Here is a 144179-nt window from a genome sequence, read left to right as displayed (position 1 = left end):
TCACCTGTATGTGGTACTCCAGACTACAACCAATTACCAGTAAAAGGTAAAGAACCTGCAGTTCTTTGTGTCTTTCTCTCATTTCTCTGCACCCCAACGTTCACAGCCATTTTTACTAACATCTTTGCCCTGGGACTACAGCCCTACCTGTGGAGGGTTACAACATCATAGCTGCGCCCAACATCCATCCCAGAGAAGCAACACCGCAGTGCTGGTCACCTCTGACTAGAATACCACAGGTGGCATCACGTATTTCACCATCTAATAAACTTTATTTTCATTTTTAACACATAAATACCACACAACTTCCCCTATTTTAATTACTGGACGCCTCTGGGCCACGGATCGGATCGCCGCCGCCGTGACACCGTCCCCCATGGAAGTCGATGGGCCCAGTACCGAGTACCCCCAGGCCCCCCGGGGCACTCCACCACTACTTGTCAGTTATACTTCTGCCCTCGGCTGTTAGTTGACCCGAGTGCCTGTGCCTTGTGCCTGCTTTGTTTTCTGATCCCGCTTTTGACCCGGTCCATTTACCGTTGTGCACTTGTCTTCTGATTTGGTACTGTGTATGTGTTCTCCTGGTTTCTAACTTCAGCTACGTCCCTGACTAATCTCCTGTGTATACCCCTTGTACTTTGATTGCCCGCACGGTTTTGACTCTTGGCCCAACTTTGACTCCCCTCCTGTTTAGCGCTTATTGGCGCCCCTTCCCGCAGGTCCCCGCCTCGTTCAGCGACTCCCTCTGGGAGTGCAGCGGCTGGCCTCGCCCCAGGTGCACTTCTGGCAGTCATTTGCCGCAGGTCCTGTTGGCCAGCGGTCACGTCTACCCTACAGCTCCCTCCGGGCTCTGGGCAGCCTCGTCATGTCCGACCTGAATCAGGACCCGTGCACTGACCAGTGCATCAGTTGCGGGGTCCTGACAAATAAAACAATGTATTACAGATATCAAGGTATTATTTTATTCAGCTTCCTATGAGCTACATGGCCTACTGATAGATTGTGAGACTGAGGAGAGCAGACGTCCACTAATTTTATCTAAATAGTGAAAATCCAGGTCACGATTAGCATTACCTTACTTCACATTGTGTTCTGCTTTGTTCCTCTAGGTAAAGTTGAATTTTGGTTGTTGTAAATTTCCCTGAGCTGCATGACATCACATTAAGAAAATAATTTTAGCTCAGCTATGCATTTTGCTGTCAGGATTCTCTCAGTATTGAGTAAAGCCAAGCACATCCAGTTGGATTGTGGCCGGAAGTATGCTGTCACACTGCTTCTATTCCTGCCCTCTGGTGACATCATGTTTTAGAGAAACAAGCTGCTCATTATGCCCAAAAAGTTAAATTTTAGTTTCATCAGACCACAGGACATGTCTCCAAAAATTAAGGTCTTTGTTCCTGTGTGCATTTGGAAACATTAATCTGGTTTTCTTTCTTTTAGATTAATGGCTTCTTCCTGGCAGAGTGGCCTTTCAGCCCATGTTGATACAGTACTCATTTCACTGTGGATATTGACACAGTCTTACCAGCTTCCGCTATCATCTTCACCAGGTCTTTTGCTTTTGTCATTGGGTTCATATGCACATGCCAGACCAAAGCACATTCATCTCTGTGACACAAACCTGTCTCCTTTCTGAGCGGTATGATGGTTGGACGTTCCCATCATGTTTGTACTTACATATAATTGTTTGTACAGATGAACGAGGTACCTGCAGGTATCTTGAACTTGTACACAAGGATAAGCAAGACATGTGCAAGTCCACAATTCACTTCCTGTTATCTTGGCTGATTTCTTTAGACTTTTCCATGATGCTACATAAAGAAGCAGTGTGTTTCAGGTGTGCATTAAAATACATCTACAGGTGTGTCTCTAATTAACTCAGATGTTGCCAAACAACATATTAGAAGCTTCCAAACACAAGACATCATCATATGGGCAGTCCAGAATTGTTTAAAGGCATAGTAATCTTACTGTTTGTAAACTTTTGACTTTGCAGTAAGTAATAAAAATGCCTTAAAACATTCTCTTTCTCTCATTATTCTGCCATTTGGCAAATAGTAATAATTATGGTAATCCTAATTGACCTAAAACAGGAAAGGTTTATTCTGATTTTATGTCAGATATTCAGAAAAACATGCATGTCTTTTTATATAGTGTATGTAAACTTCTAATTTCATCCATATGTAGTTTTCAAGGGTCAGAGGAAGCAAATGAGCCCCCCCACCATCCTTCACGGAAGGAATTACCGAACCACCATCATGTTTCACTGTAGGCACTGTTTTTTTCAGCATATACTTCCTCCTCCAAACCTACTGCAGATCTATAGGCCTGAAAAGCTTCATTATTGCTTCATTGCACACTATAACAGATTCCAAAAACTTGTGTGGCAATCCCTGAATGTGTTATGGCTGTCGAACAGCCGCGAGACATGCAGGCTTGGGGACTCGAATGTATTTTTCGAGCACACTGAAAACACTTATTTAGCACCCAAGCATGCTCGGATAACACCTTATCTTAGCGCATTCTTTCATCACTAATAATAACATGTAATGTATCTGTTTCCATTGTTTAAACTGTCACTCCATAGTATAGCAGCCATCTTAGGATGAGTCTTGTTTTTCCTCTTTGTTGTTGATTACACAGATCCTATATGTCAGAAGTAAACTCTGGTTTACAAATCTGCAACAGACACAAGATGGCACACCAATGCCACAAGAGAATAGAGTGGTGTCTGGCTGACGAATTTGCAGACATTCCTTCAGTTCAGGTCAGGACTAGTGTTGAGCATTCCGATACCGCAAGTATCGGGTATCGGCCGATACTTGCTGTATCGGAATTCCGATACCGACTTCCGATATTTTTTCAATATCGGAATTCGGCATCGGAATCGGAAGTTCAAAGTTGATTGATGGCCTGACGTCATCATGATGCGCGGTGTGTGCGCATCATGATGCGCCGTCATTTCGGGCCTTCCGGGGGTCTCTGCCGGCCTGCCGGGGGGCTGTGCCGGCCTGCCGGGGGGCTGTGTGGACTGCCTGGGGTCTGTACCGGCCTGCCGGGGGGCTGTGCCGGCCTGCCGGTGGTCTGTGCACCCTGTGGGGGTCTGTACCGGCCTGCCGGGGGGCTGTGCCGGCCTGCCGGTGGTCTGTGCACCCTGTGGGGGTCTGTACCGGCCTGCCGGGGGGCTGTGCCGGCCTGCCGGGGGGCTGTGCTGATGTCCGGGGGTCTGTGCAAGCATCGTCCGATGGGACTACAAGTCCCATCTGGCGATGCCTGCTACCATGACAGTGATTGACACATTAGCCAATGATGGGACAGTAGTAGTCCCATCATCCGGCTAATGTGTTAAATGTTAAAAAAAAAAAAAATACTACATACATACTACATACATACTACATGCTACATACATACTACATATATACTACATGCATGCTACATACATACTACATGCTACATACATACCACATACATACTACATACATACTACATACATACTACATACATACTACATACATACTACATATATACCACATGCATGCTACATACATACTACATGCTACATACATACCACATACATACTACATACATACTACATGCTACATACATACTACATACATACTACATACATACTACATGCATGCTACATACATGCTACATACATACTACATGCATGCTACATACATACTACATGCATGCTACATGCATGCTACATACATACTACATGCTACATACATACCACATACATACTACATACATACTACATACATACTACATGCTACATACATACTACATACTGTATATACTACATGCATGCTACATACATACTACATGCTACATACATACCACATACATACTACATACATACTACATGCATGCTACATGCATGCTACATACATACTACATACATACTTCATACATACTACATACATACTACATGCATGCTACATGCATGCTACATACATACTACATACATACTACATACATACTACATGCATGCTACATACATACTACATGCATGCTACATACATACTACATGCATGCTACATACATACTACATGCTACATACATACCACATACATACTACATACATACTACATACATGCTACATACATACTACATACATACTACATGCATGCTACATACATACTACATATATACTACATGCATGCTACATACATACTGCATGCTACATGCATGCTACATACATACTACATACATACTACATGCTACATACATACCACATATATACTACATACATACAATACATTCATACAATACATACATAGACATACAGTACATATAACATAGAGTAACATACTTACCAATACTTGTCACATTGTTCCCCGAAGCCATTGTCTTTTCCAGAATAAATATTAACATAACAAACCACAAAAATACTCACCCACGATCCGAAGCAGTCCACGAGTGTGTCCCACGACGATCTTGGGTAGAGAACAGCAGCATCAGATGATGCTGCCGTTCTCTACGGGCTGCAGGAATCCAATGACGGAAGGTAGGTATCCTTCTGCACTGTATTCCTCCGCCACTTAAAAAAAAAAAAGTCCCTAGTCTCACTTTATGCCATTGCTGTGTGGGAATTTCCCACGCAGCAATGGCATAAAGTGAGACTAGGGACTTTTTTTTTTTTAAGTGGCGGAGGAATACAGTGCGGAAGGATACCTACCTTCCGTCATTGGATTCCTGCAGCCCGTAGAGAACGGCAGCATCATCTGATGCTGCAGTTCTCTACCCAAGATCGTCGTGGGACACACTCGTGGACTGCTTCGGATCGTGGGTGAGTATTTTTGTGGTTTGTTATGTTAATATTTATTCCGGAAAAGACAATGGCTTCGGGGAACAATGTGACAAGTATTGGTAAGTATGTTACTCTATGTTATATGTACTGTATGTCTATGTATGTATTGTATGAATGTATTGTATGTAGTATGTATGTAGTATATATGTGGTATGTATGTAGCATGTAGTATGTATGTAGTATGTATGTAGCATGCATGTAGCATGCAGTATGTATGTAGCATGCATGTAGTATATATGTAGTATGTATGTAGCATGTAGCATGTATGTAGTATGTATGTGGTATGTATGTAGCATGTAGTATGTATGTAGCATGCATGTAGTATATATGTAGTATGTATGTAGCATGTAGTATGTATGTGGTATGTATGTAGCATGTAGTATGTATGTAGCATGCATGTAGCATGCATGTAGTATGTATGTAGCATGCATGTAGTATGTATGTAGTATGTATGTAGTATGTATGTAGTATGCATGTAGTATGTATGTAGTATGTATGTAGTATGTATGTGGTATGTATGTAGCATGTAGTATGTATGTAGCATGCATGTAGTATATATGTAGTATGTATGTAGCATGTATGTAGCATGTAGTATGTATGTAGCATGTAGTATGTATGTAGCATGTAGTATGTATGTAGCATGCATGTAGTATGTATGTAGTATTTTTTTTTTTTTTTTTTTTTTTTAACATTTAACACATTAGCCGGATGATGGGACTACTACTGTCCCATCATTGGCTAATGTGTCAATCACTGTCATGGTAGCAGGCATCGCCCGATGGGACTTGTAGTCCCATCGGACGATGCCTGCACAGACCCCCGAAGCCTGCACAGACCACCGGCAGGCCGGCACAGCCCCCCGGCAGGCCGGCACAGCCCCCCGGAGCCTGCACAGACCACCGGCAGGCCGGCACAGCCCCCCAGCAGGCCGGCACAGCCCACTGGAGCCTGCACAGCCCCCCTGGCAGGCCGGCACAGCCCCCCGGCAGGCCGGCACAGCCCACCGGAGCCTGCACAGACCACCGGCAGGCCGGCACAGCCCCCCGGCAGGCCGGCACAGACCACCGGAGCCTGCACAAACCCCCTGGCAGGCCGGCACAGCCCCCCGAAAGGCCCGTACAGACCCCAGAGAGGCTGTACAAGGCAAAAACAGGGTTTTTCTTATTCCGATACCGGAAGTCCCATAGACTTGAATGGGACTTCCGGTATCGGAATCGGCGATACCGATACTTTTTTTAAAGATCGGCCGATCCATTCCGATCCGATACTTTGAAGTATCGGACGGTATCGCTCAACTCTAGTCAGGACATATACTTTGGCCGCACTTCATCATTTATGGGGGTGGGTAGTGTTAAGTATTTTTTTTTGTCTTGTATTCATTGGCATTTTTTTGCACCAAATCCTTCAAAATGGTGTATGTGGTTAATGAATTTTGTGCAAAGTCAAAAAAGGTTTTCATCTTTGTGTTTAAATCTTTAAAGTGCAAAAATCTGAATGTCTCACAAACAGCGCAACATTTGCACAAAAATGAAATTGGTGCACATGAAATCATTCCGGGGGGGGACTGGAATACATTCACAGCACATACAAAGTCGCAAATGATGAATCGGGCAAAAAAAAAATATATAAAAACCTCCAAACTCTACAGACAATCACAAACATAAAAAAGTGAACACATAAAATAGACTTTAAAAAATTAGCAAATGGAAACATGAATATGAATCAATAAATAGACCTGAAACAATAGAAACAACAAAAAGCAGGTAAACATAAAAAAGAAAAGGGCCCAATGTTTTCTTATTTTATATGCAGCTATATGTTACATTAAAATTGATAGTGCAAATAAAAGCATACCACATACATTACTTTAAGTATTTAGGTGGCTTTTTTTTCGCTTTATTAAAAAAGCATCAAATCACTCTGTTGAATGTTTTTCCCACAGATATGGAAAAAGTTTTGGGACTGACACAAATTTGCATTGTGTGCGCAGGGACATGCGTAAACAATGTTAAATATAGGCATGCAAGACGCATGCGGATCTATGCGGATCTTAAGTAAAGAAGTATACAGGCCTTCTCTTTGCACACAAACTCTAATGTGAAACCAGCCTTAGTAAGATCTATCTCTGGTTACTGATATGCAATTATAGGCATTTCATACGTTTTTAACTTTTATTGGCAATTTTTATGCAAACACGCAACACTGTGTTGTACCTTAATTTTCAAGACTTCGGCAATGCTCCCTAGCCACTGAACATCAGCTTCTGGGACAAATCCTGATTGATGACCACCCATTCTTGTCTAATCAGCTTCGAGTTTATCACAATTTCTGTGTTTTTGTTTGTCCACCCACATTTTTAAGATTGACCTCTGGTTCTCAATTGGACTCAAATCTGGAGAGTTTCCTGACCATGGACATAAAATTTCAATGTTTTGTTAACAGTGCCACTTCATTATCAACCTTTGCCTTGTGACATTGTCTCCACCATGCATGAAAAAGCAATAATCATCCCCAATTTCTCTTGGATCATAGGGAGAAGTTGCTCTTTGAGGTTGATAAGATGCCATTCTTTATTCATGGCAGTGTGCTTATACAAAATTGTGAGTGAGCCCACTTTCCTGGAGAAAAAGCAACCCCACATATGAATTTTCTCAAGACGCTTTACTATTGGTATGACACTGGACTCATGATACCTCGTACCTCTCATCTTTTCTTCTCCAATCATTCTTCCAAATGTCCCAATCTGAAGAGGCCTCCATCAGAGAAAATAACTTTACCCCAGTCCTCTGTAGTCCAATCCCTGCACTTCCTCTGGAATGTCATTCTGTCCTTGAAGGGGTTTTTTTTGGAAAGAAGTGGCTTTTTGATGCCCTTCTTGACACCAGACCAACCTCAATAAGCCTAAAGGCCCCGTCTCACATAGCGAGATCGCTAGCGAGATCGTTGATGCGCCACCGATTTTGGGACGCAACAGCGATCTTGCCAGCGATTTCGCTACATGTGACACATAGCGGCGACCAGCCCCCCCTGCTGGATATCGCTGATCTTGCTCGACTGTCCTGGGCCATATTTTCATCGTCAGCGTCCCGCTGGCCAGCATGCATCGCTGGGATTGACGCCGACGAGCGACCTCATTGGCGATGCAGAACTCAGGGACGCAGGCTGGAATCGTTCAGAATAGCTACTGTGTGATAACGCACCAGCGATCCTTACCAGGTTGTATCGTTGTCGGGATCGCTGGTGCGTCGTTGAAGAGAATTGTTGTTTGGCAGCTTACTAGCGACAATGTAGTGATGCACCAGCGATCCCTACCAGGTCGTATCGTTGTTGGGATCGCTGGTGCGTCACTATGTGAAACGGGACCCTTAGCCCTCAGTGTTCATGGAGATACACTGATATCTGCTTGCTGCCATTCTTGAACAAGCTCTGCACTAGTGCTGAACTGATCCTGGAGCTAAATCCTGTTTTGGAGACAGTCTTGGTGCTTAATGGACTTTCTTTGGTGCCCTGAAGCCTTCTTCACTGCACTAAACCTTCTCTGTTTGAAGTTCTTGGTGATATGATAAAGTTGATGTAGTGACAATCTTTCAGTCAGCAATTTCATTTCATGTAAAGCCTTTTTGATGCAAAACAATGATGTCTGCACATTTCCTTGGAGGTAACCACGGTTAACAGAAGAACATAATAATTTAAAGCAACAGTCCCCTTTTAAATCAGCCAAACCTCTTCTAATTCAATCAGCATGTGTGGTATCAGCTGCCTTGTCCTCGTAAAGACTTTCTACTGAACCACAAGATCACTGAAATGATGCAAGCAGGTTATTTTGTGACAGGGCTGAAATTCAGTGGAAATTAGATTTCTGTTTTTACGGTAATTTTTATGGCAAGTAATGGCAGCAAATTTTTGTAATTCATAGTTATATAGGTTGAAAAAAGACCTCGGTCTATCAAGTTCAACCTTTCTCCACCAATTATTCATTCTTTGTTAATAAATTCCATTTCTCACAATGTTATGTGAACTGAGGAAATCATCCAGCCCTTTTTAAAAGCTGTTATAGTGTCTGCCATTACTATCTCTTGTGGACTGGCTTTCCACATTATCACTGCTCTAAAGGCCCTGTCTCACATGCAAGATCGATAGCGAGATCGCTAATGCGTCTCCGATTTGTGACGCAACAGCAATCTCCTGCGATCTCGCTACATGTGACACGCAGTAGTGACCGGCCCCCCTGTTGGATATCACTGATCGTGCAGGAATGTCCTGGGCCATTTTTTCGGCGTCAGCGTCCCGCTGGCCAGCATGCATCACTGTGTTTGATCGCTGGATCGTTGCTGCGTCGCTGAAGAGATCTGTCTGTTTGGCAGCTTACTAGCGATCATTTAGTGACGCACCAGCGATCCCTACCAGGTCGCATCGTTGTCGGGATCGCTGGTGTGTCAATAAGTGAAACGGGACCCTAAGTATAAAGAACACTTTCCTTTTTAGCTGAGAGAAATGCCTTTCTTCCACCCGTACTGAATGCCCACTAGTACTTTGTAAGGAATAAGTCATGTGTCAGTCCTTAGTATTGACCACACATGTACGAGCTATGTATTAATGAGATGCCATCCGAGATGGGTTTTTTTCTCAACTAAACAAGCCCAACTTTTCCAAGCTCTCATCATATGAGAGGCTTTCCATCCTTTGTAATAATCTAGTTGCTGCCTTTGAATTCACTCTTAACTTCTAAATATCCTTTTTATAATGTGGAGCCCAAAACTGGTTCTTATATTTTAGATTTGGCCTGCAAGTGATTTAGAGAGGGGTTACAATTAGAGATGAGCAAATAATTCAATATTTGGTTTGGATTACAATCGTCGTATTTGCAATATTAGCCAAACATAGTCGGAGTCAATGGGAGTACAGAGGAGTGAATATGTTTGCAAGCGATTGTCAAACATAAAATCGGCACGAATATGGTAGATTCAGATTTGGCGACTGTTTTCCAAACATATTCGCTCATCTCTAGTTACAATACGTTGGGATCACAAGATGTTATCTCTCTTTTTATAAACTCTGTAGTGCAGTGCAGTAAAGAGGCAGTGACCCAGGTTAGTCCAACTTAAAAATCTTTAATTTGGCAACTCACAACATAAAGGCAAGCATTATCCACTGAATCGCAGCTGGATTGTCCATAACAGTCCGTAACTCTCCATTGCCATGGGCAATTACACCACTGTATCGTGAGTGCGTAAGTGGCTTTGTTTTCTCTGGCTCTGGCCTGTGTCCAGTCTCACCACAGACCTGTTGGTGCAGAGAGCTCCTACTCTCAAATTTGCAAATCAAAATACTGACACACCCAAAGCTAAACTGAAAGTTTAAATAGGAATCGTGGACATGAGCCACTTCCAAAACTCAGAGTGGAGCAAGATCCCACTACCAGTCCTATAGGTCTCTCCAAAATAAAAGGCCCATGTCAGGTTTTGCCTAAACCAGACCTGGTCAAATAACTTGATCAAGTCCACATTACTTTTATTTTACAATGCGACCACAGCTGTAGCTGTGATTACAATGCACTCCAGCAGGTTCAATATGCTTTAAGCACATTCTAGGAGATAGATAATGGCCCTCACATATTCCCCTCACTATTTCACAACGCTAAAATCTTGTTTGCTTTTACAGTTGCTGCTTGACATTGAGTTCAGCTTACTTGTAGTGATGAGCGAGTATACTCGTTGCTTGGGTTTTCCTGAGCATGCTCGGGTGGTCTCCGAGTATTTTGGTGTGCTCGGAGATTTAGTTTTCGTCACCTCAGCTACATGATTTGCGGCTGCTGGACAGCTTGAATACATGTGTGGAATGCCTGTTTCTTAGGAATTCCCACATGTATTCAGCATGTCTACAGATCGCAAATCATGCAAATGAGACAAAAAGCTAAATCTCCGAGCACGCCAAAATACTCTGAGATCACCCGAGCATGCTCGGGGAGACCCGAGCAATGATGCTACTCGCCCATCACTACTTACTTGTAATCAGAATACCCAAATCATTTTCCTGTTCTGTGGTCTGCCACAATAGGATTACTCAGTCCTAGGTGCATTACTCTACGTTAAACCTCATTTGCTAAGTGTTTGCCCATTCAGACTTCTTATCCAGATCTATCTGATCACTCTTCATAACAACATAGTTTGTACAAATTGGCACTATATAATTGAAGCAGCAAGCTTTGTGAAAAACAAAATGTGTCAGTCTCAAACGTTTTGGCCACGGCTTTATACATAACATGAAAAATGCCAAGATCACATACCTTATATACTTGAGTTTAAGCCGATCCGAGTATAAGCTGAAGCACCAAATTTTGCCACAAAATACTGGGTAAAGGTACTGACTTGAGTATAAGCTGGGTATACACTGTCCCCTCATCCTTATCCTGGTGTGCATGGCTCCCCGGTCCCTATCCTTGTATGCATGGCTCCCCCATCGCTGTCCTTGTATGTATGGCTCCTTATTCCCTATCTTTGAATGCATGACTCACCCATCGCTGTCCTTGTATGCATGGCTGCCCCCTTCCGTCCTCTCACATCTCGTTCAGACGCCGGCAGCTCCTGCGGCCGAGCGGTCACGTGGCCCCGCTCATTAAGGTAATGAATATTCACTCCACGCCTATGGGAGTGGAGAGGCGTGCATATTCATTACCATAATGATCACTCAGCCGTAAATGCTGCTGGTGCCGGAATGAAGGAGATGCAGCGAGGGCATGCAGGAAGGTGAGTAGGATGTGTGCCACTGTGCTGGAAGTCGGTGGCTGCGGCTGTAACTGTGCACACTATAAGAGAAATGAATATTAATTTCTCTTTAGCGGCAGCGCAGGCTTAAGCCACAGCCGCTGGCTCCTGCCTTTGTGACCCGCTGCTCCTCCGCTCCCCCTTCCCCGCTGGCTCCTGCCTCTCCCCCTCCCCCGCCGGCTTTCTGGGACAATTAATTCGCGTATAAGCCGAGGGGGCGTTTTCAGTACAAAAAAAGTGCTGAAAAACTCGACACGAGTATATACGGTAATAAATTATTTAAATGATTTAACACCACTTGGACTTCATGACTTTTTGAAGAAAAATTTTTTTTGAATAAGCCCTTCTCATCACAGTCAATTTTAAATGTTTGCACCTTAGGTCTTTCCCTCCCCTTTTTCAAGACTCATAACATCTGTTTCTATTGACATATTTTTTGTGGCATCAGTTATAGTTTTGAATGACACCAAACATACTGGAAAATGGAAAAAAAATGGCTGATTCTTCAGGTCAGTGCAATATTGGCAAGACAAAAAAGTATATTGTTGTTATTTTATTAGATTAAAAAAAATGAGAAATTAAAAAAAATGAATTTGTTTCACAATTTCTTGAGACCCATAAATTTTGTTAATTTTTCCAATTATTGAGCTGTGTGAGGGCTCATGGATACCATTTTGGTTTATATAATGTTTAAACTACTTTTCATTACATTATTTTTTGTGGCGTAAGGCCACCAAAAAAATGTCTTATGACGTTTCGTTTTTGTACTTTACATCAATTTATTGTACAGGTTAAACTATTTTGATAGGTTAACTTTTCTAGATATCATGGTACCAAATGTACAATTTCTTTTAAAATCCATTTTTGAAAAAAGATTAATTCAAATTTTTAATTTTTCTTTGGTCCTCTTAGGGGACTTGAACTTGCAATTGTCTGATCATCTGTTCTATATACTACAATACAACTGTATGACAGTAAATAGTTACAATGATCCTTCACAGGATTACCAGCATGGCAACTTTTGTAGACTTATCAGGCCTCAACTACCATGACAATCCATCGGGACCCTGCGATTATGACTCAGGATGACTGATGGGCACCCAGAATGTAAACCTGGACTGTGATCCTTAAATGTCACTGTCAGAATTTGACAACAGCATTTAAGGTGTTAACAACAGAATTGGTGCTCAGCTCCTATTGCTGCTGGTACAATTCATTTTTTTTCGGCTTAGCTTTAGGTTTCTGCATTTAGTGCAGGTAAGGGTGCGGCGTCCCTTTCGTTGATCTTGACATGCCATTTAACCCCTTAATGTCTATTGACGTGTACAGTCCATCACAGCAGGAGGTAACTTCCTGCACCAGGACGGACTATGCACGTTATGCCTTTGAACTGTCATTGCCTGTAAACAAGCAGTGACAGTTAAGTGCCGACAGCTGTCTATGACAGCTGACAGGCACGTCAAGGGGTGCAGGGACCCTTGCAGTCGGTCCCCGCGCCCAGAGAGCTGTGATTGGTCAGTCAATCTGACTTACCAAACACAGTGTGATCTGGTAGGAGATGCTGATCTCCTGCCAGAACGGAGGAGAAAGTGAAAATGATAGTGGCTGACCTGCTGCTGTGAGAGGCAAGAGGGGGGGGCGGTATTGGAACAGCCAGGGAGTGCTGAGCACCGCCCCCGACTGATTAACACTACTGATGCCTGATCATGAACGATCACGTCATTTGGAGGACAGTGAAGAGATGCAGGGACCAATGACAGCGTCTCTGCATCTCTGAATGCTGTGATTGGATAGTAACTGTAACTATCCAATCACAGCAGTGTATCAAATGCGGGAAACAGCAGCACAGCTACATCTTGTCACTCTGTCTGTGACATTGTTAGAGATTGGAGCTGTGCTGCTGTTAGAACCTGAGAGACCTGTGTGAATTTCAGAATCAATTTTTAACCCACTCCCAGCGTCACCCCGTCTTCCTGTCAGTCGGTCTGTCTGTCCTCCCATCTCCTCTGTCATATATATATATATAATACATATATACAGTATATATATATATAGAGAGAGAGAGACGGAGATTGAAATGGCTGCAAGTACGTATTCGGCAGATGAGGCTTACGCCATGATCTGTTCAGATACAGACAGCGCCAGTGAAATGAACGAGCAGTCTTTGCAGATGTCATCCTCGTCCGCTAGTTCTAGCAACGATGAAAATCAACAACAGCGCAGTGGACGAGAACGTGCTAGCGCTACTGTCGCTGCAAATGATTGGGTGCCCACAGAATCCTATACTCCGTGATTGCCAAAGTTTATTTCTGCCACGGGCGTCCATGTGAACACTGCTGGATTTAGGGAGGTAGATTTTTTAAAAATTTTCTTCTCTTAAGAATTATTAAATTTAATGATTAAGCAGACCAATTTGTATGCTGCTCAATTCATTGCTGGCCACCCCACATCGAACTACTCCAAAGGTAGTAACTGGAACCCTGTTGATTTGGCAGATATTTTAAAATTTTTGGGCCTTTTTCTCAATATGGGTCTGATAAAGAAACCCACTCTCAGATCATATTGGTCAACTGATGTCCTGTACAACACCCCAATGTTCAGAGAGGTAATGGTCTGGCGACGATTTGAGAGCATTCTGCGATTTATACATTTCGCAGAAAATGCAAATTGCCCCCCTCCCAATGACCCCAGCTATGACCGACTTTACAAGTCAGACCCCTAATAAATTATTTTAACAATAAATTTTCCCAGACATATACCCCCGAAAAAAATATTGGTGTGGATGAGTCCCTGGTCCTTTTCAAGGGCAGGCTGCATTTCAAGCAGTACTTGCCAAATAAAAGGTCCCGATTCGGACTGACAATATATAAGTTGTGTGAAAGCGACTCTGGCTACACACACAAATTCCGTGTGTATGAGGGGAAAGACTCCCAGATTGTTCCTCCTGAATGCCCCCCTCCCTAAATACAGCTGGGAAAATTGTGTGGGACCTGGTCCATCCCCTTTTAGATAAAGGGTGCAACTTGTATATAGATAATTATTATACAAGTGTACCCCTGTTCAGGTGCCTGTCTGCCAAAAAACCGTGTCCTGTGGAACCATACGTCGGAACCAAAGAGAGCTGCCCAAGTCTTTTGTCTCCCAAAAATTAAAGACAGGCGAAAATAAGTCGCTCTGTAATGAGGACATGCTGCTTGTCAAATTTCGAGACAAAAAAGATGTCCTCATGTTGTCATCAATCCATGCTGACAGAAGCAGCCAAGTCCCTGTGCGCGGCACAAGTTTGTCTGCCCAGAAGCCTGTCTGTATTCAAGACTACAATAAGTTTAAGGGTGGCGTGGACCTTGCAGACCAGATGCTGCAGCCCTACAGCGCTGTTAGCAAGTCTCGCGTATGGTATAAAAAACTTGCTATACACCTAATCCAAGTGGCCCTATACAATTCATTTGTACTGTACCGAAAAAGTGGGAACCAAGAATCTTACCATGAGTTCCTAGAAAAAAGTAATAAAAAATTTGATATTTGGAAACCAAGGGAGGGTGAGGGGGAGAATTATCTAGCAAGGCCAGCAGAATAATACCCGGTCAGCATTTTCCCTCACAAGTTCCACCGACAGCCAAAAACGGCCGACCCCAAAAGAGATGCAGGGTGTGTTTTAAAGATGGAGTTAGAAGGGAAACCATTTACCAGTGTGACACATGCCCTGATAAGCCTGGCCTCTGCATTAGGGAATGTTTCCGTCGCTACCATACATCCCTAGAATAACTGGAATTTTTTTGTTTTTACCCTTGCCACCTTCTGCCAATTGACTTTTTACGGTATTTCTTTGCAAATATCGAATGGTGCTCCTTCCCTTCCAAGCCACACCGTGCACCCAAAAAGTAATTTTCTTCCACATATGGGGTATTGGCTTATTCAGGAGAAATTGCACAACAAATTGTAAAGTGCATTTTCTCTTTTTATCCTTCTAAAAATGCAAAATTTGGGAGTAAAACACACGTTTTGTGGTAAAAATATGATTATTTATTTTTTCGGCTCAATGTCATAAACTTCTGTGAAGCACCTGGAGGTTCAAGGTACTCACCACATATCTAGACAAATTCCTTGAGGTGTCTAGTTTTCAAAATGGGGTCACTTGTTGGGGGTTTTCACTGTTTAGGCATATCAGGGGATTTTCAAATGCAACATGGCATCCACTACTAATTTCAGCCAATTTTACTTTGCAAAAGTCGAATGGTGCTCCTTCCCTTACAAGTCCCACCGTGCACCCAAATAACAATTTTCTACCACATATGGGGTATCAGCTTATTCAGGAGAAATTGCACAACAAATTGTAAAGTGCATTTTCTCTTTTTATCCTTCTAAAAATGCAAAGTTTGGGAGTAAAACACACGTTTTGTGGTAAAAATATGATTATTTATTTTTTCGGCTCAATGTCATAAACTTCTGTGAAGCACCTGGAGGTTCAAGGTGCTCACCACATATCTAGATAAATTCCTTGAGGTGTCTAGTTTTCAAAATGGGGTCACTTGTGGGGAGTTTCCACTGTTTAGGCACATCAGGGGCTCTTCAAATGCAACATGGCGTCCACTACTAATTTCAGCCAATTTTACTTTGCAAAAGTCGAATGGTGCTCCTTCCCTTCCAAGTCCCACCGTGCTCCCAAATAGTAGTTTTATACCACATATGGGGTATCATCGTATTCAGAAGAAATTGCACAACAAATTTTGTGGTTCATTTTCTCTTGATACCATTGAGAAAATAAAAAAAATTGTGTCCAAAGAAAAAATTTTGTGAAAAAAAAGTTAAATGTTCATTTTTTCCTTCCACATTGCTTCATTTCTTGTGAAGCACCTGAAGGGTTAATAAACTTTAAGAATGTGGTTTTGAGTACCTTGAGGGGTGCTGTTTTTAGAATGGTGTCACTTTGGGGTATTTTCTGGCATATAGGCACCTTAAAGTGACTTCAAATGTGATGTGGTCCCTAAAAAAATGGTTTTGTAAATTTTGTTGAAAAAATGAGAAATTGCTGGTCAAATTTTAGCCCTTATAACTTCCTAATAAAAAAAAAATTGTTTCCAAAATTGTGCTGATGTAAAGTAGACATGTTGGAAATATTATTTATTAACTACTTTGTGTGATATATTTCTCTGTTTGAAGTGCATAAAAATTGAAAGTTTGAAAATTGTAAATTTTTTAAAATTTTCACCAGATTTTCGTTTTTTTCATAAATAAACACAAGTCATATCGAAGAAATTTTACCACTAACATGAAGTACAATATGTCATGAAAAAATATTCTCAGAATCAGCGGGATCCGTTGAAGCGCTCCAGAGTTATAAGCACATAAAGTGACAGTGGTCCAATTTCAAAATTAAGGCCTGGTCTTTAACCTACAAAATGGCTTGGTCCTTAAGGGGTTAAATAGCTTCCCATTTACTGTGTGCCAATGTTCGCAACCTGATCCTGCTCAGCCCTTATTCACAAAGACATCACTATGGCAGAGGGTAAGGTTTTATTACTAGAGATAAGAACATCCCGAATTTGGGTACATCTTGATGCTGGTGGGATGGCTTTTACGCTTTTTTTTTAATAATAAAAAACTGTTCTTACCAAGTACCCAATGTTATTTATATGCCCTATTGCTTTTACTTATTTACTTACAGATGGTTATATGTTTATTTTGTTTCTGTATTAGGGTTTGCTGTTAGAGGCAGATGTTGGCTGTGTAACACAGCTAGCATCTTTCAGGCATGGTACGGGCTTAGCTCTTGAGTCCACGCTATACATCCTGACAGCGGACTTTCAGGGCAGCATGGTGGCTCAGTGGTTAGCACTGCAGCCTTGCAATTCTGAGTTCAAGGACAACATCTGCAAGGAGTTCGTATGTTCTCCCCATGTTTGAGTGGGTTTCCTCCAGGTTCTCCAGTTTCCCCCCACACTCCAAAGACATACTGATAGGGAATGTAGATTATGTCCCCAATGGGGACAGTGCCAATAATGTTTGTAAAGTGCTGTGGAATTAATGATGCTATATAAATAAGTAAAATAAAAAAAATAAATACATGTATATCGGGAAGGGGTTAAGCGTACTTTTAGGTAACCTGAACTTATTTGATATATAGTATACTAATTACATAATATGCATTCTTTTTGTCCTGAAGAAGGAGGCAATGTGACTGAAATGCGGTGACAGTAAACCAGCATTCTATATTCGATTGTGGATTCCATCTTTCCAGTAAGCGCAGAATACCTCCACAGCCCTGACAATTTATTTCCTGACCATACCGTATGGAACGTGCAGCACATGGACTATACATTTTTTTTAGCAGTAGTTTCACACACAACACTATAAAGTGGGCACTTTTGCCTCTTTTCTTCCTCTGTGCTACTTGGATAAGACCCTATTACACTTTTGCATTTTATCTAAAAATAAGACAAAAAAACAAAGACACACTGCATACAGGTGTAACAGAGGTCAGTTGAAGACTGGCAAGACTTTCAGCCATGGCAAAATCAGTGAATGTTGAGAAGTGCGAGAAAATAAATTTTCACGAGTGATTGCGACGAGTGATTGCGCGCCCTTCGGGAACGCGCTGTGATTACGAGCCACGCAATGGGGTGTAACCACGCAGCAGACTGACCTCGCAATGGGGTGTACCCATGTACCAGACTGGCGTATGTGCAGACTAACAGCAAACATAAATACCTGGAAAAGCTCTGTAGTTAATACTGTTCGGGTACAGATATCCGTTAGCGCTGTCCATGAAGAAAGTGAACAGGTAGAGTTATCCCATAGCCCTATTCCTAAAGGAAATGAACGGGTAGAGCTATCTGATAGCGCTATCCCTCAATGCGATCCTTTCGGATTCAATTTTGACGTAACTGTCAACGATAAATTGTTGCATCAACTTCCCAGCATTTAAAAGGAGATTGAACTCGTCACGAATGGCAAGCCTGTAAGCATAGTACTGCAACAGGGTGATTTTTTCTTGTCGATCTTGATCCACTGGTATGGATGGTAGATCAATGTCACCAATTCCTTGATGTTGCACACTTAGGGCAATTGGAGTTGTCAAATTTATTGTCCATCCACTGTCCCCATATGGGAATAGAAGTGGATATGTCATTGCATCACACTTTCCATGAAGAAAGCTGATTTGAACTGTTTAGTTTTCACTTTTGAGGTGAACTCTGATATCCCTATTAAATGGGGGTTCACCCATTGCATTTTGATAAATTATAGCTACTTCATTGCACCTTGGTGCATTGTAGCGCCTCTGGTCATCACTGTAGTTATTCATAATTGACATTGTTATTTTGAGTGGATCGCAATTTCCTAATTCAGCAACCCTCTCTTCCTCTATTTCAAATTCCCTCATCATTGTGAAGGCTCTTGCGAGTGGGTTAATTGCTTTCATTTTCTCTCCAAGAGATGACAGCAGTGCTGGGAGGCACTTTTTATTTGCTCGACTTCTTGTACTTAATGCTTCTTCACTGTCCAAGATATAAATCTGGGCAAACTTGGGAGTACTACCCACAGCGGGATGCAATGGGGCAGTTCTGTGGTAAATTTGTCCATGAATTTACTTGTACTCCCATTGATGACAAAGCAAGCGAGCTATTGTATTCAAAAGTGTATAAGCCAGCTCACCGACCTGCCACAGGAGCACGGATCACCATTCCACAGTGGTTGCTTCAATGAAGAAAGGAAAAGAAATTTATCCAGCTCCACACGAAATTCAATTAAGGAATTTTTATTCCAATGAGGACAATATTCAAGTCAGCTCCAGGGTTGCATAGCTCCAACAGGAGCGGCATTAAGCGACGCGTTTCGATCGCTGAGTGTGATCTTTATCAAAGCTATTACATCAAAGTCACATGCAGGTTTAAAAAGGAGCAAAAACCAATCCAAAATCAGATACAAATCACATGATTGGAAGGTCCTGTTCCAGCAACACAATACAAACAGACAACGAAATTGTAAACTATATAACAAAAATACACATAAAATATAAATGAAAAACATGACATAAAATTGAAAAACACCACCAATGAAGAAAATTATCAAATCTGACAAAAACAAAGGAACTAGAAGCATAAATCTATGAATCATGTGACCGCAAAAAGCTGACATAGTCAGAACAAGATCAATTAGCAGTATCACAGATATTTATCACAAAATATGAAAAATATCATGATCAAAATATGTACAAACAAAATAAATATAAAAAACATCATAATGTGAACATGCTCTGAAAAATTAATAATGAAACATGATTTCATTCTTTTTGTTTAGTCCATCAGGAAATCTCGTCCCCAGGTTGAAAATCCAGAAAGCCTCCCGGGTGAGCAGAATTCTTCTGATATCACCACCCCTAGAAGATTTCCTGATTTTTTCAATACCTATCACCTGCAAAGAAGCAACATTACGAGAGTGAAAATTAATAAAATGTTTCGCCGCAGAGGAAATGTTACGTACTCCACTTGTGACATTAGTCACATCGTATAAATGTTCAGCTATCCTAGTCTTTAATTTTCTAGATGTACAACCTATATATGATTTATTGCAAATAATGCAATCAATTTTGTACACCACAAAATCGGTATTACAATTAATAAAATTATTGATTTTGAACGATGTGGTTTTGTCATTATTATAAAAAAATTTAGTTTTTACCATATATTTACAAGTCCTACAATTATTGCCTCCACATTTATAATTGCCTTTGTTATCTAACCAAGTACCCCTGTTATTTCTAGAGGAGAACAAACTAGGTGACAAAATATTACCCAAAGTGGGAGCTCTACGTGCAACTATATTACATCCCTCTCCCTCTTTTATATTTATTTTGTTTGTACATATTTTGATCATGATATTTTTCATATTTTGTGATAAATATCTGTGATACCGCTAATTGATCTTGTTCTGACTATGTCAGCTTTTTGCGGTCACATGATTCATAGATTTATGCTTCTAGTTCCTTTGTTTTTGTCAGATTTGATAATTTTCTTCATTGGTGGTGTTTTTCAATTTTATGTCATGTTTTTCATTTATATTTTATATGTATTTTTGTTATATAGTTTACAATTTCGTTATCTGTTTGTATTGTATTGCTGGAACAGGACCTTCCAATCATGTGATTTGTATCTGATTTTGGATTGGTTTTTGCTCCTTTTTAAACCTGCATGTGACTTTGATGTAATAGCTTTGATAAAGATCGCACTCAGCGATCGAAACGCGTCGCTTAATGCCGCTCCTGTTGGAGCTATGCAACCCTGGAGTTGACTTGAATATTGTCCTCATTGGAATAAAAATTCCTTAATTGAATTTCGTGTGGAGCTGGATAAATTTCTTTTCCTTTCTTCATTGGAGCTATTGTATTGCCTTATATTAGCCATAAAGTTATTGGAGTGCTGATGCTCTCCTTTCATCAACTTGACTAATTGATTATCCATACAAATGGGACGCAATTGGAAGCACCCTCTCTCGCAGCAGGAAGGGAATGTTTTGTCCTGCGCCATTTCGTCTTTGAAATTTTTAGATTGGCAGAACTGACATCGAGAACTACACAGGAACACGGCACGAAGCAAGCAGGATGACGACATCATATGAAGATGGAAGGCGCTGGACCTGGGACCTGTGACACCCATCGGACCGGACGGCCCCCCGGGTGAGTATTATAAAACTTGTTTTTCTTCTCATTCAGATCAGACCGGGTGCTTATCTACAGCATTACAGAATGCTGTAGATAAGCCCTCAAAGGCAGTGGCTGAATCTTATAGCGGCAAAACACGGTGACAAGTTCCCTTTAAGTTAAAAAAACTTTAATCAATCACCGCAGATTGGCTCAAAAGCTCAAGCCCATTAATCCTAACTTACTGTCCATTCAGATACCTGAATAACAATCATTGCTTGAAGATTTAAATAGCAGATATCATTCCCAATCTCAGATAAATGTGCTACATCTTTTCTGAAAAGGCCGGGTACACCACCTTCCAAGTCATGGTGTCTAAACGAAAAACCTCCAATTGTCGGTAAAAACGTACAAATTGCTCGATTCAAACGCTTCCTTATCTTTTCACAGAATTTCAGCTCCTTTGACTTTACCCATAAAATTCTCACAATTATTTCAGAAAAAATTATATTTACACCAGGGAATCGCCCACAAATCTTTTGAAAACTTCTCTTTATCAGAAAAAGGAGAACTACAATCCCCAACTTGCTGATGCAATTAACTCCCAGATGGAATATTATCATGTCAAGTGCTGGAAAATGGTCACCCATCACTAACACTTGATCGATCAGGCCGCCCCATTTCTGCCCTCTGATCCCCATCCAACAACCTCTTACTGTCATGATCCAGGTTGGATCTGACAGAGTAAATGCACAAACTAACCTTTTTTTTTCCTTGGCTGTGTGCCAAAGGTGGTTTTGCCCCCCGATTGCCATTAGGGTCATTGCACTGTGGTGATTTCAGTTGTAGTTTTCCCCCCGGTGGCCATTAGGGTCATTGCACTTTGGTTACCTTAGTTTGTGCACGTAATTATGTAACAGGTGTGATAGCTCTCTAAGAGAGTATCAGGTGTGTTAATCACTGTTGGTGATAAGGTATTCATTTGCAAGCAAGCCTGGTTGAGGGATGGAGCTAAAGGAGAGTCACGGGCAGCTCAGTGAGATTCCTGGAGTGACAGCTATGGTGTCTGCAAGGAGTGCTGGCATGGCGTGGTCGAGTCGCAGCTATGGTGCCAGCAAGGAGTTCGTGCATGGATTGGTGGAGTGGCAGCTATGGTATAGAGCTGCACTCAAAATGCTGGGCGTTGTTGCTGAGAGCTGGACTCAAGCATGCTGGACTTTTTGGCAGAAAAGCTGGACTCATTTGCGGAACTCTGTTTCTGGACAGCTGCACGCAGGTGTGGACTCTGTTTGCTCCAAGGCTGCACTATGTGCTGAGAAGATCCGTTTCTGGACAATGCACCCAGAAGTCGGACATGGTGGAGGAAAAGATGCACGCAGGTGGTGGGCTCTGTTGCTGGGAGCGTAAGCAACAGAGCAAAGTTAAGGTGTGCTCCCCTGTTTTGTCACTTTTCCTTATGTGTGTTTAGTGTAGTAGTGGGATTAGTTTCCTCACCGACCAATTCCCAAGTGAGGGTTTAGGTGCAGGGCGAGTCAGGGTTTTGAGGTTCCTGATCGGCGCATGGTGCGGATCCGGCCTAGGGAACGTTAGGAGTGTAGAGACACTGACTCAGGGGAGTGCAGGAGGTCTCCACTTCCCCGTTTCCCTATCGCAGGGCCACCATTGTTATTGTTACCCAGGTTTTCCCTATTCCCTTTGTCTTATTGCATTAGTTACCGGCCTGCGGGCCGTGTCACATAGGACAATTAAACGTGCCGCGTCCTGTTGTATCAGTTACCGGCCTGCTGGCCGTGTCACACAGGACGGGCCACGTGACACTTACATGTTCAGGAGGAAATGATAGATTTGATCCGTTGCACAGTTCGTGCGCACTGTGTTCTGCCCAAGAAAAAGGAAAACCTGTAAAACTGCATAATATTGAGATTAGGAACCCTTTTACCTTCTAATGTACAGCTGCTAACAATTCAACTCCCATCTAACCTTTTTTTATTATCGCATTGAGACCCAATCTTGCACCCTTTGTCACAGCACCAATATGAAACAAATGTGTTGAAAAATATCTCTCACCTAATCCTAAATTAGACAGGCATTTCCTCAGAATGCTTCTAAATTGAAACTGCGACAACGGCATACCAAGCCGGTGTAACCACAGATGCTCATCCCCAGTGGGGCACACATTCAAGTATTCTTTAATTAAACAAACTGGACATATATTATCATCCGGGAAACACATTAATTTCAAACTAAAACTTTTGATCAGTTTTTGACTCAACAATATGAATTAACGTATGCCCTGACCTAAGCGACAAATGCTTTAACCTTAGACCTTCTAACCATAGCTAATACAATTGTGACCTCAAAGTACTAAAGCTACCAGCACAGGAAAAAGTTCTAAAAGCACTGAATTCTTTGTCACCCCGTTGGCCACCCACGACTGGTGCCATTTAGCACAACTCCAATTACCATTCCAATAAGCTCCAAAACCCTCTGACATAGACGCATTTGTGAAGAAATTCATTTCTTCAGCTTCCACAAACGGCTCCCTCCAAACGGCAATGCTATTAAAGTCACTTAAAAATTCTAACCAAATTTCCAAATCCTCTAATTTCCTTAGAAATCCGTATATGCAATGATAGTTTTCTTAAACCTGCTATATGCATTGCTACTCATCTGCAAAAACCAGACCCATAGGTATAACTCTAGAAGCAAATGTTAACATATCCAACAAAGATTCAACTTCCTTCACCATTGCTTTCTTTTTATAATGTAAAGACACCAAAGCTTTCCTGCATTTGTCAACTTTATCTAAAGGCATCCTAAACTCTCCTTGCAATGTATCAATCACTATGCCAAAGTATTCAATACAACTGGATGGAGGCACTGTTTTTCCTTTTGCTAGTGGAATACCAAATTCCCTACAGACTTCCTCAAACGTACTCAACAGCTACACGCTACAAACAAAAAATAGTCTAAATAAAGCACAATTCTCCCTTTCATGCATTGCCACTAGCCCATTCTAAGAAACACGAGAATGCCTCAAAGTATGAACACGATAATGAACACCCCATAGGTAAGAATTTATTCATGTAAAATGAATCTTGGTATTGGAAAATCAAGGAGTTAAAACCTTCTGGGTGTATCAGGGGCAATCTGAATGCTGCCTCGATATCTGCTTTTGCCATTAATATACTGGGACCAAAACGTTTAAATTTCCTCTGGTGCATGATCAAACAATGTATAGCATACTGACTTTAAATTAGCGCCTATGCCACCATTTAGTGATGAACCGTAAGGAAATCACAAATCTCTATATATAAAACTGAATGTGTGTGTATCACCAACCAACCACGAAGCATCTTTCATTTCAACAGAGCTGTTCAAAAGAAGCTGAGCTATGATTGGTTGCTATGAGCAACAGTTTTCCTTGCAACCAATCACTAAGCATCTCTCATTTCACCAGAGCTGTTCAAAAGAAGCTGAGCTGTGATTGGTTGCTATGAGCAAGTTTTCCCACTTGACAACACCTCAGCAGACACTGACATGGTGGGAGAAATCTAGCATCCCTGGGAACATAAGCTCCCAGCCATTGTCTGCCCCCAGACAGGAGCACAGAGCACATGACAGAAATGAATCCCCCCTTCCTGTGCCCATATTACACATCACACATCCTCAATCATATAGGCACGTCTTCCCTCTTAAAGGGATCAATGGTATGGAAGTCAGAGCAAATCCATCCAGCGTGTTGGTTTTGACCCCAGGCCTCTCTTAAAGGGATCTCCAGTATGGAAGTTAGGACCGTTCCACTCAGCTCTGTGGTTCTGACCCCAGTTTCTCTTAAAGGGATCATTGGTAAGGAATTTAGGGCAAATCCACTCTACGTTTTGGTACTGAACCCAGGCCTTTCTTAAAGGGATCTCTGGTATAGAAGTCAGGGCAATTGCCTGCAAATGCTCTGGTACTGACCCCAGGCTCTCTTAAAGGATCTCCTGTATGGAAGTTAGGGCAAATCCCTCAGTGCTCCGATTCTGACCCCAGGTGTTGTGAGTTCATTTTCTGGTCTACCAGTTGTGAGTTCTCCTGCCAGGCTCCCTCTGGTGGTAACAGGAGGTAGTGAGGCTGATTTAATCAGTAGAGATCTGACACCTGATAATGAGGATGATGATTGGACCTCAGGAATCTCAGACTGGATTTAAGACAGCCGACTCCCTATTCTGGTGCTGGTGATTCCTTGGTTTTCTTGGTTTTCAGCTCTGTTCCAGTCATCTAAAGCTAAGTTTTTCTGCTAATGTTCACACTTGATTTTGTTGGTCTATTCAGTTTTTTGTGTGGTCAGCTAGCCGCGGCTGGGGCTGTGCTGAATTTCCACTCTTATTTACCTGTATTTGCCAGTTTGTTTTTTGTCCCTTATTAGATTGGCCTCTTTTTGCTCTGTCTCAGAATATTTCAGAGTGCTGATATAGTGGGAGAAGTCTAGTGACTTCAGGGTTAATTTTGCTATCAGAAGTGTTGGACATTATTTTTGTAGGGTTTTTTGCAGATTGCAGACAGTGTCTTTCCTTTCCTATCCTTTCTAGTTAGTTTGGGCCCCATCGTTTGCTCAGTCTATTTTCCTGCCTGTGTTTGTGCTTTCATCTTGTTTCACCGTCAATACATGTGTGGGGGCTGTCTTTCCTTTGGGGTCTGCTCTGGGGCACTTAGTTTTCCCCTTTTCTTGCTTCAGGCTTATGTAGTTCTCCGGCTGTGACGAAGCGTCTAGGATCATCGTAGGTACGCTCCACGGCTGCTGCTAGTTGTGTGGTTAGGATCAGGGATCTGCAATCTGCATAGTTACCAACCTCTCTGGTTTTCTGTGACTTAGCTTGTTTTGTTTTTTTCTCCTCGGTGACCCATTTATAACAGAATCACCAGCCATACCGCAGAACTCAAAAGCAGGAAAAAGTTGTTAAAAAAAAAAAAGTGTCAGAATTTTTTAAAAATATTTTTTCCTCTTTTTCTCTGGGGCCGTAGGAGGATTTTTTTTTTCCTAATGGAGATTAAGCAATTGTCTGATCGTGTGGAGCAACTTGCTGCTGAAGTACAGGGAATTTCCACCTACCTCATTCAGTCACATGATGCTGAACCTAAGATCCCTACTCCTGATGTGTTTTCTGGGGATCGGTCTCAATTTCTGAATTTTAAGAATAATTGTAAATTATTTCTTGCCTTGAAACCTAACTCATCGGGGAGTTCTGTGCAGCAGGTTAAAATTGTCATCTCCTTGCTGCGCGGCGATCCCCAGGATTGGGCTTCTTCTCTGACACCTGAAAATCCTATTCTGACTAATGTGGATGCATTTTTTCAAGCCTTGGGGTTGTTGTATAATGAACCTAATGCTGTTGATCAAGCTGAGAGAACCCTGTTGGCATTAATCCAGGGTCAGGATTCTGCAGAGCTATACTGTCAAAAATTCCGAAAGTGGGCGGTCCTTACTACATGGAATGATAGTGCATTGGCAGCTCTCTTTCGGAAGGGTTTATCAGAGACCGTAAAAGATGTTATGGTGGGATTTCCTGTTCCCTCTGGTCTGGATGATTCTATGTCATTAGCCATTCAAGTTGATTGGCGTTTACGTGAACGTAAAACTACATGGGAGGCACTGCCACCATTTGAACAAACGTCTGAACCTATGCAATGTCATGGGGTTTTGTCTAGGGCGCAACAGCAGGAGTTTAGAAGGCATAATAAGCTGTGTTTTTTCTGTGGAGACGTCTCTCATACTATTTCTGTCTGCCCTAAACGAGAGAAACGTTTTGCACACACATTTGCTGTGGGCAGTGTACAACCTAAGTTTCTTTTGGCAATTACTCTGATCTGCTCCTTATCCACGTTTTCCACGAAGGCTTTTGTGGATTCAGGAGCTGCGTTGAATCTGATGGATTTGGACTTTGCTAAACATTGTGGTTTTTCCATGACGCCTCTGCGGACGCCTATTCCTTTGAGGGGTATTGATGCTACTCCTTTGACGGAGAATAAACCTCAGTTTTGGACCCAGGTGACAATGAGAGTTGCCCCAGACCACCAAGAAAATTGTAAATTTTTGGTGCTGCATAATTTGCATGATACTATTTTTCTGGGTTTTCCTTGGTTGCAAACTCATAATCCAGTTTTGGATTGGAAATCTGGGTCTGTGGTGAGTTGGGGTTGTCAGTGTGTTCTTAGGGACGCTCCTGTTTTCTCCACCTCTCCTTAGTCTCATGATATTCTGATGTATTTAGTGAGAGCAAGTCTGCGTCTTTGCCTGCTCATAGGAGTTATGACTGTGCAATTGAGTTGATGCCTGGGTGTAAATTTCCCAAGAGTCGGCTTTTCAACTTATCTGTACCCGAACATGATGCTATGCGATCCAATATTAAGGAGTCGTTGGAGAAGGGTCATATTAGACCATCCTTGTCACCTTTAGGTGCTGGGGGTTTTTTTGTGGCCAAGAAAGATGGTTCATTAAGACCATGTATTGATTATCGTTCCCTTAACAAGATGACGGTTAAATATCAGCACCCGTTACCTCTGATGTCTGATTTATTCTCCAGAGTTAAGAGTGCCTGCTGGTTTACTAAGCTTGACCTCAGGGGGGCGTATAATCTTATTCGCATCAAGCATGGGGATGAATGGAAGACGACGTTTAATACTCCGGAGGGACATTTTGAGTACCTGGTGATGCCTTTTGGGCTCACTAATGCCCATTCTGTCTTCCAGTCCTTTATGAATGATATTTTCGTGACTTTGTGGATAAGTTTTTGATCATCTATCTGGATGATATTTTGATCTTTTCTAGTGATTGGGATTCTCACGTGGAACACGTCCGGACTGTGTTCCGGATTTTGAGGGAGAATTCCCTGTTTGTTAAGGGATCGAAATGCCTCTTTGGTGTACAGAGGATTTCATTTTTGGGATTTATCTTGTCTTCATCGACTATTGAAATGGACCCGGCCAAGGTACAGGCCATTTATGATTGGGTTCAGCCTACTTCTTTGAAGGCCCTCCAGAAGTTTTTGGGTTTTGCTAATTTCTATCGTAAATTTATAGGTAATTTTTCTGGTTTTGTCAAACCACTGACTGATCTGACCAAGAAGGGCGCTGATGTGCTGAATTGGTCTCCTGAGGCTGTCTCAGCATTTCAGGAGCTTAAGCAGAGATTTACTTCAGCTCCAGTTTTACGGCAAGCTGATGTCTCACTTCCATTTCAGGTGGAGGTAGATGCTTCTGAGATTGGTGCAGGAGCTGTTTTGTCCCAAAAAGACCCTGTGACTTCTAAGATGAATCCCTGTGCCTTCTTTTCTCGAAAGTTCTCCCCATCTGAACGCAACTATGACGTGGGGAATCGGGAATTGTTGGCCATGAAATGGGCATTTGAGGAGTGGAGACATTGGCTGGAGGGAGCTAGACATCAAATTGTGGTCCTCACCGATCACAAAAATTTGATTTATCTGGAGTCGACCAAACGTTTGAATCCTAGACAGGCTAGATGGGCCTTGTTTTTCACGCGTTTTAATTTTGTGGTCTCTTTTCTTCCGGGCACTAAGAATGTTAAGGCAGGCGCCCTTTCTAGGAGTTTCTTTGCCGATTTCCTTAGTGTGACCGAGCCTACTACCATCCTAGGTGAGGGGGTAGTTCTTTCTGCCATTTCGGCCGATTTGAGACGCGCCCTGGTGGAATTTCAGGAGGATAAACCTGAGCGTTGCCCTATGGGAAAATTGTATGTTCCTGACTAGTGGAGAAAAAGAGTGATGTCTGAAATTCATTGCTCTGCATTGGCTGGTCATCCAGGTATTTTTGGTACCAGAGATTTGGTGAGTCTGTCTTTTTGGTGGCCTGCCTTATCTCGTGACGTCAGGAACTTTGTACAGTCCTGTGGGACTTGTTCTCGGTCTAAACCCTGTTCTCGTTCTAGTGGGTTGCTGATGCCCCAGCCGGTGCCCAAGAGGCCATGGACCCATATCTCAATGGATTTTATTTCTGATCTTCCTGTCTCTCAGAGGATGACTGTTATCTGGGTGATTTGTGATAGATTTTCGAAGAGGGTCCATCTTGTACCACTCCCAAAGTTGCCATCTTCTGCTGAGTTGGTGCCCTTGTTTTTGCAACAGGTGGTTCGGTTACATGGGATTCCTGAGAACATTGTGCCCGACAGAGGAGTCCAGTTTGTTTCGAGATTCTGGAAAGCCTTTTGTTCCAATCTGGGAATTCAGTTATCGTTCTCCGTGTTTCATCCCCAGACCAATGGACAGACTGAGAGAACAAACCAGACCTTGGAGTCTTATTTGAGATGTTTTATATCTGCTGATCAGGATGATTGAGTCTCATTTTTGCCCTTGGCCAAATTCGCACTGAACAATAGAGCTAGTTCTGCCACTTTGATGTCACCCTTTTTCTGTAATTTTGGGTTTCATCCTCGATTCTCTTCAGGGCAAATGGAATCTTCGTCCTGCCCAGGTGTGGACACTGTCGTTGAGAGAATGCAGCAGATATGGGACCAAGTGGTGGATAAGTTGTCACTCTCTCAGGAAAAGGCCCAGCGATTTTCCAACCGGCATAGGACCATTGATCCCCGGTTTAAAGTAGGTGATATGGTTTGGTTGTCGTCTAAGAATATTCCTATGAAGGTTGCATCTCCAAAATTTAAGCCAAGATTTATTGGACCTTATAAGATTTTGGAGATTCTTAATCCTGTTTCTTTTCGATTGGCTCTTCCAGTTACGTTCAAGATCCATAACGTATTTCACAAATCTCTGTTGAAGAGTTTTGTTGAGCCAGTGGTGCCTATGGCAGCACTTCCTGACCCTGTGTTGGTTGAAGGCAATGTGGAATATGAGGTAGAGAAAATATTGGATTCTCGTCTGGTTAGACGGAGACTCCAGTATTTGGTCAAATGGAAGGGTTATGGCCAAGAGGATAATTCTTGGGTCTCTGCCTCTGATATTCATGCCAATAGATTGGTTCGTGCTTTTCACCGTGCCCATCCTGATCGGCCTGGTGGCGTGGATGAGGGTTCGGTGACCCCTCCTCAAGGGGGGGGTACTGTTGTGAGTTCATTTTCTGGTCCACCAGTTGTGAGTTCTCCTGCCAGGCTCCCTCTAGTGGTAACAGGAGGTAGTGAGGCTGATTTAATCAGTAGAGATCTGCCACCTGATAATGAGGATGATGATTGGACCTCAGGAATCGCAGACTGGATTTAAGACAGCCGACTCCCTATTCTGGTGCTGGTGATTCCTTCTGGCTTGTCAGGTCTTGGTTTTCAGCTCTGTTCCAGTCATCTAAAGCTAAGTTTTTCTGCTAATGTTCACACTTGATTTTGTTGGTCTATTCAGTTTTTTGTGTGGTCAGCTAGCCCCGGCTGGGGCTGTGCTGAATTTCCACTCTTATTTACCTGTATTTGCTAATTTGCTTTTTGTCCCTTATTAGATTGGCCTCTTTTTGCTCTGTCTCAGAATATTTCAGAGTGCTGATATAGTGGGAGAAGTCTAGTGACTTCAGGGTTAATTTTGCTATCAGAAGTGTTGGACATTATTTTTGTAGGGTTTTTTGCAGATTGCAGACAGTGTCTTTCCTTTCCTATCCTTTCTAGTTAGTTTGGGCCCCATCGTTTGCTCAGCCTATTTTCCTGCCTGTGTTTGTGCTTTCATCTTGTTTCACCGTCAATACATGTGTGGGGGCTGTCTTTCCTTTGGGGTCTGCTCTGGGGCAGTTAGTTTTCCCCTTTTCTTGCTTCAGGCTTATGTAGTTCTCTGGCTGTGACGAAGCGTCTAGGATCATCGTAGGTACGCTCCACGGCTGCTGCTAGTTGTGTGGTTAGGATCAGGGATCTGCAATCTGCATAGTTACCAACCTCTCTGGTTTTCTGTGACTTAGCTTGTTTTGTTTTTTTCTCCTCGCTGACCCATTCATAACACCAGGGTTCTATTAAGGGATCATTGGTATGCAAGTCAGGGCAAATCCACTCAGCGCTCTGGTTCTGATCCCAGGCTCTCTTAAAGGGATCCCAGGTATGGAAGTGAGGGCAAATCCACTCTACGCATTGGTACTGACCCCAGGCCTCTCTTAAAGGGATCTCCGGTATGGAAGTTAAGGTAAATCCCTCAGCGCTCTGATTCTCACCCCAGGCTTCTATTAAAGGGATCATTGGTATGGAAGTCAGGGCAAATCCACTCAGCGCTCTGGTTCTGAAACCAGGCCTCTCTTAAAGGGATCCCCGGTAAGGAAGTTAGGACCGTTCCACTTAGCTCTCTGGTTCTGACCCCAGGCTGATGGGATGATGTGGGATATTAGGGGTAGCAGTCCGGTGGCTCTGGTTGACAGGATGATGTGGGATATTATTGGTAGTTGTCCGGTGGCTCTGGCTGACGGGATGATGTGGGATATTAGGAGTAGTAATCCGGTGGCTCTGGCTGATGGGACAATGTGGGATATTAGAGGTAGTAGTCCGGTGCTCTGGCTGACGGGATGATGTGGGATATTAGTGGCAGTTGTCCGGTGGCTCTGGCTGATGGGATGATGTGGGATATTCGGGGTAGTGGTCCGGTGGCTGTGGCTGATGGGACGATGTGGGATATTAGGGGTTGTTGTCCGGTAGCTCTGGCTGACGGGATGATGTGGGATATTATAGTGAAAGTGGTTATGCGGAGTGGGCAGGGCTCTACACTCAACTTATATATATATATATAATCATTATAATTTGTTATAACTAACCGTGGTTAGTTACTATGCCCGGGCAGCGCCGGGCACTTCAGCTAGTGATGAATAAACTTGAAAGACTTTCACTCTTTTCTCGGAATCACACCCAGTGGTGACAGGCAAAAGTTGTAATACTGCAAACGGACCGGCAATTCTACCGGCCTTAATTTGTCACCACCACCTCTGGATGCAGTTTCACAGATTTTACATTTTTTACCCAAATACACCCGAGGCCATTAAAAGGAGGGGAACAACAAAACCTTAAGAAAAACCATCAGTTGGTACCTTGGACGTCTTGCGGTTTGGATACTGTGAGAATCATCTGGGAATAGTGGATGAGGGCAGGGATATCTCGCCCAGATACCTTTCCTATGTAGCCTAGTCTGGTCAGTATCTCACCTGGTTACTAATGAATTATGGGAGGCGGATATAAAAGGATGCCAGGCGGTTGTGCGCGTGTCTCAGCCTGGGGACACAGAGAGCCTGTCTGTGTGAGATACACACGTGAATGAAAGCAGTGCCTACGGTAACTGTGGTTTGGCTGGACGGGAGAAGCCCGCCAGTTGGTATTTAGGTTGTACCTTGTTTATTTAGTGCCGGACAGGCAAGGATTTGTTTTATGCTTTTTTTCCTTTATGCATTGCTTTCACCTTTAATAAACCTGACCCAGTGTCAGTTATACCCGGAACCCGGCTGTGCGCCTGAGTTTCATACTGAACGCACGTGACCTTTGACCCCAGCAAAGGCGATCCCGGAGTGTTTTATCACATTGTGGTGGAGAACGCGGGCATCACGTTGGACGCATGAACATGGAGGACGTCGTGAAAGCGCTGGTACAGTCCACCGCCGTCCAGCAAGAAGCTAATCGGGTGATGATGGCCCAGCTGAAGGAGTTGGTGGACATGACAGTTACTGATAGTTCGCTTCTCCAGCAGGTGGTGCAGCGCCTGGCAAGCTTACCTGAGGTTAACCAGGAAGCCGAGTCGAGAGTGATTCACGTGAGTCGGTACTGGCAGATGACGACCGAAGATGACATCGAGGCATACCTGACCACGTTTGAACGGACGGCGGTGCGGGAAAAATGGCCAAAGGCCCGCTGGGCCGGCCTAATTGCCCCGTTTCTTTCCGGTGAGGCCCAAAAGGCTTATTATGACTTAGAACCTGAAGCCGCGCACGACTTTGACAAACTGAAAGCTGAGATCTTGGCCCGGCTGGGAGTGACGACCGCTGTCCGTGCACAGAGAGTGCATCAATGGACTTATCAGCCGGATAAACCACCGCGGTCACAGATGTTCGACCTGATCCACGTGATGAAGAAGTGTCTACAACCCGAGGTGCTGACAGCGCCAGAGATAATCCAGAGAGTCGTCCTGGACAAGTACCTGAGAGCTCTACCGCCAGCCTTGAGGAAGTGGGTAAGCCATGGAAATCCTACAACGGCAGATCAACTGGTGGATCTGGTTGAACGTTACTCCATGGCAGAAGGACTCTGTGACGACGCTACCCCACCTCGTTCTTCATCATCTCCACGTGGAACTGGTAAGACTGTTCCAGGGAGGAGACGAGAAGGAAAAATCCCTAAGACAGTGGGGGAGGAAAACGGGACTGCCCGCACTGCGAGGCCAAGAGTAACGAACTATGGTCTAAGCAAGGGGCCTGTTAGGTGTTTCCGCTGCCAAGAGATGGGCCACATTGCTGCGAACTGTCCGGTTACTGCTGAACCCATGCAGTGTGACATCACAGACTCTAAAAACCGCATGTCTATGGTTGCACGGGCAGTGTGAATGCCGGTCAAAAGGATGTGGAAAAACACTTGTGTGATTTAACTGTTGATGGCAAAAATGTGGTGGCATTGTTAGACTCAGCAAGTGTGGTGACTCTGGTGAAGGCCAGTCTGGTGTCAGCCCCGACTGGACCATCACACAAATTTTCTGTAACGTGTGTGCATGGAGACCTGTTCGTACCACACCACGGTCATATGCATTACTACTTCCTATGGGTCTGTGCAATATAAAGTGGGACTCGTCTGTTGTGAGTTCATTTTCCCCTTCATTACTGAGGCCCGAGAAACTCCCTCTTCTGGTAAAGAAAGGTAGTGAGCCTGATTGTCAAACACCTGAGGCTGATGATTGTGACTGGCTGAGTGGAGTTACGGACTGGATATAATGCTGCCGACGCCCTTCTGCCCTGCGGGTGATTTCTCTGTGGGATCCTTGGAGACCAGTCTGAATTCCTGCTCCTCCAAAGCTAAGTTTGCTGCTCGGCCTTTTGCTTTTGTGCTTTGACTTTGTTTTTGCTTTGTTTTTCTGGATTTCTGCCATTCCCTGCTGGGGTGTGCTGAATTCATTTAGCTCTGTCTTCTGAAAATACCTGAGTGCTGATTCAGTTTTTGAAGCCTAGCTGCTTCAGGGCCTTTTTCATATCAGCTGGTTGGCTTATGTCTTTGATAGGGTTTTGGCAGATTGCAGACAGCAGCCTTCCTATCCTTTCCTATCTAGGTAGTTTTGGGGGCCCGTCTTTGCTCAGTCTATCTTTCTGTCTGTGTAAGTATTTTCATCTTGCTTCACCGTCATTATATGTTGGGGGCTGCCTATTGCTTTGGGGTCTGCTCTGGGGCAGTTTAGATTTCCCCTTTCTTTCTTTAGGCCTATGGATTTCTCCGGCTGTGATCGAGGGGTCTAGGGCATCGTAGGAACCCCCCACGGCTACTGCTAGTTGTGTTGATAGGTTCAGGGGTCTGCAATCTGATAGTTGCCAACTTCTCTGGTTTTCTGGACTTAGCTTGTATTTCTGCTTTTGCCTCCTACGGTGACTCAATCATAACAGAATCACCCGCCATACCGCAGATCCTAGGGTACTCAATTGCAGGAAAGAATTGTATAAAAAAAAAAAAAAAAAAGTGTGTATATTTTTTCCTCTATATCTCTGAGGCCGTAGGGGGAATTTTTTTTTTTCTCTCAATGGAGATAAAGCAATTGTCTGATCGAGTGGAGCAGCTCGCTGCGGAAGTGCGGGGAATTTCCACCTACCTTGCTCATTCACATACTGCTGAACCAAAGATTCCTACACCTGATGTATTTTTTGGGGATCGGTCTAAATTTTTGAATTTCAAAAATAATTGTAAATTATTTTTTGCCTTGAAGCCTAACTCGTCAGGGAGCTCCGCGCAGCAGGTTAAAATTGTCATCTCTTTGCTGCGTGGCGATCCCCAGGATTGGGCGTTTTCTTTGAAACCAGATGATCCTATTCTGACTAATGTGAACGCATTCTTTCAAGCTTTGGGGTTGTTGTATGACGAACCTAATGCCATTGATCAGGCTGAAAAGACCCTGCTGGCATTGAGCCAGGGTCGTGATTCTGCAGAATTGTACTGTCAAAAATTCCAAAAGTGGGCAGTACTTACTACCTGGAATGATAATGCCTTGGCTGCTCTCTTTCGGAAGGGGTTGTCAGAAGCCGTAAAAGATACTATGGTGGGATTTCCTGTTCCCTCTGGTCTTGACGATTCTATGTCATTAGCCATTCAGGTTGATCGGCGTTTGCGCGAACGCAAAGCTGCACGAGAGGGGTTGCCACCTGTTGAACAAATGTTTGAACCTATGCAATGTGATAGAGTTTTTTCCAGAGAGCAGCGTCAGGAGTTCAGAAGGCGTAATAAGTTGTGTTTTTTCTGTGGAGATGCCTCGCATATTATTTCTGTCTGTCCCAAACGAGAGAAACGCTTTGCACACACGTTTTCTGTTGGGGGTGTTCAACCTAAGTTTCTTCTGGCTATTACTCTGATCTGCTCCCTGTCCACATTTTCCGCCAAGTCGTTTGTGGATTCGGGAGCAGCCCTAAACCTAATGGACTTGGATTTTGCTAAACGTTGTGGATTTCCGATGACACCTCTGCAGACGCCTATCCCTTTGAGGGGAATTGATGCTACTCCTTTGGCTAAAAATAAACCCCAGTTTTGGACCCAGGTGGTAATGCGGGTCGCCCCAGACCATCAAGAAAATTGCAGATTTCTGGTGTTGCATAATCTGCATGATACTGTTGTTCTGGGGTTTCCCTGGTTACAGATTCATAATCCAGTTTTGGATTGGAAATCTGTGTCTGTGGTGAGTTGGGGTTGTCGGTGTGCCTTTAGTGAGGCTCCGGTGTTTTCCACCTCTCCTCAGTCGCATGATGTTCCTGATTATTTGGCGGACTTTTATGATGTATTTAGTGAGAATGAGTCTGCTTCTCTGCCTCCTCATAGGAGTTATGACTGTGCAATTGAACTGAGCCCGGGGTGTAAATTTCCCAAGGGTCGGCTCTTCAATTTATCTGTACCCGAGCACGAGGCTATGCGATCCTATATTAAGGAGGCGTTGGAGAAGGGTCATATTAGACCATCCTCGTCACCCTTGGGTGCCGTTTTTTTTTTGTAGCCAAAAAGGATGGATCATTAAGACCTTGTATTGATTATCGTGCCCTCAACAAAATTACTGTTAAATATCAGTATCCGTTACCCCTGATTTCTGATCTATTCTCCAGAGTTAAAGGTGCTTGCTGGTTTACCAAGCTTGACCTCAGGGGGGCGTATAATCTTATTCGCATTAAGCATGGGGATGAATGGAAGACGGCGTTTAATACTCCGCAGGGACATTTTGAGTACCTGGTGATGCCTTTTGGGCTCACTAATGCCCCTTCTGTCTTCCAGTGCTTCATGAACGATATTTTCCGAGATTTTGTCGATAAATTTTTGATTATCTATCTGGATGATATTTTGATCTTCTCCAAGGATTGGGATTCTCATGTGGAACATATTCGGACTGTGTTCCGGATCTTGAGGGAGAATTCCCTGTATGTCAAGGGATCTAAATGCCTTTTTGGAGTACAGAGGATTTCTTTTTTGGGATTTATTTTGTCCCCGTCAACTATTGAAATGGACCCGGCCAAGGTACAGGCCATTCACGATTGGGTTCAGCCCACTTCTTTGAAGGCCCTCCAGAAGTTTTTGGGTTTTGCTAATTTTTATCGGAAATTTATAGCAAAATTTTCTAGTATTGCCAAGCCATTGACTGATTTGACTAAAAAGGGTGCTGATGTGTTAAATTGGTCTCCGGAGGCTGTTTCTTCCTTTCAGGAGTTGAAGCGAAGATTCACCTCCGCCCCGGTTTTGCGGCAACCTGATGTCTCACTTCCATTCCAGGTAGAGGTGGATGCTTCTGAGATTGGTGCAGGAGCTGTTTTGTCCCAAAAGGATCCTGTAACATCTAAAATGAATCCCTGTGCTTTCTTTTCCCGAAAGTTCTCTCCATCTGAACGTAACTATGATGTGGGGAATAGGGAACTGTTGGCCATGAAATGGGCATTTGAGGAGTGGAGACATTGGTTGGAGAAAGACAGAAAGACAGTCTGAGGCTTCTTCATCTGATATTGATACCTCTGATACAGAAAGGACAGAGAGGGTATCGGGGGGTACTTATCAGTACAGAGAGACGTTGTCGAGACAGAGATGGCAAGGTGGGAGGGGCAGATATGTGAAAAAAGGAAGAGGGTCGCACAGGGGAGGTATACGAATGCCAACTCCCTCTCCAGGTTCCAATTTAGTATCTGGTTTAGGTTCTGGTTCTGCTCAGCCCTTTACCCCAGCTGTCTCCTCTTCCTCTTTTTTGGAACAAGGTGCGAGGACAGGTTATCAATTAAGAACTCGGTTCAACCATTAAAAGGTCAGATTATAAACCTATCCTCGCACATCCTCACTATGGATGAACAGAGTGTCCTCTCAAGAGGCCTGAATTTTGTGCCATTGAATAGGTTCAATTGTTTTGAGTGGGTAAAAGATCTGAATTTGTTTTGTAGGAAATTCAAGTGGAAAAAGTTCTTTAGACACAATAGTCGTGAGGCCTGTAGACAACAGGGCCTTAATGAGGAGGACATTGAAGGATACGAGGCGCTCATTGGACTTCTAAATGAAAATAATAGAGCCCCCATTGCTGGGAAAGGTCCCTTTACTACTTTAAGAAATAAAAGCGAAAAGATGCCACCTCTGGGGGATATGGGAAACATTGATATCTTTGCCAGTTTGGTAGAAAGGGACCTTAAGAGATTAACAGGACCAGAATGGGAGAATAATGATAATTTGTTGACCAGTGAGAGACTAGCACTTGAGGCCTTAAAGAAAAATGACCAAATAGTAGTGAAACCCTCCGACAAAGGGGGTAATATGGTAATCTTGAACCACGCTGAGTGCCGTAAAATGTGCCAGGCTATACTGCAGGATAATTCGACATATGAGGTCTTAAAAGAGAATCCTATGGTCACTTTCAAAGGGGAGTTGCAATTGATTGTGGATAGGGCCCTAGTGGAGGGCTTGATCTCAAAGACTGAATTTGATTTCATTATTCCTAAGTTTCCAATGGTAGCCACCTTTTATGCATTGCCAAAGATACATAAGGGCCTCAATCCCCTCAAAGGGAGGCCGATTGTATCAGGTGTGGACTCTTTGACACAAAATAGCGGTTTATATATCGACCAGATAATATGCCCCTTTGTGGTCTCTATGCCATCATACTTAAGGGATACATCCGACCTATTGCTAAAATTGGAGGGCGTACATCTGGAGGGGGATGCTTGGTTGGCTTCTATTGATATAGAAGCCCTCTATAGCAATATACCACATGACGTAGGCATCAGAGGTGTGGGACACTATTTGAGTCAGAGGTCAATAGCTTGTAGAGGGCATAATACTTTTTTGTGCTCGCTCTTGCGATATGTATTGACCCATAATGCATTCTGTTTTGATGGAAAATTCTACCACCAGCTCAGGGGCACTGCGATGGGGTGCCCCTGTGCCCCTTCGTATGCAAACCTGTTCCTGGGCTGGTGGGAGGAGACTATTGTGTTTGGAGGAGAAGAGAAGTGGTGGCACGGTCTGATTTCTCTGTGGTACAGGTTCATAGATGATGTCTTTATGATATGGACAGGGGAAAAAGATCAGTTTGAAGAGTTTGTAAGAGAACTGAATCAAAATAATGTGAACCTGAGATTTACCTCAGAAATTCATAAAACCGAAATACCGTTTTTAGATATCAAAATCAAAAAAGATCTAATGGGAGGTGTCTCCACTAGTATATTTCGGAAACCGACAAGTACAAATAGTTTATTACATTGGCAGAGCCACCACCCAGTTCCCCTCAAGAGAGGCATCCCGAAGGAACAATTCCTACGATTGAGGAGGAATTCTTCCAGGAATGACCTGTTCCATAAACAGGCTGGTGACATGTTCTGTAGGTTTAAGGCAAAGGGATACCCACAACATGTTTTAAACACGGCGTATGACTTTGCAAGGAAAGCAGACAGGGGTAAATTGCTGCAGAAACGTGAGACTGGAGACTCGACAGAAGTAATAAGAGTCATCGGGACTTTTGATGTAAATCATCAGGAGGTTAGGAAGGTCCTGTCCAAGCACTGGGATGTCCTTAGGTTAGATCCGGATTTGAAAAATATCATTGGTGAGCGTCCCAATATTACCTTTAGAAAGGGCAAATCAATCAAGGACATGCTGGTCCATAGCCTTTATAGGAGACCAGGGGTTGGTGGGACATGGCTAGATAGGAGACCCTGCGGCTTTTTTAAGTGTGGGGATTGCAGTTTTTGTAAATATATGAGACCAGGGAAGTCCTTTTGTAGTGCGAGTACAGGCAAGATTTTCTATCATCGTGACTTCTCTAACTGCAAGACAACAGGGGTCATCTATATGGCCACGTGTTCGTGCCCTAAAAATTACATAGGTAAGACTAGGAGAGAGTTCAGAAGAAGAGTGGGGGAACATCTTGGGGACATAAGGCATCAAAGAGAAACCCCGCTTGCAATGCATATGTGGACGTGCCATAAAGGCGACCTCGGTGACATCAAATTTTGTGCTATAGAGGTTGTTAATGTTAACCCAAGAGGAGGTAATGTGGACAAGGTGATTCTTAGGAGAGAATGTGAATGAATATTCAGGATGGAGTCCCTAGAGCCGAGGGGGTTGAATGAGCAACTGTCGTTTGCCTGTTTCTTATGAGCCACAGTAGAATAATGTGTTCTGCTTTGAGGATATTGGTCTTTTGGGTTTTGTTTGTGCTTCCCATTTTTAATGGGATCCCCATGCATTGTCATGGAATATTGGATATATATAAAAAAATTCCCCTCCTCACTGCCGTATCTAGATCCACCCTCTAATGAATGTGAGCAGCTCTTATTAATCTCAGCTCCATTGGCATAATACATTTTTTAACAGGTGTGTGCTAGGGATGCTGTATATATATATTGATGCATATCTATTATTATCTCCAACTATGTTTGCAAATCATTTAACATCGGATTAACAACTATAGGATCTATATATATATGCTATAATGCTTTTTTTCCTATAGGTATATATATTTTGATTGTAAAAGAGTGTTCAATTCATGTAATGAGGGGCATGCCCACTGACTCCTGTTCACACCGCTGAAGGTTATGATGCGATTTACATTTGCGTACCTGCGTGCTAATCATCATGCCGAAAAAAGAAAAACATATTAAGACTACTGAGCATCGGTCTATATGCCATACCTAGCGCTTTACTGTGGATTTATTTGGAGAGTGTATTTTACATGTGGGTGATATACTTCGGAGTGGACAGCGATTCTAAGCCGCATCGCTTTGAGAGCGCTGTGAGATGGCTTATCCACAGACATTTGATTGGCGATCCAGCAGTGACGCTGCGTATGTGTCAGACGTGGCAAACAGTTTCAGCTCTGCTGATTGGTGAATGCTGGGAGACTTTCTGTCTGAGGACATCGGATTGGTCACCATGACGCTGCTGGAGATTCCGGTTAGCTGATTGGAGCAACAGTGGATGGGTGTCGAGGCAATTGGCGCGCAGAGACGCCATGCAACGTGAGTGGGCGGAGCTGTTGCTCTGCGCGGCGACTTTAAAGAGGGGAGTTGCACTGAGTATCGGTAAGCTATTTGCACCTTTATGGGACACAAGATATCGTAGCATCGGGCCTCCTGATGAGCCTAATAAGGCGAAACGCGTTGAGGCGTTAACTGGTTGTTGGCAGGTGGCAGAAAATGCAGATGAGTATCGCTGTGGCAGTTCTGCATTTTTTCTGTATTTATACAGCAATGAGATATAGCCTTTATCCGTTCTGTGTGTTATGACTTATTAGAGTCAGTGCCTTTTCTATATATTAAGAGATCTTCTACATGAGATTGAGGCACTATTCACAAACTGTTTTTTCTATTATGATGTCTCTTGCTCTAATCTGACCACCGATTGCCATATGTGTTCTATTTAATTTTAACCTCTTTGCTTTGGGACACAGGGTCCTCTTTAGAGCAGCTTGGTCTCTGTCTAGAGATAGGGGTTCCCATATCTTGCATCGGGTAGAAGGGACCACTAGTGGCGGTAGGGCTTATCAGGGCCCCTAGGGACAGCCATCGTTGAGCGGGGGCACCACAACGTTCCCCCCTAGGGTGCCAACCTCCGCGGACAGGCAGGATACAGCTTAGTCTTTACGAGGGATTCCAAGGTGTCACCTTAGTATGGGCTTGTTTGTTTGAACACTTTAATTTTTGTTTTCCATCTTTAGTCACGCTTTTTCTGGTGTATACCACATTTGTGGTTTTTTAAACAATAAAGTACCATTTTTAAGGGATATATATGTATGATTTGACTTGGAGGGAGCTAAGCATCAAGTCGTGGTCCTCACTGACCACAAGAATTTGATTTACCAAGAGTCGGCTAAGCGCTTGAACCCTAGACAGGCTAGGTGGGCCTTGTTTTTTACACGTTTTGATTTTGTGGTTTCTTTTCTTCCTGGAACAAAGAATGTCAAGGCAGACGCCCTCTCTAGGAGCTTCCTTGCTGATTCTCCTGTGGTGACCAAGCCTGCTACCATCTTAGGCGAAGGAGTAGTTCTTTCTGCCATCTCGCCCGATTTGAGACGTGTTCTGGAAGAGTTCCAGGAGGACAAACCTGAGCGTTGTCCCAGTGGAAAGTTGTATGTTCCTAACCAGTGGAAGAAGAGAGTGATGTCTGAAGTTCATTGCTCTACTTTGGCTAGTCATCCAGGTATTTTTGGTACTAGAGATCTGGTGAGTCGGTTTTTTTGGTGGCCCTCCTTGTCTCGTGATGTCAGGAATTTTGTGCAGTCCTGTGGGACGTGCTCCCGGTCTAAATCGTGTTCTCGCTCTAGTGGGTTGTTGATGCCTTTGCCTGTCCCCAAGAGGCCATGGACCCATATTTCTATGGATTTCATCTCTGATATGCCTGTCTCTCAGAGGATGACTGTTATTTGGGTGATTTGTGATAGGTTCTCTAAGATGGTCCATCTTGTACCACTCCCTAAGTTGCCGTCTTCCTCTGAGTTGGTGCCCCTGTTTTTACAACAGGTGGTTCGTTTGCACGGGATTCCTGAGAACATTGTATCTGACAGAGGAGTGCAGTTTGTGTCTAGATTTTGGAGAACTTTCTGTTCCAGGCTGGGAATTCAGTTGTCCTTCTCCTCTGCTTTTCACCCTCAGACCAATGGGCAGACAGAGAGAACAAACCAGACCTTGGAGTCATATTTGAGATGTTTTATTTCTGCTGATCAGGATGATTGGGTTTCATTTTTGCCCTTGGCCGAATTTGCTTTGAATAATAGAGCTAGTTCTGCCACTTTGATGTCACCTTTTTTTTGTAACTTTGGGTTTCATCCTCGATTTTCTTCAGGGCAGGTGGAGCCCTCTGCCTGCCCAGGTGTTGACACTGTGGTGGAGAGAATGCACCAGATCTGGGACCAAGTGGTGGATAAGTTATCTCTCTCCCAGGAGAAGGCCCAGCGGTTTTCCAACCGACATAGGACCATTGGTCCCCAGTTTAAGGTTGGTGATATGGTGTGGTTATCATCAAAAAATATTGCTATGAAGGTGGCTTCTCCTAAGTTTAAGCCTAGATTTATTGGACCTTACAAGATTGTGGAGATTATTAATCCGGTCTCTTTTCGTTTGGCTCTTCCTGTCACATTTAAAATCCATAATGTGTTCCATAAATCTTTGTTGAAGAGGTTTGTTGAACCTGTTGTTCCGGGGGTGGCACCTCCAGACCCTGTATTGGTTGAAGGTAACATGGAGTATGAGGTAGAGAAAGTACTGGATTCCCGTCTGGCTAGACGGAGACTCCAGTATTTGGTTAAGTGGAAGGGTTATGGTCAGGAGGATAATTCCTGGGTCTCCGCCTCTGATATTCATGCCAAACGATTGGTGCGTGCCTTTCATCGGGCTCACCCTGATCGCCCTGGTGGCATAGTTGAGGGTTCGGTGACCCCTCCTCAATGGGGAGGTACTGTTGTGAGTTCATTTTCCCCTTCATTACTGAGGCCCGAGGAACTCCCTCTTCTGGTAAAGAAAGGTAGTGAGCCTGATTGTCAAACACATGAGGCTGATGATTGTGACTGGCTGAGTGGAGTTACGGACTGGATATAATGCTGCCGACGCCCTTCTGCCCTGTGGGTGATTTCTCTGTGGGATCCTTGGAGACCAGTCTGAATTCCTGCTCCTCCAAAGCTAAGTTTGCTGCTCGGCCTTTTGCTTTTGTGCTTTGACTTTGTTTTTGCTTTGTTTTTCTGGATTTCTGCCATTCTGCTACTGCTAGTTGTGTTGATAGGTTCAGGGGTCTGCAATCTGATAGTTGCCAACTTCTCTGGTTTTCTGGACTTAGCTTGTATTTCTGCTTTTGCCTCCTACGGTGACTCAATCATAACACTCGTCCCTGCATTATTGCATGATGTTATCTTGGGCCGGAACTTTCCCCACTTCTGGCAATTGTGGGAGAATCAGTTGATGCCCCAGGGTAATAGTGTACATGGTTCTTCTCTCAGGGCGCGTGTGGGTCCCGAACCCCTGGATGAGGTCCCCCTGGAAGACTCGGGGGAAGATTCTGCTGGAAATGACCTGCAGTTCCCGTTTTCAGTTATGGCGGGTGATACGGAGGAGACCAGGGAAGAGGAGGCCGACAGCCGTCCACCTCCCAGTATGCCGGATTTGGAAGTTCAGAAAGATGACTTCCAAAGCGAGCAAATAAAGGATCCCACCCTTTCTCAGGCTAGGACAAATGTAAAAGTGATAAATGGGGTACTCGTAGAACCTGGCTCTAGGCTGGCATATCCTTACATGGTCCTGGAGAATGATTTATTATATCAGATAGATAAAAATGGGGAAGACACGGTGCAACTATTAGTCGTGCCAAAACCCTACCGGCGGCAGGTGCTGGACCTGACCCACGGACATGTGATGGGAGGTCACCTGGGAGTCCATAAAACCACCGAAAGGATATTACACTGTTTTGTTTGGCCAGGCATGCATCACGATATTCGTGTAGATTGTGAGTCTTGTCCTGACTGCCAAGCCTCTGCACCTAAGCCCCAGTTCTGTAGCCCTTTGGTACCCCTACCTATTATTGAGGCCCCAATTGAGAGGATTGGGATGGATTTAGTTGGGCCCCTTCCACGGTCTGCATGTGGACACCAACATATCCTGGTCATCTTGGATTATGCCACTCGTTACCCGGAGGCCATCTCTTTGCGTAACACGGCCACCAAGACGATTGCCAAGGAGCTGGTGCATGTGTTTAGTAGGGTCGGTATACCAAAACAGATACTCACCGACCAGGGGACTCCCTTTATGTCCAGGGTAATGAAGGAGCTCTGCCGGTTGTTACAAATCGAACCATTATGCACATCCGTGTATCACCCTCAAACAGACGGGTTGGTCGAACGGTTCAATAAAACTCTAAAGCAGATGCTGAGAAAGGCGATAGACAAGGACGGGAAGAACTTGGACTATTTACTTCCGTATTTGCTTTTTGCCATCAGGGAAGTGCCCCAGTCTTCCACAGGATTCTCGCTTTTTGAGTTATTGTACGCCTGACGTCCTCGCAGACTGTTAAGACGTCGCCAAAGAAACCTTGGAGGGTCATGTCACTCCGTTTAAAACGGTGATAGATCACGTATCCCAAATGCAGGACCGTAGAGCGGCTGTGATGCCTATCGACAAAGAACACATGATGCAGGCTCAAGGAGCCCAAAAAAGAATCTATGATAGGGGCGCCAAGTTCCGTACGTTTGCACCCGGAGATAGGGTGTTGATCCTGGTCCCCACGGTGGACAGTAAGTTCCTAGCAAAGTGGAAGGGCTCCTTTGAGATTAAGGAAAGAGTTGGTGAAGTAAACTACAAGGTATACCAGGCAGGTAAACAGAAACCGGAACAGGTTTATCATGTAAATCTGATAAAACCCTGGAAAGATCGGTCTGCCTTGTCAGCGGAGCTGGCCCGTCCCGTCTGCTCGCATACCGTACCGGAGGTACGGGTTGCAGAGATTCTCTCAGAGCGGCAAAAGACTGAGGTCAGGCAGTTTCTACTTCACAACCAAAAGTTTTTCTCATTAAAACCCGGGCAGACTACGCTAATGAAACATTACATCATAACGGAACCTGGTGTCACAGTTCACGTGAAACCCTACAGAATTCCGGAAGCGTGCTGTGAAGCCGTTTCCTGAGAAGTGAAGGTAATGTTAGAGTTAGGTGTCATTGAGGAATCGCACAGTGCTTGGTCCAGCCCGATTGTGTTAATTCCTAAACCGGACGGCACCATCCGGTTCTGCAATGACTTCAGGAAACTGAATGCTGTCTCAAAATTTGATGCCTACCCTATGCCCCAGGTCGACGAGTTAATAGATCGGTTAGGAAAAGCCCGGTATATTACGACCCTAGACCTAACAAAGGGGTATTGGCAGATTCCTCTGGCGGAGGCGGCCAGAGAAAAGATGGCATTTGCTACGCCGGAAGGTTTATTTCAATATGTGTATATGCCGTTTGGACTGCACGGAGCACCGGCGACCTTCCAGAGACTGATGGATCGAGTCCTGAGGCCACATAGGCAGTACGCTTCGGCCTATTTGGATGACATTGTCATTTACAGCTTGGACTGGGAGACTCATCTCCAGAAAGTACAAGCTGTGATTGACGACCTGTGGGAGGCAGGTCTAACCGCGAACCCCAAGAAATGTCACATCAGGCTAGAAGAAGCCCGGTATTTGGGGTATGTAATTGGGAGGGGTATTGTTAAACCCCAGGTCGATAAGATTCAAGCGGTTCAGGACTGGCCGCAACCAGTCAACAAGAAGCAAGTGCAAGCCTTTCTGGGGATCGCCGGTTCATCCCCAATTTTGCAGCCATCGCTACCCCCCTGACGGATCTTACCAAAGGAAAAAATTCCGTCATGATTAAATGGAATTTAGCGGCTGAAGAAGCCTTCCATAGCCTAAAACGGGCACTTTGCTCTCAACCCGTACTGGTGACTCCGGACTTCCGCAGCAAGTTTATGGTACAAACGGATGCCTCTGATACCGGTATCGGGGCCGTACTGTCACAAGCGAGGGACGGAGTGGAACACCCAGTCCTCTATCTCAGCAGGAAGCTGAATAAGCATGAGCAAAAGTATGCGGTAGTGGAAAAAGAGTGCCTAGCCATTAAGTGGGCTCTAGAGGCCCTCAAATATTACCTGATGGCCGAAAGTTCAGGCTGATCACTGACCATGCCCCTCTGAAGTGGATGCACTTGCACAAGGAAAGGAATAGCCGGGTGACCCGGTGGTTCCTTGCCCTGCAGGCCTACACTTTTACGGTGGAGCACTGCCCAGGGGTACAGATGGGGAATGCAGATGCACTGTCCCGAGTGCACTGTTTGGCGGGTGTCATTGCTCGACCGGAGAGGTCTGAGCAGAGGGGGGGGATATGTGAGAATCATGTGGGAATAGTGGATGAGGGCAGGTATTTCTCGCCCAGATACCTTTCCTATGTGGCCTAGTCTGGTCAGTATCTCACCTGGTTACTAATGAATTATGGGAGGCGGATATAAAAGGATGCCAGGTGGTTGTGTGAGTGTCTCAGTCCGGGGACACAGAGAGCCTGTCTGTGTGAGAGACACATGTGAATGAAAGCAGTGCCCACAGTAACTGTGGTTTGGCTGGACGGGAGAAGCCCACCAGTTGGTAGTTAGGTTGTACCTTGTTTAGTTAGTGCCGGACGGGCAAGGATTTGTTTTATGTTTTTTTTCCTTTATGCATTGCTTTCACCTTTAATAAACCTAACCCAGTGTCAGTTATACCCGGAACCCGGCTGTGCGCCTGAGTTTCATGCTGAACACATGTGACCTTTGACCCCAGCAAAGGTGATCCCGTAGTGTTTTATCACAATACTGCTCTAGCCATATTAACATATTCTCCAGTTTTACCGGTGTCGATGCCTTTCTTAACGCATTCGTTTGTGGAGGGCTGATCTGGCAAGTTGTTTTTTTTAATAGCATCTTGCCATTGGATGCATTCCTCCACAAAAGGAACATTCATGTCTATACTTACGTGCATGAGGCCATTTGGATTGGGACTCATTAAATGCAAAGCAGCTACCACTTCTAAGCGCTGTTTAGGTTGGCGGCCTCAGCAAACTATCCTACTTTGTCAGAAAAATTAAATTCAACCAGAGACCCACATCCTTAACTACCCATTTAAGTGACAAGTACACTGCCAAATTCTGTTTAAAATTTTCATCATAGAAATACTAGCTAAAGCAGCTGAAATTTTTGTATGCTTATAAGACTATATCTACATGCTGAAATAAGCCTGGACATTTTTGGGGGGACCTTTCTCCCATGATGCTGGCATATACAGTTGTTTGAAAAAGTGTTTGCCCCTTTCTAATTTCCTATTTTTTCCATGTTTGTCATACTTAAATGTTTCAGATCACCATATTTAAATATTAGACAAAGATAACACAAGAAAACCCAAAATGCAGTTCTTATATTAAGGTATTTATTATTAAGGGAAAAATAAGTCCAAACCTACAGGGCCCTGTGTGAAAAAGTGATTGCACCCTAACTCTAATAAATGGTTGGGCCATCCTTAGCAGCAACAACTGCAATCAAGCATTTGCGATAACTGGCAATGAGTCTTTTACAACGCTCTGGAGGAATTTTGGCCCACTCATCTTTGCAGAATTGTAGTAATTCAGCCACAATAGAGGGTGTCTGAGCATGCATCTCTTTGTTAAGGTCATTTCACAGTATCTCAAACAGATTAAAATTCAGGAATGTGACTAGGACACTTCAAAGTCTTAATTTTGCTTTTATTAAGCCATTCAGAGGTGGACTTGCTGGTGTATTGTGGATCATTCTCCTGCTGCATGACCAATGTACGCTTCAGCTTGAGGTCACGAACAGATGGCCAGACATTCTCTTTCAGGATTTTTTGGTAGACAGCAGAATTCATGGTTCCATTTACCACAGCAAGTCCTGAAGCAGAAAAACAGCCCCAGACCATCACACTACAACCAGTATATTTTTCTGTTGTATGATGCTTCTTTTTTTAAATACTGTTACTTCTACACCAATTATAATGGATATGCCTTCCAAAAAGCTCAACATTTGTCTCATCAGTCCAGAGAGTATTCTCCCAAGTCTTGGGGATGATCAAGTTGTTTTCTGGCAAAACTATGTTCTTTTTGCTCAGCAGAGGTTTTCGTCTTAGAACTCTGCCACCAGGCCATTTTTGCCCAGTTCCTTTCTTATGGAGGAATCATGAACACTGACCTTAACTGAGGCAAGTGAGGCCTGCAGTTTTTTGGATGTTGTTGTGGGGTCTGTTATGACCTCTTGGATGAGTTGTCGCTATGCTCTTGGGATAATTTTGGTCGGTCGGCCACTTCTGGAAGATTCACAACTATTCTGTGTTTTTGCCGCTCGTGGATAATGGCTCTCACTGTGGTTCGTTGGAGTCCCAAAGCTTGATAAATGGCTTTATAACCTTTTCCAGATTGATAGATCTCAATTACTTTGTTTCTCCTTGATTCCAGAAATTCTTTGTATCACGGCATGAAGTTTTGAGCTTCTTCACGTTGTCAGGCAGGTCCTATTTAAGTGATTTCTTGATTGAGAACAGATGTGGCAGTAATCAAGTTCGGGTGTGGCTAGGGATTGTGAACTCAGTTTCCGAAAGATGTGATAAACCACAGTTAATTTATGTTTTAATGGGTGTGGCACAATCACTTTTTCACACAGGGTCGTGTAAGTTTTTGATTTCTTCGCTTAATAATAAAGACCTTCATTTAAAAACTGCATTGTGTTTACTTGTGTTATCATGGTCTAATGTTTTAATTTGTTTGGGCAAACACTTTCAAACAATAGTGATACGCAAAATGCCTGCAGCCAGTTGTTAAATGACCTAGGTATAGGTCTGCGACTGTCCTCATCCTCTTTCCAATATATTTTGGCTAAAAACACTTTTAATGCTGGCAGCAATGACAATAAATCAACAAATTAATTGCGACACATCTTTTCCTTTAAAGAAATTGTTAAGTCATGACCTGTGTAGTTTCCCCGCTAGGTTATGACTTCTTTACAGCACGCCTCCCCCCACCCCTTTAGTAACCGAGGCTATAGGTATCACTATTGAGTCATGCTCCCTTGCCAATCCTTTCAGCCTCTCATCAAGGTGCTTGAAAACCTCCGCTACCACTGTAGCTTGAGAAGTGGACTTACAGAAGCCGACTGTTCTGATTGGGGAGAGCATACCAGTCACAATGTAGATAACTGTGATAAGGCAGTGGGGAGCTGGGTATGAAAGAAGTTGTAACCACCATCCAATGATTTCTCTTCTTGTGTGCAGTTCTGCCAGAAGGGATGACTCCTGTCCAGATCTCCAACATGTATGCTGCGTCTAACCCGAGACCAGCAATGATTTTATGAAGTTGGTGGTTGATCGATCTCTTACTGGCATGCTGACCTGTAGCGCTTACCTCTGTTCTGTCTTCTTCACCCTGCTGTCCTGGTCTCCCTCACTGGTGGAGAAAAGATAATCTTCCTTTTCTTCAGGTGCACACCATTACACATGCCCGCACCTCCCAATTAAGTCATCTCGCCTGCAATCACTTCGGAGGAGTCATCACTCCATGGTCACCGATTATTTGCTCCATCCAACAGACAGCATCTCCCGGCACGGACTCCAGGCATTTCTGTAGGCACACCATGGCTCCATCTTCTTCAGCTCATCCGGAGGGCGCCCATCAAGGAAAGTTACAGCAGAAGATCCCCAGGGAAAATTCCAGACGTTGGACTCGGTCTTCCAGCGCTCCCCTTTTTTAACCCCCGCTCACTATATTTAGATATCTGCATACAATCAGGGGGTGTACACAGGGTAGAAAACAGCATTCCCCTGCTACGGCCCCCCCAGACTGGTTAAGTTTATCATTCAATCACCTTCTGGGCACTCGTGTGCGCGACTTTCAGAATCATTGGGAAAGATACTTTCCAAAACTTTACACCTTCAGGAGAGGGACAAATAGCCAAGCAAGTAATGCAAGGTGTTCCCCTCCTGAAGGTCGGGGATCGCCATTCCAGCAGAATGTTAAACAGGAAATGTGAATGGATGGCAAGTTACAGGTCACACACATTTCACCTGCTGCACAACTTTAGTATTAATGTGCTCCCATATACTGATAGCCCTGACAGACCTCTGGAGCCATGTACAAACTCATGATGAGTAATCAACAAAAAGGTGTCCTTTTAATAAGGTACTGGATAGCACTTAAATACTTCACCATCCAGTGCCCCCACAAGAAGCTGGGTGAAACACTCAATGGGTTGAGAGATGCAGTGCCTAACACATTGATGTAGAGAAGATTCATTTTATAAGGTATTATTACCCATAAACAAATATTATTATACTGCACCTACATTGTAGTTGGAACCAGGGCTGTGGAGTCGGTAAGCCAAACCTGCGACTCCGACTCCGACTCCTCAATTTCCCTTACACCGACACCGACTCCAACTCCGACTCCGACTCCCACACATATTGCTTATATTTAAGTGAAAAATTTATTGTAGTACAATGTGAACCTCAGACATTTAATCATTTTTATGATCCAATAATCAAGATATTTAGATAGAACAGAATATATATTGGTGTACTACCCGGTTTTCATTCTTTTTGGTACAGATACGATATGGATAGACAGATATGGATAAATGGATAGATAGAGCAGATTTCTAATCTGCTTTTGCTATTGAAAACATTATCTATGAGCTCAAAAACCTTTCAGGTGATGCAGTTTTTTAAAAAGATGATCAGCTTTTGCAGCTGAAAAACGTATCCTCAAAAAACACAGGAAAAACGCTGTGTGTGAATGTAGCCTTAGATCAGGAATATAACAGCCATTTATAGGACATTTCATAACTTTCCCAAATTCCTATGAAAAAATATTCAGCACATCCTGCATTGAATTACTGTACCCAATTTATTATATATTTTAGGAGTCGGAGTCGGTCCATTTTATACCGACTCCAACTCCGACTCCACCAAAATGAGCACCGACTCCGACTCCACGACTCCGACTCCACAGCCCTGGTTGGAACTATAGTAGACTTAAATAATGGCAAGAAATAGAATACTCATTTATTTAGTTGTAGAATATAAGCCCGCAAAGGCAGGGTCCTCTCCCCTCTGTACAAGTCTAACATTGCTAGTTTGTCTACTGTTAGTGATATTTGCATTTTTATGTAACCCCTTCTCATGTACTGCACCATCAATATGGTGCTATAGAGAGATGGGCGGACATCTGGATGTTCGAGTCTGGCGGGTTCGGCCAAACAGTTACAAAAGGTTCAGGTGCCAGAACAGTACCCGGACCCCATTCACTTGAATGGGGGGCCCGAACATCCAGTGTTTGCTGCGCAGTCATGTGCATGACAGCGTGGCAAACACCGCTTCTTATTGGCGGGGAAATCATCCCCGCCGGTCAGAGAGCCGTGGTTCCCACGCTCTCGTAAGACAGTGTGAGCGATCAGCTGTGATCGGACATATAAAGCTCACCTCCGGTCACTGGTGTCAGCTGATGGGACTACTGATCCCATCATCCGACACCTGCTGCCGCTAATTACAGAGAGAGCAAGAGCGGAGGATGGGAGTATTCCCGCACTGTAAATAAATAATTTAAAAAAAAAAACTGTGTGTTCCTCTGTATTTTTGCTAACCAGTCAGACCACTCAAACTCACAGCTGGGGGCTGCAACCCTCCGCTGTCAGCTTCAGCAAGGCTGGTTATCAAGAATAGAGGGGTCCCCACAATTTTTTTTTAATTATTTATATAAATTAAAACGGCATGGCGTCATCCTATTTTTGACAACCAACCTTGCTGAAGTTGACAGCTGGGGGCTGGTATTCTCAGGCTGGTAAGGGGCCATGGATATTTTCCCCCCTCAGCCTAAAAGTAGCAGCCCGTAGCTGCCCAGAAAAGGCACATCTATTAGATGCGCCAAATCTGGCGCTTTGCCTGGCTCTTCCCACTTGCCCTGTAGCGGTGGCAAGTGGAGTTCATATTTTTGGGGTTGATGTCATCTTTGTTTTGTCCGGTGACATGAAGCATACGGCATATTAATGGAGTGGCGTCTATAAGACACCTATCTATTACTAATCCTATAGTTGTATGGTAAATAAAGACACAGACAGAATAAAGTCCTTTATTTAAAATAAGGGTATGTGCACACGCTGCGGAATCCGCTGCGGATTCATCCGCGCGGATTTTGCAAAATCCGCAGATAAATCTGCAGGTAGAAAGACCTGCGGTTTATCTGGGGATTAGCCTGCGGTTTTGCCCTGCGGTTTCACCATCTCCATGTCAATTCTTTCTGCGGTTTCAAAACCGCAGGAAAACCGCACGGAAAAATCCGCACCGTCTACACAGCGTTTTTTTTTTCCATTCATTTGAATGGTACTGTACACCGCAGCTAAAACTGCTGCGGGTCCGCAGCGGCCAAATCCGCTGCGTAACCGCAGCAGAATCCGCAGCGTATGCACACAGCCTAAGACTAGGCACAGTTTTCCATTTTTATTTAAACTCCTAATTCCAGAGAAGCCCTCAATCTCCTGTAATAAAAGTAAAATAAAAAAACAATATACCATACCTGTCCATCGTTCTGTCCAACGTCGTAATCCATGTCTGGGGGATAAACAGTTTTCAACCTGGATGGTGCCAAGATGCGTCCGTCCAGGCTGAAAACCACTGGTGAATGAGCTGCGAGTGCAGCCTCAGAGACCGGTGGTGACGTCATAGAGGTTACCTCCGGTTACTGAGGCTCTGTTCCCAGCCGGGCTGAACTGCCGTAACCTTGCCCGCCAGCACCGTGAGAGTGGGGGGACCCCACGCCGTTTTAATTATTTAAATTTATAAAAAACAGTGTGGGCACCCCTATTCTTGATAACTAGCCTTACTGAAGCTGACAGCTGAGGGTTGCAGCCCCCAGCTGGGAGTTTTGTCTGGCTGGTTAGCAAAAATACAGGGGAACCCACTCAGTTTTTTTTATTTATTTACAGCGCAGGAGCGGCTGATGAATACTCCCATCCGCCGATCCTGCTCTCACTGCAATTCGCGGTAGCACGTGTCAGATAATAGGATCAGTAGTCCCATCATCTGACACCATTGACCGGAGGTGAGTTTTATACCTCCGATCACAGCTGAGCGCTCCGGCTGTCTTTTGACAGCGTGGGAACCGCTGCTCTCTGACCGGTGGAGATGATTTCACCGCTGATTAGAAACAGTGTTTGCCGCACTGCCATGCACATGACAGCCGGACAAACACCCAATGTTTGGGCAGACGAATCTGAACAGTAACACGGACTTCCTGGTGAAGTCAGTGTTCGGTGTCCGTGCCCGATCAGTAGGTATTCAGTATGGACGCCGAACTTTACTTTTTGGGTTCGCCCATCTCTAGTGCTATATAGATAAAGAATAATAATTTAGTTGACTGGTACCATCATTCAGCAATATTATGTCAAGCTTATCTGATTAGGCTTATTCTGTATCCCTGTCTGAGAAAACATCCATTTTTAATGCTTTTTATTCAACACATATACTGTATATTATTTTAGGATCTTTGAGTTCACTTCTTTGATTCTGGGGCATATGCTATATTTCCTCCGACTATGGTGATGATTCTCATGATCATGCTGCGGCAGACCAATGGGCTATCATATGAGCGCTCTTCTTCAGTCTGATTCTTCAGATGCTGTTGTGACTATTGACGGTGGCATCCGAGAAGTAAAACTGCTGGGATCAGAACTAGTTCTGGTCATGGAAACTGCAATGAGAGCTTCTGCTGAAGATGGAACGGGCACCGTCCCAATCATGTATGGGCACTTCATGAGGTGGCAAGATACATGCCACCAGAAACATCGCATGTGTTAAGGGTTTCCTCAATAAAAAGTGTTAGAAACCCCAACATTGTGGAAAGTGGTAACAAACGTCTCATTCCAACCATAGGAAATTCTTCTTAAAGCATCAAAATCTTTTCATATGTCCTTATTAGATATACAATATTGTTGGTAATGCCCATTAAGGAGTGAAGACCAGAGCATGGAGGACTAGGGACAAAGCCAGAATATTCAAGTCAACATTTAATTGTACGCAGTATCCAGGAGTGACCAGAAGGCGCCTCACTCTCTGCAGGGCAAGGATGAAATACATTCAGTGTAATTCGAAGTAACATATACATTAATATCTGTCCAATAACGGTGAATGCTGATTGAATTGTGAAGAAAAAAAACATTTTTTTGCCATCACATTAGCTGCAAACCATACAAAGTGCATAGCAAAAATATATTCTCAGAATGAATTGCACCACATTAAGCTTTAAAATGTCTTCAGAAAAAATACATTTGCTCAAAAACAGAAATATTTCCTGTGTACTTTGGGCAGTAGTTATATATTAGTGGGAATTGTGCTTCCGCGTCCTCAGAAAACTGGTGCTGACTTTTCCGCGCTGCAAAGTACAAAAAAAAAAAATATTAGACACAATGTACAATAAATATCACAATAACTCCAGGCACGTAATGAAAGAAAGTGACCCAAATTTAAAAGGTTGAAAAAAAACAAAACACCTATCTCTTGTAAGAGTTGTAAGAGCGGAATAAAACATTTTTTTTTCTTAATTTCGCCCCTCGATTGCGGGATTAAGTTTAGTTAAGTCCAAGTGGGTGTTCCAAGACACTTTTCTCAGGGGTGGAGGGGCTGCACTTCTTCTCCCTGTACTAGTTGCTATCTGATAACTTTAGTCTAAGTGGGTGTTAACTCTTTAACTGACAAATACTTTGTTACAAAGATATTAGCAATCAGAGGACAAATTAAAAAAAAAAGTTTTACATCTCTCTGCAGCCAATATTACATTGCGTGTCCAGTTCGCCATGAAAAATTTGGTGAAAGGTTCTCTTTAAAACATTTCTAAAATGGACTGAAGGTCCATTTTCACTGACCGACCTACTACACCGATCGGTCAACTTATACCAATCAGCGGTCGTTTAAATGCCCGTTTACACTGGCAGACCAAAGCAAATGACGCACACTGAGTGACCTATACGAGATTTCTCCATGCGCATAGGTCACCATAGCTCTCGGCAGAACGAGTCCTGTTTACACAGGAGGATGAACTGCTGAGAATGATGATTCACCCAATGAATGAGTATTTTTCTTCCAGCATGTGGCCGCGGCTCAATGCACCCAGAAGTGTAGCCGGAGATCAGAGTGTTCATGTACCTACACTGAGTGTGGCCTGCACTGATTCTGAGTGTCGCTGTGCTCCTCCAGCATCTGTGTGCAAACGCACTAACAGGAACAAGGACTTGAGTTTAGGGAGTGCTCCCTGTCCCCTTATTTGCATACGGAGTAAAAGTAAATTTTTCAGCAACTACTACTCTAAAATGTATGTCACTGGTACGATTCTTAGAAGAGCTCTGATCCCTATATAAATATTTAAGCAGCTGAAATTGCTGTTTGGGGGTGATGGTGTTCCTTTATGGCCCCCATAAACTTAGTATCAAAGTTGTTCAAACCTGCTGACTTTGGTGGGATTTGCCGACCATATGTCAAGAGAGAGAGAACAAAAGGATTGGGAGATTGAAATTTCAACATCCCAACCTTTTGTTTTCAGGAAAGTTTATGAGCTGTCACAGATATCTGGTAGCACCATTCTTTTCTCTCGCCATTGAAAACACATGAATGCTCAGTCACGCCGACTGCTTGTGTGTATGGTGGAGTTAGGAAAGATGGTGGTCTTTCCTCTGACCATAAAATGTGTATCCAGATTGAGGAAAAATCACTAGGACAGTGGAAGACAGCGGCCAATTGTGCTTCCATCCCCAGAGACATGCCACATGAGGGTATAATAGAGATCATAAGTTATAGCATTGAGTGCTGTGAAGCTGCTACAAAACACACATCATAAACTCCGTTTTACGAGTTTGAGTTCTTACCTAATAAATAGAGATTAAAAAAAAGTGCCACAAACAGATTTTCACTTTTTACATCTACAGCTGTTCTCAAACCTTAGCAGTGTCTACAAATTCACTGGTGTCCATGGAGGCAGTAGGGTCTTGTGGGCTCCATTTTTCTATAACGTTCTTACCTTCATTAACAAAGAAGTCGGCCATATAAAAAGCAACGTGCACGGCTTCTGCAATGTGGGAAATATCAGAAGTTTTTTTCCATTCAAATGGATTTTTTTCTGGATGCCACTGGACGCCATAAATAGGGTAATCATACGCTGTAAAACACAATGTGGCAAAACTCAGGAGCGAGTTCAATACAGCAACCAAATACAGAATTTGGCACTTGTGAAATATGTCAGAATTGTCATACAATCCAACCCATAATGTTTTAGTCTTCATCTTTGACCTTCTTCAGATTGTTAAAGAATCTGTGATATAAAGTGTAATGGTGTAAAAAGGAGGAGGAGAATGTCCGACTTCAGGGAATGGCACTTATAAAGGTCTATGGACCAATATACTCTGGTTTTCATACAGGGGTTTTTTTTCTTTTAGATTTATACAAAATCTGAGATACTAAAAAGAATACCCCGATACTATAGGCTCTGTGCACCTCACATATCACATACAAAGGACATTTTTCGCAGAGACATCAGTTAATACCTTCAAATGTGGAGATAAATTCCAGAACACCGTCAGAGTTAGTGGACAGGACGCTGTAGAATTTGCGTAGCTTCTCATTAGCTGTAAAGTTCTGTAAAAACACACAAACCAAAATAATGTTAGAATACATGAAGGGTACAAGAATAATAGGCTTAGTCAGTATTAGCCATTGCCAATAGAAACCAGGCAGATTTGAGCCATCCGATGTGGGTACCAAACCTCACGTCGCATTCCGATCGATGCGCACACAGAGTGTTATTAGAAGTTCTTGGAAGCGAAAACTAAAAGGGGTTTAACTTATCACAATGTTACATGACAAACAGGAAAGGCCATAAGGCCGGGGTCACACTAACCGACGCAAAATACGGTCCGTAGTTTACATGCGCAATACGGATGAATGACCCCTAAATAGTGCTCCGTATGTCATCCGTAAGCAAGGTGTGGTTGCGTATTTTGCGCATGTCTGCATCCGTATGTAATTCGTATGGCGAGATTTTCTCGCCGCCTTTCAAAATGGACATATAATGGAGCACTATGACAGGGTTTGTAAACAGAAACGAAATAATAGATATAGACACATAGAATGCATATATATATATATATATATATATATATATATATATATATATATATATATATATATATATATATATATGTACACACAAGTCATTGAGACAAACATACATACATACATATATACACACATATACATATATATATACACTCACTGGCCACTTTATTAGGTACACCTGTCCAACTGTGTGTTAAGACTTAATTTCTAATCAGCCAATCACATGGCGGCAACTCAGTGCATTTAGGCATGTAGACATGGTCAAGACAATCTCCTGCAGTTCAAACCGAGCATCAGTATGGGGAAGAAAGGTGATTTGAGTGCCTTTGAACGTGGCATGATTGTTGGTGCCAGAAGGGCTGGTCTGAGAATTTCAGAAACTGCTGATCTACTGGGATTTTCACGCACAACCATCTCTAGGGTTTACAGAGAATGGTCCGAAAAAGAAAAAAAATCCAGTGAGCGGCAGTTCTGTGGCCGGAAATGCCATGTTGATGCCAGAGGTCAGAGGAGAATGGGCAGACTGGTTCGAGCTGATAGAAAGGCAACAGTGACTCAAATTGCCACCCGTTACAACCAAGGTAGGCAGAAGAGCATCTCTGAACGCACAGTGCGTCGAACTTTGAGGCAGATGGGCTACAGCAGCAGAAGACCACACTGGGTACCACTCCTCTCAGCTAAGAACAGGAAACTGAGGCTACAATTTGCACAAGCTCATCGAAATTGGACAGTAGAAGATTGGAAAAACGTTGCCTGGTCTGATGAGTCTCGATTTCTGCTGCGACATTCGGATGGTAGGGTCAGAATTTGGCGTAAACAACATGAAAGCATGGATCCATCCTGCCTTGTATCAACGGTTCAGGCTGGTGGTGGTGGTGTCATGGTGTGTGGAATTTTTTCTGGGCACTCTTTGGGCCCCTTGGTACCAATTGAGCATCGTTGCAACGCCACAGCCTACCTGAGTATTGTTGCTGACCATGTCCATCCCTTTATGACCACAATGTACCCAACATCTGATGGCTACTTTCAGCAGGATAATGCGCCATGTCATAAAGCTCGAATCATCTCAGATTGGTTTCTTGAACATGACAATGAGTTTACTGTACTCAAATGGCCTCCTCAGTCACCAGATCTCAATCCAATAGAGCATCTTTGGGATGTGGTGGAACGGGAGATTCGCATCAGGGATGTGCAGCCGACAAATCTGCGCCAACTGTGTGATGCCATCATGTCAATATGGTCCAAAATCTCTGAGGAATGCTTCCAGCACCTTGTTGAATCTCTGCCACGAAGAATTGAGGCAGTTCTGAAGGCAAAAGGGGGTCCAACCCCTTACTAGCATGGTGTACCTAATAAAGTGGCCAGTGAGTGTATATATTTGACAGAGTTCTTCATAGCAGAATAGCCGCTAATTAAATTGCCGGCTTCTATCAAATCATTCCCCAACCCGACATGAAATGACACATGTTTTACATTCAGTAAAGCATTTCATTTCATGTTTTTTAATATGTCCCTGACTAATAATTAGATGCGGGTTTGTGTGCAAAATTTGGGAGTTGTAGTTGTTATTTTAAGGGGTTAATTAGTTGTTAAAAAATGTGGGCTTCCCATTGCCCTGTAGCGGTGGGGAATGGGTTAATCTAACAAAGGGTTAATGTCACCTTACAATCGAATGGTGACATTAACCCTTTGTTCGATTAACCCACCCACCCATGTGTAAGGCTATGTGGGTGTAGCAGCAGCAACAGCTGATTAATGAATAGTCATTCAATGGTGTGAATTATGTGTTAGATTCTAGTCACATTAAGGCAGTAAATTTTATTCACATCTATGCAGGTTTTTGCATGCAATTTTCTGCAGCCATGTGTTAGGCTATGGCGGTGTAGCAGCAGCAACAGCTGATTAATAAATAGTTATTCAATGGTGTGAATTATGTGTTAGATTCTATTCAAATTAAAGCAGTAAATTTTATTCACACCTATGCAGGTTTTTTGCATGCAATTTTCTATAGTTTTATTAAAAATGTATCTAATCAATAAATACTAAGTATATTGTTGGGCATATTATATTATTCAGGATACTGTAGTCATTTTCTTTAAATTTTGACTCATTATATAATTGAATTTGTATCCTTTTGCTGTTTATCCTTCCTATAAGTGTTGGTTTGAGGCAATGGTTTTATGGTTGTTTGTCAATTAATGTTTAATAAAACATGTATTTTATGAAATGAGTGACACTCTTGGTTATTGGGTCACCTGACAGTGACATAACCTTTGTGATATATTTGTGCATTGAGAGTGTAGCCCGCTCCTTTGAAGGATAATGGGCTTGGGTATTGTGCTTACCTACTGAATGTAAAACGTGGCATTTCATGTCGGGTTGGGGAATGATTTGATAGAAGCCGACAATTTAATTAGCGGCTATTCTGCTATGAAGAACTCTGTGAAACATAAATATATATATGTTTGTAACAATGACATGTATATATATATATATATATATATATATATATATATATATATATATATATATATATACACATATACACACACTATGTGTATATATCTATTCTTTCGCTTCTTTATTAAACCTGTCAGTGTGAGTTTACTGTATGGCGCACTGAATTGCCGGCTTTTCTAAAAGACACCGGGTGCGTATTTCTCGCAAGTCACATGTGTGGTCCGTGTGTAATGTGTATTTTTAGCACACCCATAGACTTTCATTGGTGTTCTACGGGCGTAGTACGCTGACAATCGCAGCATGCTGCAATTGGCACGGACCGTAGAATACGCCCGAGAAATATACGGCTGTTGGGAGCAAACCCATAGAGAATAATTTGTCCGTGTGTAATGCGTGCTTTTAACGCCTCTCACTCATCCGTATTCCTCGCCAGTGTGACCCCGGCCTAAGAGACATTATCAAGGGTGGGCCAATGTTGGGGCAGGTGCAGATGACTGTGTATAATTCTCCTTTGAAAGAATCATGTCAATTATGCAAATCACACTCTGATCACTTTGATTAGAGTGTGATAATACTGCGCTTCATTTCTCTCGGACATTGGACTGAACTTAGATGTCAGCCAAGTGCAGTCCGATGGTTTCCACAGATTCCTTGACTTGCATGGCCGAGTGCGAATCTGAATATCTGATCAAACTCGGAACTAAAGCAACTTTTTTCCTCGGTCCGACTTGGTATGAGCATACAATAACATTGGTTGAAGTGCAATCCGGTGTTTTGTCGGATCGTACTAGGACCAAAAATATGCTGGTCGGCACCTGCCCTTAGTTCAAGTAATAGATAACTATTGGAAGTGCAGGAAAAAAAAAGAAAGCTACGAAATAATACGTCCCTTTGACCATAGGGGTCCCAAAGGTGGGTTACTAACAGATAATAAAATTATGGCAATTCCTAATGATATGCCATTAATATGTGATACGAGGAATCCCCTTTAAAAGGAATGCTCTAGAAAAAAACAAAAAAAAACAAACACTTATGCCTATTACAGGGCCTGAGCTGCTGAAGTCATTGCATCTCTGGGTAGACGTATACTACAGTGTATCCGCTTTTTGCAAGAATGTGCATTTAAAGCACCATTCCAGTGTTTTGGCAGTGCCACTAATGTAAGTTTCCTGATCCTAGTCTTATACTCACCAGCTGCCCTCTTCATCTGTTCCTGGCGCCGCTCCAGTCCCGATCTGCCATCTTGTGACCGCAACTTCTGAGTGATCACAAATCAGAGTAATGGTCTCAAGTTCTCAAAGTACCGTAATTCTATGACAGCCTCATTGTGGATCTCGTAGATTTACACTGTGTAGTGACTTCCGAAATCGCCCAGCAAACACTGGAGCGTTCTGGCAGGTCACAAACTGCTGTAAATGGAGTGGAGCGGCGCTGAGAACAGAAGATGAAAGCGGCTGGTGAGAATAACACTAGCGGTAGGGTCACCACTCCAGTGGTGAAATAAAAAAAATACAAATGCTGGCGTGGTGCTTTAGAAGAGTTTCTGATATGAGAAAAAGGGTCTGCTTTTCCCCAGTGCTCCTCCTTGCCATGGGCTGTGTGGTATTGCATCTCAGCGCCCTATAACTTAAAGGGACTCAGTTAGAACGGATATCCTGTGCTCAAAGTACAAGTGCTCGGTGCAACGCGTCTTGGCCAAACATTTAAGTGCGCCTTCCCATCTACTCGTTTTCCGCCCAACCTCCACCCTCCTCTGATTCTATCAAGCCAGAGCTGTCAATCAAAGAACAGGAAAGGAGGAGATAGATGAAAACAAGCAGGTGGGAAGCTGCACTTAAATGTTTGGCCCCGCCACAGTGCACCGAGCGCCTGCACTTGGGTTGAAGAGTCATTATGTGCTAACAGACTGTTTTAAAATGTAGATAAGAGGCCAGAAAACATGCAGCCAAGAATGGCGCCATTTATTACATTAAAAAATAATAATCATAAGAGCCTTCACACTGATCAACATTTTATATCCTATTGATAGGTCATAAAACAACATTGTGGTAAGAAAATCCCTTAAACCTTAGAAATATTCAGCCATTCCTTCTTTTCTTGGTAAATACCGGTATCTGCTTTTAAGTACAGATTTCTGAACAACTAAAAGCTAAAAGTCAAGAACAAGAAATGATCAATCTAATTAACAGGGCAGGTCTAACGAGTCATTATCTGGATAGGACGGTGTCTGTACCTGTATGGAGAGGCTCCAGGAGTGGAAGTTTGCCGTAATGAACATGGTGGAGAGGGCTTTAAATAACGTACGTGGAATGTTCTGGAATAATTTGCTATTTAATACATCTAGAAAAGAAAAAAAAAAAAAAAAAAGGTTTAGGGTAAAGAAATGTCATTTCCTTCCATTTTCATATACAATTCGTGAACAGTGAGCCGGTTTAGGCTAGTTTCACACTAGCGTTTGTGAGCGCAGCGACGGCCTGCGCACGGCCGCCGCTAAGCCCCGCCCCTGCCGCGCCTCCGCCGGTAGCTCCGCCTACCGGCGCATGACGCTGCATGCGCCCTGCGTCCCCTATCTTTATCACTGGGGGCGCAGGCCGTGCGCAGTATGCGTTTGGCGGCGCATGCGCCTTTTTGACGCATACTGCGCACGGCCTGCGCCCCCAGTGATAAAGATAGGGGACGCAGGGCGCATGCAGCGTCATGCGCCGGTAGGCGGAGCTACCGGCGGAGGCGCGGCAGGGGGTGGGGCTTAGTGGCGCCCGTGCGCAGGCCGTCGCTGCGCTCACAAACGCTAGTGTGAAACTAGCCTAAGACAGAGGACACAGTCCTCTCTACAAAACGTATGCAGGTGCAGCTTCAGCTATAGGTACACAGAAACATGGCAGCCGCGAACTGGCATACATTTCACTCACAATTTAGGCTAGTTTTCTGGCATACACTATAGTAAAATTGTCATGCTGCAATCAGCCCGGACAATTTTTAATAACAGCAAGATTTTTACACATGTACCCCTTAGACCAAATGTTGTGACTTTTGGCATAGAGGAATAATCCATTCTCCCTTATGTCTCGCTCATATGTTGTTCTCATCATGGGCAGCGTACAGGACACCAGACTGATCGGCTATATATCATTACAATTTACAGTATTTGTTAGCACTAGTAACTTATATAAACCCCCGATAATGCCTTTTTCCCCCAAATGTAATTTGCCCACAATTTTGATTTGAAAAGTCACAAAATATGTTGAACGTTTGGAATTTTCACAACAGTTTCTCCCGGCTATATGAAAGTGAGTGGCGCCTGGGTGTGACACTACAGCTTGTCCAATTCATGGCGAGCTGTAATATTCCTTATGACTCTTGTTGAGGAGGCGTGGTGGAGTCAGATGCTCCCGATTCATCAAGACCGGTGAGAAAAATCGCCAGTCTTGATACATCGGGGCCCAAGGGTCCATCCTCACGTGTACACGGATGTGCAAGATGTCCTGTTCTATGGACCCACAATGTACAGCACCACCGCAAACTATACAGCACACAACTTCTAGTGAATCCTTGACTGCCTTTAAGGAGAGAAAAACAGAAAAATACTGTGTTCTTATGGCCTTCTGTATCGCTGTGATTGCTTGTGTATCGCAAAATACACAAGCCATTGTTAGAACATGGCCTGTTGTCTGGTTATAGGACGTGAATGTCCTTGATTTCCCGCAGTTTCCTACATTCTGTATTGATTGTGGTGATAGAAGGTTAAGAATGTCTCATATTGCCCAAGGGGTAAGGTTTCTCCTTGTGGAGAGTGACATGCTAGCTCGTGCTTGTCAAGCGAAGGAGGCTTATTCGCCATGCAATGCTCCTCTGGGAAATTTAATATGCAAATTGCCTCTTCAGAGAGAAAGAGGACTTGAACTCTATAGCGCCACCAGTTGGTAGTAGCGATCCTACAAGTCACAATCAACCCTTTAACGAGTCTTTCAGCTATAGAGTTCAAGTCCTCAGAGTTCAGTGCCTCTCTGAAGAGGCAATTTGCATATTAAATTTCCCAGAGGAGCATTGCATGGCGAATAAGCCTCCTTACCCTGACAAGCACGAGCTGGCATGTCACTCTCCACAAGGAGAACCTTACCCCTTAGACCTCAGTCCAGAGCCTCTCACCTAGCCAAATCAGATCTCATACTTTGCACTGATGAGGGCCAATAGCCCGAAACACCATGTCTGCAAATTGAGATTCTGATTTGGCTTTTATCCCAAGTCATATTACAAGACTCGTTAAAGGGTTGATTGTGACTTGTAGGATCGCTGCTTCCAACAGGTGGCGCTATAGAGTTAAAGTCCTCTTTTTCTCTGAAGAGGCAATTTGCATATCGTATTGCCCATGGAGTCCTGTCTGTGGGCATTTTAATACAGTGTTTGAACTGATTGTTTGGTTGGTGCGTAGGAAATGATTCAGTATAACTAGTATTACATTCAGATAAACCCCTGCTCTCTCTATGCTCTGCCAATCAGTAGGTGAGAGCGCCCACTGGACTTCTACGACTGTACATACAGAGATAACTATTACAGATGAGCGAACATGCTCAGAAATTGCCTAACAAACAGGAGATACATGCATGTGTTGCGGCTGTCGAACAGCAGGGACAAGAGCATATTTTTCGAGCACACCGAAGACACTCGGTTAGCACCCGAGCATGCTCGGATAACACCTTATTCCAGGACGTTCGTTCGTCACTAATAACTATACAAAACCCAAGACAGAAATAAAATGGACAAATACCCTTCTGTAAGTAAATAAGTAAAAGCAATATAGTGCATATAAACACTGGATGTGATTAAAAAAATGTTCCTGTGCTGAGATAATCTTATAAATGTAAGAAAGAATCAGCTGTAATCCCCTGCTGTCCTGTCTGTATACTCTATTGCTCCCTCCGCCCAGAAGATGTAGAATATCCGACCATATTTCTGCACGGTCAGACACGGCCATTACACAGTACACAGCAGGGGCACATTTATAAGACTATCTCAGCACAGGAACATTTTTTTAAGCACATTCAATTGTGGAACTTATTTTTATTCTAAGATTTATTAATTAAAATGTACTTAATTTGTGGGACAACCACTTTAAGTCTTCTCCCTGTCATACCCACTACCTTTTGGTCCAGTGCGCTCATGAAGATAGGAACATGAGGCAACCCCTTGAAAGTAGTTGATCTTTGCTGCTGGATGCAAAGTGCAGACAATAAACCACCTGGCCGTCACCAAGCAACTTGCCCTGTGACAACTGACTCCTTCCTGAAACATATTGCTGGTGCCCACCAATATGAGGCAGTGCACTGTACTGAGTTTAGTAAATGATACGGCAGGATTTATAGGGTCCATTCTTGCTTAAAGGGAATCAGTCAGCAGGTTTCTGCCACCTCATCCGAAAGCAGCCTAATGCAGGCAAAGAGAAGTTGAGTCAAACGATGCATCACTGGGTGCAGCAGTTCCAACAGAGTTTTGATTTGGCAATACAGCTAACCCCGCCCAAACCAGGCCCAATCCTACACAGCCCTTACCCATATGCATGTCACTTGACAACGGTAAGGTTTTTAATATTAGAGTTAGGACTGTCCCAGTTACGGTCACCATGGAGTGGTGGGATGGCTTTCACATTTTTGTGATAAAAAAACATGTTATCTAAGTACACTATATTATTTTCATGTACTGTGCTGTTTATATATTTACCGCAGGGTATTTAATCAGTGACCTGTGTGAACGCGCGCTTACAAGCTGCATGCACATCAGTTTACATCTCAATTCTTAACTTTGTATTTTTTTCTGTATATAGAAAGTCCAAACACAGTGAGGTGCCTATCACAGGAGGGGGAGTATTAGGCTATGTGCCCATGTAGCGATTCTGAAGCAGAATAAACCTGAGCAGAATCGCACATCCTGCTCCCGGGAAAACGCATGCATTTTTTTACGCGCTTTTGTAAGCGTTTTTGCATGCGTTTTCCTAAGCATTTTTGCCAATATAATTGATGGTATGCGGAATCGCGTGCGATTCCGCAAAATTAATGAACATGCTGCGTTTTTAATCGCTAAGCGTTTCCACAGTGGATAAAAACGCACCATTGGAACAACATGTGCGTTTTTCATTAAAAATCAATTGGATGCTTTTCTTAAGCATTTCTGCAGCAGAATCGCTTGTCTAAAAGCGCTGCAGAAATGCTTAAAAAACGCTACGTGGGCACACAGCCTAAGGGTCCTTTTACATTTAGCGATGCACCAGCGATCCTGACTATGATATGACCCGGTTAGGATCGCTGGTGCATCACTAAATGATCGCTAGTGAGCTGCCACACAGGCAGATCTCACAGCGATGCAGCAGCGACACAGCGGACGATACTTAGCTTTCAGACACGGCGATCCTGACGTCCTCCCACCAACCTCCACTCGTCGGCGCCACAGGAAGCGCCCGACGAGAAATGGAGTTGCGCGATCAACGACAGACAGCGGGGGAGCAGGTCGGAGGTAAGTATTACACATAGCGATATTGCTGCTACGTCACCAAATCGGTGATGCTTTAGCGATATCGCTACATGTAAAACCCCCTTAAGAGTAGCATGCATAAGCTGCTGTGTCCCAAAAATGATAAGCTCCTGGTGCTAAAACAATCATTGCAAGCAAACAAAAGCATGGAGCTTCATAAGAGAGGCATGGCTGAAATCTATGTTTTAAGCCCTACAGCACAATGTCTTCAGATTACATAGCAAAAACCTACTGACAGATTCCCTTTATTCACAGACAAATATTCATATAATTTGGATTACTGAACTGTGAATATCGATCCTTCAAATTACAATGCTCGCAAGAGGGTTGTCCGGTGACACTCACTGACACAGGTGAGCGGCACTGATAATACCTGTCAGGATGCATATTTCCCATCTTAATCAATAGCACAGGCAGGGCTGTGGAGTCAGAATCGTGGAGTCAGAGTCCATGTCCATTTTGATGGAGTCTGAGTTGGAGTTGGTATAAAATGAACTGACTCCGACTCCTAAAATATATAACAAATTGGGTACAGTACAATGCAGGATGTGCTGTAAATATTTTCATAATAATTTGGGAAAGTTATGAAATGTCCTATAAATGTCTGTTCTATCCCTGATGTAAGAATCTAAGCTTTTAGTTGAGATGAATCTGTGTTGCACGTTATGTACATGCTCAGTAGTGAGGCAGGGCTGTGGAGCTGTAGGTGAGATGAATCTGTGCTGCACTTTATGTACATGCTCAGTAGTGAGGCAGGGCTGTGGGATCGTAGATGAGATGAATCTGTGCTGCACTTTATGCACATGCTCAGTAGTGAGGCAGGGCTGTGGAGCTGTAGGTGAGATGAATCTGTGCTGCACTTTATGTACATGCTCAGCAATGAGGCAGGGCTGTGGAGCTGTAGGTGAGATGAATCTGTGCTGCACTTTATGTACATGCTCAGTAGTGAGGCCGGGCTGTGGAGCTGTAGGTGAGATGAATCTGTGCTGCACTTTATGTACATGCTCAGTAGTGAGGCAGGGCTGTGGAGCTGTAGGTGAGATGAATCTGTGCTGCACGTTATGTACATGCTCAGTAGTGAGGCAGGGCTGTGGAGCTGTAGGTGAGATGAATCTTTGCTGCACGTTATGTACATGCTCAGTAGTGACCAGTGCTGTGGAGTTGTAGGTGAGATGAATCTGTGCTGCACTTTATGTACATGCTCAGTAGTGAGGCAGGGTTGTGGAGCTGTAGGTGAGATGAATCTGTGCTGCACTTTATGCACATGCTCAGTAGTGAGGCAGGGCTGTGGAGCTGTAGGTGAGATGAATCTGTGCTGCCCGTTATGTACATGCTCAGTAGTGACCAGTGCTGTGGAGTTGTAGGTGAGATGAATCTGTGCTGCACTTTATGCACATGCTCAGTAGTGAGGCAGTGCCGTGGAGTTGGAGTCATGGAGTCGTAAATCAGGGAAATTGAGGAGTAGGCATTGTTGGTTTGGCTTACCAACTATACAGCCCTGAGCACAGGTGCCAAATACTTGTCAAACACGCACAATTTTTGGCAGGTACCTGCTGACACAACATCATTAGTGCCACTTACCCCCAGTGAGGAAGAAAAAAGTGATGGACTTATCAATGTATAATGGCTTTTCCTGGGTGGGCTACTAAAAACAACATTCAATTTACAAACTCAGTAAACAGACAGACACAATTGATGGGGCATATGATTGACAGGAAGATCCAGCCAACCATAAAAATCCTGTGAATTAGGGGCAAATTGCGGAGAATCGATGGGGCCATAACACTGAAGCACATGCACTGATTCATTGTACAGGTGAACACTGTGCTCCATGTCCTGTACTGCTCTCTACACGAGGCTTTGAAGATCTTTATGGATAGGGGATAACTTCCAAATTCTGTGCATCCCCTTTAATAAGTCAGTGAACGCATAAGCTACGATGTACAGCACATACTACACAATGTACTTACTTTCTGTGAAGTTTAGAGGCAATGAGATGTCTTTTGTCTGGGTCAGCGTTAGTAACAGTTCTCCACTTGTCAGTACAGTCAATTGCTCAAATCCTAAACAGGTCCCCCAGATAGGAAAGTAATCGCCTTTGTCATTAGCCTGAGAGAAGGAAAAATTGCCATAATTAGTTCAGTAATGTTAACAGAAGTAAAGAAATGACTACTACAAGTAAGGATCCGTTCACATCACAGCCCTCCACAATCTTCACCGAATGAAAAGCCGTCTGAGAAGGTTGAGGTAAGAGGTCTCAGTAGAGCAGTCACATACAGTAGTGTTCTAAAATAACAGCAGTGTGTTCAAAATCATGAGTTAATCACAAAATCTTTATACTAGTTTTTATTTCCAGCATTGGGAACATGGCACACTGATGTCTAATTCGAAACATGAAGAGAAATGTATATCATTTTGAACTTCTTTACAGAAAATAACAAAAAATGAACATTGGGCTGTTCTAAAAAAAAATAGCAGTGTCTGCATTTGTCTTTACAAACTCACAAAATGTATATTTTTAATGACAATTTATCAATCCTAATATTTAGTTGTACACCCACAGGTTTTTAGAACTGCTTCACATCTATGTTGTATGGAGTCAACCAACCTCTGGTCCCTGTCCACTGTAATTCCAGCCCAGGATGCTTGGACTAGATCCCACAATTTTTTGGCATTTGTTGGCTTTGCCTCAGAAACAGCATATATGATGTCACCCCACGAGTGTTCTATCGGATTAAGGTCTGGGGATTGGGCAGGCCACTCCATAACCTCAATTTTGTTGGACTGGAACAAAGATTTTGCTTGTTTACTGGGGTGTTTAGGGTTGCTGTCTTGTTGAAACACCCATTTCAAGGGCATATCCTCCTCAGAGTAAGGTAACATGACCTCTTCAAGTATTTTAATATATGCAAACTGGCCCATGATCCTTGGTATGCAGTAAATAGGTCCGGCGCCATAGTAAGAGAAACATGCCCATATCATGAAGCTTGCACCACCATTTAGCTGTCGGAACTGCATTACTTCCACTTGTAATGAGTGCCCCCTGGTCCTTAGTGTGGTCTTTGGAAGGAATAAGTCATGTGCCAGTCCTTTGTACTGACCACACATATATACATGTAAATGAGATCTGCTCTGAGATCAGCCACCTCAGATTGTTGTGACACATTAGGAAAGTACTAGCTTGTGTAGTAAGGGTACTCTAAATACCTTAATATTGAGATTTTTTCTTTTTCAATGGTCTGACTCACAAACTATTATTCTACCTCTACGAAGCTTTATATCTGCCAATATTAATGGTCCTGGAGACTCTTATTGACCCTCACTCTATCCAAACCCAAACACACTGCTAAGCATGATTCAGCTTTCCAGATTATGTCCTTTAAACTGCTTCAAAGTACAATGGTGATAAACTATGAGCAGCCACACAAGACACTAGGGACTCCACACAGTCCTCTCTTATTTGTGGGAGGATTCTTCCAGCTTCACACATCCCAGTTTCTGGTCCTGTGCAGGTCTCCTGAGCAGACCTCAAAAGCCTGATAGATGTATATGAGGCTGTTGAGTTCAGCTCAGGAGAACTGCAGTGGGTACGTGCATCACGGTCCTTACACTGACTATGAAACTGACATGTGAAGCCAGCCTTAGGCTACCAAAATACAGTGGGGAAAAAAAGTATTTAGTCAGTCAGCAATAGTGCAAGTTCCACCACTTAAAAAGATGAGAGGCGTCTGTAATTTACATCATAGGTAGACCTCAACTATGGGAGACAAACTGAGAAAAAAAAATCCAGAAAATCACATTGTCTGTTTTTTTTTCATTTTATTTGCATATTATGGTGGAAAATAAGTATTTGGTCAGAAACAAAATTTCATCTCAATACTTTGTGATATATCCTTTGTTGGCAATGACAGAGGTCAAACGTTTTCTGTAAGTCTTCACAAGGTTGCCACACACTGTTGTTGGTATGTTGGCCCATTCCTCCATGCAGATCTCCTCTAGAGCAGTGATGTTTTTGGCTTTTCGCTTGGCAACACGGACTTTCAACTCCCTCCAAAGGTTTTCTATAGGGTTGAGATCTGGAGACTGGCTAGGCCACTCCAGGACCTTGAAATGCTTCTTACGAAGCCACTCCTTCGTTGCCCTGGCGATGTGCTTTGGATCATTGTTATGTTGAAAGACCCAGCCACGTTTCATCTTCAATGCCCTTGCTGATGGAAAGAGGTTTGCACTCAAAATCTCACGATTCATGGCCCCATTCATTCTTTCATGTACCCGGATCAGTCGTCCTGGCCCCTTTGCAGAGAAACAGCCCCAAAGCATGATGTTTCCACCACCATGCTTTACAGTAGGTATGGTGTTTGATGGATGCAACTCAGTATTCTTTTTCCTCCAAACACGACAAGTTGTGTTTCTACCAAACAGTTCCAGTTTGGTTTCATCAGACCATAGGACATTCTCCCAAAACTCCTCTGGATCATCCAAATGCTCTCTAGCAAACTTCAGACGGGCCCGGACATGTACATGGGACACGTCTGGCACTGCAGGATCTGAGTCCATGGTGGCGTAGTGTGTTACTTATGGTAGGCCTTGTTACATTGGTCCCAGCTCTCTGCAGTTCATTCACTAGGTCCCCCCGCGTGGTTCTGGGATTTTTGCTCACCGTTCTTGTGATCATTCTGACCCCACGGGGTGGGATTTTGCGTGGAGCACCAGATCGAGGGAGATTATCAGTGGTCTTGTATGTCTTCCATTTCCTAATTATTGCTCCCACAGTTGATTCCTTCACTCCAAGCTGGTTGGCTATTGCAGATTCAGTCTTCCCAGCCTGGTGCAGGGCTACAATTTTGTTTCTGGTGTCCTTTGACAGCTCTTTGGTCTTCACCATAGTGGAGTTTGGAGTCAGACTGTTTGAGGGTGTGCACAGGTGTCTTTTTATACTGATAACAAGTTTAAACAGGTGCCATTACTACAGGTAATGAGTGGAGGAAAGAGGAGACTCTTAAAGAAGAAGTTACAAGTCTGTGAGAGCCAGAAATCTTGATTGCTTGTTTCTGACCAAATACTTATTTTCCACCATAATATGCAAATAAAATGAAAAAAAAAACAGACAATGTGATTTTCTGGATTTTTTTTTCTCAGTTTGTCTCCCATAGTTGAGGTCTACCTATGATGTAAATTACAGACGCCTCTCATCTTTTTAAGTGGTGGAACTTGCACTATTGCTGACTGACTAAATACTTTTTTTCCCCACTGTACTTGGGCCACCAAACTAAATTCTAGATCATTTTTCTTTTTACAGAATTTTAAGAGTGAAAAAATTGCAGTGGTTCGGATGTTTGTTATTTTTTTAATTTGTATTTTTTAACTCGCCATTAGAGTCTAGTTACTGGAGAAAACCCATCAGCTCAGCCGTGCTAGAGAGGGAAAGATCGGGACCTTGCCATCATGGGATTGTTGGGTCCATTAGATGTGGCTGTATTCTCTGCTCAGTGGGTAACAATTGTTGAGTCCATGCATAGGATACAAACTAACATCTCCTTTACGGGGTCCAACTGCTGAAACCCCACCAATCCCGAGAATTGGGGCTTCTGTGATTGGAGCGGTGGTCAATCATGTTCGTTCCCGTGATTTTTATATGTGACATATCCCCTATAGGGCTATGTGTTTAGTTTATAATGTCATATTTATGTTGTATGCTGCATAACTATATTTTTTGTAATCATTATGTAGATTAATAAAAAAAAATTATGTAATATCTTTAGTCCGTAATATCCTGACTAAGGCTACTTTCACACTAGCGTCGTGCACTGTACGTCGCTATGCGTCGTTTTGAAGAAAAAACACATCCTGCAAAAGTGCTTGCAGGATGCGTTTTTTCTCCATAGACTTTTATTAACGACGCAGTGCGACGCATTGCCACACGTCGCAACCATCGTGCGACGGTTGCGTCGGACCGTCGCCACCAAAAAACGTTACATGTAACGTTTTTTGGTGCGTCTGCAGCATTTCCGCCCCCGCTTCCCAGCACCTCACAATGGGGCAGCGGATGTGTTGAAAAACAGCATCCGCTGCCCCCGTTGTGCGGTGCTTCCACACTATGCGTCGGTGCGCTGCAATGTCGCATAGCGACGTGCAGTGCACGACGCTAGTGTGAAAGTAGCCTAATATCGACGTTATCATGTAACTTCTCTATTTCCAAGAATTTCTTTATGCTTTTTTAAAAGTGAATCATTTTGTGTTGTGCAATATCAGTCATAGTTTGTAACTTTGCAGTGGGTATCCCCCTTCCTCTTTCCTGCACATGTAACATTATGATTTTCCGTCATTTTGTTACAGGAACGGCATTCTTCACTTCTCCAAAGTACAATTGTGGTGCATAATAAACAGCCGCAACCAACGCTTGTGAGTTCACACAGAGATCTCAGACTTGGGAGGGCTTTTATCCATGAAGCACCAATCCATGAAGCTCTGGAATATATTTGGCAATAGATGAGGATTACGGTGATTCAGAGTCCACGCTGCCCAAGGTTCAAAGGTACGATCACACACAAAGGTGAAGCATGAATGCGGTTTAGGTCAACGCGTTTTGAGGTTTTCAAACTTCTTCATTAGGACCAATCCACAATGATTGAATATATTTTTTGTGTATTTTCATCACTTTTAGATGGAGTCTGAAACTCAGAAGCAAAAACAAACTACATTTTATAATGCCCCCATCGTTTTAAATCATGTAAATAAGTCTTTTTGGAAATACACACTGTCGCCATATGTTCTTCTGAGCGGCGCTATTGCTTACAGCTTGGTCCGCATCATGTGATCCTGGCTGAAGAGGCGGCTGACGTCACGTCAAGTACCAGAATCCTTTGCATCACCCAGGCATGAACACTCCTCCGACTGACTGGGCTGTGGGCGGAGTTTCACCGCACGTCACAGCCCAGGATCGGGCGCACGTTTGCGACCAGTGAAAGCAAAGGACAGGGGGGACTTTTAGGATCGCTACTTCCCATAGGTGGCACTAGAGTTCTAGTTCTCTTCCTCTCTGAAGAGACAATTTACATATTTCCCAAAGGAGCACTGAGGCTTAAAAGTCTCTTCACCTCAACATGTCAGGCTTCGCAAGGAGAAACGCTACCCCTTGGATCCCGGTCAGACGCCTCTCACACAGCCAAACCAAATCTCACACTTTGCACTGACGAGCGGGAGTACCCAAAAACGCAGTGTTTTCAAATGGAGATTCTGGTTTAGGCTTTTGTCCTAAGTTGTGTGACAAGGCTCGTTGGAGAGTCAATATTGACTTATAGGATTGCTACTTCCTATAGTTGGCGCAAGAGCTCTAGTCCTCTTCCTCTCTGAAGAGACAATTTGCATGATTCCAAATAGGTAATGTTATCTCACTACTGACTGCTATCCCACCATAGTCATCCCATACACTGAATGCCCGGATAGTCATCCCATACATACTGGAATAGAAGAATCCAGGATATCTATAAACAGAAAGATAGTGAGGAAACACTTAGCTAACCTAAATGAATTCAAGTCTCCAGGTCCAGATGAATTACACCCCAGAGTACTAAAGGAGATAGCAGAAGAAATTTTTGAACCCCTCTCCATAATCTTTGAAAATTCTTGGAGAACAGGAGAAGTGCCAGAAGACTGGAGAAGAGCAAATGTTGTTCCTATCTTCAAAAAGGGGAAGAAGGTGGACCCAGGCAACTATAGGCCGGTGAGTCTGACTTCTATACCAGGAAAGATCTTTGAACAAATTATTAAACAACATGTATGTCAATACCTGGATAAGAATGAAGTGATTAAACAGAGTCAGCATGGGTTTGTAACTGATAAGTCATGTCAGACTAACTTAATTTCCTTCTATGACGGTATCACTGATTGGGTGGATCAAGGAAATGCTGTAGATATAGTATATCTTGACTTCAGCAAAGCATTTGACAAAGTCTCTCATACAATCCTTATTGAAAAAATGACTAAGTATGGAATGGACAAGGCAACTGTTAGGTGGATTCATAACTGGCTTAGTGATCGGACCCAAAGAGTGGTCGTAAATGGCTGCACATCCAGTTGGAAGAATGTCTCAAGTGGGGTACCACAGGGCTCTGTCCTGGGCCCTGTATTGTTCAACATCTTTATCAACGATTTAGATGAAGGAATTGAGGGTAAACTGATTAAATTTGCTGATGACACAAAGCTAGGAGGGATAGCTAATACTAGAGAGGAGAGAGAGATGATTCAAAAAGATTTAAATAAACTGGAGAAGTGGGCAGCAACTAACAGAATGGTTTTTAACAGGGAGAAATGCAAAGTACTACATCTGGGCAATAAAAATGAAAAAAGCATATATAGAATGGGAGGAATAGGGCTAAGTGACAGCACATGTGAAAAAGACTTGGGTATACTAATAGATCACAGACTGAATATGAGTCAACAGTGTGATGCAGCAGCAAAAAAGGCAAATGCAATTCTAGGATGTATTAACAGAAGCATACAGTCTAGATCACGTGAAGTCATTATTTCCCTCTACTCCTCTTTGGTCAGACCTCATCTGGAATATTGCGTCCAGTTTTGGGCACCACATTTTAAAAAAGACATCAACAAACTGGAGCAAGTTCAGAAAAGAGCGACCAGAATGGTGACCGGTCTGCAAACCCTGTCTTATGAGGAAAGGTTGCAGGATTTGGGAATGTTTAGTTTGCAAAAGAGAAGACTGAGAGGAGACTTAATAGCTGTCTACAAATATCTAAAGGGCTGTCACATTGTAGAAGGATCAACTTTATTCTCATTTGCACAAGGAAAGACTAGAAGCAATGGGATGAAACTGAATGGGAAGAGACACAGATTAGATATTAGAAAAAACTTTTTGACAGTTAGAGTGATCAATGAGTGGAACAGGCTGCCACGAGAAGTGGTGAGTTCTCCTTCAATGGAAGTCTTCAAACAGAGGCTGGACAGACATCTGACTGGGATGATTTAGCGAATCCTGCTTTGAGCAGGGGGTTGGACCAGATGGCCCAGGAGGTCCCTTCCAACTCTACGATTCTATGATTCTATACACTGAAACCTAGGGAAACACCAGCGAGGACAGAGGGAAAAGTTACCAAATCACTGAAACACTCCTCATGCTATCAGTAGAAAAGTGCCCTTGTATGCACATCTCCTAACTTTGACATCTATATGAGCTATGTAAATAGCCAAGCAAGCAACAAAGAGAGCTGCACTTAGAAGACCACCTCTTCTCTGACAGTAGCTGAGACAAGGGGCCCCAATTTTTGGAAGATATGCAGGTTTCAGCGGTGGATCCCACATCAGACAAGTATAATTTAACAGTCATAACATTTTTATTTTGATTGCATGCCAAAGCATGTTTGTTTGTGACAGATAAGACTGTGTTTTGGGGGGAGATTTTTCTTGCTTCTCTAGTTGTGTGTATATATATATATATATATATATATATCTCAAGGCAGAAAAGTCCAGCAAGCGGAAACTTCAGGTGGTATAATAAAATCCAAGAATTTTTATTGCATAAAATCCAGAGTTCAGTAACAAGATGCAGACATAATGCTGAACAGACTACGCGTTTCAGCGGTAACAACTGCCGCCTTCTTCACGGTCTCAAAAAAGAATAATTTCAAAAGTAAAAGTTTATAAGTCTATATTTATCTGTTATATACTTACCTAAAATTGTCTGGCATCCACTTTCGTCCAGACGTCCTCAAATCCCACAATCCACCTCGCCGCACCGGAAGTAAACCGACCGCCATATTGGAATACCTAAGTGATGGGTATTCCAATATGGCAGCCGCTGGTGGTACCGGGTCCTTCCACATTACCACCAGCAGGACACCGCCGGGACACCCATGCCAGACCCCCCCCCTGCCGCTGGACCCGCCGCCAAAACCCGCCACCGGACCCGCCGCCTCCTGACTACACGCACTGAATCCCGCCGCTGCCTGCCCACCCACCTCCGTGCAGGAAAGACCGCGGCTTGTGGCCTGTGCTGGAGATGGGGTGCGGGCACCCTCTGGTGGCGCTGCACCCCATCTCCAGCACAGGCCGCAAACCATTGTCTTTCCTGCCAGCTGTGACTGCACGGAGGTGGGTGGGCAGGCAGCGGCGGGACACACACCCCACACACACGCTGCCCTCCCGATGCGATAGCATCAGGCCCACCTCTAGTGAATCAATAAAGTACAAAGTACTGTACACAAGTGTATATTTCTGCTAAATGAATTTCCCAAAAGGTCATAAAACGATATCTGAGGAACATTCATTTTTTTTATGAAACCACTTTATTTTATTTCTTTATTTTAGTTATTCCACCTAAAACATTTTAGTCTGTTGGATTTGTACAAATTCTGAGACAAAGGGAATCTGGCAGTAGGATCAACTCCCCAAACTGTCTACAAGCTTGTCATAAGAATGTAAATACAATGATACCTTGATATCTGCGGTCCATTATTTCACATTAGAAAAATCCACGTTTTTCTTATATACAGTATAAATGAGCTCTAAAGATCTATTGGCCGGACAAGATCTGCCTCAGAATCTGAGTGTTTATTGTAAATGAAAGGGAAAGTTACCAGTGTGAGACATGGAATGACTGACAGTTATAATCAAACACAGCTCTGCTGTGACAGACGGTCAGTGATTCCATTTTTCATACTGGTAACCTATGACCGGCCCATAAACCATAACAGCATATTTATACAGTTGTGTTCAAAAGTTTACATACCCTGGAAGAATTTTTGCTTTCTTGGCCTTTTTTCAGAGAATATGAATAATAACACCAAAACTTTTTCCCCACTCATGGTGAGTGGTTGGGTGAAGCCATTTATTGTCAAACTACTGTGTTTTCTCTTTTTAAATCATAATGACAACCCAAAACATCCAAATGACCCTGATCAAAAGTTTACATACCCTGATGATTTTGGCCCGATAACATGCACAGAAGTGGACACAATTGGATTTGGATGGCTACTAAAAGGTAACATCCTCACCTGTGAACTGTTTGCTTGTTTTTCAAATATATTTATTGGTTTTAATATATTGGAAGGGTGAGGGGACACAAAGGGGAAAGGAGTGAGGAGGGTAGGTGATTGAACAAGGAGTGTAGGAAGACAAAATCAGAGAACTCAAAACAAGCAATGTATACAGCCGAAGCAATAAATCGACATTATTAGAGAATGTTCCATGCATAACATAATGTGACCTGTTTGCTTGTAATCAGTGTGTGTGCATAAATGCTGAGTTTCTGGGATCCAGACAAACTCTTGCATCTTTCATCCAGCCACTGATGTTTCTGGATTGGGAGTCATGGGGAAAGCAAAAGAATTGTCAACGGATCTACGGGAAAAGGTGGTTGAATTGTATAAAACAGGAAAGGGATACAAAAAGATATCCATGGAATTGATAATGCCAGTCAGCAGCATTCAAACTGTGATTAACAAATGGAAAATCAGGGCTCTGTAAAAACAAAAAAACACAAATAACATCAGCTGAAATACTGGACTCTCTCAAAACTAGCGGTATTACTGTTTCAAGATGCATAATAAGGAGGCACTTGACAAAAAATGGGCTGCATGGTCGAGTCGCTAGAAGAAGAAAGTGTATTGTAGGCGAGATACTTTGTGGTATTTGCGCAGTAATGTATCTCGCCTACAATACACAAAACAGCACAGAGACAAGCCTCAAAACTTCTGGAACAAGGTAATTTGGAGTGATGAGACCAAATCTGAACTTTTTGGCCACAACCATAAACGTTACATTTGGAGAGAGGTCAACAAGGCAAATGATGAAATGAACCCCATTCCTGCTGTAAAGCATGCAAGTGGATCGCTGATGGTTTGGGGATGTGTGACCTACGAGGGCACAGGAGACTTGGTCACAGTTGAAGGAAAGATGAATGCAGCACGTTATCAGCAAATATTGGAGGCAAATTTGCACTCATCAGTCTGGGAGCTGCGCATGGGATGTACTTGGACGTTCCAACATGACAACGATCCAAGACACAAGGCCAAGTCGACCTGTCATTGGCTATAGCTTAACAAAGTGAAGGGTCTGGAGCCGCCATCTCAGTCTCCTGACCTCAATATCATTGAGCCACTCTGGGGAGATCTCAAGTTCACAATTCATGCTAGACAGCCCAACAATTTAAAGGAACTGGGCGCTTTCTGCCAAGAAGAGTGGGCAGCTTTACAATCTGAGAAAATAAAGAGCCTCATCCACAACTACCACAAAAGACTTCAAGCTGTAATTGATGTTAGAGGGGGCAAAACACAGTATTAAGAAATGGGGTATGTAAACTTTTGATCAGGGTCATTTGGATGTTTTGGGTTGTCATTATGATTTAAAAAGAGAAAACACAGTACTTTGACAATAAATGGCTTCATCTAACCACTAACCATGAGTGGAGAAAAAGATTTGGCGTTATCATTCATATTCTCTGAAAAAAGGCCAATAAATTAACAATTCTGCCCGGGTATGTAAACTTTTGAGCACAATTGTATATTAAGAAAAATGTGAATTACTCTGGAAAAAGACATTGAAACGCAGATATCAAGGTATCCTTTATTCCGCTTCCTATGACCTACATTCACTGCTATACACTGCTTAAGAGGGTTGATCATTCTTCTCGGTACGATTTTTTTTACAGACAAATAACTGGCATTCTAACAGGGGTGTGTAGGGTTTTTTTTAATCCACTGTATGAGAATCTGCCTTGATTAAAAGAATACTGTATATAATATTGAAGTAAAAATAAAATTACCGCTAGCGCTAAATCATAGAAAATCTTGGCAGCTCTCGCATATCCAGAATCTTTAAGGTCAACACCACCCCCGGGAAGAAGAACCCTAGAATATAAAAAAATAAAAAATAAAATATTTAGATAAGGATCTCACTGTTCCTCATACAGAGTTCACAAGAGGTTATATAAAAAAGAAACAAGACAACTAGTCCACTGTGCAGTCCATAACTAGCCGTACATTGATATGAAGGGGCATCCAAACTGTAAAGCTAGCCATACACAAGACAACTGTTGGTCGAAAGTTCATTTGGCATACAGCCGTCTCCCCTGACTCGCTCATATACATGAACGCAAGGATTCGCTGAGCGTTTGAGTCTTTTCTATGGGAAAAGAGGAGAAAAATTGCTGCCGATGGAGGCTTATCTCCACTGAAAACAAGATCAGCTGTTGCAGTTCCTTCTGCCCAGTACTTCTCTTTCCCCATATAGTCTGTCAGGGAACCATCGGAAGGCTCCCATACACATCAGACTGTTGGCTGGTCTTGCTGAAATTGGTGGGTCCGACCTTGAAGGGATTATTCGGTTAAAACAAGATATCAACTATCAACAGAATAGGTGATTACCTGTTAATTGAAGGGGACCCGACTGCAGGGGACCAGGCGGATTGGCAAAACGGAGAACTTTTATCCCCGTTAGAATGGAGTGGCAGTGCACATGCTGATCCTCCACTCCATTCCCTCCCTATGTGGCTGCCAAGTGCTGGATTCAAAGTTTTCCGACAGCCCCATAAAGAATGAATGGGGCGGCGTTTTGGTGTATGACCTGCCACTCCATTTTGCAACAGAGATCAAAGACCTAATGCGTGTACCAGTGGTCGAACACCCACCGATCGGCAAGTTGGATAAGCCATAACTTGTTTTCACTGAACCAATTCTGATGTCATGGCTGCTACGGATGCCTGGTTTGAGACACAACCGAAATCCTCCTTTTTGCAAGGCTTACAGAACTTGGAATACCAATGTAAGAAGTGTGTTGACATCAGTGGAGAGTATGTGGAATAAATGTAAAATTTCATCTTCCAATCTCATTTCTTTCTGGGTAAAGCCAAAGACTTCCAGCAGCCCCTCGATACACCTTTTAATGGCAGCAGTTAAGGGGCCTTATTCCTCAGCGCCACTTTTTAATGGTGCTGGAAAATAAGTTTATAGCGCCCCCCTAGCATCGGAAAATCTCCGGGGTCTCAGAGTAATGGCAATCGAAGGAAAAAAAAAATCTGATTTACCATTTATTTTTCTCTGCTTTGACATGATCTACTACATCAGAGGAGAGAGAAATGGGGTTCCTCGAGCTCAACCCCACCCTCTTCCCTCCCGGGTTCCTCCTGCGTCCGGCAGCATCTTCTTACGGGAATAAAACGGCGGGCGCATTCTTAATGCGCCCATCGCGATCTGCCGGCTGGCACCATTAGGAGATTTTCCTTCTATTGGTTCATTTTGATCACTGTGACAGGGTCTATCACAGTGATCAAAATAAAAAAAAAAAATAGTAAATAAAGCCCCCCTTTATCACCCCCTTAGTTAAGTAAAAAAAATAAAATAAAAAATGTATTTTTTTCCATTTTTCCATTAGGGTTAGGGTTGGAACTATGGTTAGAGTTGGGGTTAGGGTGGTGGTGGGTGTTGGGGTTAGGGTTGTGGTATTGGGGTTAGGGTCATGGTGTTGGGGTTAGGGGTGTGTTGGGGTTAGGGCTAGAATTGGGGGGGATTCTACTGTTTAGGTACATTAGGGGGTCTCCAAACGCGACATGGTGCCAACATTGATTCCAGACAATTTTGCGTTCAAAAAGTCAAACAGCGCTCCCTTCTGAGCCTTGCCACGTGCCCAAACAGTGGCTTTCCCCCTCACATGGGGTATCGGCGTACTCAGGAGAAATAGCAGAACAAATTTTGTGGTCCATTTTCTCCTGATACCCTTGAGAAAATAAAAAAAAGTTTGGTTCCAAAGTACATTTTTTGTGAAAAAAGTAAAATGTTCATTTTTTCCCTCCACATTGCTTTAGTTCTCGTGAAGCACCTGAAGGGTTAATAACCTTCTTGAATGTGGTTTTGCGCACCTTGAGGGGTGCAGTTTTTAGAATGGTGTCACTCTTGGGTATTTTCTGTCATATTGACCCCCCAAACTCACTTCAAATGTGATGTGGTCCCTAAAAAAATGGTTCTGTAAATTTTATTGGAAAAATGAGAAATTGCTGGACAACTTTTAACCCTTATAACGTCCTAACAGAAAAAAATATGTTTCCAAAATTGTGCTAATGTAAAGTAGACGTGGGAAATGTTATTTATTAACTATTTTGTGCGACATGACTCTGATTTAAGGGAACAAAAAATTAAAAGTTTGAAAATTGCAAAATTTTCAAAATTTTTGCCAAATTTCCGCTTACTTTTCATAAATAAACGCAAGTCATATTGAAGAAATTTTCGCTAATCTCAGAATTAGCGGGATCCGTTGTAGCATTCCAGAGCTATCTCTATATATAAAACTGAATGTGTGTGTGTGTGTGTGTGTGTTTATCACAGGGTGGATAAAAATCTTGATTTTTTTAAAAAAATCAAAAAAATCAGATTTTTTTGATTTAAATCAGATTTTTTTGATTTAAATCATTTGATTTAAATCAGATTTTTTAATCAAGTTGTACACAAGCAAAACTTTGTCTTTTTGCAAATCTAATTGTTTTACACAAATAAAAATATTAAAACAGTTGATTATGAAACCTAATAATTTTTATTTGCACTATTAAACACTCAGAATTGAACTACAGAGAGTAAGTACTTTTTAACAATAGCCTATCTCTAACGTTTGAAGTAAGCAAACATCTTCAGTGAATACATCAGTCCTTTAAGCCTACTGTTTATTTAGGACTTTTAATAGGAAAACCAGTTGTCCTGCTTTAGCAGTTCCTAAGCGGTTTCGGACTGTTGTGTGCACAAAACCAAATGAAGAAAACAATCTCTCTACTCCTGCGGATGAAGCCGATGCAGTCAGTAGCTGAGTAGCTAGATTTATTATCTTTGCTGGAAGAACAAGTGATTGCGACTTCCACCAGTCCAGTGGTTTTAGTTCATTAACGACGTTATCTGCAAACATGTATTTTTGAAATGGTGCAGATTCACACTTCAATTTCAGCACAGTTGCCACAATGTCATGGTTAGTATTGGCGAGCCACTCCATTGCAGAGTTGATTTCCGCCTCAGATAATTTTTTCCCTCTGTAGATGGGATGCAAGATATTGGCTAAATAGTGTTCTTCTTTTAATGCTTGGTCCTTGCGGTGCTGTATTGCAACCTTTACATTGTTTGAGAGGTTCAAGAGATCTAGAGAACCTTCTAAATCTTTCCAAACTTCTGTGGCATCAGCTATGGTTGCAGTATCTTTCTGCATTTTATCCAACGCAATCGATATTGACTTTAACCTTTCCAAAAGGTCCTCGGCATTTCTCTTCACACCAAGATTTAATACTTTGCTTCGTATATTAGCATCAATTTTATCCCGATGTGTTTCGCAAATGGACAGTAATTTTGACCAGTTGTTAATAAACAGTTCCAAGCAGTCAGCCAAGGTATTCCATCTAACATCTTGTGGTAGAACCAACTTCAGTCCTCCCATTTCCTTGTAGGTTGCATGTGCAAAATGATTATTGCGGAAATATTTAACAATTTCTACAACATGTTCCTTGACACCCAAAATATGCAGGTCTTTTGCCAAAAGATGCAACAAATGGGCAGAATAACCGTATGTAATGACATTTGTGTTATCCTGTGCCAGTTCCGCTCGCATTTTTGCCACATTGCTTGCGTTATCAGTAACTAAGCTCCTTACTTTACATCCAAACTGTTCTTGGCATTGGTGAATTGAGTTCTTAGCAATTTCAAGTAAATATTCAGCAGTATGTGAATCTCCAGATGTGTCGATTGTGTCTGTAAGGTAAGTTTCACCATCTTCTGTTGTGACACAAGTGCAAATTATGGGGTCGTTGTGGATGTTGCTCCAACCATCCAAGCTCATGTTAACAACCTTGTCTTTCAAATATTTTGTACAAGCCGCTCTTTCTATGTCGTATACAGCCTGAAGATGTTTTCCTGAGATATCAAATCTACTTGGTGGTTTGTAGCCTGGTCTAATTCCTTCGATCATTTGTACAAACAATGGGTGCTCAACTAGTCGGAAAGAAGAATTGGTTGCAAATATGAATTTAGCAATTAATTCATCAAAATGTTCTTTCTGGCTCGTCGTAGTCTTTAAGATGAATTTTTCTACACTTTGCACGCAAAGTTTTTTTTTGGGCTGCTTTGTTGAAGTTGTACCCAGATATTGATTGTCACGTGCAGCACAAGCCATATTTGACCCTGAAAGCACAGAAATTAAAAATATAAATCGACTGCGTATTTGAAGAAATATAACGAAAATATTGAAACAAACTTTTTGAACAATGTAATGGTCCTCGTCCTATAAGGGCTGTCTCAAAAGTTATGCTACTCAAGTTTTCCGGTGAGGTTGCTGTAATACTGGTAACTAATATCAGAGCCTCAGCAACTGAAAAAAATTATGTCACAAAAGTTTTAAAAATGTTTTTTTTTTAAAATGGTCAATTTGGCAGACTTCAAAAGTGAATTGCAGCCTACAATAAAAAAAAAATAAGCGTATACACACTTTATTTTTACTTAAAGGACATGTGCACCTTTATTTTTTAAGGTGCAGCCAGTCACAGTGTGCACATGTCCTCCCCCCGCAGCTCTCTTACCTCCGATGTCAGCGCTGCGGGGATCCGTGGCTTCGTTCTGCCCGTCCGCGAGCGCGCCTCCATTCATTTCAATGGAGCGTGCGGCCCGCTGACGTCACGCCGCTGGATCACTGCGAGTAGGCCGCAACCGGAGGACGGGAGGCGGACGGTCAAAACGAAGCCACGGATCTCAGCGCTGCGGGGATCGGAGGTAAGAGCGCTGCGGGGGGAGGACATGTGCACCTTAAAAAAATAAAGGTGCACATGTCCTTTAGCGTTAATTTTCTGTGAAATATTGCCTTAACATAAATTTAAATTCTATACTCCAGAACTACCAGTGCTAGAAATTTTTCTTTTCATAGACTTTAACCATCCCAGTAAAATGTCTGTTAAAAAAATAGGTTGTAAATTAATTGCCAGACTTACCACTAGTACTAGGCTCCTGGTGCATAAGAAGCTGTGGGGGTTCATTGACATTAGTTGTATCACTATCAACATCTTCATTTCCCTTCTGGTTGCAGTTTTCATAATGTGATTTCAAACGGCAAACAAGTCCTTGGATATCCTTTTGACAGTATTTGCACTTTGCTCTTGCACCTTTCTTTCCAAGATCTGCTGCTGGCATCTCAACAAAATGAACCCAAATAGGGTCTCTCTTACGACCGACCTGCTGCCATGGCAGGCTCACACAGATCACTTATGAAGTTTGATTGTTACTACAGCCTGAGCCAAGCACTGCTGATGTTACTACAGCCTGAGCCAAGTACTGCTGACTATCCAACAAGTTTGGGCATGTCAACTGAATGCAGGGAAAAAGAAACTAAACCAAAACTGAAACCAAGCTAGAAGTGTGGAATTAAAGGGGCAGTATGAACAAAATGTGGAGGCTATTAATAGTTTATACAATTAAGACATGCTGCTTTTAAACACCTACCTATTGCCATATAGTAAAACAAAAAAGATTTTTACTTACTTTGGGGTCCCCCCCTCACCCTGGCGTTAGATCGTTGCCCCTAGTTTCGTCCGTGTAACTATGGGCGCACATGCACACTGCTCTCACTTCTCATTTTAATCGTGATTTATATTTAAAAAAAACCTTTTGATTTAAATCAGTGATTTAAATCATGATTAAAATCATGATTTAAATCGATCCGATTTAAATAGAAAAAAATCTTTTGATTTAAATCGTGATTTAAATCATGATTTAAATCGGCGTGATTTAAATCAATCCACCCTGGTTTATCACCAACCAATCACGAAGCATCTTTCATTTCAACAGAGCTGTTTAAAAGAAGCTGAGCTGTGATTGGTTGCTATGAGCAAGTTTTCCCACTTGACAACACCTCAGCAGACACTGACATGGTGGGAGAAATCTAGCATCCCTGAGAACATAAGCTCCCTGCCATTGTCTGCCCCCCAGAAAGGAGCAGAAAGCACATGACAGAAATGAATTTCCCCCTCCTGTGCCCATATACACATCACACATCCTCCATCATATAGGCACGTCTTCCCTCTTAAAGGGATCATTGGTATGGAAGTCAGAGCAAATCCATCCAGCGCTTTGGTTTTGACCCCAGGGGTTTCTTAAAGGGATCATTAGTATGGAAGTTAGGACCGTTCCACTTAGCGCTCTGGTTCTGACCCCAGGCTGACTGGATGATGTGGGATATTAGGGGTAGTAGTCCGGTGGCTCTGGCTGACGGGATGATGTGGGATATTAGGGGTAGTAGTCCGGTGGCTCTGGCTGACGGGACGATGTGGGATATTAGAGGTAGTAATCCGGTGTCTCTGGCTGACGGGATGATGTGGGATATTAGTGGTAGTTGTCCGGTGGCTCTGGCTGACGGGATGATGTGGGATATTAGGGGTAGTAGTCTGGTGGCTATGGCTGACAGTATAATGTGGGATATTAGGAGTAGTAGTCTGGTGGCTCTGGCTGACGGTATAATGTGCGATATTAGGAGTAGTAGTCTGGTGGCTCTGGCTGACGGGATGATGTGGGGGCTGACGGAATGATGTTGGATATTAGGGGTAGTAGTCCGGTGGCTCTGGCTGACGGGACGATGTGGGATATTAGAGGTAGTAATCCGGTGTCTCTGGCTGACGGGATGATGTGGGATATTAGTGGTAGTTGTCCGGTGGCTCTGGCTGACGGGATGATGTGGGATATTAGGGGTAGTAGTCTGGTGGCTCTGGCTGACAGTATAATGTGGGATATTAGGAGTAGTAGTCTGGTGGCTCTGGCTGACGGTATAATGTGGGATATTAGGGGTAGTAGTCTGGTGGCTCTGGCTGACGGGATGATGTGGGATATTAGGGGTAGTAGTCTGGTGGCTCTGGCTGACGGTATAATGTGGGATATTAGGGGTAGTAGTCTGGTAGCTCTGGCTGACGGGATGATGTGGGATATTAGGGGTTGTTGTCCAGTAGCTCTGGATGATGTGGTATATTATAGTGAATGTGGCTATGCGGAGTGGGCGGGGCTCTACACTCAGCTCATATATATATATATATATATATATATATATATATATATATATTATATTATATAGAGATGTAATCATTATAATTTGTTATAATTAACCGTAGTCACTATGCCCGGGCAGCGCCGGGCTATTCAGCTAGTAACCTCATAAAGTGGCAGTGGTCAGAATTGTAAAAATTGGCCTGGTCATTAAGTACAAAACTGGCTCTGTCACTAAGGGGTTAAGTTGTGGTTGTACAATACAGTATGTAACCTGGATATCGATAACAAAATTATTACATCCAAAACGTACAAAAGACAAAATGAAAAAAACCCTGCTATAATTAAATAAGTAAAAAGCAAAAGTGCATTTAAATCATACAGATTTTGTCTTTTGTAGGTTTTGTCTGCTTTTTGGCCATGTGAACATGCATTTATATGCTGCATGTGTACCAACTCAAACCAAGCTCAATTTTTGTGTTTTTTCTTTGTATTTTTGCATTCTGTGCAAGCCGGGGTGTGGCCTCCCTCTCCTGAGCTGGAAATTGTATTTAAAGGCTTCCCCTGACTGGTGTCCACTGGTAGGGACCCGGTCCTTGTCTGCCCTTATTCACACAGACGTCAACTTTGACACGATAAGGTTATTAATACTAGACAGTGTAGGACCGCCCCAACCAGAGTCACCTTGTCGATGGTGGGATGGCTTTTATGCTATGTTTGATCAAATACAGTATTACTAAGAACTCTGTATGATTTAAATGCACTTTTGCCTTTTACTTATTTAATTATATGAGGGTTTTTTCATTTGTCATTTGTAGGTTTTGCATGCTTTTTGGCCATGTGAACATGCATATATATGCTGCATGTGTACCAACTCAAACCAAGCTCAATTTTTCTGCTTTTTTTTTTTAATTATTACATCGTAGGAATAATAAAAAGGGAAGAATATGAAGAAAACATGAGATCTTTCATGCTTTCAGAGGTTTTGATTTATGTATATATTTATGAAATTGTCTAAGAATATTTCATACATAAATCTCATAATCTTGATACCTAACTAACCGGACTATTGGACTGTTCTACAAACTGGCAGAAGGATGGTATGCTGCTTCCTGCGCTATTTCCTAAACTAGTATACGTAACACATACCCATTAATGGCAGTGAAGATTTTCACATACTCTTCTTCAGCAAGATTGATCCTGAAAAGGAAAAATACATAGTTGTTATATAATGGTTTAGTGTTCACCTGGAAGAACCTGCCTTTAATACAAACTGCAATTCTAAAAATGAAAAGATGTAAAGACAAAGCTTTTTTTTATTATTGGCACTTACACAAGTTTGAGTTTCCTATCTTCTGTCTATCATGGAGACCACTCAGCATTGCACTACATGTATAAGCAATGGACAGGAGGAGGAGACCACGCAGCGTCCCTATGTATGGTGTACGGGCCCTAGTCAGGTGTACTGCAGCACAAATTGGATCACGCTGTACAGACACAAAGTCAACAGACACAAAGTCAATAAGAAATGCTGTCTGTTTTGGAGACGATTTAAGCAATGCACAGTAGAGTTTGCACATCCCAGTCCATTGGACACAACAGTGGCCTGTGGCAGATGGTTAGGGGTGGCTCTTCTGATTAGCCAGCCTGGCAAGACGTCACATATGTGTGCTGCTGCAATAATGACATTGTGTCAGGCTGCCTAATCAAAGAAGAGCGGCATATGCCATCAGGTAAGAGGTGGCTCTCCCGCTCCAGTCCCGTGGCCACAGACCACCATCATGGCAGATCGACTTTGACTTGCAAATCGATTTGGCTGCAGCTTATCTCTTCTGAAGACGAAAAAGATCAAGCGTTTAGATTCACATTGTCAGTTAGGGGCTCCATACACACTTGGCTTGATGGCGAGTTGGTTCCAGAGAAATCAGCAGGGCTGTCTTACTTTAAAGGGGTTGCCTGGTATTAACATTTCGTTTTAGGCACGGACTGTAATAATAAATGGGGGACATAGTCATCTCCTGCCATACCCGTGAGTCATGCAAGCAGCTCGGGTGTATGGCACCGGCTTCAGAAGCAATGACCGGATGCCACAGGACTGCTGAGGCCTGTGATCGGCTGCAGTGGTCTGGGGACAGGAATAGCCCATCCTTGGACGTTTCTCTGAATACATTTTGTTGTTTTGCCGAATTGGCATGAGAAAATAATCGCAGACCAGCGCTGCCCCGTAGTATAACATTGGGCTAAGTGCTATCTGATAAAACATTGGAGAGCACTCGGCCATGTTATATTCCAGTGTGAGCGGACCGTTAGGGTCCCGTTACATTTAGCGAGGCACCAGCGAACCCGACAACGATACGACCTGGTCAGGATCGCTGGTGCATCGCTAAATGGTCACTAGTGAGCTGTCACACAGGCAGATTTCACCAGCGACGCAGCAGCGATAAGCGATCCGTCAGCGGTCGCTGTTACCTGTCACACTGCAGCGATGATGACGACTTCCGCCTGCGTCCATGCGTCGCTAGTCTGCGCCAGCGGGATGCCAATGAGGAAAAAAATGGCCCAGGCCATTTGAGCGCGATTAGCGATATCCAGCGGGGGAGGGGGAGTCGCAGGTACGTGTCACACAAAGCAAGATCGCTAGCGATATCATTGTTACGTCACAAAATCTGTGACGCTTTAGCGATATCGCTAGCAATCTCGCTATGTGTGAAAGGCCCTTTAGTGTATGAAGCCTTGTTTCTCGGCAGGACAATCACTATACTGCACTATTGTGTGTCACAAAGAACAGACATCTTTCCACCCAGGCTCACGTTACCTTATGGGGATGACTCTGGCTCCAGCCGATTCAAGTGTCTTCACATAAGAAGCAGCCAAATATGACGAGCCAAAATGTTGAAGGTTTTCAAAGTGTGTCTCCTGTGTCAAAACACCTGCAAGTGTAAAATACAAAATACACTATTATTTACCACCCAACATTTATGTGATTGGTTACATGCGGAAAGCAACAATTGAACAAAATAATGTAAAAATTAAAAAGTCTAAGAGATATCTTATGTCAAGTCAGCTTACGGTGTTTTGATTTGTTGTTAAAAGGAATCTGTTAGTAGGATCGTCCCTCCTAAGCCATCTATATGGGCATGTAGGTCACAGGAAGCTGAATAAAATGATAATTTGATATCTGAAATCTGATGTCTTATAATATTCCGGAGAAATTCAAGTTTTACTTACATGTAAATGAATTCTGAAGATCTATGGGCGGGATACAGATGTCCTTGAGAATCTGCCTCCAGAGATTACTGTAAATTAAAAGGGGTGTTACCAGTGTGAGACATGTAGATCAGGAGAGCAGAACGTCAGTCATTACTTGTCTCACAGTGGTAATGCCCCTTTCATTTACAATAATCTCTGGAGGCAGATTCTCATATAGATCCATGGACGGCCCATAGTCCTGAACAGATCATTTCCATATTAAGAAAAATATGGATTTCTCTTCGGGAATAAGACATTAGATTTCACATATCAAGGTACCATTTTATTCAGCTTCCTATGACCTATATGCCCATATAGACAACTTAGGAGGGTTAATCCTCCTGACAAGATTCCCTTTATGGATATGTGTCACGTTTACTTCTATTTTTCAGTGCAGACATATGACCTATATACTGCAACTGATTACAATATTTTGCGGACTATAAAACACAAATTTTTTTCTTCCATATATTGGAGGAAAGTGTGGGGGTTCGTCTTATAGTCCGGAGCGGGTCACAGGCAGGGCTGTGAAATCATAATAAAACAAAGTCCAGCTCACTGTAGTAGATATCTTGAAGAGTTCGGAGCACGGAAACGCTGTGTCAGGGCGTGAAGCAGTCAAAAAAATGAAGGATCCAGCTCAACAAAATAGTGACTAAGAATGCCTAGTCACCAGAAACACGTCGCTATCGCATTTTATCTACTGTTTACGCTGATGTTTTTATCCTCTATTGATCACGTTTTCTAGTGAATAATGGAAAAGTTTTTTCACTTTTTCGCTGAGCTGCATCCTCCATGTTTTTGGCTGTGAATTCGGAGTCAGTATAAAAAAAATGGACAAACTACCGACAATATATAATAAATTGGGTACAGTAGTTCAGAGCAGGATGCGCTGTAAATGTTTTCAGAAAAATTTGGGAAAGTTATGAAATGTCCTATAAATGTCTGTTCTGTTCCTGATCTAAGCATCTGGGTTTTAGTTGAGATGAATCTGTGCTGCACATAATGTACATGCTCAGTAGTGAGGCCGGGCAGTGGGGTCAGGAGTTGGGAAATTGAGGAGTCGGAGCTTTAGGTTACCGACTCCACAGCCCTGGTCAAAGGAGGCAGAAGCTGGCTCTGGGGCCAACACGTGTGGCAGCTATTAAAAGTGAGTATGCACTTCTCCCCATAGTCCCGAGCGTGGGGAGCAGTGAAATTTCCGGCAGCTGACATTGGCATATTGAAGCACATGGCAGTGACGTCATGCACTGTGCCGCTTGCACGCTGAAGTCAGTTACTGGCATCAGAAGATGCCACTGCGAGAGAGCGGAGGGAAAGTGAATAGAATCTTTTCTTTTTATGTGTGATGAGGGACATACACCAGGATGGGAGCCATATATACTATGATGAGGATCATATACTGTTTACCAGGGTAGGGGCTATATAATATATACCAGGATGGAGGCCATATATTCCAAAACGGGGGCCATACATACCAGGAGTGAGACACGGATTGGTCCCATATACACCAGGATGAAGGACATTAGTACAGAATTGGGGGACATTACACCGATAACAGTGTCAGCAGCAGATGCCCCCCTCCCCCCATAATAATGAGTCATGACCAATTCCAAATGTTTTGCTTCAATTTTTTTTCTATTCTCTTCCTCTAAAACCTAGGTGTCTCTTATAATTTGCAAAATAACGTAAATGGCAGTTCTTTTTGTAGTATCATATAATAAAACTGTGGTCAAAATTGTTGGTACCCCTCATTTAATGACAGAAAAACCCACAATGGTGACAGAAATAACTTGAATCTGACAAAAGTAATAATAAATCAAAAATCTATGACAATGAACAAATGAGAGTCAGACATTGCTTTTCAACCATGCGATCACAGAATTTTTTACAAAATAAAACTCATGAAATAGTCCTGGACAGAAATGATGGTACCCTTAACTCAATATTTTGTTGCACAACCTTTTGAGGCAATCACTGTAATCCAACAATTCCTGTAGCTGTCAATGAGACTTCTGCACCTCTCGACAGGTATTTTGGCCAAACCCTCAAGAGCAAACTGCTCCAGTTGTCTCGTGTTGGAAGGTTGCCTTTTCCAGACGGCATGTTTCAGCTCTTTCCAAAGATGTTCAGTAGGATTTAGGTCAGGGCTCATAAAAGGCAACTTCAGAATAGTCTAGTGTTTTCCTCTTTTCTAGCTGTGTGTTTTGGGTCATTATCATGTTGCAAGATCCATGACCTGCGACTCAAACCAAGCTTTCTGACACTGGGCAGCACAGCAGCCCCAGAACATAACAGAGCCTCCTCCATGTTTCACAGTAGGGACAGTGTTCTTTTCTTGATATGCTTCATTTTTCCATCTGTGAACATAAAGCGGATGTGCCTTCCCAAAAAGTTCCATTTTTGTCTCATCTGTCCATAGGACATTCTCCCAGAAGCTTTGTGGCTTGTCAACATGAAGTTTGGCAAATTCCAGTCTGGCTTTTTTATGATTTTTTCAACAATGGTGTCCTCCTTGGTCGTCTCCCATGAAGTCCACTTTGGCTCATACAAGGACAGATGGTGCTATCTGACACTGATGTTCCTTGAGCTTGAAGTTCACCTTTAATCTGTTTAGAAGTTCTTCTGGGCTCTTTTGTTACCATTCGTATTATCCGTCTCTTTGATTTTTCATCAATTTTCCTCCTGCGGCCATGTCCAGGGAGGTTGGCTACAGTCCCATGGAGCTTAAATTTCTGAATAATATGTGCAACTGTAGTCACAGGAACATCAAGCTGCTTGGAGATGGTCTTATAACTTTTACCTTTAACATGTTTCTCTATAATTTTCTTTCTAATCTCCTGAGGCAACTCTTTCCTTGGTCCATGTTGAGTGCGATACCCACCATGTCGCCATACAGCAAAGTGAGTATCTGTAGCCTCTATACAGGCACACTCACTGATTCCAAGATTGTAGACACCTGTGATTCTAATTAGTGGACACACCACGATTTAACATGTCCCTTATATAAATGTAATGATGAAAATGGAGCAAAGGATTAAAGGGGTAGAAAAGTTTCTATACAAAATCCACTGATGAATGTCACAGTCACATTTTCTGCACAGTGGCAAACAGAATAATACATTGGATTAGAAGGGGCATTTCCAGAATAAGGTATAGGATAAGCTTTATCGTTTACTTATGCATCCATTATGAAACTGATGGTAAAAACAGACACACGTATCAAATGCTGATGATACGGGTACCATTTTTTCATGTATGTGTTTAAATCCGTGGCCATCATGTATCAGACACCGGCTGTGTGATCTCAGCCTGATATGTTTGATTCTGGAGTGCTGCAGCATTACAGAAGAAAGAATACTGTAACAGCCGCTTTAGACTAGTCGGATAGTCGGGGTCCCCGGTGGCTTCCACCACCCACTGGCCTGGATTGAAAGGTCTCTGCCTACGTGTGTGTATTAGACAGAAACCTGTCAGTCACTGGCAGAGGGCAGGAGAAGTCACTGGGGACCCGGATGGGGCAGCATGTATCAGCTGACATGATCCCTTTAATAAAATTCAAAAAAGAAAATTAAAAAAAAATGCTTGTCAAATCCAAGCTCATCTGCAAAATAAAATTTTATCTCGACCTCACAGTCAACATCTTAAAGACAATACCTCCAAAAAAACTATGTCAGAATTCAATTGCCATCACCCCTAAATCCCACCAAATAATTTTTTCTCCTTTTTTTTTTTTTTATAATAAAATTACATGGTAAATTGCAAAGCACCATCAAAAATATAACTCATCCTACAAAAAACAGCCCTCATATGGCTGTCAAAAAGATAAACTTGAAAAGGTTGTGGCTCCTGAAAGTAAGGGATGAACAATTTTTTTTACCATCCCCTCTGAAATTAGTTTTTTAAGGATGTTAAAAAAAATCCTTTGGCATACGGTATATTAACCAATAGGCTGAACACGTGATCTGTTTGTGTAAGGCGGTGCTGGATAAGCGAGTACGTCACGCAGCGCTTAGCTATTTACACAAATGAATAATGAGTCGTCTAACAATTCTCACACTAGATCATGCCAAGACAACAGGAGCCATTTATGCCAAACCATATAATTCATGGAAACATAAACCTGTGCCCGGAGAGCCAACACGTAATGACAGCAAGTGATTTATGTGAGAGTCGTCTAATGGGTTCACTCACCGTGTACTGGTTACAATGGTGCCAGTACTGGACATAATGGATTAGCGGACACACAGCCGAGGTTAGCATCACCGTAGGCTCACATACTCATTCAGCTTTGAAAGTCAAGAGACCATTTCCACTAAATGCTTTCACTTCTATAGGACTGACTGAGAAACGATGGGTCAGTCCAATAAAAGTGAATAGTCCAGTGGTTACTTGTGTGCGCACTAGAACTGCATAGTCACAGAGGGCCTGTGGTTATTAGCCACCCCCCGCAATCATACTTATAACCTCCCCCCAAGAATCATACATTTATAACCTATCGTGTGATAGGAGATACATGTATTTATATGGAAAACCTCTTTAAAAGGGAAGTCCCCATAGCAAAGATCATATCCCAATATGTAGTGGGTGTAATAAATAATATTAGCAAATACCTCCAATTAGAAATATAGTGAAGTTCTTCTGATTCACTATGTCGTTTACCCCATGTGCAGGGCATTGCAGTAGCTTAGGTATCCATGGCTTCGGCCATTAATTGTCACTATACGAGTGGTTTTAACCATGGATACCTAAGCTACTGCAATGCCGTGCACATGGGGTAAGCTACATAGCGAATCAGAAGAACTATGATAGTTCTAATTGGAGGTATTTACTAACATTATTATTATTACTACAACTACTACATATTGGGATCGGATTTTGGAGATGGGACTACCCCTTTAAAGGGGGTATCCGAGACTTTACAAAAAAACAAAAAATGTGCCTAAGCTTTAACAGGCAGGTAACTGCAACCTACCTACCTGTTGCACCCGGTACAGTTGTTCCCCAGCACGGGGAGCAGTCACATAGCACTCCTGCCGGGGATTCACTTACCTCTGCTGACGCCATGGGGTGGGACCTTTCAGGTCATTCTGACCGGCAGCCAGATCGCCCAGTCAGGCAGCGGGAATCAGGCTGTCAATCAGAATGACCTTGGAAGTTCCGCCCAGTCTACAGAGCGGAGAAGAAAAGAAGCCTCCGCTTTATAGACGTGACATCAGCACAGGCTTCTGAATCCCTGGCAGAAGTGATCTGTGACCGCTCTGTGCCGGGGAAGAACAGCACCGTGACTGGAGGAAAAGGATCAAAGACAGCTCTACGTTCCCACAATGAGCATTTGGTAAATTTGTGATGTTGCAGGCTTTCTGCTCTGATTACGTAAATTAGGTTACTTGCATTTTTTCGAAAATACACAGCATAAAAAAGTCATCAAAAGCTCATTGCGGGAACATAGTCGTACAAGTATAAGAAAACCGACCTTCACAGCCCCTTAACACTATATAATGGCTATATCCCTCATGAGCGCTGGTAAATTAATGGCCCATGATAGATATGTCCGTCATGCTGATGGGAGATACCGCCTCTGTAGCCCTGCGATCAGCTGCAGCATGGCTGATATACATGGCCAGGATTCTGCTGAAACTGGAAGAGTGGTGAGAACACAGATCCTGCAGATTAGGCCTCTAGATGCTGAGGACATTGTGACCACCACAGAGGATTGGTCTAATCAAATGCCCGTCAGTGCTCGGCTACACTCACACCATTCGATTTTCGGCCGCCGTCCATGAATAAAATAGCAGCAGTCAGACCAATGTTATTCCATAGGGCTGTTCAGATTAAACCTGTTTTCCTTTCACGGACTGAGTGACCAAGAAATATAAAGGAATCGCAGCATGCCCTAGCCTTTTCAGCATCAACCATGATCAAACGTGCAGAATCTGATTTTTATGGATACATTGCAATTCTTTAAACCAGGAAAATGTATTTGGTTTTTGCAAAGTTTGACTGAAAACAAATGGCAGACAGATTGCAAATAGATGACAATACGGAAAAAAAAATGGACATTTTGTTATACACTCGTGTGAACTTGCATCAGAAGAGTATTGTAGAGATCAGGACAAATCAAGGTCAAACTCTAAAGTGTACAAGTTAAAAAAAGAAAGGAAAAGTGAAATGAAATCCCCGTCTATCCCTCCATTTCTATTTTTATTGAAAAAAAAAAGCAAAAAAAAGACAAATAACTGGTATTGTCACATCTATAAATGACCCCTGCTTTAAAAATGTCACATCTGCAATTGTACCAGTGAACACATCATCTCATCCCGCACAAAAACAAGACCATACAGCCCCAGCAATGTAACATTACAAAATAAATATATAAATGTGGCTCTTGGACACAAAAACAGATTAAAAAAGGATATTATTGCCTAAAAATAGAAAATTATATAAAAAATAATAAATCCCACAATTTGGCGTTACTGTAATTGCACCAACCCACAGACTTAAAGGGATATTCCCATCTCCAGGATCCATGTAATAGGTGTAAACTGTACATACAGGCGCTTCTCACAAAATTAGAATATCATCAAAAAGTTAATTTATTTCAGTTCTTCAATACAAAAAGTGAAACTCATATTATATAGAGTCATTACAGAGTGACCTATTTCATGTGTTTATTTCTGTGAGGCTGTGTTCACACACAGCGTTTTTTTAGTGGTTTTTACTATAAAACCACTATAAAACTGCTAAAAATAAGCTGCACAGTCATTTCTATGCATTTTGCACTTTTTGTGCACATTGATGCGTTTTTTACCGCGAAAAAAACGCATCGCGGTAAAAAACGCAGCATGCTCATTAATTTTGCGGATTTTCCCCGTTTTAGGCCTCTTCCATGCGGTTTTAAACCGCTGCGGAAAAAAACCGCATCAAAAACGCATCAAAACTGCGCAAAAAACGCAAGCGGAAAAATAGGTGCGGTTTCTGGGAAGGGATTCAGGTTTTTGAGCAGAAAATTTCTGCAACGTGTGCACTTAGCCTGAATGTTGATGATTGTGGCTTACAGCCAATGAACACCCAAAAGTCATTGTCTCAGTAAATTAGAATAATTAACAAAAAACACCTGCAAAGGCTTCCTAAGTGTTTAAAGGGAACCTGTCACCAGGTTTGGCCGCTATAAGATGCGGCCACCGCCTTTCAAGGCTTATCTACAGAATTCTACAATGCTGTAGATATGTCCCCAATCCGACCTGAAAGATAAGAAAAATAAATTTTATTATACTCACCCAAGGCGGCGGTCCGATGGGTGTCGCAGGTCTGGGTCCGGTGCCTCCCATCTTCCGGCGACGCCGCCCTCCTGCTTGCTTCATCGCTTCCCAGCATCCATCACGCTCCTGCCCAGGCGCACTTCTCTGCCCCCTTGAGGGCAGAGGAAAGTACTGCAGTGTGCAGGCGCTGGGCCTCTCTGACCTTTCCCGGCGCCTGCACACTGCAGTACTTTTCTCTGCCCTCATCAGGCAGAGAAGTGCGCCAGCACAGGAGCGTGATGGATGCTGGGGAGCGATGAAGTAAGCAGGAGGACGGCCCCCTGGGTGAGTATAACAAAGTTATTTTTCTTATCTTTCAGGTTGGACTGGGGACTTATATACAGCATTACAGAATGCTGTACATCAGCCCTGAAAGGCAGTGGCCGCATCTTATAGAGGCCAAAACAGGGGACAGGTTCACTTTAAAAAGGTCCCTTAGTCTATTTCAGTAAGATCCACAAACATGGGGACATACCGTAAAGTAATGGAAATAATTATTTGATCCCTTGCTGATTTTGTAAGTTTGCCCACTGACAAAGACATGTACAGTCTATAATTTTAAGGGTAGGTTAATTTTAACAATGAGAGATAGAATATCAAAAATAAAATCCAGAAAATTACATTGTATAAATTATATACATTTGCATTTTGCAGTGAGAAATAAGTATTTGATCCCTCCGGCAAACAATACTAAATACTTGGTGGCATAACCCTTGTTGGCAAGCACAGCAGTCAGACGTTTTTTGTAGTTGATGATGAGGTTTGCGCACATGTCAGGAGGAATTTTGGTCCATTCCTCTTTGCAGATCATCTCTAAATCATTAAGATTTTGAGGCTGTCGCTTGGCAACTCCCTCCACAAGTTTTCTATGGGATTAAGGTCTGGAGACTGGCTAGGCCACTCCATGACCTTAATATGCTTCTTTTGAGCCACTCCTTTGTTACCTTGGCTGTATGTTTTGGGTCATTGTCTTGCTGAAAGACCCAGCCACGACCCATTTTTAATATCCTGGGGGAGGGAAGGTGGTTGTCACTCAGGATTTTACGGTACATGGCTTCATCCATTCTCCCATTGATGCGGTGAAATAGTCCTGTGCCCTTAGCAGAGAAACACCCCCAAAACATAATGTTCCACCTCCATGCTTGACAGTGGGTATGGTATTCTTTGGGTCATAGGCAACATTTCTCTTTCTCTAAACACGGCAAGTTGAGTTAATGCCTAAGAGCTCAATTTTTGTCTCATCTGACCACAGCACCTTCTCCCAATCACTCACACAATCATCCAGCTGTTCATCGGCAAACTTCAGACGGGCCTGCACATGTGCCTTCTTGAGCAGGGGGACCTTGCGGGCACTGCAGGATTTTAAACCTTTACGGCATAATGTGTTAGCAAAGGTTTTCTTGGTGACTGTGGTCCCAGCTGCCTTGAGATCATTAACAAGTTCCCCCCATGTAGTTTTAGGCTGATCTCTCACCTTCCTCATGATCAAGGATACCCCACAAGGTGAGATTTTGCATGGTGCCCCAGATCAATGTAGATTGACAGTCATTTTTTATTTCTTCCATTTTCTTACTATTGCACCAACAGTTGTCTCCTCACCAAGCATCTTACATATGGTTTTGTAGCCCATTCCAGCTTTTTGCAGGTCTATGATGTTGTCCCTGACATCCTTAGAAAGCTCTTTGTTCTTGCCCATGTTGTACAGGTTAGAGAATGACTAATTAATGGAGTCTGTGAACAGGAGTCTTTGATAAAGGTAACTATGTAAGACAGCTGTCTCATGCAGGTCTACGAGTTGGTTAGGGACCGGTCTGTAGGAGCCAGAACGCTTAATGGTTTGTAAAGGATCAAATACATATTTCTCACTGCAAAATGCAAATAAATTTATATAATTTATACAATGTGATTTTCTGGATTTTAATTTTGATATTCTCTCTCTCAATGTTAAAATTACCCTACCCTTAAAATTATACTGTTCATGTCTCTGTCAGTGGGCAAACTTACAAAATCAGCAAGGGATCAAATACTTATTTCCTTCACTGTATGTCCAGAAGGCAGTCAGTCATTCATTGACACACCCCACACTGCCAAAAGTTCCAATACCTGGTTTCAATACATTTTAATGCAATGTTGCGGCAACAAAAAAAATGTAATTCTGTTGTTTTTAATTTTTTATCGTTACGCAGTTTTTATATTGCTAGAACGGGCGATTCTGAAAGCGGTGATACCAAATATATGTGTGGGTTTGATTTTTTTTATTTTATTTTGAATGGGGCGAAAGCGGGGTGATTTGAACTTCTACTTTTTTTTGTTATATTTTAAAAACATTTTTTATTTTACTTTTGGCATGCTTCAATAGTCTCCATGGGATACTAGAAGCTGCCATAACCCGATCGGCTCAGCTACACACAGGCGATGATCAGATCACCTGTATATTACAGAATTGCTGACTTGCTATGAGCGCCGACCACCATGCGGCGCTCATAGCAATCCACACTGACAACCATAGAGGTCTGCAGATGACCTCTGGTTGTCATGCCAACTCATCAGTGGCACGCGGTCAAGTGACGGGGGTCACGGATGGGTAGATTTCCGGAATCGTATGATAAATGCCTCTGTCAAGAGTTTGACGGCGGTATTTAACGGGTTAATAGCCGCGGGTGGATCGCAATTCCACCTGCAGCTATTCTGGGCACATGTCAGCTGTGCAAAACAGCTGACATGTGCCGGGAAAGATATGGGCTCACCGCCGGAGCCCACATCAAAGGGAGGAAGTCAGACATTGGAGCAAATTTATGTCCGATGTCGAAAAGGAGTTAAAATCATTTTTCAGGCCGGTGTTATAAAGTATTCTAATTTACTGAGATAATGACTTTTAGGTTTTCATTGGCTGTAAGCCATAATCATCAACATTAACAGAAATAAACACTTGAAAAAGATCACTCTGTAATGACTCTATAACGTCCACTAACAGCTAACTGTTACTACAGGTGCTTCTCACAAAATTAGAATATAATCAAAAAGTTACAGTAATTTATTTCAGTTCTTCAATACAAAAACTGAAACTCATTATATAGAGTCATTACAAACATAGTGATCTATTTCAAGCCCAGGTTGCTTTGATAGCAGCCTTCAGCTCATCTGCATTGTTGGGTCTGGTGTCTCTCATCTTCCTCTTTACAACACCCCATAGATTCTCTATGGGGTTAAGGTCAGGCGAGATTGCTGGCCAATCAAGCACAGTGATACTGTTATTTTTAAACCAGGTATTGGTACTTTTGGCAGTGTGGACAAGTGCCAAGTCCTGCTGTAGAATGACATTTCCATCTCCAAAAAGCTTGATGGCAGAGGGACGCATGAAGTGCTCTAAAATTTTCTGGCAGATGGCTGCACTGACTTTGGGCTTGATAAAGCACAGTGGACCTACACCAGCAGATGATATATCAGCTTCTTTACCAATGACCTTTTGTGGCTTACCCTCCTTGTGGAGTGTGTCAGTGACTGCCTACTGATCATCTGTCAAGTCAGCAGTCTTCCCCATGATTGTGGAGCCTACTGAAACAGACTAAGGGACCCTCTTAAACGCTTAGGAAGCCTTTTCGGGTGTTTTTTTGCTAATTATTCTAATTTAGTGAGATAATGACTTTTGGGTTTTCATTGGCTGTAAGCCATAATCATCATTAACAGAAATAAACACTTGAAATAGATCACTCTGTCTGTAATGACTCTATATAATATGTGAGTTTCACTTTTTGTATTGAAAAACCGAAATAAATTAACTTTGATATATTCTAATTTTGTGAGAAGCATCTGTATATTAATAGTTGTAACCAGGGATACCTAAGCTACTGTAATGCCCTGCAAGCGACATAGCGAATCAGAAGAACTGTATTACATTTCTAATTGGAGGTATTTACTAATATTACTATTTATTTTTATTTTATTTATTATACTCACTTATATAGTGCCATTAACTCCACCGCGCTATACAGACATTATTTGCACGGTCCCCGATGGGGCTCACAATCCAGATTCCCTATCAGTATGTCATTGGAGTGTGGGAGGAAACCGGAGAACCCGGAGGAAACCCACGCAAACACGGGGAGAACATACAAACTCCTTGCAGATGTTGACCTTGGTGGGATTTGAACCCAGGACCCCGCTAACCACTGAGCCGCCGTGCTGCGGTAATACTACTACATATTCGGATAGGATCTTAGAGATGAGAATACCCCTTTAACCCTCCATCAGGAACAATATTCTCACTAACTCGTAATGGAACAATGTGACTGTCAAGCGCAGGCTAGAAAAATGCCTAGAATATCTAATTTTCTCAATTTCAGTGATCTAAAAGTGATCAGAGACCTTCATAGGGATGTAATAAAAGAGACTACACATTATCAGGTGCAAAACAAACCCATTTACTCAACATAAAAGTAATAACTTTGATATACACAAATTTCAAAACTCCCACCAAATAGCCCCCAATGATATCAAGTAACGGTTATTAAAAAGAGAAAATTTTGGCACACAAACATTTTCTAGGCACCTAGAATAATATTACACACAGAATTAATCTGAATTAGATCCTGAAGGTTCCCCAGAAAAAACACATTTGCAAAGCAAAGAGCAAGAATTGCAATACATTTTTGCATGTGTCAGGCAGATTGCATGATGACATTTGAGACATTCATAATTAGAAAGCCTTCTGTTCCCGCTTTCCATGGTGCATCTCCTTCTTTTGGGAGGTGGTACAGGTGTTGGATTTTCAGTATCAATATCTGGGCGGAATCTTTTGAGCCTAACTTGAAGGCCAGAGGGGATACCGATGGTTTTCATACTTCTCCTGCGTAGCTCTCCAAGCATTAGTTCATGGGCCAATTTTTCAGGTACAATTGTCTACGGAGTGGTTCAAGCTGGTTTTCAAGGTAAATGATTTGTGAATTTATACCACCCAAATTTAGCATAGCGAAAAATATGACCATTGGCCAGCGCTTGGTGTTTCTGCTGACGCTGAAAGTTGAGCACATCTGATCAGCTGTATCAACACCCCCTTTGGTTTCATTATAAAATGTAATAATCTCTGGTTTTTGTTGTGCCTCAGACCCAGAATCGATGGCATCATCATTATGAAGCGTTGAGAGAAGAAGTACATTTTTTTTTTCGCGTGGTACATAGGAAACCAAAACCTTCCCATCATGGAATGCAAACATACTGCTGTACAGTTTTTTCCCTGTCACAGTAACAAGCTGTGGCGGCAATTCTTTATTTTTTCTTACAGTTCCGACATATGAAAGCTTCTGCGCTTTTAGATAATCAATAAGATCACAATTTGAAAACCAATTATCAGCAGTTATATTGCGACCTGATCCAAATAAGGGCTCAGACATTCTTTTCACAACATCAGTGGGTTTGTTGCTGACACAGTAAGGACCATCTGGCTATTTTCCAGCATAAATTTCAATGTTGTATGTGTAGGTCTTACTGGCATCAACAAGGGCATACATTTTTATTCCGTATTTGCTAGGTTTTGATGGTATGTATTGACGAAATGCGCATCTGCCACGAAAACCAGGGAGCATTTCGTCAATTGTGACATTTGCCCCAGGGCGATAGTTTATCTTACAGTTTTCCACAAGTTTTTGGAATACATTGCGAATTGGAGCAAGCCGGTCATATGTTTTACGTTCGGTTCAGGTAGTTCTGTCATCAAACCGAAGGCAACAAATTAGAATCTTGAATCTTTTTAGAGACTTAACAAGGCTAAATTTTTCAATTCCATCACCATCTTTACTCCAAAGTTCCTCCAAACTTTGCCGATTTGCCCTATAAGCTCCTGCAAGGTATAATAATCCAAAAAATGCACGCAGTTCGATTTCATCCGTGGGCTTCAGGATTCTGTCACAGATGAACTTGTGCTTTATATTGTCTATATATTGATTAGTGTATATGACAATAGAGTCCAGAATGTCATCTGTGAAGTATTCCAGCATTCAGCTGCATTTTTTGCATTACGTGCTGTTCCCATAACTGCAGGAAGGTGAGTGATAATGTTATGAGGTTCCATACATTTTTTTATGGGTGGATTCTTGTTCCATTTGGTTTTTTTTATCTTTTCCCATATAATAAGATTCTATATCTTCTTCCTCCTCATCACTGTCACCATCTTGCTCTGTTTCAGAATTTAGTTCACAGACTTCCACCTCATCATGAGAATCAATCTCACTTTCTTCAAAATCCTCATTCATTGTGGGGTCTGCATCATCATCATCATCTAACAGCATGTTTCCCACTTCCTCAACATGATGAGGTTTTGAAATATCATACATTTTCTTCTCCATTTCAGAAGATAATCTGAAGCAAGAGAGAGAGAATATGCATTAGGGAACAATGTGCCTGAGAAGCACACTTTCATTTTTAAGAAAATCTGCCTTATTTATATGAAATATCCACAAACCTTTCTCTATCCATTCATAAAACAAGCTAAATAAACAATAGTAATGACTAAAAACATTACATACCAACCTTATAAAGTGTGAAGTGTTCGGGACCAATGAGCCTGAGAAGCCAGCACAGCTATATCTTCCATCCTGAAGCTCTGCAGACCAACTGTGGTATCAGGTTTCACACAGCAGCTAGAGCCAGGAGACTATCTAGAGGGAGGGGGTTTCCTGAAAATCTGATGAGAAGGGAGAAATGAAAGTAGAAGAGCTGCGCCTGTCAGATCCATTGTTCCTGACGGAGGGTTAAGTTAATGTGGCTTTTATGCTTTTTTTTCACAAAATGGTCAACTAAGTCCCCTATGTTATTTACATGTATTATGACTATTTATTTACTGCGGAGGATTTGCTCATTTTGTTTTTGTCCTAGACTATGTAAAGTTAAAGTGTCACTTATCTTGCTTATTAAGTTTTATTAGGATGGAAACTATGCTTAATTTGTGGATTAATCATCCACGTGACATTTATTTATACCCATGTACTTTGCTGCCAAGAGCGTAGAAGTCAAAAAATAATCATGATGAATCCTGAAATGGGAATCTCTCCTGGAACCTGTTCTACTTGTTTCCGTCATCATGAGTCAGAAATGTTTTCTTCCGGCTGATGTGGCACTTCTAGTACATCTTCTGACGTCCTCATTTACTTCTGACAACACTTCTCATGTCTAATCATGAAGGGCTGTCCCGTCATCTACTGACATTTACGGCCAGAGACACATAACATTACTGTGGCAACCAAGACCTGCAAGTGACCAGAAGGAAAGTACCTGGACTTTATGTGGTTGTAATCTGATATAGCTCACCAATAAGATATCAGACTGTTATGGCCACAATATTTCTAGTACTGTACGGAACCAGATCAGGAACACGGTGGGTCCAGCTTAGAAGAACTGCAGGAGGTCCAGGCATTGCAGCCATAACAGAGTCTCCTAAACCGAGCATGGCTCAGGTTACCTATAACTTCACCCACACGGATTGTTAGAAGCCCCCTCCATGCTCTCAGGGTCGGGGCTTATATACTGGTGACAACATTGCTCTGTGTCAATTGATGGTTAATGGCCATGGTGACTGTTTATTAAGACCCGAGCTGTGGAGTCGGAGTCGTGGAGTCGGAGTGATGGAAATTGAGGATTCGGAGTTGGAAGTTTGGCTGACCGACTCCACAGCCTTGGCAGGGCTGTGCAGTCATAGTCGTGGAGTCAGAGCCCATTTTGGTGGAGTAGGAGTTGGAGTCATGGAAACTGAAGACTCTAAGTAGGAGTCGGAGGTGTGGCTTACCGACTCCATAGCCTTAAGGCCCTTTTACATTTAGCGATGCACCAGCGATCCGACCAGCGATCCGACCCGGTCAGGATCGCTGGTGCATCGCTAAATGATCGCTAGTGAGCTTTCATACAGAAAGATCTCACAGCGATGCAGCAGCGACGCAGCGCACGATACTTACCATTCACACACAGCGATCCAGACGTCCTCCCGCCCGCCTCCACGCGTCGCTCGTCGTCACAGCAGGAAGTCTCAGCAGGAAGCGCCCGACGAGAAATGGAGCCGGACATTCTCGCGCGATCAGCGATGGACAGCAGGGGAGCCGGTCGCTGGTAAGTATCACACATAGCGATATCGCTAGCAATATCGCTATAATGTCACAAAACCAGTGACGTTTTAGCGATATTGCTAGCGATATCGCTTAGTGTAAAACCCCCTTTAGTATGAGGGAGTCGGAGTCGTGGAGTTGGAGTCATGGAAATTGAGGACTCTGAGTAGGAGTTGGAGGTTTGGTTTAACGACTCCACAGCCCTGAATAAGACCCTGCTCCATTTACTGGCCTGATGGTGGAGTAAGTGGCCATTAGTGGTCAGCTTCTAACATAAACTATAGTACAAACTTCAAAGACAAAGTTCACTTTCATAAGTCTGCGTGTGAGAAGATCAGGCTGTATGGATAGCGGAGGTTCCAGAAAATCGACCCCATCTTCCAAAGTGTCTCAACAAAACCTGAGGTAAATTATAAAAACTAGTGCAAAACGAGAAAAAAAAAAATGACCCGTTACCATAAAAACCAGTTATTTTTTTTCCCCCCCAAAATAAGCTTATAAGAAGTGATAGCTGGTTACTACGGGCAACAATCATACTTTATCTTAGCGATCGTTTTTTTTAAAGCTTCACCACTGATAATATAAGAGAAATCTCTGACAGGAAAAAACGGGAATTCTCATTTTAGATCTCTGAGAAAACATAAAAAGTGATTACATTGGTTATCTGTCAAGGACTGAAGACTGAAAGTCATCGTCACCCCGATACATGCAGGAGGCAGAGACCTGGTGGGTGACTGGACGGCTACAATGACACAGGATGGGAAGCCAACTAAAGAGGCCGAAAAGATATACCCGCCTGTACATGCAGAGCAATACAATCATATACCATATGTGTATGTACATTATCAGAAGTGACGGAGGTCCTAACAAACACAGTCTCAGGCCTCCTTCATACACTCGTATAAAGCAGGTACCGGAAAAAAACAGTACCGCTATCATCAGGGTGTCATCAGTGTTTCTCCAGTATGGCTGAAGGATGAAATGACAAAGCTTCCCCTATACTTCGCAGTGTTAAACACGTACAGCGCACGGATAGCACACTGACACCGTCCTCGTGGACCCATAGACTTGTACTGTCCGTTGTCCTCCGCGCTGCCGATATACACGGCCATGTCTCCGCGTGGGTCACACGGACGGGTGAAATCACCAGAGGGTATAATGGGACGGTGCGGTATCTGTGAGAACACGTACCGGGAACAGACGGGACGAGGGGCCGCTCACACAAATGAGATGAAACGTAATCCTCCTCTGTGGGCAGATAGAGCCTCATACAGGAGCCACACTTGTCACACAGGTCACAGCACCGACTGACGGAAGCTTCCGGTAACGTCCCGTTCTGCGGACCGCTGAATATCGGCCATATAAAGCCCAGTCTCAGCCCTAGGCCGGAGTCACACTGGCGAGGAATACGGGAGAGTGAGAGGCGCTAAAAGCCTGCATTAGACACGGACCAATGATTCTCTATGGGGTCACTCGCACCAGGCGTATATTTCTCCTCCGTATCCTACGCTCCGTGCCACTCGCAGCATGCTGCAATTGTCAGCGTACTACGCCCGTAATACGCCAATGCAAGTCTATGGGTGCGCAAAAAATACGGATTACACACGGACCACACATGTGACTTGCGAGAAATACGCACCCGGTGTCTTTTAGCAAAGCCGGCAATTCAGTGCGCTATACAGTAAACTCACACTGACAGGTTTAATAAAGAAACGAAAGAATAGATATATACACATAGAATACATATATATATATATATATATATATATACATACATTCTATGTGTCTATATCTATCCTTTGGTTTCTGTTATAAACCCTGTCATAGGGCTCCATTATATGTCCATTTTGCAAGCCTGCGAGAAAATCTCACCATACGGATTACATACGGATTACATACGGATGCTTACATGCGCAAAATACGCGACCACACCTTGATTACGGATGACATACGGAGCACTGTTTAGGGGTCTGTCATCCGTATTACGCATGTAAAATACTGACCGTATTTTGCGCAGGTTAGTGTGACCCCGGCCTAATGGTGATTTCTGGGGCAATTCGGAGCCATGAGACATTCGGCCATTACACCCTGACCCGTGTCACACTGGCCGCTGTTCACACCCAGAGCAGGATTGTACCCGATAAATGAGCGCAGTGACATAATGGCGGGCGGCACCTTATATCCTGGACGTGTCGGGGCTCAGTAGATGCCCAGGACCCTGCCGCCCCCCATGGTAATAAGGTGTGTGACTACACATACATGCCATGTATACTGGAGAACTAGAAGTCCCAGCGTGCCCACCCCACTACCAGATGTGGATCTATCCACGACCCACGAGAGGACGCGGAGCGCGCTCACCTATGACCGGCCTGTCATTGATGGACGGCTTGGCGCTGATGATGGTGGAGCCCCGCGTCCTGGTGACGGGCAGCAGCAGAGCCGCCAGCAGCCCCAGCACAGCAGCTGTGCCCATGATGGCAGCGCTGCATCTGACGAGCCGCTCCTTCCTGATCCCCGGGCACGGCCTCCAGGGGAGGGGGCAGCGGCGGTGCGGAGACAGACACGCAGACACCGGGCAGTGGCGGCGCCCCGTGCTCCTCCCCGAGTCACAGCCGAAAAGCCCGCATTGCATCACCGCCCGGTCCCTGCTGCCCCAGAGGAAGGGGAGGATGAGGCGGCCACTTCCTCCTTGTGAGGGTCACACGACTATGAGCCCACCCACCATGGTGCGCACCGGTCCCTGGCACATGCACCGCCAGGTAGGGCTATAGGCATCTACCATCACCTCCTGCCACAGCGGCCGGCCCGGAGAGGCGACTCCCGAGGATGGAGGAAGCGGGGTGATTAGGCCTGCTCCATCCCCAGCAACACAGCGACTGCTCCACAAGACCCCCGCCAGCAAGACACAGGAGCCCCCATAACAGTGCACCAACAGGAGCCCCCATAACTGTGCCAGCAACAGGAGCCCCCATAACTGTGCCAGCAACAGGAGCCCCCAAAACAGTGTGCCAGCAACAGGAGCCCCCATAACAGTGTGCCAGCAACAGGAGCCCCCATAACTGTGCCAGCAACAGGAGCCCCCAAAACAGTGTGCCAGCAACAGGAGCCCCCATAACAGTGTGCCAGCAATAGGAGCCCCCTTAACAGTGTGCCAGCAACAGGAGCCCCCATAACAGTGTGCCAGCAATAGGAGCCCCCTTAACAGTGTGCCAGCAACAGGAGCCCCCATAACAGTGTGCCAGCAACAGGAGCCCCCATAACAGTGTGCCAGCAATAGGAGCCCCCTTAACAGTGTGCCAGCAACAGGAGCCCCCATAACAGTGTGCCAGCAATAGGAGCCCCCTTAACAGTGTGCCAGCAATAGGAGCCCCCTTAACAGTGTGCCAGCAACAGGAGCCCCCATAACTGTGCCAGCGACAGGAGCCCCCATAACAGTGCACCAGCAACAGGAGCCCCCATAACAGTGTGCCAGCAACAGGAGCCCCCATAACAGTGTGCCAGCAATAGGAGCCCCCTTAACAGTGTGCCAGCAATAGGAGCCCCCTTAACAGTGTGCCAGCAACAGGTGCCCCCATAACAGTGTGCCAGCAACAGGAGCCCCCATAACAGTGTGCCATCAGCAGGTGCCCCATAACAGTGTGCCATCAGTAGGTGCCCCATAACAGTGTGCCAGCAACAGGAGCCCCCATAACAGTGCACCATCAGTAGGTGCCCCCATAACAGTGTGCCATCAGCAGGTGCCCCATAACAGTGTGCCATCAGTAGGTGCCCCCATAACAGTGTGCCATCAGCAGGTGCCCCATAACAGTGTGCCAGCAACAGGAGCCCCCATAACAGTGCACCATCAGTAGGTGCCCCATAACAGTGTGGCAGCAACAGGAGCCCCCATAACAGTGCACCATCAGTAGGTGCCCCATAACAGTGTGCCAGCAACAGGAGCCCCCATAACAGTGCACCATCAGTAGGTGCCCCCATAACAGTGTGCCATCAGCAGGTGCCCCATAACAGTGTGCCATCAGTAGGTGCCCCCATAACAGTGTGCCATCAGCAGGTGCCCCATAACAGTGTGCCATCAGTAGGTGCCCCCATAACAGTGTGCCATCAGCAGGTGCCCCATAACAGTGTGCCATCAGGTGCCCCCATAACAGTGTGCCAGCAACAGGAGCCCCCATAACAGTGTGCCTTCAGCAGGTGCCCCATAACAGTGTGCCATCAGCAGGTGCCCCATAACAGTGTGCTGGGCACAGACCCTTCGTGGTCACCACAGATGACTCACAACTCGGAAAACCTCGGTGCAGCACAATTTTTATTGTCATAAATAACTACTCCACAATGTCTCCATGTTTTACGCCATTTAATAAATTTATATTACAATCATTTTTAACAAGCATAAAAATTCTGCAACTTGTGCCAAATTCTACTAATGTTCAGCATTTGGTCTCCGGCTCTTTTCTGACACCGGGAAGTGATATAATCCATATGTCACAATCCTCGCTCCATGCCCAAAAAGCTGCCTGGCGTTCTCGGTCCTGAAACTCTCAGTAATGGGGCCGCTCTATGGTTACATCCCCAGGGTAACAGCACCTTATACTCAGCCCCCCGATGCTGGTGCCGTCCAGTGCCATCGGCTCGGGCTCCTGTGACGTCATTACTAGGCTCCACGCTCACTCCCTACAAATCACAATGATATCCGGAAGGAGTGAGCGCCGCTGCTCTCTTCTCCGCGGATGTCTGTTCAGGTACGGACTGGGGCTGAACCTGGCATTTGTAATCACACAGGCCCATGCTGTCCCCGTCCCCAAGCACCAGATGGGAAAGATTACTAATATTACCCTGGATGGAGGAAAGCAAGATTTCCTACAAGACCAATATGTCTAATGATTGTCGTGGCCTGCTGGGGTAAGTGACGGAGTCAGCGGCTTTGTGCTCCGTCACAACTCTTAATAGTATGGGTGTCTTGAGAACCCCGATTCTGTTAACAACATAGCAGACAATCAGGCCCATTACCAGACAGGCCCTTCTGGCATTTGCCAGATTCGCAGTCCAGCCCTGGATCTGTTCCTTCTGAAGGGAGTAAGAACGAGAAGCCATTAGTGGCTGCTGACATCACCAGAGACCTGACACCGGCGGCACTGGAATGGCGGCGGCACTGCAGGGGAGTATAGGCTGTTTATATCTTACACAGGGGAGTATACCAATTCCCTAAGGGCTGTCTGCGTCCTGGACAACCCCTGTGAGGTGGGACATTGATACATATGGAGTGGCAGCGGTGAGGGGACAGCACGGAGGATTTTCTCACGTGACACGTGGAGATGCTTCCAATCTATTGACGGCATTTCACATCCGTTGGTTACCCTGCCCCTGACTCCTCACTAATGGACTGATTGCTCTTTTTGAGGCTGGAGTCACTGCCGTATTTCTGGTGCGATAATCGCAGTGCACGGACTGGCCGGCACCTCTCCTGACCTGAGCATGACGGCGTGATGGGTTACTATGCAGCTGTCACGCTCAGGTCAGGAGAGCCGACAGCCAGTGCCAGTTTTACAATGCGATTCTCGCACGAGAAATACGTCAGTGTGTCTCTGCCCTTAGGCTAAGGAGAGGGGCTTTTTTAATCCCCAGTATTGTACAAATGCCTGATCATATATTACTTACTGTTATAGTATACAAACTGAGACCATGGTAAATGTACAACCAGTCCAATCTTATAGACCTTATACTTGTGCACAAACCACCGCCACATCGACAATGCATCGGCACCTGGTGCCTCACAGTACACAGGCGGCAGGAACGAGTCCCCGTGACTCCAGACCGCATGGCCGTCTTACAGATACTACCCGGAGAACATCACCTTATTTTTCCTCCTTTCCAGGTTGTCCTTTTTTCAGGGAAGCCCACTCTGTACCGTGGATCCCTTTTCCTATACGCAGTAGACATGGCCTACAGGATATTAACTTCCTCATATGAATTTAGTTTGCTTATTAACCCTTTGGCGTACCAGTTTGAATAAGCTCTCTGTATGAGGTATCCTTGTTTTAAATGATTTTATTGTATTGTAAAGTAAATAGAATTTTGAAGTTTTATTGTAGTCATTGATCTCTACTTTGTCTGATATATTTGATATCACAGATTTAATGTATTGTCATATGAAGTAGGAGCGCTATGCTTTATTTTGGAACACAAAGTAATAAATTATTTGCAAGAGCTGGAGTCATCGCCAGCGCACTGCAAATCTGTCTTTCTTCACCCACGTCATTGCACCTCTGAAGCCAGATGTACACTGAAGAAGACATCTTTTCTCCTGTCTGATGTACTCTTATTTTCCTTCCACCATTCTTCCATTCTCTATGAGCTGACTTGCCAAATAGATTCCACCCCCTTTTTTTTTCGATCTGTGTTACCCATACTTTGTGTTCAATCTAGAGAGTTTTTTAGCATGATTGTCTCTTCTCATAAATTTTATCTAACCCTCAGATCTTTGGTTTAGCATGGATCTCGAATTTTAGGGGTTGCACCCTGACCTATCTTGCCTTTACATACTTACCTTTATACCTCCTCATGTGTGATTTACTCTGGATGGACTGAGCGTTTTCTGTGACTGGATATGCCCTTCTCCCTCATTAGGCTTATATAGATTTTTCTCATTCCACTTGATTCTTTATCTTTAGATGTGAAATGGTTCATGGTGTTTAAAGAGAACCCGTCACCAGATCTTCCCCATATAAAGCCACTGATCATGCAGTGATCCTCAGTCTACTGAACCACCACACAACCATCTCTACGCTCTCCCTGTAGACTGTGAGCCCTCGCGGGCAGGGTCCTCTTGTGTGTGCCTTGTTTTGCTCATGTTTATTGTACTTGTCTATATTTGCCTCTTCACATGTAAAGCGTCATGGAATAAATGGCGCCATAAAAATGTCTAATAATAATAAAACGAACGAGTGCTATGCGATAAAACATATGCATATGGGTGCGAGTGACACAGCGCGCATCAGTCGGATATCATCCAAGTGCTGTGCACTATACGCCGACGCCGGCAATGGAGGAGATAGAGAAATTAGTTTCTCTGCTTCCTCCGCAGCTGTGCTCCGATTCTCTCTGTGTTAGAGGATCGGAGCACAGGAGCATGACACTCGGCTCCCGCTCGCATACGAATTGCATATGCATGTTCCATTTAATAAAATCGCATGCCACTCGCATTGTACTTGCATGACACTTGCATGACACTCGTCCGTTTTTTGGTCCTGATATCAGAACTTTTTTTCTCACATATAGGTATGAGCCCTCAGGGTGAAACTCGTGTCCTTTTTTGGTTTTAATCAGTGTTTCAAATGGAATTTTCACTCGTTTTTTGGTCCATGTGTCACTTTCTACATACAGTGTGCCATCTGTTTCTTACCGACTACATTGTGAAAAGCAGACGGCACTCGGGTGACACACATGGATGACATCCCTGTGCTTTCTGGGGGTTTTTCACACGCTCAATGACCTGAATTAACAATTTTTGAGCCACAAATTTGATTAAAAAAGGACACGTATCAGCCAAGTGATACAGCCCATTTACTGTAATAGGTAGGTGTTGTACTGGTAACCATGAATAAGACAGAACAAATACATGAAATAGTGATTTGTGACACGAAAGACGCCTCAAGAAAAAAAAAACATTTTCTGCTTCAAAAACTTGGTGGGTTCACCTGAGATTTAAAGACATTGTTTGCACATACCTTAAGGATAAGATCTGCTGCCCCATGTGATCACTACCTGGAGTGTTTGTAGACCCTTCTCCAGGATAACAGAGACAATGAGAAGGCACTGATAGAGGAGAGCCGCCACAGATTGGGATGGATACCGTGTGCTTGCCACCACTGATGAACTGATCACTATCTGCTCTATAGCTGGAGACTGATGCCAGTCCCTCCGGAGCTCCTGTAGACCAGGAGCAGATAAGAAGGAAGAAGCTGCACACCGAAAGGCACATGGAGAGGCTTTAAGTAGGATTTACTGACAGTATTTCATATCCATTGGGTACGCCATGGAAAGTAGAGTATTACATAATGTTTTGTGTGAAAACCATTCATCTGACTATACAAAAATGTACACGTATACAAACACGTTTATATGGTGGTAGAAGAATAGTATTAGGCTGGAGTCACACACAACGTATAAAAAAAATGAGTCCGTTTTTCACGGACCAGAATCGCACAAATGTCATCCGATTGTCATGCGAGGATGTGATTTTCTCGCCGGCTTGCAAAATGGACATACAATGGAGCCCAATGACAGGTTTTAAATCACAAACAAAAGATTAGATATATACACATAGAATACACATATATATACACACTGTATATATATTTATTGTAGGCTTGTCGGAAGAGGTGGGTCTTCAGGTTCTTTTTGAAGGTTTCTGTGGTAGGGGAAAGTCTGATGTGTTGGGTAGAGAGTTCCAGAGTGTGGGGGAAGCACGGGAGAAGTCTTGTATGCGGTTGTGTGAAGAAGAGATAGGGGGGGGGGAGTAGAGAAGGAGCTCTTGAGAGGATCAAAGGTTGCGTGTAGATAAGTACCAGGAGACCATGTCACAGATGTATGGAGGAGACAGGCTGTGGATGGCTTTGTATGTCGTAGTTAGGGTTTTTGTGACAGCCGTCTGCGAATCTGGGCCGCAGTAGGAACAGCACCCCGAGTAACCCCAAGATCCTTAACCCCTATACAGGGATCTGGAATTGTAGCAAGGCCCAGGGGGTAGCTGTTCAGAGGAGCAGTGGACCAGAGCAGGACGGCCACCAAGGGGTCAAAACTAAAACCCGTAATCAAAGTCAGGAGTCGGAGGCCGGAGGGCAGCAGAGGTACGAAATCAGCAGACAGGAGAGTCAAAATTCCAGGCCAGGGTCAGTAAAACCAGGAGGGCAGCAAGGTACAAAATCAGCAGGCAAAAGGAGAGTCGGGAATCGAAGCAAAGGTCAGCGTCAAAATATCTGAATAGAAGCAGAGGTACAAAAACAGCAGGCAATAGAATGGTCAGAAATCCAGGCTGAGGTCAGAGTTTAACTATAGCAAATTACACAGTAGCACGCAGGGGAACCAAGAATATATTCGGCGGCTTGCAAGACCAGTCCCAAGGTATTTGAGGGATTAGGTCATCCCTCACAGGTTCCCGGACTGATGATGTAACCAGGACCGCCCCCAGGACCAGGCCAGACGGACATGCAGTTTGCCATTATGAGGACATTCATCATTCAATTTAGAGGAAGAAAAAATATGTAATTTTTTTTTTTTTTTTTTTTAATTTTATATATATATATATTCTGTCTTTTGTAGTCGTCACTTTATTGTATTATGTTGCACTCACAAACACGTCTTATATTTGAATGGCGTTTGCTTTTATATTTTTTCTTAGATGTAATAGCCATATCGGTGTTGTGTATATCACCTACTTTTTGATGACTTACACACAGATATTTAATCCACATATAGTAATAATATGGTTGTCTCTTGTAGATGTCACTTTATTGTTTCACGTTTTAATTTTAATACTATGTATTATATTGCACTTGTATTCACGTTTTATACTTGAATGATGTTTGCCCTCAAATTTGCCCTTAGATACAATGGCCACATCAGTGCTGTGCGCATCGCCTGCCTCCGTTGTTGGCGCATGCCCAGTCGGGAGTCTCGCTTGTGCACTTACAAACACGTTTCATATTTGAATGACGTTTGCTCTTATATTTTTTCTTAGATGTAATAGCCATATTGGTGTTGTGTATATCACCTATTTCTGATGACTTACACATAGATATTTAATCCACATATAGTAATAATATGGTTGTCTTTTGTAGATGTCACTTTATTGTTTCACGTTTTAATTTTAATACTATGTATTATATCGCACTTGTATTCACGTTTTATATTTGAATGATGTTTGCCCTCAAATTTGCCCTTAGATACAATGGCCACATCAGTGCTGTGCGCATCGCCTGCCTCCGTTGTTGGCGCATGCCCAGTCGGGAGTCTCGCTTGTGACATCACAGACGGCGCCATCGCGCTTTTTGTTGATGTTACCGCGAGATTTGCGGCGGGACCGTCATCAATATGGCAGCTGGCGATGCGCCGCAGAGCGCTCTTGATTGGTATCCTGCTAGATTATTGTGTTATAAAAACCAGCGTGTAGCCCACTCACCTTATCACTCCCTGAGGAAACCACGTGTGAAACGCGTGTTGGAGTGTGAGGCGGCGGTGGTCACATACACAGTATGAATTCAGGTGGGTAGTTATTGGTTTAACCCCACACTATCATGGCCTAACTACTTTATATTTGAAATGCACTATGCACTTTATGCTTCTTTATATTAGTGATAAATTTGGCCATATAACAAACTGTTTTTTGATAGTATAATTAAAAGTGATGGGATAAATTGACTATATGTAATATAATATTGTATGATCCCTCCTTTTTCCCTTTTGGGATTTAAAATTATATATATTGTCTAACTGTGTATGAGGACCTGCCTCCTTTGTAGGATTTTTTATATTTTTTTATTTTAATGTTGGTGTCTTTTTTGATCTATTAAAGATTATATGTTTTATAATAAAATTGTTTAAGTAGAATTTTTTTTGGTTTATGGACATGCAGTAAGCCCTACATGATTGACAGAGGGGCGGAGCCTGCAGCCACCAGATGCCTGCGCAGGGGCCTCTTCTCTGTCACCACCCTCACCCTGAGGCGAACCACGGCGCCTCCCAGTGATCGAGGCAGGAACAGCCGTCCCCGAGTCTGACGGCGACGTGACGGCCCGGCGCCTCCTAGTGACCGAGACCGGAACAGCAGGCCCCGAGTCTGGCGGCGAAGTGTCAGTCCGGCGCCTCCTAGTGGCCGGAGCCGGAACAGCAGGCCCTGAGTCTGGCGGCGACGTGCCAGTCCGGCGCCTCCTAGCGGCGGAAGCCGGAACAGCAGGCCCTGAGTCTGACAGCGACGTGACAGTTTTTAACTGGAGCCTCTGGACAATAGGATGCCAGTGAAGGGCTTGGCATAGGGGAGAGATTGGGGAATAATGGGGAGATAGGTGGATTAGTCGGGCAGCAGAGTGTAGGATGGACTGGAATGGTGCCAGAGTGCTAGAGGGGAGACCAGAGAGTAGGAGGTTGCACTAGTCGAGGAGGGAGATGATAAGGGTGTGCACTAGTGTTTTTGTGGTTTCATGGTCAAAGAATGCACGGATCTGGGAAATATTTTTGAGTTTGAGTCGGCAGGAGGAGGCAAGGGCTTGGATATGTGGCTTGAAAGAGAGGGCAGAGTTTAGGATCACCCCGAGGCATCGAGCATGCAGGACTGGGGAAAGTGAGCACCCATTGACATTGATGGATAGGTCTGGTGGAGGGGTAGAGTGAGATTGGGGAAAGATGATGAATTGTGTTTTGTCCATGTTCAGCTTTAGAAAGTGAGCAGAAAAGAAAGCTGAAATAGCAAACAGACATTGTGGGATTTTGGTCAATAAGGAGATGAGGTCAGGTCCAGATATGTAGATCTGCGTGTTATCGGCATAGAGATGATACTTGACCCCATGGGATTCTATGAGCTGTCCCAGGCTGAATGTGTAGATGGAGAAGAGTAGGGGTCCTAGAACTGAGTCTTGGGTAACACCGACAGACAGGGGGTGAGGTGAGGAGGTCGTGTGGGAGAGGGAGACACTGAATGTTCGGTCTGTTAGATATGATGAGATGTAGGATAGGGCCAAGTCTATGATGCCAAGAGATCAGAGAATCTGTAGCAGGAGGAAATGGTCCACAGTGTCGAAGGCAGTAGACAGGTGCAGAAGAAGGTGGACAGAGTAGTGTCATTAGCTCTTGGCGGTTAGTAAGTCGCTGGTGACTTTAGGGCAGTTTTGGTTGAGTGATGCAGTCGGAAGCCAGATTGTAATCCTTGCAAGTGTGACCCCGGCCTAATACACAAATCACAATAAAAACACTTTCACACTGCGTTCAGGCACCAGTTCAGTGGCTCCTGTCGGGGCTTACATCCGGACCCCCACACAACTGGATTGTGGCGTATGCGCTAACTGGACGCAGTCTACCACATCTGGGTGTCCTATAGGCGCACACACCCAAAAATCATGCACAGCAGAGCACACGTTTACTCACTCGGCATTATTATAGTCTTTGGCCCCATCGTTTTTTTGTGCTTTTTTTAACATGCATTTTTTTCGCGCTTTTTAACAAAACTGTTTTGTTTTTTATACTTCCTAGTATTTGGCTTTGACAAAACTTTATTGATATAGTGATGGTTTGATTACATGCGTTTTTTATTCATTTCCATTGTGGAAATACACTAAAAACACATGTGCTTTTATTACCTGTAGATTGTCCGCATTTAATGCAAATCTATGGGATAAATCTGCACATAAAACTCAGCGTACGCGCAAGAGACAGGTTTCTGATTTGAATCCCACACCGCAGGTCCATTTACGCTGAGTTAAAAAAAAAAGCGCACTGTGGGCAGTAGATTTCTATAAATCCCCCGTACTGCACCCCTGAATACAAATATGTACCCCACAATTAATATGCTATTAGCCACACACTATTCAAAACGTCTCTGTGACTCCAATTCATTCTAACGCTACGTGCACACATTCTATTTTTTCTGCAGTAATGTGTTCCAGAAAATACACAGCATTTTACACTACAAGCAAAGTGAGTGAGATTCCGGAAGTTTCATGCACACGTTGCTTATTCTTTCCTTGTAGATTTGCAGCAAGTTAAAATCTTTAGCATGTCAATTCTTGCAGCATTTTTGCTGTGTATTTTACCCATACTAATGAGTGCTGAAAAATATACAACAAAAACGCGCGTAAAAGACACAGCAAATGCACTTATTTTATGCAGAGTTTTTGCTGCCAACACATAAGAATTTGCAGTAGAAAGTCTCAGTCGCTGTCCTGTCTCCACAACCACATTCCTAAGTCCTTGATAGTGTCCCAGTGGTCATAATGCATTAGGGAGTGGGAGATGACATTATAAAGGTCTTAAAATGAATTGGGGGATGGGAGAGGATGCTATCAGATGCTCAGCAAAATTTGGACCTGGGCACCCACCTGTATGTTGGTTCAGATGTATTGGCCCTTATAGCATTCTACCGTAGTTTCTATAAAGACATATGTGTTAGTTCTCCCATATAATAATGACCCACATTCTGGTATAATGTCTCCCATCCTGGGCCCCATCCTATAATAATGTCCCTCATCCTGGGCTCCTTTTTAGTAAAATATCTTCCATCCTGTGCCCACACTATTAATAATATTCCCTGTTCAGCGATTCTTCTCAGCTTCCTCCGCGCCGTGCAGGGCCCTCTTCATTGACCAGCAGCTGATGTCAGATTGACTAGTATGGCGCATGACGTCACTGCCATGCGAAGCCTGTGACAGGCATGCCATTGTCAGCGGCCGGCCTCTGATTGGCTGGCAGCATGTATTGCAGCGCAGGCAGCCGGAGGGTCTTTGTGCTGCAATACATTGAGCAGGATGTGCACTCTCAGCTGAAATAGGCGGCAGTGTCGGCGGGCCCCGTGAAGCTGCATCGGCTGCACCGGCATTATGTCCGCCCCTGGTCATGGCCGTTGGAAAATGGTGACACTATTCTTTTTACAAATTTCTGAATTCTTTTTCTCTGCCTTGAGGAAAAACAAAATCTATAAGAGTTCAGTATCGCTGTAATTGTGCTAACCAGAAGAATCGTGATTCAGAGCAACTTTTACCTCAGAATGTAGGCCGTAAAAGCAAAAACCTGAAAACCAAAGCGGAATTGCATTTATTTTTCATAATTTCACCCTACTTGCGATTTTGTTCCCTTTTTCCAATACACTGAATGTTAAAATGAATGGCGTTATTCCAATCTACAACTCCTGCCGGAAACAAGCCCTCATACGGCTCTATTGTCGGAAAGTTACTGCTCCTGGAAGAAGGGGAGGAAAGAAGGAAAGCAGAAAACTGAAAACTGATTGCGGAAGAAAGACGTTTAAAGAGATAGAGATATATAGAAAACGGAATACCAGCTCACCGCAATATGTCCAAGAGGCGAGGAGTGACACTCTGACAGGCAGAGCATTCAGTGAAGAAAAGGAAGGATTGTTCCAAGTTTATTCAAAATTCCATAAAATGTGGGAAAGCCTCCAAAAAGCACATTTTATGTTAAACGTGTTGATTACTGTTAAATGTCTGTTTTAAATGTCATGTGATTTGCCTTATATAAGGCTCATGGGTAATTAATTCCCACCAGGCCTTGAGGAAGAACGCGTCGCCATATTGTTTTCCTGCCCCTATCTTGCATCCACATGGAATTTTGAATCTTTTGAATAAACTTTGAAAAATATTTTAATCAACAAGAAGCTGGAATTATCTTTCCTTTTCTTTGTTAAAGACATACACTATTCCTGAAAAATATTGGATGTAATGAGTAAATCTGTCACTTTCCGTCATTGTGTAAAAAAAAGAAACCACTGTGGTGTCATAGACAAACATTCAGATGTACAAGGGTCTGTGTTCTAGTTCCACTACTGATTTTGGCTTACAAATACTGAGGTAAAATACTGAGCGTATGAACGAGGCCTTAGACGCCATCTCCATTCTCTTCTGTGTGCTGAACATCTGTGCAGAATGGAAGGTTACATTTGGGGGCCCTCTAGTGGCTGCTCGTGTATTTTCAGGTTAGAGAGGAAGGAAGCACTGGAGTGGAGAAATGTAAGGCTCTGTTGATATGTCCAGTGGTTTTTTCCGTTTTGCGATCATAAGAACTGAAATAAACTGTTCTATTCATTTGAATGGAAACGTAGATGTCATAAAATGTTTTCCGTTTGCCTTCTTTCCATTCTTCCACCGTTTTTTAGCTGCAACAAAAAATGTAGGTTGCACAACTTTTTTGTCTGTCCAAAAACACAAATAGCGAATAGGTCAGGTTTTTTTTTACAACATTGAAGTCTGTGATGGATTATAACGGATGTTTATCTTGTTTATCCGTTATGTCGTCCGGTAACGGATACGTTTTCTAGAGCTGCACATTTCCAGAACTCTATATGGGTTCAGTAAAAACTGAAATGGAACAAAAACAGATGCATATCAAAAACCAGTTTTATTCTGATAGGACTATGCTGTGGTCGTATTGTTGGAAAAAAAAACATTTTGAAAAATATTATCCTTTTTTTTCTTTAACCCCTTCACCCCCAAGGGTGGTTTGGACGTTCATAACCGGGCCAATTTTTACAATTCTGACCACTGTACCTTTATGAGGTCATAACTCTGGAACGCTTCCATGGATCCCAGTGATTCTGACATTGTTTTCTTGTGACATATTGTACTTCATGTTAGTGGTAAAATTTCATTCAAATAACTTGCGTTTATTTGTGAGAAAAACGGAAATTTGGCAAAAATTTTGAAAATTTCGCAATTTTCCAACTTTGAATTTTTATGCCCTTAAATCACAGAGATACAGCACACAAAAAACTTGATAACTAACATTTCCCACATGTTTACTTTACATCAGCACAATTTTGGAACCAAAATTTTTTTTTGTTAGGAAGTTATAAGGGTTAAAAGTTGACCAGCGATTTCTCATTTTTACAACACCATTTTATTTTTAGGACCACATCACATTTGAGGTCACTTTGAGGGGTCTATATGATAGAAAATACCCAAAAGTGACACCATTCTAAAAACTGCACCCCTTAAGGTGCTCAAAACCACATTCAAGAAGTTTATTAACCCTTTAGGTGCGTCACAGGAATTTTTTTGAATATTTAAAAAAAAATTAACATCTAACTTTTTTTCACAAAAAAATACTTCAGGTTCAATTTTTTTTATTTTACCAAGGGTAACAGGAGAAATTGGACTGCAAAAGTTATTGTGCACTTTCTCCTGAGTACGCTGATACCTGATATGTGGGGGGGAACGACTGTTTCGGCGCATGGCAGAGCTCAGAATGGAAGGAGCGCCGTTTGACTTTTTCAATGCAAAATTGGCTGGAATTCAGATCGGACGCCATGTCATGTTTGGAGAGTCCCTGATGTACCTAAACAGTGGAAACCCCCTACAAGTGACCCCATTTTGGAAACTAGACCCCCCCAAGGAACTTATCTAGATATGTGGTGAGAACTTTGAACCCACAAGGGCTTTACAGAAGTTTATAACGTACAGCGGTACAATTAAAAAATCCCATTTTTTCCACAAAAATGATCTTTTCACCCCAATTTTTATTTTCCCAAGGGTAACAGGACCCTAAAAGTTATTGTGCAATTTGTCCTGAGTACGCTGATACCCCACTTGTGGGGGTAAACCACTATTTGGGCGAATGGCAAAGCTCGGAAGGGAAGCAGCGCCATTTGACGTTTTTGGCTGGAATTGAGATCGGACACCATGTCGCGATTGGAAAACCCCTGATGTACCAAAACAGTGGAAACCCCCCACAAATGACACCATTTTGGAAACTAGACCCCCTAAGGAACTTATCTAGATGTGTGGTGAGAACTTTGAACCCCCAAGGGCTTCACAGAAGTTTATAACATAAAGCCGTACAATTAAAAAATCATATTTTTTCCACGAAAATGATCTTTTCACCCTCAATTCTTATTTTTCCAAGGGTAACAGGACCCTAAAAGTTATTGTGCAATTTGTCCTGAGTACGCTGATACCCCACATGTGGGGGTAAACCACTATTTGGGCGCATGGCAGAGCTCGGAAGGGAAGCAGCGCCATTTGACGTTTTTGGCTGGAATTGAGTTCGGACACCATGTCGCTATTGGAAAACCCCTGATGTACCTAAACAGTGAGCACTTTGAACCCCCAAAGGCTTCACAGAAGTTTATAATGCCAGGGCATGAAAATAAAAAAATCGTATTTTTTCCACAAACATGATCAATTAGTCGCCAATTTTTTTATTTTCCCAAGGGTAACAGGAGAAATTGAACCCCAAAAGTTGTTGTCCAATTTGTCCTGAGTATGCTGACACCCCATATGTGGGAGAAAACTACTGTATGGACATATGTCAGGGCTCAGAAGGGAAGCAGTGACGTTTTGGAATGCAGACTTTGAGGGAATGGTCTGCGGGTGTCATGTTGCCTTTGGAGAGCCCCTAATGTACCTAAACAGTGGAAACCCCCCACAAATGACCCCATTTTGGAAACGAGACCCCCTAAGGAACTTATCTAGATGTGTGGTGAGCACTTTGAACCCCCAAGGGCTTCACAGAAGTTTATAATGCCCGGGCATGAAAATAAAAATATCGTATTTTTTCCACAAACATGATCAATTAGTCCCCAATTTTTTTTATTTTCCCAAGGGTAACAGGAGAAATTGGACCCCAAAAGTTGTTGTCCAATTTGTCCTGAGTACGCTGACACCCCAAATGTGGGAGAAAACTACTGTAAGGACACACGTCGGGGCTCGGAAGGGAAGCAGTGACGTTTTGGAATGCAGACTTTGATGGAATGGTCTGCGGGTGTCATGTGCGTTTGGAGAGCCCCTGATGTACCTAAACTATTGAAACTCCCCACAAGTGACCCCATTTTCGACACTAGGCCCCCCACGGAACTTATCTAAATGTGTGGTGAGCACTTTGAACCCCCAAGTGCTTCACAGAAGTTTATAACGCTCGGGCGTGAAAATAAAAAAATCATTTTTTTCCACAAAAATGATATTTTTGCCCCCAATTTTTTATTTTCCTAAGGGTAACAGGAGAAATTGGACCCCAAAAATTGTTTTGCAATTTGACCTGAGTAGGCTGATACCCTACATGTGAGGGTAAAACACTGTTTGGGCGCATGGCAGAGCTTGGAAGGGAAGGAGCACCATTTGACTTTTTCAACTCAGAACTGGCTGGAATTGAGATCAGACGCCATGTTGCATTTGGAGAGCCCCTGATGTGCCCAAACAGTGGAAACCCCCAATTCTAACTCCAACCCGAACCCCAACACACCCCTAACCCTAATCTCAGCCCTAACCCTAGCCCTAACCCTAGCCCTAACCCTAGCCCTAACCCTAATGGAAAAATGGAAATAAATACATTTTTTTTATTTTATTATTTTTCCCTAATTAAGGGGGTGATAATGGGGGGGTTTGATTTACTATTTATGGCGGTTTTTATGTTTGGCGGCTGTCACACGCTAAAAGACGCTTTTTATTGTCAAAATAGTTTTTGCATCACCACATATTGAGAGCTCTAATTTTTCCGTATTTTGACCCACCGAGTCATGTGAGGTCTTATTTTTTGCGGGACAAGTTGACGTTTTTATTGGTACCATTTTCGGGAACGTAACATTTTTTGATCGCTTTTTATTCCGATTTTTGGGACGCAGAATGAACAAACACCAGCATTTCATGAATTTCTTTTGGGGGGGGTGCGTTTACACCGTTCCGCGTGTGATAAAATTGATAAAGCGGTTTTATTCTTCGGGTCAGTACGCTTACAGAGATACCTTATTTAGGTCTTTTTTTATGTTTTGTCGGTTTTATGCAATGAAAACTATTTTATATAAAAAATAATTATTTTTGCATCGCTTTATTCTGCGAGCTATAACTTTTTTATTTTTTTGCGGATGATGCTGTGTGGCGGCTTGTTTTTTGCGGGACAAGATGACGTTTTCAGCGGTACCATGGATATTTATATGTGTCTTTTTGGTCGCGCGTTATTACACTTTTTGTTTGGCGGTATGATAATAAATCATTATTTTTTGCTTCGTTTTTTATTTTTTAAGGGGTTCGCTAAAGGGGTTAACTAATGGGACAGTTTTATAGGGTGGGTCGTTACGGACGTGGCGATACCTAATATGTGTACTTTTATTGTTTTTTTTTTTATTTCTAAAAAATGGATTTATTTGGGGGAATATTTTTTTTTTTTCTAATTTATTTGGCGATTTTTTTTTAATTTATTTTAACACTTTTTTTTTTTTTTTTTACTTTATTAAATAGTCCCAGGTGGGACATCACTGTCCTGTGACAGATCGCTGATCTGTCACATCACAGATCACTGTGACAGATCAGCAATCTGTCACAGGCACTGCAGAAGGCTTTCTCATGCCTGCGCTTTGCAGGCACTGAGGAAGCCAGCTTCCTACAGGCCCCCGAAGGCCCCCGTCGCCATCTTGGATTCGGGGGCCTGCAGGAAAGGAGCCCCCGGCAGCAGCGCTGCACATTGCGCTGCCGTGGGGGGCTCAGGGAAGCATGGAGGGAGCCCCCTCCCTGCCGATGCTTCCCTTTAACCCCCGGTACACCGCGATCATGTTTGATCGCGGTGTGCAAGGGGTTAACGTGTCGGGGAGGTCCGTGACCACCCCTGACACATTGTGCCGGGTGTCAGCTGTGATAATCAGCTGACACCCGGCCGCGATCAGCGGCGCTCACCATGTGGGCGCCGCTGATCGCGGTAGACGTACTATCCCGTCCATGGGCATAGGGGCCCGGGTCCCATGGATGGGATAGTACGTCTCATGTCAGGAAGGGGTTAAAGATGGATCCATTCAAACACAGTTTCCATTTGGCATCCGTTACTTTTTTCCATTTGTAACGGTTCTGTTTTTAAAGAATATCTGTTACCAATGGATGACAACTTAACATGTGAACAGAGCCCAAGGGCTAATAATATACTGTGTGGTTGGCACCATTATAGGTGGCACTGTGTGACTGGAGAGTAAAATATTACATATCCTACAAGGCACGCAAGGTCCCCCTGCTCACGCCAGCACATGTCCAGGCCAGTTTGAAGTTCACCAATGACCATCTGGATGATCCAGAAGAGGCAACAGAGACAGTCATGTGGTCAGATGAGACCAAAATTGAAATTTTTGATATCAACTACACTCACCGTGTTTGGAGGAAGAAGAATGATGAGAACAACCCCAAGAACACCGTACCAACCATGAAGTATGGTGGGGAAACATCATACTTTGGGGGTACTGTTCTGCAAAGGGGACAGGACAACTGCACCGTATTGAAGGGAGGATGGATGGTGACAAGTATAGCCAGATTTTGGCCAACAACCTCCTTCACTCAGAGCATTGAAGAAGGATCGTGGTTGGGTCTGCCAGCATGACAATGACTCGAAACACAGCCAGGGCAACTAAACAGCAGCTCCATAAGAAGCATTTCAAGGTCCTGGAGTGGCCAAGCCAGTCTCCAGACCTGAATACAATAGAAAATCTTTGGAGGGAGCTGAAATTCAATGTTGTCCAGTGACAGCCACAAAACCTGAAAAATTTGGAGGAGATCTGTATGGAGGAGGGGGCCAAAATCCCTGCTGCACTCTAGGCAAACTTGATCAAGAACAACAGGAAACGTCTGATCTCTGTGAGTGCAAGAAAAGATTTCTGTTCCAAATACAGTATTAAGCTCTGTTTTTCTATTTATCAAATACTTATTTCATGCAATTAAATTGCAAATGAATTATGGAAAAATCATACAAAGAGATTTTCTTGATTTTTTTTTTTTAAGAGTCTGTCTCTTACAGTTGAAGTGTACCTACGATAAAAATTACAGACCTCTCCATGGTTTGTAGGTGAGAAAACGTGCAAAATCGGCAGTGTATCAAATACTTATTTTCTCCATTAGATATATATCCCACATCCTGATATATATATATACAGTATATGCCCCCCATCCTGGTATAATGTGCCCCTTTCTGGGCTTCTTACAGTAATAATGTCTATGTTTCGCAGATTTTCTCCAATAAATGTAAAAAAAATAAACATGGCATCCTATTCCATAGCCAGCATAAAAGCCATCAGCTCACTTCAGTGTGCAAGCGACAGGCAGCGCTTGAAGTCACTGCCATGTACCGCCAGTGACTTGCATGCCGACGTCAGCTGCTGACCTCTGATTTGCCGGCAGCTAATATTGCAGTGAAGGGATCCAGTGGGTCTCTGCGCCATAATACATTTCAACTAAATGTACATCCTCAAACACACATTCAGCTGAAATAGCTGCTTGAATCAGCGTGTCCCCCTCCTGCAGGAACCCGATCGTGGTTGCACTTTCTGTGATTGTGAACATTAAACCCCTTGGTCCAAGGTATTAAGGATTGGGTGAAACAAAAATTGACAAAGGCTTTGCAGCTTTCTTTAGGGTTTGGTAACTACCATATAAAATTTATTAAAAATTTTTCAAAGATTGCCAAACCGTTAACTGATATGACTAAGAAGAGGGCTGATGAAGTCAACTGGAAATCTGAGACAGTCCGGGGCTTTAGTGAGTTGAAGAAATGCTTCTCATCTCACCATGTATTGGTTCACCCCTATAACCTGTCAATAACAACAGCATCTACACTACCATTCAAAAGTTTGGGGTCACCCAGGCAATTTTGTGTTTTCCATTAAAACTCATACTTTTATTAATCATATGAATTACAAATGAATTTAAAATCTAGTCCAGACATTGACAAGGTTCAAAAAAAGACTTTTATTTGAAATAATAATTTTCTCCTTCAAACTTTGCTTTGTCAAAGAATGCTCCCTTTGCATCAATTACAGCATTGCAGACCTTTGGCATTCTAGCAGTTAATTTGCTGAGGTAATCTGGAGAAATTTCACCCCATGCTTCCAGAAGCCCCTCCCACAAGTTGGCTTGGCTTGATGGGCACTTTTTCCATACCATACGATCAAGCTGCTCCCACAACAGCTCAATAGGGTTGAAATCTGGTGACTGCGCTGGCCACTCCATTACAGATAGAATACCAGCTGCCTGCTTCTTCCCTAAATAGTTCTTGCATAATTTGGAGGTGTGCTTTAGGTCATTGTCCTGTTGGCTCCAATCAAGTGCTGTCCACAGGGTATGGCATGGCATTGCAAAATGGAGTGATAGCCTTCCTTATTCAAAATCATGCTTGACAGATGGCCTCAGGCACTCTTCCAGCATCTTTTCAGTTGTTCTGCGTCTCACAAATGTTCTTCTGTGTGATCCAAACACCTCAAATTTGGATTCGTCTGTCCATAACACTTTTTTCCAATCTTCCTCTGTCCAATGTCTGTGTTCTTTTGCCCATATTAATCTTTTCCTTTTATTAGCCAGTCTCAGATATGGCTTTTTTCTTTGTCACTCTGCCCTGAAGGACAGCATCCCGGAGTCGCCTCTTCACTGTAAGACGTTGACACTGGCGTTTTGCATGTACTATTTAATGAAGCTGCCAAACTACAGACTCTAATGTACTTGTCTTGTTGCTCAGTTGTGCAGCGGGGCCTCCTACTTCTCTTTCTACTCTGGTTAGAGCCTGTTTGTGCTCTCCTCTGAAGGGAGTAGTACACACCCTTGTAGGAAATCTTCAGTTTACTGACAATTTCTCGCATGGAATAGCCTTAATTTCTAAGAACAAGAATAGACTGTCGGGTTTCATAAGAAAGTTCTTTTTTTCTGGCCATTTTGAGAGTTTAATGGAACCAGTGATCAAACAACTAACAGTTGGACTATGGTAATTTAAAAAAGTTAAAAAAAAATAGATCTGAAAAAATTAGTAAAGCTATCAAACTACAAAAATGTAAAAACAATTACAAATACATTTTCTGCAGTTAAAAATGCTATATTTCTGTAAAATACAGATATAGTTGGTAAACATAGTTGGTATTGCTGAGTCCAGAATTACCCAGCCTATAAACTATTCCATCATTTAACCCTTATAGAGAACACCTTAAAAAAAACAGCAAAAATAAAGCTTTCAAATATATAAAGGTGAAACCAGAAGTTTACATACACAATATAAAAAGACACATGCATATTTTTCTCTATATCTGACATGAAATCAGTGTCCGATGTTCATGCGACCAGGTTGGTCCAGCCGTTCACACCTCTCATCCTGATAAACCGGGGTCTGGTCTGAGTGTCTGGAGTCCCATCTCAGAAGGGGGGGTGCTGTCACGGGGCTATCACGACAGAGTGAGGTCAGACGATCGCAGCGTCTGGTAACACATATACCTGCAGTAGTTTGAATGGCTTCACCGTCCTATTAGCAGTTCTTGCTTTCTTTGCTCTGGTGCTGCAAGGGTTATACTGCTTAGTTCTCCATCTTGGGTATTATCAGCTGTTTTATGGCACCTTTGGGGCTAAAACATTTTTGTTGAAAACACATAATTTTTAATTTTCACGTTCCGATGTTATAAACTTTTGTAAAGCATCTGTAGATCCAAAAAGGACACTATTCCACTAGATGAATTCCTTGAGAGGTGATGCTTCCATACTGCAGATACGTGTGACAGTTTCTGGTGTTTGGGCATCTTGAAATGTTATGTATTAATTATTTTGGGTAAGAAATATGGACTATCTGTTATAAGGGCTGTGAGGCAGTGACCCCTGTTACAGCTAAGGGGCGCTGTATGTGCTCATCAGGATACGCATGGATGCGTAACTGTGATGGTGAGACAGTGACCGGCATTGTTGTAAATGGCCGGCATGTGTCGCAGAGGAAGTCTGCATTGTAAGCCCGAAATGTTGTTGCTCTGGAACTTGTAGTTCCATAAGTGTTTTGTTTATTTTACTAGGGGGCTTACAGGGTTAGTTGGAGAGCTGGGCGGGACAGACTAACCACACATACACTGCCCACGTTTGGGGGTGGCTACAGCTACATTATATGACCATGGTTTGGTGTTACATGGTCAGAGTGTATAGACCTGAATGGTCTGCATTCTAAGGTTCAGGAGAGGACGGAGTTCCTGAAGAGCACCGCGTGAGACCATGGACTGGCAGAGTCAGTGACGGCACTGGGTTGGGGTGCTACCGTCCAGCTAAGTATCTGGATCTATCAGGTGGCCTGGTGAGCAAGGCATTGTACAGGACGGTGATCCCAGTTCGGCAACTTCTTGGAAATCAGGACTGACAGGTCAGTGTGTGGAGCAGGAGCACCAGGAAGGTAACTCCAGATAAAAAGGGGTTTCTATGAACTGTGTGGTCACCCACGGTAACTGGATGAAGTGAGGTCCTGTGTGATTAGAGACTGCGAACTAATGTCGTGTAATGCTGTCCGAATAGAGACATTGATAAGCGCACGGACACCCCCGGGAACTAGTCAGAGGAGGACTGGCGGGTGTAGTGTCTGTCTAATGAAGGAAGGCGTGTATTATGTACTATATGTTACAGTGGTTTATGAGTGGATAATAAACCGCATGGACTGTTTAATGGAGAAATTGCTCCTGTGTGACTGAATCCCGTGGCGAAGCGAGTGTCCCCCAACACACTCAGTAAGCGCTGTCTTACAGGGCATAAAAAATTAAAACCTTGAAAATTACAAATTTTTCACCAAATTTCCAATATTGTCATAGATAAACTTATATTATATTAACCTGCATTTACCACTATCAAGAAGTATTATGTTTTTTACCACATAAAATGACATGTCAGATTTGAAACGTTGGGTTCTATCCGGAAGGTGAAAACTGGCTTTAGTGGTAAGGGGTTAAAATATATTGATCTCTTCTTCACCATGTCAGAGATCCTCTTCTTGTCCTGCTCAGAGGCAATGTGGAATATGAAGAGCAAAAAATTCTTGATTTTTGCATGGTGAGTGCATACTTACAGCATTTGGTTCATTCAAGAACTTTCTTGTTATATGATCCAGAAGACAGATCTTGGGTGTTGACTAGTAACATCAATTCCAACAACCTGATGAAGAAATTTCAAGTGTTTTCCTGATAAGCTTGGAGGTCTCTCTAAAAAAGAGTGGTACTGTTGCATTCTTACCTTTACCTTCTCCAGCAACATCTGCTTCTGTCGCTAGGTGCCATGATATTCACTCTGTGGGCAGCGCTGGTGATGGATCAGATGTCATGGCCAAAGTCATTGGATAGCACAGTCCAGCTAGGGATACTTGTGTGGCTGAAACTTATGGTGCCACCCAGCCAGAATGGGTGTTTATGCTGTTCAGTAGCTCAGCAGCTGTAACCAGCTCCCTGCTGTGGTCAATGAGGCAGTTCCACACCCTACTTAACCTACTGTTTAGTTTCCATTGTTGTAGCTGTTGCTGACTAAAGTGTTGCATTATGGTTTTATCTTTTATATAAAGACCTTGTAATATTACATGGCCCATGTAACATGGGTTTTACTTGCACTTCTAATAAACTATTAAGCCGGATTATCGTGACCAAATTTTGCTAAGAGCAAACAGACTGTCGACTACCTATGCTTCCAAGAACAATGGCAGACTATGCGCGCCCACTATCTATTACAGATCATTTTGTGCGTGTAGGTAATGTGGTCTCTCTTATGATTTTTACATAATTAATTTGCATTTTAATACATGAAACAAGTATTTGATACAATAGAAAAACAGAACTTAATATTTGGTACAGAAACCTTTGTTTGCAATTAGAGGTCAGACGTTTCCTGTAGTTCTTGGCCAAGTTTGCACACGCTGCAGCAGTGATTTAGCCCATACCTCCATACAGATCTTCTCCAGATCTTTCAAGTTTCGAAGCTGTCAATGGGCAACATTAAGTTTCAGCTTCCTCCAAAGATTTTCTATTGGGTTCGGTCTATAGACTGGCCAGGACCTTGAAATGCTTCTTACGGAGTCACTCCTTAGTTGCCCTAGCTGTGTTTCGGATCATTGTCATGCTGGAAGCCACAGTCACGACCCATTTTCAATGCTTTTACTGAGGGAGGAGGTTGTTGGGCAAAATCTTGCTATACATGACCCCATCCACCTCCCTCAATGTGGTGCAGTCATCCTGTCACCTTTGCAACAAAGCACAGCACACCCAAAGTTTCCCATGCTTCATGGTTGGGACGGTGTTCTTGGGGTTGTACTCATCCTTCTTCCTCCAAACACGGCAAGTGGAGTTGCTACCAAAAAGTTCTATTTTGGTCTCAAGTGACCACATGACTTTCTCCCATAACTCCTCTTGATCATCCAGATGGTCATTGGCGAACTTCCAACTGGCCTGGACATGTGTTGGCGTAAGCAAGGGGACCTTGAGTGCCCTGCAGGATTTTAATTCATGATGGCGTAGTGTGTTACTAATGGTAATGTTTGAGCCTGTGGTACCAGCTCTCTTCAGGTCATTGACTAGGTACTTTGGGTAGTTCTGGGCTGATTCCTGACCTTTCTCAGAATCATCCTTATCCCATGAGGCGAGATCTTGCATGGAGTCTTAAGGTACTGTCACACTTAGCGATGTACCAGCAATCCCGACCAGCGATATGACGCGGTCAGGATCGCTGGTACATCGCTAAGTGGTCGCTAGTGAGCTGCCACACAGGCAGATCTCACCAGCGACATCGCTGGGGACGGGGATCGCTACTTACCTGTCACACCAGGCGATCCTGCGTCCTCCTGCCCGGTTCCACGCGTCGCTCGTCCTCACAGCAGGAAGCGCTGCAGGAAGCTGACGACGAGAAACAGTCCTGAACGTTCTCGCGCGATCAGCGATAACCAGCGGGGGAGCCGGTCGTAGGTAAGTATCACACACAGAGATATCGCTAGCAATATCGCTGCTACGTCACTAGTTATAGCGATATTGCTAGCGATATCTCTTAGGCTGGTTTCACATTTGCGTTTTTTAGCGCTGGAAAAAAACGCTAACCTGCGCATGCGTTTTTTCCCCTATCTTTAACATGGGTGCGCATACTTGCGCGCTTGTAAGCGCATGTATGCGATTTTCATGCGCTGCGTTTTTTTGGGGTGTGCGATTGGATTTTCCAGACGCATCATGTTGCATTTTTTGGCCCTGCAAAAAAGCGCATGCGCACATATGCGCACGTTTTGCGCTAAAAAGGGCCATTATAGCCTATGGATGCGCATATGTGCGCACTGGCATGCTCATGTAAGCGTTTTTTTGCATATGCGTTTTTTTTTTTTAACCATGGAATTTAGGGGTTTGCGTTAGAGTTAGGGTTAGTTAAGGGGGTTTAGGGTTAGGGTTAGGGTCAGGGTCAGGGTTAGGGTTGGGTTTTGGGTCAGGGTTAGGGTTTAGTATGGTTTGGTTAAGGGTTAGGGTCAGGGTTAGGGTCAGGATTAGGGTTAAGTATGGTTTTGTTAAGGGTTAGGGTCAGGGTTAGGGTTAGGGTTAGGGTTAGGGTCAGGGTTAGGGTTAGGGTTAGGGTCAGGGTTAGGGTCAGGGTTAGGGTTAAGTATGGTTTTGTTAAGGATTAGGGTCAGGGTTAGGGTCAGGATTAGGGTTAAGTATGGTTTTGTTAAGGGTTAGGGTCAGGGTTAGGGTTAGGGTTAGGGTTAGGGTCAGGGTTAGGGTTAGGGTTAGGGTCAGGGTTAGGGTTAGGGTCAGGGTTAGGGTTAAGTATGGTTTTGTTAAGGATTAGGGTCAGGGTTAGGGTCAGGATTAGGGTTAAGTATGGTTTTGTTAAGGGTTAGGGTCAGGGTTAGGGTTAGGGTTAGGGTTAGGGTCAGGGTTAGGGTTAGGGTTAGGGTCAGGGTTAGGGTTAGGGTCAGGGTTAGGGTTAAGTATGGTTTTGTTAAGGATTAGGGTCAGGGTTAGGGTCAGGATTAGGGTTAAGTATGGTTTTGTTAAGGGTTAGGGTCAGGGTTAGGGTTAGGGTCAGGGTTAGGGTTAGGGTTAGGGTCAGGGTTAGGGTTAGGGTCAGGGTTAGGGTTAAGTATGGTTTTGTTAAGGATTAGGGTCAGGGTTAGGGTCAGGATTAGGGTTAAGTATGGTTTTGTTAAGGATTAGGGTCAGGGTTAGGGTTAGGGTTAGGGTCAGGGTTAGGGTTAGGGTTAGGGTCAGGGTTAGGGTTAGTAAAGTCATGGTTTGGGTAGTGTGAGGGGCCACCTAAAAATGTTGGAAAAAAACGCAAACGCGGTAAAAACGCGCTAAAAACGCATACAAACGCATAAAAACGCAGCGTTTTTTTCATGCATGCTCATAAAAATGCTTGAAAAAAACGCAGCAGTTGTATGCTTATGTATGCGTTTTTTCAATGCTTTTTTTGCGGGAAAAACGCGCTGCAAAAAAAAGCAAGTGTGAAACTAGCCTTAGTGTGACATACCCTTTAGACCAAGGAAGACTGACAATTATCTTGTGATTCTTCCATTTTTTAATAATTGCGCCAATGATTGTGGCCTTCGCACCAAGCTGGTTGCCTATTGTCCTGTATCCTATCCCAGCCTTGTGCAGGTCTACAATTTTGTCCCTGGTGTCCTTAGACAGGAGAGGTTGGAGTGTGATTGATTGTGTGGACAGGTGTCTTTTATACAGATAACGAGTTCAAACAGGTGCAATTAGTAATGAGTGCAGAGTAGGAGGCTTCTTAAATATTAACAGGTCTGTGAGAGCCAGAATTCTTGCCAGTTGGTAGGTGATCAAATACTTATGCAATAAAATTTTGTCTCTCACAGTTGTAGTGTACCTAAGTTAAAAATTATAGACCTCTCCATTTTTTGTAGGCGGGAAAACGTGCAAAATAGGCAGTGTATCAAATACTTGTTTTCCCCACTGTTTATATTTTGCTTTAAAGTGGAGGAGCGAGCATCTGAAGTCAAGTTTGAAATTGATTAAGATAGAAATAAAGATGGATATAGAAAATGGTCTGGACAAACACATTCTGTATATAGGAACTAACAGACTGAATGTTTTACACACATGGACAAAATGGTTGATATCTTTTTATTAAAGTTAGAAAAACCCACAATGGTAATTGAAAACAGTTGAAACTGTAATTTTCAATTTAAATTTACTGAATATAAAGTAATGAAAATCAGATATTATTTTGTATTTTTTTCTGTTGAACCAAAATTGAAACTAATGAAAATGGCCTGGAAAAATCATGGTCCTTTCACTTAATATTTTGTTGCACATTTTGAGGTAATCACTGTAAATACATGATTTCTGTAATTTTCATTCAGACTTCTGCACCTGTCCACAGGTATTTGGACCTGCTCCTCACAAGCAAACTGCTCACTGTTTCTCAGGTGTGAAGGCGCCTTCTTCAGACTGCAGGTTTCAGTTCCTCCCACAGATGTTCAATAGCCTTTAGGCTCATAGAAGACCACTTCAGAATAGTCAAATGCTTTGCTTTTATTCATTTAGATGTTTTTAGCTGTGTTTTAGGTCATTATCCTGTTGGAGGACTCTGCGACTCACACCAAAGCTTTTTGACACTGGGAAGAACATGTCGCTTCAGAATACCTTGATTGTCTTGAAAAATATTCAGAATTGAGAGTCCTCAGTGGTTGATACCTTTTAATGGCTAACTGAAAAGATGGTAACACATTGCAAGCTTTCGAAACTACTCAGGTCTCTTCATCAGGCATAGACTAAGTAGTCTTGAAAGCTTGCAATGTGTTACCATCTTTTCAGTTAGCAATTAAAAGGTATCAACCACTGAGGACTCTCAATTCCAAATATTTTTCTAGCTACTGGCTAACACTGTATAAAGATATATATCTTTTTTGATAGTCTTGAGAATTCATTGTACCCTTCATAGACACCCTGTGCCAGATGCAGCAAAGCAGCCCCTAAAACATAACCAAGCCTTCTCCATGTATCGCAGTAGGTACAATGTTCTGTTCTTTGTATGCTTCATTTTTGCAACTATGAACATAAAACCTATGTGTCTTACTAAAAAGTTCCAGTTTCGTATCATCTGTCCAAATAACAATCTCCCCAAGGTTTTGTGCCTCGTCAGTAAGCATTTTGGCAAATTCCAGTCTTTCTGTTTTATTATTTGCTTTCAACAGTGGTTTTCTTTGCAGTCATCTTCCATGAAGTCTACTTTGGCCAAGACAGCAATGAATGCTTTGGCTGATACTGATGTACCTTGACCTTTGCGTTCACCTCTAGTCTCTTTGGAAGTTGTTCTGGACTCTTTGGTTAACATTCATATTATACATCTTTTCAATTTGTCATCAGCTTTCCTCCTGTAGCCTCGTCCAGGGAGGTTGGCTACAGTCCTATAGAACTTACATTTATGAATATCTGCAACTGTAGTAACAGGAACATCTAGCTGTTTAGAGATGGTCTTATAGCCTTTATCTTTAAAATATTTGTCTATAATTTTCGAACTAATCACTGAAACAACTCTCCTTAGATTTCTTTGGTCTATGTTCAGTGTAGTATAGACACAATACCAATCAGCACAGTGACTACTTTTCACCCTTTATGTAGGCAGACTGATTACTACTGTGTAGACACTGATGATGCTAATTACGGGTCACACATTACTTTAACCCCTTTCTGCCATCCGACGTACTATACCGTCCATGGGACCTGGGCCCCTATGCCCATGGACGGGATAGTACGTCGGCGCGATCAGCGGCGCCCACGTGGTGAGCGCCGCTGATCGCGGCCGGGTGTCAGCTGATTATCACAGCTGACACCTGGCACAATGTGTCAGGGGCGGTCACGGACCGCCCCCGACACGTTAACCCCTTGCACACCGCGATCAAACACGATCGCGGTGTACCGGGGGTTAACACTAGAACTACTGATGGAGTCATTTTGACTCCTTTTGTTTTTTATTTCTCTTCTGTGACTACAATTTTCAGAATTCCGGCTTGAAACTTGGTGACTTTTACTCAAATATGATGTGAAAAAAGATTTTGTGAGAATAAATAATTTTGGTGAAAAATTTGCGCGTTTTTTTCAAAATTTACCAAGAACTACTGAAGGGAGTCATTTTGACTCCCTACTATATTTTGAGGTCCTTTTGTCACTAAATGTTGCTATAAAGTTTTGTGCATAATTTTTTCACTCTGTCTTATTTACCCTGATGTTAATATAGATGTAGTTCAATTTACATGTCAACTTTTCACATTTCCTTGTGTTTTACCTGCTTGTATTACTGTGTAATACTGAACAAAATAGCTTGTTTACTCTAGGCTCTTATCTTATCAGATTTGATGAGAAATCTACTCGATCGGAGAGACTGCAAACGGACAAGTTTGCTCTATTTTCTACTGTGTGGGACAGGTTTATTGAAAATTGTATTGCGTGTTACAAACCTGGCCCATACATAACGGTGGATGAGCAACTTTTCCCAAGCAAAACTAGGTGTCCATTCACGCAGTACATGCCTTCCAAACCAGATAAATATGGCCACAAATATTGGCTAGCTGTTGATAAGGAGAGCAAATATCTGGCAAATGGCTTCCCTTATCTAGGCAAAAGATGACACACGCCGTGCTGAGGACCGTTTAGCTGACCATGTGGTAATGAAGTTATTGGACCCGTTTTTGAAAAAAGGTCGCAATGTTACAACCGATAATTATTTTACTTCAGTAAAATTAGCTAAACAGCTAAAAAGCAAAGGAACAACCATCGTGGGAACACTGAACAAGATAAGGCGAGAAGTGCCTAAAGAAATAAAATCCATGAAAGAGGAATTGTACAACACTAAAGTGTTTAGAAATGAAGACAATTTTACACTTACAGTATATCAAGGAAAGCCCAACAAAAATGTTGTCATTTTGAGTTCCGTCCATCCAGATGTTGTTGTTGCGTCTGATTCCGCTAAAAAAACTCCAGAAACGGTAAAGTTTTACAATGAAACAAAATATGGAGTAGATGTAGTGGATCAGATGGCACGAAAATATACCACACGAACATGCACAAGGAGATGGCCTGTTCATGCATTTGAAAATGCCTTAGACTTTGCGGGTATAAATGCATGGATAATATTCAAGGAGATTACCCACCAAAAAATGTCACGCAAGGCATTTTTGCAAACGCTTGTGAGAGAGTTGAGTGGTCCTTATGTCACAGATAGGGAAAAGGGTTCCACGTCCCAAGTTTCTACATGCTCAGAAGTGATGGTTCAAACAAAATTTTGCCAGATCAAAGAAAAGTGCAAGAAAAATAGATCTGTCGGCAATTGTAAGACTTGTGGTAAGTCTTTGTGTGGGCAATGTACTGCCATAAATCAATGGCAATGCCTAAAATGCGAAACACCAAATGTTTAGAAGGTGAATTCTGCGCCATATTTTCATTTTTATGCTCCTCCACCTACATTTTCTCTGCTTTTTGTTCTTCAGTTGTTGTTTATATGTGTGCACTTGAATAAAAAAAAATGTTTGAAAAACGTCTATTATAATTATTGTTATTTTCTGTAGAAAAATAAGAAAAGCAGAAAAAAAAACAATCAAAAGCATTACTGTTGGATCTCACAATAATAATACATTACAAAAAATATAATTATTAATAAATAACCACAAATGAAACTCTAAAAATAAAAGAAAACAAGCAAGGAGTCAAAATGACTCCTTTCAGTAGTTCTAGGCGGGGTCACGAGTCCAGTAGTCCTAGCGTTAAAGGGAAGCATCGGCAGGGAGGGGGCTCCCTCCGTGCTTCCCTGAGCCCCCCACGGCAGCGCAATGTGCAGCGCTGCTGCGGGGGACTCCTTTCCTCCAGGCCCCCGAATCCAAGATGGTGACGGGGGCCTTCGGGGGCCTGCAGGAAGCTGGCTTCCTCAGTGCCTGCAAAGCGCAGGCATGAGGAAGCCTTCTGCACTGCCTGTGACAGATCGCTGATCTGTCACAGTGATCTGTGATGTGACAGATCAGCGATCTGTCACAGGACAGTGATGTCCCACCTGGGACTATTTAATAAAGTAAAAAAAAAAAAAAAAAAAAGTGTAAAAATAATTTTAAAAAAATCGCCAAATATATTAGAAAAAAAAAAAAATATTCCCCCAATAAATCCATTTTTTGGAAATAATAAAAAAAATAAAATAAAAGTACACATATTAGGTATCGCCACGTCCGTAACGACCCGCCCTATAAAACTGTCCCATTAGTTAACCCCTTTAGTGAACCCCTTAAAAAATAAAAATAAAAAACGAAGCAAAAAATAATGATTTATTATCATACCGCCAAACAAAAAGTGTAATAACGCGCGATCAAAAAGACGCATATAAATATCCATGGTACCGCTGAAAACGTCATCTTGTCCCGCAAAAAACGAGCTGCCACACAGCATCATCAGCAAAAAAATAAAAAAGTTATAGCTCGCTGAATAAAGTTATGCAAAAATAATTATTTTTTATATAAAATAGTTTTCATTGCATAAAACCGACAAAAACATAAAAAACGACCTAAATGAGGTATCACTGTAACCGTACTGACCTGAAGAATAAAACCGCTTTATCAATTTTACCGCACGCGGAACGGTGTAAACGCACCCCCACAAAAGAAATTCATGAAACGCTGGTTTTTGTTCATTCTGCGTCCCAAAAATCGGAATAAAAAGCGATCAAAAAATTTCACATGCCCGAAAATGGTACCAATAAAAATGTCAACTCGTCCCGCAAAAAATAAGACCTCACATGCCTCGGTGGGTCAAAATACGGAAAAATTATAGCTCTCAATATGTGGTGATGCAAAAACTATTTTTACAATAAAAAGCGTCTTTTAGCGTGCAACAGCCGCCAAACATAAAAACCGCCATAAATAGTAAATCAAACCCCCCGTTATCACCCCCTTAGTTAGGGAAAAATAATAAAATAAAAAAAATGTATTTATTTCCATTTTTCCATTAGGGTTACGGCTAGGGTTAGGGCTAGGGGTGTGTTGGGGTAAGGTTAGGACTAGGGTTAGGGTTAGGGTAGGGTTAGGGTTAGGGTTAGGGTTAGGGCTAGGGCTAGGGCTAGGGTTAGGGTTAGGGGCGTGTTGGGGATCGGGTTGGAGTTAGAATTGGGGGTTTCCACTGTTTGGGCACATCAGGGGCTCTCCAAATGCAACATGGCGTCTGATCTCAATTCCAGCCAATTCTGAGTTGAAAAAGTCAAATGGTGCTCCTTCCCTTCCAAGCTCTGCTATGCGCCCAAACAGTGTTTTACCCCCACATGTAGGGTATCAGCCTACTCAGGACAAATTGCAAAACAATTTTTGGGGTCCAATTTCTCCTGTTACCCTTAGGAAAATAAAAAATTGGGGGTAAAAATATCATTTTTGTGGAAAAAAATGATTTTTTTATTTTCACGTCCGAGTGTTATAAACTTCTGTGAAGCACTTGGGGCTTCAAAGTGCTCACCACACATCTAGATAAGTTCCGTGGGGGGTCTAGTGTCCAAAATGGGGTCACTTGTGGGGAGTTTCAATAGTTTAGGTACATCAGGGGCTCTCCAAACGCACATGACACCCGCAGACCATTCCATCAAAGTCTGCATTCCAAAACGTCACTGCTTCCCTTCCGAGCCCCGACGTGTGTCCATACAGTAGTTTTCTCCCACATATGGGGTGTCAGCATACTCAGGACAAATTGGACAACACCTTTTGGGGGTCCAATTTCTCCTGTTACCCTTGGGAAAATGAAAAAATTGGGGACTAATTGATCATGTTTCTGGAAAAAATACGATTTTTTTATTTTCATGCCCGGGCATTATAAACTTCTGTGAAGCCCTTGGGGGTTCAAAGCGCTCACCACACATCTAGATAAGTTCCTTAGGGGGTCTCGTTTCCAAAATGGGGTCACTTGTGGGGGTTTCCACTGTTTAGGTACATTAGGGGCTCTCCAAAGGCAACATGACACCCGCAGACCATTCCATCAAAGTCTGCATTCCAAAACGTCACTACTTCCCTTCCGAGCCCTGACGTGTGTCCATACAGTAGTTTTATCCCACATATGGGGTGTCAGCGTACTCAGGACAAATTGGACAACAACTTTTGGGGTTTAATTTCTCCTGTTACCCTTGGGAAAATAAAAAAATTGGGGACTAATTGATCATGTTTGTGGAAAAAATACGATTTTTTTATTTTCATGCCCTGGCATTATAAACTTCTGTGAAGCCCTTGGGGGTTCAAAGTGCTCACCACACATCTAGATAAGTTCCTTGGGGGGTCTAGTTTACAAAATGGTGTCATTTGTGGGGGGTTTCCACTGTTTAGGTACATTAGGGGCTCTCCAAAGGCAACATGACACCCGCAGACCATTCCATCAAAGTCTGCATTCCAAAACGTCACTACTTCCCTTCCGAGCCCCGACGTGTGCCCATACAGTAGTTTTCTCCCACATATGGGGTATCAGCATACTCAGGACAAATTGGACAACAACTTTTGGGGTCCAATTTCTCCTGGTACCCTTGGGAAAATAAAAAAATGGTGACTAAAAGATCATGTTTGTGGAAAAAATACGAATTTTTTATTTTCACGCCCGGGCGTTGTAAACTTCTGTGAAGCACTGGGGCGGTCAAAGTGCTCACCACACATCTAGATAAGTTCCTTAGGGGGTCTAGTTCCCAAAATGGTGTCATTTGTGGGGGGTTCCACTGTTTTGGTACATCAGGGGTTTTCCAAACGCGACATGGTGTCCGATCTCAATTCCAGCCAAAAACTTCAAATGGCGCTGCTTCCCTTCCGAGCTCTGCCATGCGCCCAAATAGTGGTTTACCCGTACATGTGGGGTATCAGCGTACTCAGGACAAATTGCACAATAACTTTTAGGGTCCTGTTACCCTTGGAAAAATAAGAATTGAGGGTGAAAAGATCATTTTTGTGGAAAAAATATGATTTTTTAATTGTATGGCTTTATGTTATAAACTTCTGTGAAGCCCATGGGGGTTCAAAGTTCTCACCACACATCTAGATAAGTTCCTTAGGGGGTCTAGTTTCCAAAATGGTGTCATTTGTGGGGGGTTTCCACTGTTTTGGTACATCAGGGGTTTTCCAAACGCGACATGGTGTCCGATCTCAATTCCAGCCAAAAACGTCAAATGGCGCTGCTTCCCTTCCGAGCTCTGCCATGCGCCCAAATAGTGGTTTACCCCCACATGTGGGGTATCAGCGTACTCAGGACAAATTGCACAATAACTTTTAGGGTCCTGTTACCCTTGGGAAAATAAAAATTGGGGTGAAAAGATCATTTTTGTGGAAAATTTATGATTTTTTAATTGTACCGCTGTACGTTATAAACTTCTGTAAAGCCCTTGTGGGTTCAAAGTTCTCACCACATATCTAGATAAGTTCCTTGGGGGGTCTAGTTTCCAAAATGGGGTCACTTGTAGGGGGTTTCCACTGTTTAGGTACATCAGGGACTCTCCAAACGTGACATGGCGTCCAATCTGAATTCCAGCCAATTTTGCATTGAAAAAGTCAAACGGCGCTCCTTCCATTCTGAGCTCTGCCATGCGCCGAAACAGTAGTTCCCCCCCACATATCAGGTATCTGCGTACTCAGGACAAATTGCACAATAACATTTGCAGTTCAATTTCTCCTGTTACCCTTGGTAAAATAAAAAAAATTGAACCTGAAGTATTTTTTTTATGAAAAAAAGTTAGATGTTCATTTTTTTTAAATATTCAAAAAAATTCCTGTGACGCACCTAAAGGGTTAATAAACTTCTTGAATGTGGTTTTGAGCACCTTAAGGGGTGCAGTTTTTAGAATGGTGTCACTTTTGGGTATTTTCTATCATATAGACCCCTCAAAGTGGCTTCAAATGTGATGTGGTCCTAAAAATTAATTGGTGTTGTAAAAATGAGAAATCGCTGGTCAACTTTTAACCCTTATAACTTCCTAACAAAAAAAAATGTTGGTTCCAAAATTGTGCTGATGTAAACATGTGGGAAATGTTAGTTATCAAGTTTTTTGTGTGCCGTATCTCTGTGATTTAAGGGCAAAAAAATTCAGTTGGAAAATTGCAAAATTTTCAAAATTTTCGCCAAATTTCCGTTTTTCTCACAAATAAACGCAAGTTATTTGAATGAAATTTTACCACTAACATGAAGTACAATATGTCATGAGAAAACAATGTCAGAATCACCGGGATCCATGGAAGCGTTCCAGAGTTATGACCTCATAAAGGTACAGTGGTCAGAATTGTAAAAATTGGCCCGGTCATGAACGTGCAAACCACCCTTGGGGGTGAAGGGGTTAACATATTCCTATGGTCAAATTATTTTCAATCTTTTGTAGGGATACCATCATGTGTTAAGTGCTATGGGAGTGACAACACGTAATGAGCCACTGCTTTCAGAGGTTGAGTCTCCACCCAGCAACAGCTTCTTTAGCTTAAGGCTACTTTCACACATCAGTTTTTTGCCGTCAGGCAGGATCCGGCTATTTTTAGAAAAAACGGATCCGGCATAAATTTTGGAGAACTGTAGAAACGGATCCGTTTTTCTGCCGGATCCGTCTAGCAGGTTATATCTGTTTCCTGGGGGCTGGCCAATTGGATCTGAGCATGCGCACTTAAAAAAACGGATCCGGTGGCTGGATCCGTTTTTTTCTGGATCCGGCGCATTCCGGCGCCCATAGACTTTCATTGTGGCAAAAAGCCGGAAGCGTTGGATCCGGCGCTTCCGGCTTTTTTGCCGGAGACAAAAAACGTTACAGTAGCCGTTTTTTCCAGACGCCGGAATGAGACAAGTAGCTGGATCCGGCAAAAAACGGATGAAACGCAATGCCATCCGGCACGATCCGGCGCTAATGCAAGTCAATGGGGAAAAACTGGATCCGGCATTGCATTTTGCTGGATCCGGTTTTACAAATAAAAGCCGGATCACGCCTGATGGCGAAAAACTGATGTGTGAAAGAAGCCTAAGGTTCCTTTACATTTAGCGATGCACCAGTGATCCGACCCGGTCAGTATCGCTGGTGAATCGCTAAATGATAGCTAGTGAGCTGTCACACAGGCAGATCTCACAGCGATGCAGCAGCGACGCAGCGCACGATACTCACCTTTCACACACAGCGATCCGGACGTCCTCCCACCCGCCTCCACGCGTTGCTTGTCGGCGCCAGCAGGAAGCGCCCGATGAGAAATGGAGCCGGACATTCTCGCGCGATCAGCGATGGACAGCGGGGGAGGCGGTCGGAGGTAAGTATCACACATAGCGATATCGCTATAACGTCACAAAATTGGTGACGTTATAGCGATATAGTGTAAAACCCCCTTTAATAGGTCTAATTTATTTTCCTTGCATCTGATAACACACAGGGACTGAGCTATTAATCAAGCTAAATAGACTGGTGTGGGGCATGAAAAAAAACTTGTGAGGCAAAGTCTTATTAAGTGCTCTATCATCCCCAGAGCGCATAACACCTCATTTGCATATGAATTCAAATGCTAGTAACTCGGGAAAGCAGCATCAGATAGATAATATCTGTGTTAATGGATTTAAATTTCAAAGACCTGCATGCCCATATATTTGATCTTACTGACAGATTACCTTTCAATACATTTTACTTCCGGAGCGTTATACACCATGTTCTAAATTATTATGCAAATTGTATTTAAGTGTCAAAGATTTTTTTGTTTAATAAACTCATGGATGGTATTGGTATTGTGTCTAAGGCTGTGTGCACACGCTGCGGATTTTGCTGCCATAGGGAATCATTGTACTGTACACCGCAGCGGTTTTGGCCGCTGCGGACCCGCAGCAGTTTCTGCTGCGGTGTACAGTACAATGATTCCCTATGGGAATCAAAAACCGCAGTGCAGACGGTGCGGAATTTTCCGCGCGGATTATCTGCGGTTTTCAATCCGCAGAAAGAATTGACATGTCAATTCTTTCTGCGGATTCTCCTGCGGTTTGCCATCTCCTCCATTGAGGAGATGAAAAACCGCAGGGCAAAACCGCAGAGCAATCCGCAGGTAAAACCGCAGGTCTTTTGACCTGCGGTTTCACCTGCGGATTGTACAAAATCCGCGCGGATGAATCCGCACCTTTTCCGCAGCGTGTGCACACAGCCTTAAGCCTCTTTGGATCACTGAAATCAGTCTCAAACATCTGTTTACATTAGTTTGCCAGATGAGCACAATTAAAGGAAAACTGCTTAAGAAGTTAGTGCAACGTAAGACAACTTCCAAGTGGTGCACCCTGGATAACGCTAAAGGACTAACAATCTTGACGACCAAATAATCAAAATACATCTAGATCTACTGGTTAATAAATTTTTATATCATATTTGATAATAATCTGCATTATTAAGGCTGGTTTCACAGTAGCGTTTTTTAGAGCAGTGCATCGTGCGTAATAATGCACCCCTATGTTTAACATGGCGGGCGCATGGTCTATCTTTTGCACGCGTTCGTATGCGTTTTCATGCGCATGCGCTTTTTTGTAGTGTGCGCCTAGGCGCGCCCGACGCAACCTGTTACATTTTTGGGTCCATCCAACGGCGTAAAAAATGCATGCGCACGGAATGCGCAAAAATAACACATT

General features: G+C 43.2%; 2 protein-coding genes across 2 annotated transcripts; both read right to left on the bottom strand.

The window, feature by feature from the left end:
- Positions 1 to 54390: 54390 nt before the first annotated feature.
- On the bottom strand, positions 54391 to 107880 carry GGH (gamma-glutamyl hydrolase). The gene is made up of 9 exons (XM_073583932.1): positions 107483 to 107880; positions 89300 to 89414; positions 87634 to 87684; positions 79266 to 79350; positions 68458 to 68596; positions 62199 to 62305; positions 56935 to 57025; positions 56412 to 56549; positions 54391 to 54773 (listed from the first exon to the last, which is right to left on the bottom strand). The coding sequence occupies exons 1-9, from the start codon at positions 107754 to 107756 to the stop codon at positions 54655 to 54657; spliced, it is 1119 nt and encodes a 372-aa protein (XP_073440033.1). The 5' UTR covers positions 107757 to 107880; the 3' UTR covers positions 54391 to 54654.
- LOC141097016 (uncharacterized) lies at positions 80163 to 85264 on the bottom strand. The gene is made up of 3 exons (XM_073583989.1): positions 84447 to 85264; positions 82439 to 83646; positions 80163 to 80249 (listed from the first exon to the last, which is right to left on the bottom strand). Exons 1-3 carry the CDS (start codon positions 84643 to 84645, stop codon positions 80163 to 80165), a joined length of 1494 nt encoding a protein of 497 aa, XP_073440090.1. The 5' UTR covers positions 84646 to 85264.
- Positions 107881 to 144179: the final 36299 nt, after the last annotated feature.

Source organism: Dendrobates tinctorius, unplaced genomic scaffold (assembly GCF_039654945.1).
Source record: "Dendrobates tinctorius isolate UK_male_01 unplaced genomic scaffold, ASM3965494v1 ptg000082l, whole genome shotgun sequence".
Lineage (NCBI taxonomy): Eukaryota > Metazoa > Chordata > Amphibia > Anura > Dendrobatidae > Dendrobates > Dendrobates tinctorius.
Note: the sequence above shows the minus strand (reverse complement) of the source record. Positions and strands in the feature narration are given on the sequence as shown.

Excerpts from the sequence above, each read along its gene's own strand:
- LOC141097016 (XM_073583989.1), bottom strand. The coding sequence starts at position 84,645 with ATGCCAGCAGCAGATCTTGGAAAGAAAGGTGCAAGAGCAAAGTGCAAA. Across the intron at positions 83,647-84,446 it reads CCAGGAGCCTAGTACTAGTG|GGTCAAATATGGCTTGTGCT; the intron begins GTAAGTCTGGCA and ends CTGTGCTTTCAG. Across the intron at positions 80,250-82,438 it reads CCAATACTAACCATGACATT|TTCTGTAAGCCTTGCAAAAA; the intron begins GTGGCAACTGTG and ends TGGTATTCCAAG.
- GGH (XM_073583932.1), bottom strand. The coding sequence starts at position 107,756 with ATGCAATGCGGGCTTTTCGGCTGTGACTCGGGGAGGAGCACGGGGCGC. Across the intron at positions 56,550-56,934 it reads ATTTATCTCCACATTTGAAG|CGTATGATTACCCTATTTAT; the intron begins GTATTAACTGAT and ends TGTGTTTTACAG. Across the intron at positions 54,774-56,411 it reads CGACTTCTTTGTTAATGAAG|CGCGGAAAAGTCAGCACCAG; the intron begins GTAAGAACGTTA and ends TGTACTTTGCAG.